This window comes from Lemur catta, chromosome 14 (assembly GCF_020740605.2).
Source record: "Lemur catta isolate mLemCat1 chromosome 14, mLemCat1.pri, whole genome shotgun sequence".
NCBI classification, from domain to species: Eukaryota; Metazoa; Chordata; class Mammalia; order Primates; family Lemuridae; genus Lemur; species Lemur catta.
This window is the reverse complement of record NC_059141.1, coordinates 31,692,187-31,796,824: the sequence shown is the minus strand read 5'-3', so window position 1 is coordinate 31,796,824 and position 104,638 is coordinate 31,692,187. Positions and strand designations below refer to the sequence as shown.

Here is a 104,638-nt window from a genome sequence, read left to right as displayed (position 1 = left end):
CAAGGAGTTTCTCTTATTTTGTGCCATTTTATTTGAAACACTATTTATCAAGTCATTTGCTGATATTGATCTAGCAAAGAAATATGACAAGAATGCTAAATGATCTGAGAGACGATCTGTAGCCATCATCTTTGATTAAGAAGAATCACATTTTATTAAAAGGTAATGCACAACAAATAATATTATTGGAAGAAAAAAATAAAGTCGCAATCTCATTGATTTTTCATTCTTATATATGTTTTAGGGGAGGATGTATTAGTTTCTGATTGTGGCTGTAACAAATTGCCACAAACTTGGTGATTTAAAATCTGACAAGTTTATTATCTTACAATTCTGGAGGTCAGAAGTCTGAAATGTCTGGGCCAAAGTCAAGGTACTGACACAGACGCATTCCTCCAGAGGCTTGAGGGGACAGCCTTTTTTGTGCCTTTTCTAGCTTCTAGAGGCTGCCTGCACCCTGGCTGATGACTGGTTCATCCATCTCCAAAGCCAACAGTGAGCATCTTCAAATCTCTCTCTGCTTCCTTCTTCAGATGGCCTTCTCTTCTCTGACTCTCTCTTTTTTTTTGTTTTTGAGACAGAGTCTCACTCTGTTGCTCAGGGCTAGAGTGCTGTGGCGTCAGCCTAGCTCACAGCAACCTCAAACTCCTGGGCTCAAGTGATCCTCCTGCCTCAGCCTCCCGAGTAGCTGGGACTACAGGCATGCGCCACCATGCCCGGCTAATTTTTTTCTATATAATTTTAGTTGTCCAGTTAATTTCTTTCTATTTTTTAGTAGAGATGCGGTCTCGCTCTTGCTCAGGCTGGTATCAAACTCCTGACCTCGAGCAATCCTCCCACCTCGGCCTCCCAGAGTGCTAGTATTACAGGCGTGAGCCACCGTGCCTGGCCTTCTCTGACTCTCTTTACCTCTTTTTTATAAGGACCCTTGCAATTATAATAGGCCCACCTGGATAATCCAGGATAATCTCCCTATCCCCAGATCCTTAATTTAATAACATCTGTGAAGTCCCTTTTGCTATGTAAAGTATTAAATAACATGTTCACAGGTTGTGGGGATTAAGACATGGGCATCTTTGTAGGGAGGCCACTAGCACAGAGCATCACAAGAAAATCCCCAAATTTGAGGCTCCCAATCCATTGTGCATCAATTATTTAACATTTTTGCTCCTTTCAGTAGATACTGATTTCATCCATTGTCCTTGAGAAGATAGGACAGTGCACATCACAAACTGAATGCTAAATTTTCATTAGGAATACTTGATCTGTGCTTATATTTCATAAAATTTGCAACTAAAAAAAAGTAGATTTGTTGTATCTAAGTTTTCCCCAATATTCTTTTAAGTTTTCTATTAACTTAATTACCAGTTTTTAAAGTTAGACTAAAAATTCAGGTCCTCAATAGCCACATGTGACTAATGGTTTCTGTATGACACAGTATGGCTGTAAAAAGCTGTTAAAAGTGATCGCCTTAGGTGAGGCACTGGTCTCAGGCTGTAAGATTTAGGGGTTAGGGGTGCCAGAAGCTCAGTGACCAAGATAGACAATATCTTACTGCAATATGTTTTTAAAAATTCAAAATCAATGCAAATGATGTATAACGGACAGAATATTGAGGTTTTGAATACGACATTAACTCACTAAGGCCTTTGTCTGTTTTCTTTATTGCTATATTGACAGTAATTTGAACAAGATCTGGCTCTTACAGGGGTTCAGTAAAATTTGCTGAATGAATGAATAACTGAATTCGGAGGGGCAAAAATTTTAATGTATGGGTATTTGGCATTTTCTGCTTAGATTTCCAAAACCACCGCCATCTTTATTGGTACCTTATTACAAAAAGCACCATTGGCAAGGGTGTGGAAGAAAAGCATTCGCCTACAGTTGTGGGTAGGAGTGTATAAAACCTCTTTGTAAAGCTATTTGGCAATATCCATCAAAACTTAAGATGTACATATATTTGAGCCCACAATTTCTCTATTTTAAATATACCGAACACAAATAATAGCATAGGTGTCCAGCATTGCCGCGTTGCTTGTTGAATCAAGACTGGAATGGAAGCAGTGAAATCAGTTTCCACTTAGGATACAGAAAAGTGGAAAGAGCATCACTGCTACACTTAAACAGTGCCGAACAATATCCCGTCGTTTTCATTTAAAAAGAAAACAAGAGGTAACCAGGCAGCACGCAGACTCAGAGAGGCAGCGGAGAGCCGAGACCAAAGGGCAGAGGCCCCGCTGCAAATTCAGCTCCGAGGGATCCTGGGCTCCGCTCGCGGCTCCTCCGCTCTTGCGTTGAGTTTAGGTTTCCCGAGCCGGCCTCGGAACGCTCGCGGGTCAGATTCACTTTCTAGTTTCCTTTTCCTGCTCGGGCCCCTCCTCTAACAAAGGCGCCGGCGGGGCCGGGTCCCAGCCCGCGGGGCCTGGCCGCAGCGCGCACGCGCACACGCACGCCGCCGGGACGCCGCGCGGCAGCCGCGGTGCCGGCCTGGGGGGAGCGCCGGGAGAGCGCGGGGAGAGCGCGCCGCCGCCGGCCGGCAGGGACCGCCCGCCATGAGGTAAGGGCTCTTCTCCGCCTACCCGTCCAAGCCCTGCGTCGGCCAGTGCTGCCAACCGGTGTTCTTGTATTCGTTTGCAGCGCAGGGCTGCGGCCCTTCACGTGGCCTAGCCCCTCGCGCCGGCAGCCGGGCGGCAGCGCCTGGGACCCTCCCCGGGAGCCCTGCCCTGTCCGGGCGGCTGAAGTCGGGCCTGGCGGGGCGGGTGGCCGGGCGGACGCTTCCCGAAGGTCCCGTCCCGTCCCGAGCGACTGCGGCCACAGCCGTCGGGCCGTGCGGCCGGGCGACGCCCCCCAGAGGCCTGTCCGGCGGCGGTGACCGTGTTTGGTTCGCGGCCGCCGGCTCGGGGCGAGCTCGCCAGCGCCCGCGGCGCCCCCCTCTCCCGCCGGGGAGGCTCCCGGCCATTCCGGGCGGCGGCTGCGGGGCTCCGGGTGGCCCCGGCCCGTCGCGTGCCCCGCCTGGCGCGGCCTCCCTCGGCCTGGCACACGCGGCGTCCCCCAGCCCTCCGGGCGTCGCACATGCCTGCCGCTGCCGCTCCACCTTTCTAATTTGGCGGTCTGAATTCCTTTTTTCCCGGGAGCTGCCTTTGTGCCACGTACAGATTGTCAGCGTGCCACCCGATCCCTTATTTTATGAGAATTTCTTTATCTGCCTCCTTGACTAATTTAGCACGGTGGGGTCTGTTTCTTACCCATTTTGTATCCCCCGGGGCTAGCACCCTGCCCTGCTCGCGGTTAGTAGTGAACCACCCGCATTTAATCAGTTGAGGAATGAAAGATTAAGATCTTGGGCTCTAAAAGCAGATAGTCCTTTGTTCCAAATCCTGACCCTGAACGCCTACTAGCTGGTGACCCAAAGCAAAGTTTCTTAAACTCTGTTAGTCTGTTTCTTTTCTGTAAAAATGAATGGCATCCATCTCTGGGGACTGTGGAAAGGGTTAATTGACTGCTTAGCATATAACATTTGCGCAGTAAATGTTAACCATTATTATTTTTATAAGTTAAAAAGAAATGTAACATTTGTAAGAAAGGAGGGAGCTATCAGGAAGGGGCTTGGAGAAACAACTAGGAAAAGGGGATGGGGTACACTGTATGTACCAGGACGGGATGAAAGAGGGTTTGGGCCCATTGGGGACTGTCTCCCAGGGACAATTAAAGACTGCTTCTTCCTAGCAAAAGAACAGAATTATCTAAAGATAAAAGGTGCCTCTTCAGACACAATAGCCTCTCTCAGCTTCCCAGAAACAAAGTTAAAAAATTAAATAGACAAAGTTTAAATAGTAAAACTTCTTATGGTGTCCAGTTGTGCATAAATTCCATAGAGCCTGGGCAAAGCACTTCAGTGCCTGATTGAATGTCCTTTTGAGATCTCACAGCCACATTCGCTGGTATCAACCTTCAGAACAGAGGCAGATGTTTTTTGTTTCACTTTATGATGGACAGAGAGCCATTAAGGTCCTGTTGTCATGGATTTGGGCAGGCTATAAGGGAATGTCATTTCTTACCCATGCCTTTGGCACAGTTACACAAGAGAAAGGAAACAATTACCAAGGGACATCCCTACCAGGTTTCCCAGTCAGGATCACAGGAAACAATTCGAAACCTACTTTCAAAATCCAAACTTGAAGCCAGACAGAGAACATACCAAGATATAGAACAAGTGGAACAGGAACTACTGAAATGGGAGAAAGTTAGGAGACATTAGTAAGAGGAAAGGAACTGGCAGGAATTCACTTATCTGGACTTCAGGTGCTTTTTATCCATTCCTGTACCTCTGGGCTGTACCTACCAGGAGCTGGCAGTGTATAACTGCATGCATTCATTCAGCAATATTTACAGTCCTGTATCACTTAACTATGGGAATATAAATGCGTTGGTAAGGTGATTTTGTCATCTTGCAAACGTCACAGAGTATGCTTACACAAACCTAAATGGCATGGCCTCCTATACACCTAGGGTATACGGTACAGCCCATCTCGCTCCTATCCTGCAAACCTGTACAGCATGTTTCTATACTGCACGATCAGGCAGTTGTAACACACTGGTAAATATTTGTGTATCTAAGCATCTCTAAAGATATAAAAAATGCAGTAAGTTTCCTGTGAGAAGGGCTCCTGGTCACAGACACTTAGGCATTAGGCTGTCCACCAGGATAAAGAATTATCCCGTGAAAGGCACATTGTATCAAGGTCCCTCACAACTTTCGTGCCAAAACAACAGTCTCTTCTCTGTCCTCATTTTCTCCACCTCTTAAAATCATTTTACATGTTGAATGTCCATCTCTTTCTTGAAATAAATACTTCCTTAGGCTTCCATTACGATTATACCAGGTTTCTTGGTTTTCTTACTTCCTCACTGAATATTCTTTCTTGGCCGCCTTTCCTGATCCTTCTACTCTGTTGACCTGGAGTGTCTTACAGCTTAGTTTGTGACCTTCTTTATCTATGGCCACTCCTTAGGTAATCTCATTCTGGGTCTCATAGTGTTCAAGTTCATCTGTATGGCAGTGACTCCCTGGTACTAACTTCACTCTCACATCTCCAGAATTTTCTTCATTGCCAGTAGCAGTCCTCCAGTGGTGACAACCAAAATTGTCTCTAGACATTACCAAATGTCCTGTGGGGCAGTGGGGGGCAAAATTGCCTTGGTTAAGAAGCACTGGCTTAGACCAGTCTGCCCCCAGATCTTTTATGATTGCCTCCTTCCTTCAATTGCCCCTTCTTACAAGGGCTATTTCCTGCCAACCATAACTAAAGTACCCGCTGCCCACCACCACCACCACTCAATCCCATTATGCTGTTTTTGTTGTTATTGTTTTAGTGCTTAGCACTTAATACTATCAGGAATTATGCTGTCCATTTATTTGTTTACATGTTTATTTTCTGTCAACTCCCCTCGCACCCTCTCCCAGAATGAAATTACCATGAAGAAAAGACCTTTTTCTTTCTTGTTAGTGAACGAGTGCTTTGTCCACTATAATAAAATAGTTCCTGGCATGTGTGACATGAAGTGATCAATAAATGTTTATTGATAGAAATATTACTGCAGTTACCCATACACATTTATATTGTACATACAAGAAGAAGGTCCTCTATGCAGCAGAAAGGGAAATATACACACACCCACACAGCATACACATAAGAGGACTTTTCAACTCATAATTAGAGCATTTCCCTCTGTTGAGGGGGGCCTTAAGTAATTTTTTTCTGTACATTTCTTGTGACCTTTAATTATGGCCAGTGGCAGGCTTAGAAAGTCTTGCCTGACTATATCATCACTACCTTCAGCAAAACAAATAAAATTAGGTATATTAATTGGGACTATGTTGGTTGCAGACAGTAGAAACCCAGTTCAAACTGGTGGAAGCAGAGAGAGAGGAAGATTATTTGATTAAGTAAATAGAAATTCAGGGGTAGACAAGGTGATACAGGCAAGACTGGATCTAGGTACTTAGTATCATTAGCAATCTCTCTCCCTTCCTATCTTAAGTTTTGCTTTCCTCTGTGTTAGATTCTTTCTCAAGCAGGCTCTTTCCAAGGGTTTGGAAAGATGACTACTAGCAACTCCAAACTTATATCCTACCAGGTTAAAATTTATAAAGGGAAGAGAGTTCCAGCAAAGTCCAACTTCGGCAAAATTAAATTTTGACTGGACTATCTGAATAAATCACTGGGACCAGCGAATGACTGGGATATCTTGTGCCTTCCCACAGACTGGGGTGAGGGTAAACAGCACCTCTCAAATTCGATGGACTAAGAGTAGGGAGATAAAGATTTTTTTTTTCTTTCCTTTGCCATCGTGACTAGATGTCAGAGAAAGATGTTTTAACAAACGAAAACCGAAAGAGATCCAAGCCAAGTAAAAGCCACAGATGTCCGTAACACTGGACTCTATCCTTCCTGGGTTGCTTCCATAGTACTTTACTGGAACTCTGAGTTGTAATTGACTATTTCCTTATAACATAAACTTCATGACAGTGTCTCCAATGGGCTCTGCAGAAATTACACTGTGCCTGGCACATAGGGCATTCAACAAATATTTCTTGAAGTGAAGGGAAAAGAATAAGTTAATGATAGATGTTAGCCTTTATTGTTGCCCACAATCCCTGGAGTCAGAAGGATGTGGCACTCACATTAAAACCTTCCTTTTTTCTTTTCCCCGTCTTCCTCTAAATCTCCATTACTCTCCTTTTGCCTATCTCAAACATAAGCTTTTCCCCTTCTCTTTGTATACCTGTTCCTGTGCCTGTTCTCTGTAGGAGTCTGTCTTTCTTTCCCTCTTTCTTTCTCTGCAAAAATGATATGTATTTGTGTGTCTTCTGTGTCCTCTTCAGTGCACTTGTTTTTCTTATTTCTCACCTTCTCTTTTTCTCTCCCTTTACTACTCATAGTACAGAATTTTATGTTAATTATTGAATATGTATATATTTATTCCTAATTTTCAAGGGCCTAGTGACGAACAAAAGGAAATAGATACCCTATAACATAGAAAGCCCTGTCATCTCTCCAAAACTGGTTTTGCAATAAATAGTGAGAATTTAAGTGAAATATTTCTAGGACATAACTATATAGAGAAGAAACTCTAGTATAAAGTTGTGGGAACCTAGTGCTTTAACTCTAAGATCAAATAAGGGATAAAATTGGTTGTTATGCAAAGAACAGCATTTAAAGCTTAGAAAATTATTATTATTTTTTTATTTCTTCAAAAACTAAAAAAGATTTTATCTTTGACAGTGGAATTCCTAAGGACGCTTTGAAGGCCATTCTGTCGGAGTTAGAATGTCACTTTACGTGGAATTTACTTAAGGAAGACATTGATCTGTTTGATGTGGAAGATACAATTGGGCAACAGCTTGAATTTCTTACCACAAAATCCAGACTTGCTCTTTATAACCTACTGGCCTATGTGAAGCACCTAAAAGGCCAAAATAAAGATGCTGTAGGGTGCTTGGAACAAGCAGAAGAAATAATCCGGCGAGAACACTCAGACGAAGAGGAAATACGAAGTTTGGTCACTTGGGGAAACTATGCCTGGGTGTATTACCACATGGACCAGCTTGGAGAAGCTCAGAAGTATATAGACAAGGTAGGGAACGTCTGCAGGAAATTGTCCAGTCCTTTTGACTACAGGTTGGAGCGTCCTGAGATTGACTGTGAGAAAGGGTGGGCACTTTTGAAATTTGGAGGAAAGTATTACCAAAAGGCTAAAACAGCCTTTGAGAAGGCTTTGGAAGTGGAACCTGACAATCCAGAATTTAACATTGGTTATGCTATCACGGTGTATCGGCTGGATGATTCTGACAGAGAAGGGTCTATAAAGAGCTTTTCCCTGGGGCCTCTGAGGAAGGCTGTCACCCTGAACCCAGATAACTCCTACATTAAGGTTTTTCTGGCACTGAAACTTCAAGATGTACACGCAGAAGCTGAAGGGGAAAAGTATATTGAAGAAATCCTGGACCAAATATCATCCCAGCCTTATGTCCTTCGTTATGCAGCCAAATTCTATAGGAGAAAAAATTCCTGGGACAAAGCTCTTGAACTTTTAAAAAAGGCCTTGGAAGCAACACCAACCTCTTCTTTCCTGCATCACCAGATGGGACTTTGCTACAGGGCACAAATGATCCAAATCAAGAAGGCCACACGCAACAGACCCAAAGGAAAGGATAAACTGAAGGTCGATGAGCTGATCACATCTGCTATATTTCATTTCAAGGCAGCTGTGGAGCGAGACTCTATGTTTGCATTTGCCTACACAGACCTGGCCAACATGTATGCTGAGGGAGGCCAGTATAGCAATGCTGAGGACATTTTCCAGAAAGCCCTTCGTCTGGGGAACATAACCGACGATCACAAACATCAGATCCACTATCACTATGGCCGCTTTCAGGAATTTCACTGTAAATCAGAAAATACTGCCATCCATCATTATTTAGAAGCTTTAAAAGTCAAAGACAGGTCTTCCCTCCGTACCAAACTGACAAGTGCTCTGAAGAAATTGGCTACCAAGAGACTTTGTTACAATGCTTTAGACGTGCAGAGTTTAAGTGCCCTGGGGTTTGTTTACAAGCTCGAGGGAGAAAAGAGGCAAGCTGCTGAGTACTATGAGAGGGCCCAAAAGATAGATCCAGAAAACGCAGAATTCCTTACTGCTCTGTGTGAGCTTCGACTTTCCATTTAAAGGCATCCTCTAGGAAATTAGGTCTAAGCTTTTCCCTCCATTTCGGGTTCTTCTATTTTTGTTTATTGTTTTAATCCATTGTTCATTACAGACCCAGTGTGTATTGATGGTTATGGTGTAGCAGGCATTGTGTTTAAATACTTTATATACACTGTCATGAATCCTTTGCTGTTTTCTTTCTCCTTTATTTTTCATTAAAATACTGTAATCCATTGAGAAATAGCAACATTCCAGCTATTGTAACTTTTAAAACTGGTATGGTCATTATCACTTTATACCCTTTATCTCTACTATTTATAATAATTTTCAGATTAAATTTTGGCAAATCTCCCATCTTAATTATGTTTTTTTTTTTTTTTCTTTTTTTGAGACAGAGTCTTACTCTGTTGCCAGGGCTAGAGTGCCGTGGCGTCAGCCTAGCTCACAGCAACCTCAGACTCCTGGGCTCAGGCAATCTTCCTGCCTCAGCCTCCCGAGTAGCTGGGACTACAGGCATTTGCCACCATGCCCGGCTAATTTTTCTATATATATTTTTAGCTGTCCATATAGTTTCTTTCTATGTTTAGTAGAGACGGGGTCTCGCTCTTGCTCAGGCTGGTCTCGAACTCCTGACCTCAAGCGATCCACCCGCCTCGGCCTCCCAGAGTGCTAGGATTACAGGCGTGAGCCACTGCGCCCGGCCTAATTATGTATTGTATATAATCCTACATAAACCTTTGATACCTATGTCAGGAACACTCAGGAGTACAAAATTATGAGTTAAGCTCTTAACAGTGCAGCTTGCAAAAGACAGAACTTTCCATTTACAAGTGTTTTGATTTTGATGAGGGTATTTAACTGTCAACCTGATGGTCATCTGAAGAATCTTCTTTGTTGGAAAAAAAAGTTCATAATAATGAAAAGTTTGTCACCTCTGGTGACTTCATTACAAGAAGAAAAAACTAGAACAGGAGATGATTTCCTCAAATTTTAAATAATATAGAACTTCAGGGATCCGTGAGAAATCAGAAGTTTCATCTTCTAAAATGTTTATTAAGGAGCTAGAAATAATTAGGAGGAAAAAAATGAATAATGGGAAATCATTAGTCTCAAATTTGTCTGTTTTTTTCCTATTAATAGAAAAGTAAATCGACACTGAATCTAGATGGAATTAATTTTATTCCTTCCAATTAAAATTGCAGTATTTTTACATTAAAATCATTGAGATAGCAGACCAATTGAGAAATTGGAAGAAATGACAAACAAATGGATAAAGTAGATGTCCCTAATCTACATCCCTAGATTACCAAGATTTTAGTGTATTAGTTTTGAGTCTAGACTGGGTAGTGTTTTCATACCCCCAATTTCTGGCCTTTGGTTAACTGTTTCTTTTTGTCTGAAGTTTTCAGATTGTCATTTTTTCCTGTAGACCCTTCAGAAATAATTAAGCTCTGCCTTCCATTTTAATATCCATATTGAGGGGTCATTGCTTGAGGGCTCTTATCCAAGGGGACTTTTTAAATTGTAGTGTTGCTAAATATGGCTTCTGTAACATTGTTTCTTTGATCATAGACTACACAATTAAGTGCCACCACAGTATTAGTGGAAAAGTGTGCCATGTGGTTTAATTCTCCATTCCTCCAGTGTACCTCTTAAAATTATTGTGTGTGTGTATTTGTTACTATATTTATCTTTGAAATCTTTGTTATGGTTTTGATTATTATAAAGGTAAAAAATTCTCATTGCAAAATTTCAAAAAGTACAGAAGTATATGAATTTCAAAATAAGAGAGCTCCCTTCACTCTACCCTAATTCTACACCCCCAAGGTAAACTGTTAACAATTTGATATGTATCCTTCCAGATCTTTTTTCTGTGCATATTCAAACATATGTATATACTACAGTGTATCTCATGTATTAAATTTTTTAAATGTTTTGTTTTACTTAATTCTCTGCTGTTTTTGTTTATTTTGTTTCATATGTTTAAGAAGGAAAAGCAGGGAAAGGAATGATCTTTACTCAAGAATTTCAGAAAGTCAAGACTGAAGTCCTGACCTATCAGTAGAAGCTTTTGTTCTTTTCAAATATTTTAGTTTATTAACTAGTAAAGCAGGTTGTTTCTCCAACATGAAATTACATAATGCCAGCACTTGCCATATAATTCAGAAAATTCACATTCAGGAGTCATTCAGACAGTGAATCATAAAAAAGATTATTTGCTTCATCAATTCATCTGTTCTTAGAAACAAGCAGACAAGAGCTGTTCTCATAAACAGAACAAGTCTTTGGGAAACATGGTGTACCACTGCTTCTCAGACTTTAATGTGCATGCAAATCGTGGGAATCTTGTTACAAGGCAGTTTCTGATTCAGTAGGTTTCACAAGGGGCCTGAGAGTCTTCACTGTAAACAAGCTCGCTGGTGATGATGTTGCTGTTCTTCTGACTTCCTTTTTGAATAGTAAGGGTCTATAAAATTGTTCCTTAAACTTGGCTGCACACTGGAATCACCTAACGAGTTAAAAAAACAAAACATGGATATCTAGGTCCCACCCCTGAGAGGATGACTTAATTGGCATGGGGTCGGGTCCGGGACTCATGATTTTTAAGTTTCCCAGGTGAAACAACTGCACAGCAAAGTTTGAGAGCCTTCGATCTACGACGTGAAAAATATAAATGGAATAAAATTAATTAGACTAATTGGCTTAAGCCAAGAGATCCTAAAATTCATTGAATATCTGGTTTGCATTTGAATCCCTCATCATATATAATACTTGACATATAATAGGCCCAATAAAAGTTGCTTGAGTTGAATTGCGTGGTATCCTACCCTCAACTCTGAAAGTTGCCCTAAATGACTCAAAGCCTCTGAAATAGGTCCAAATCCTACTAGTCAGATAAACTCATTCTGTCAAGCTTGGTAAAATGTTATGATGCCAGGCCCTAGTTCTTTTCCTTGCGTATTAGACAAACCTAAAAATATGCCTAGGGAAGTGGCTGTGATTGCCCTTCAGGGTAATTTGGCCCATCAGGTACAGAAGTGCCTCCTCTCCAAATCTCAGCACCTAAGCTCTTCTCCCCACCTCACAAAAGCTAAGAAAACCCCTTCCAACAAATGATAAATCAACTGACAGGAAAACTGGCTTCAGAGTAATGGTGCTTTTAAAGATATTTTCTGTCCTCTGGGTGCAGAGGTAGTCTTAGCAGTTGATCATATGCCATCAGCCAGAGTTTCACAGACAACATAAGCAGTCACTATTCCTTTCTAGATTGAGTCCACAATGCAGATTACCTCAGTTGAAGAACAATCTTGTGGACTCACAGAACTTTAGAACCAGGAGGATCCTAAGACAATGCGTGCTCCAGCCTACTTGATTGATGTGAAAATTGGGACTTGGACTGGTAATGTGACTTATTAAGATTTCACAGCTAATCTGTGGACTGTAATTTTTTCTCCTGGCTCCTGGTTCAGTAGAATTCTCTCCCATTTGACAGCGTTTCTACCTGTAATTGATAACGTTTGTTACACCAGGTTTAACCTTAATTGACGGAGTCTATCCAGCCATGATGTGCATATGCCTACATGACATCAACCACAACACAGGCAGGCCCAAGGATTGTTCTTTTGTGGATAATGTTTACTGTTGAGATTGAAGAACATGACAGAAATATAAAAATGTGGCATGCTTTTATATAATTGGTGAATTATAAGAAATGAGAATGCATTTTGGCCTTGACAATCAGAACAGTCTCCTTTGAGAAGTTCAGGGATAATACCATTGTAACCCTAATGTGGTGGACATAAGCACTTCTTAGGTCTCTAGCTACCAGGATTATAATTGATTGAGGATCCCATCTGCTACACACTGAAATCCATCATTATATTTGCACTGAGGCTGTGCTTCCCAGCATGGCAGGGATACTAAGTCAGGCTCCTTTCTGGGAGATGCAGAACTCTGACAGGCAACTTGGGCTCAAGGACTCCCCACCAGCCTTGCCAAATTTTTCTTAAAGCTATACTATAACCTAAGAAGCAACCACCCAACTTTTCTTCCTTCTCTCTCTCCTACATATGGGATCAGACCTGCATCATAGTGAGATGACTCTCCCAGCCTCTCGCTGCTCTCTTCCCGTTTTCTCTCACAGGTATTTCTCCTAATAAATTTCTTACATATTCAATCTTATCTTGAATGAAACTGACATACCTAGTGAAAGAAATGCAATTAGAGGACTCTAATTGGCTGTAGGGTAAGTCACATTTCCATAGTATAAATGCCATTTATTCTTCAATTTTTGGGATCAGTAATTATGATCTGTTATAAACAAATGTAAATCTTTCTTACCTTGATAATATTTTAGTTGGAAAAGAGGTAAGGGAAGGTGTCGTAGTGTGTTTTGTGCTTCTATAATGGAATACCTGAGACTGAGTAACCTATAAAGAACAGAAATTTATTTCTCACATTTCTAGAGAAGTCCAAGATGAAGGCGCTGGCAGGTTTAGTGTTTGGTGAGGACTTGGTCTCCACTTCCAAGATGGCACCTTGAACACTGCATCCTCCAGAGGGAAGGAACCCTGTTCCTCACATGACGGAAGAGCAGAGAGAGAATTCACTCCTGCAAGCCCTTTTCATAAGGGCATTAATCCCTTAGAAACACCTCCCATTAGACCTTGCCTCTCAATTCTGTTGCACTGGGGATTAAATTTCTAACATATGAATTTGGAGGGGACAAAAACATTCAAGCCAGGCTGGGCACAAGCTCACTCCTGTAATCCTAGCATTTGGGGATACTGAGGTGAGGGAAGATCCCTTGAGGCCAGCAGTTTGAGACCAAGAGTTGTAGACCAGTTCTATTTTTTCTACAAAAAACAGAAAAATTAGCCAGGCATTGGTGGCACATGCCTGTAGTCCCAGCTACTCTGGAGGCTGAGGCAGGAAGATCCTTTGAGCCCAGGAGTTTGAGGTTGCAGTGAGCTATGATGATGCCACAGCACTTTAGCCTGGGCAACAGAACCCGACTCTGTCTCCAAAAAAAAAAAAAAAACCACCATTCAAACCATAGCAGAAAGGTAGAGACATAAAACCTCATCTTACAAAGGGAGAAGTCAAGAGATACAGTTAAAACTTGATGGCGTAAGAATTAAGTTTTAAATATGTTATTGTAAATTATAAAACTATTGATAAAGTAGGTAAAAATTGAGTCATAACTGTTGAAACATAGAAGGAATTGTGATGGGAATACTTCAAGTTCAATAAGTAAATCCTAACTTAACATCGCAGGAATCAATAAAGTCTATATTAAATAGATCAAGAAACAGCATTATAAGCACACCATAGGCACTCGTTCGTTACAGGTTAGAGTAGCCCACAAAACTGACTTTCTTCCTCTTTCCCTCCCCACAGAACAACACAGCAAGTGTACAGTTAATTTAAAGCAAGCATATCACTGAGCTTTCTGCTGTACACTGCCTCATCTCCCCTACTCCCCCTTCCCTCCCAGGACTCCAGCCTCCCCATTCCTCTCCACATCCGCTCTGAGCCAAGGTTCCCTGCATCATTGAGATGTGGTTTCTTCTCTTTCTTAGCTTCCTCTTTTCCTGAGATCAAGCTACACACAATGGATCCCACCCCAACCACAACTACCTCCTCTGGCAGTTTCATATTTATTAAGATAAATTTGTTCATTAAACATTTTATTGTATTTCACTTTAAGTGAAGGAAAAAAACAGCATCTAATTACTAGAAACATGCACAGAAATGCCATGTATATACTCCCATAACTGCTCTGAACCAATGGGGTTCCTCTATAAGTAATGAACTAGAATTCTCAATACCTCCCTTCATGATGGCACCTAAGTAGAGTAACTAAAGAAATAATGAAGGTGAGGCTGGGTGCGGCTCACACCTGTAATCCTAACACTCTGAGAGGCTGAGGTAGGAGTATTGCTTGAGCTCAGGAGTTTGAAATCAGCCTGAGCAAGAGCAAGACCCAGTCTCTACAAAAAACAGAAAAATTAGCCACACATGGTGGCACATGCCTGTAGTCCCAGCTACTCGGGAGGCTGGGGCAACAGAGGGAGACTCTACCTCAAAAAGAAAGAAAAGAGAAGAAATAATAACGGTGACATGTGTAAGCTTTAGGAAAAACATACCTTCTGGGAACACACAGGTGCCACACAGATAACAAACTCTGAAGGGCAAGCATAGATTGATGCCACTTAGATTGAATACTTGGATAGAATATTATCCAAGAACACGATCTAGTGTTCTATCTTGACTCTAGCAACACATTGAATATCATAGTTAACTCATAATATCTGCCAGGTGCTGTTCCAGGTGTAATACATGTATTATGGTTATAAAATCCTTATAAAACTGCTTTAAATAGGGATTTTAATTATTTCCTTTTGCACATGAGTAATTGGAATTTCGAGACATTAAGTTAGCCCAAGGTCACATACCTACCAAGAGGTGGAAAAAGGGTTCAAACCTTGAGGGTTCTAGAATCTATCATTTAACTATTAATACTATGTAACATTTTCTAAATAGTCTTAAAATTTGAAATGAAGGCTGCGGCAAGATAGGAACAAATCTTTACAGAGGCTGTAGGAGATTCTGGAGCTGCTATCCCCAAACCCAGGGCCATGACCCTGTACCAGTCCGTGGCCTGTTAGGAACCCAGCCAGCCATGCATCACCGCCTGAGCTCCCACTCCCCTACCCTCCCCGCCACCCACCTCCTATCCGTGGAAAAATTGTCTTCCGTGCAACTTAGGAACCGGGCCACACAGCAGTGGGTGAGCAGCGAGGGAGCGAGTGAAGTTTCATCAGTATTTACAGCTGCTCCCCATTGCTCCTATCACCGCCTGAGCTCCGCCCCCTCCCCTTATCCCACCCACACTCCCCTTCCCTGGAAAAACTGTCTTCCATGAAACCAGTCCCTGGTGCCAAAAAGGTTGGGGATAGCTCTTCTAGAGGATTACACGGAGCTCAGACGCTTCTACAATCATAGGTCACCAGACTGTTGTGCACAGAGTCCCAAAACCCCCTGGAAGGAAATATGAAAGGGAACTAGTTGTTCACATCTGCCTTTGACGCTGGGATTAAAAGCTACTCTAAACCCCTGGGGAGAATGGCCTAAGAAATCATGGGACTCAGTCTAAAGGAGGCATTTGTCTCAGGAGTTGGATTTTAGGATTCAGAGAGTTGGAATCAATTCCTCAAAAAAATGAAGCAACCTACTTTGGAAGACTGAAGAACCAGTTAACAATTAGAAGCCAGAACACCCAGTCTTTTGTCCTGGGAGATTGGGAGAGGGGAGAAAGAAAGAAGGAAACAGAGGGAAAGGGATAGAGGGAGGAGAGAGAGAGAAGAGAGAAGCAACGACCCTCAACCATGTCTGATATTCCTGCTTCTGGCCATGATTCTGGACCTTGCCTCTTTCCCTGTGTCCCCTCTTCTTCCTCTGACACAAGAAACAATTTCACCATTTTTCTTCAGCAGAGCAATTCATTTCTCCCTCTTAGCCTCGTACTCACAGCTCCAACTATGCATAACCGAATTCATCAGGTTGCTTAGTTCAACAGAAGAATCTTTCATTTTAATATGATCCACTCTTCTTTGAAGGCAATCGTCGTTATAAGTAAATAGTATGCCCTCACAGTTTCATATAATCACACATGTTAAAGTAGATTCAAGTGCTAAACTTGTCATAATTTGTGTATAATATAATATGATGTTTTAAGTTTTCAAATTGATACAGAATCCACTCTTCTATATCATTTGGTTTCAACATTTTTCAATATTTGACGTCTGATATATGTTTGAGATTCTGTGTCTCACATTTTAACATAATTCTTTATCAACTCACATCAAATCATTAGTAGAGTTCACAACGGGGCATAAGAATGAGACCCAGGACGGCAATCCAGTTTCCATGTAAAGGCAGAAAACTCCAAAAAAAAAAATTTTTTTTTTTTTTTTACGTTAAAATGTTACCAATGGCTGTCCCTAGTGAAGCCAATCAAAATCATCATTCATATTAACTTTGGGACTCCACATAGAGAGCTGACATAGGCAACCAAAAGCTGAAAAATGCAACACTGCATCTTCACTCCTGTATTTGTACTTGAAAAAGGAAGAAGATAAGTGTAGGATGGGTAACAAGCAGGGGTTTGGGGGTTGGAAGAGGAGGAAACAATAACAAACTTGAGAGTCTGTGCTAAGGCCTGCCTGGTGGAGTTGAACGATTGGAGACACCACTTCCTTCTGGGAGGTGTTCTCACTAATTCCAGCAGATGGCAGTGCTGCATAATATGTCAATTTTAAAATGCTTTTTAAGCCAATTGACAAATGACCTTTTTTACAGTTGGCTGAGGGATAAATATTGAAGTATAGCCTCATGGCCTGAAATTGTCTGCTTTCAACTTAGAGAAGGCAAATGCAACCCCCAAATCCCAGCAATCCCCAAAAGTTCCAGACACCCTTCTGGACAACCTCACCAGAACATTTATATCAATTTGTGCTTGATTCTGCATTGGCCGGAAGTGTCTGCTGGAGCCTCAAGTTGTCACACAAAGCAAATGCCCCTCATCCCCTTCCCTACACCCAGCCTTGCCCTGAAAAGAGTAGGAGCTGATTCCAACCTGTTCAATCCCATCTTCAGATTCCCCAAAACCACTTCAAATATCTCCAGCCCATAAGGAATTCTTCCTCTCCTAATCCCTGGAGTACCCACGCTCTTAGCCTCAGGTAAATATTTAGTAACTTATTGGTGTTGTCCTTACCTGAGTTAGTTTCAATTTACTAATTAGGCAGTAAACTCGAGATCATGGAGGCAGTGCTAGGTGTATTTTTAATTCCCCACTATATATAATGTGGTGCCAGATTCAAAAGAGATGCTTAAAAAATAGTTGTTGGTTGACTAACTCTTCTCACCAACACTTAAAAATGTCTGCCAGCATGCTATCTAATTTTCAGTAATTCCCTGCGATTTAGGAGCCAGCCATAGGACTGGCCAGGAAAAATGACTCCAGTCAGGGCCTTCTCCTGTACCTGGCCAAACTCTGGCATAGAAATTTTGTGTAAAAGCAGCTTGTGTGCTGCGTGTAACTGAAACCCCATCTTTTCATGTTTGGGGCATGTGCCATCCACCTTTTCCCAACATTCCAGGGCTCCCTTGTGTAAGCACTGCCCCTTCCCCCAGGGTTTCCATTCATTTGTGCACAACAGCTATTAAATTAAGCCTGTCTGGGTTGAACATAGTAGTATCAATTTTACATTCAGGTCTCAGTCAAAAGTGTTAGTTATTTAATCTCTTTCTACCAACTCTTCTCTTTACCACTTCCATTTTCTTTCCCAAACCTGCCCCATAATACCCCATGCTCTGGAGCTCCTGCTGTTTTTTGTGACACCTCTCAAGGTGTCCCATTTAGACACAGTGAATTGGGAACATCTAATGTGTCCTATCTGTTCTGGATACAAGACAACTTGTATCTAAGCAAACCTGCACCTCAACCCTTCAATCAGCTCCACCCTAGCTTGTGCTACATTATAATTCTCCTTAGCAGTTTTTTAGTCAGTTGTTCATTTGTTCTTCCCACTCATCTATTCATTCACCAAGTATTTATCGGGTGTCTGCTATGTGTCACACACTGGAGCCAGTGGTGAACAAGTAAGTATGATCCCTATCTTCAGAAAACTTGTGGCTTTGTGGAGCAGGTGAAATTTAAAAATTAACACAAATTAATATGTAATTATAATAAAGAGATGTTCTTTGAAGGGAAAAAAGCAGGATGCTATGGGGATGAATAATGTGAGTGAAAGTGAGCGGGTAGGATATGTAGTCTTGATTGGAGCAATGGTTAGAAATGGACTCCCTAGGGCAGTGACATTTAAACTGTGGCACAAAAGATGAGAAGGAAGTAAACACAGGGATCAACATATGCAAAACGCCCAAAGTAAGGGGTAGAAAGAGAGGCTTGGTACTTAGAGGAACTAACAGAACAACTGCTCACTAGTGTAGGAAGCGGATAGGGGGTATAGCCCAATGGCAGGAACTGCACCCTGCATGGCCTCATAGATCCAGTGTGGGTACTGAATGCTGGTACCAGACCTGTACGTTCTGTGGTTCTGAAAAAGGCTTTCTCCTTCCCTGTTCAAACTTTAGAAAATACAGTCATATCTGAATTCTACCTTTCCTTGGACAGGAATGGCAAATGTAGAGGTCCAGAAGCCTTAGGTGTCTGCTGGACTCAGGTAACCGCACAGAGAGGCTGCCCCACTCCCAGCCTCTTCCCCACCATGACCCACATCCAGACCTTGGTCTGGCCCCAGTTGTAAAACAAGCTCTCTCCGGGCAGCAGCATAGGTCTTCATGTTTCCCAGGGTCGGAATCTCTAACTCTCCCATCATTACATCTGTCAGTGGGCAAAGACCTAACTTGCCATCACAAAAGAAACACTTGGATGGCAAAACTTTAAGAGGACTGCATTTAAAGTGCTAACTCTAATGCCTTTTCATGTCAACTCCATCCTCAAAAACAAAGTGCTTTTTATCTAATTTTAGACCAATCTTAGGTCCCAGACCCCTCCGTGAGACTTCTGAGTCTTAAACAATTAAGAGCAATAATGAGAAGAATAATGATCACTCTCATCTAGACTTTAAAAGCCCTTCTCATTGGCTTGAGTTTCTTGGGTCAAGGGAGGAAGAAAAAAGCCCTTTTCACCTTTTTCACTTATTTGACACTGCCCTAGGCCTCAGGTAGATAGATCTGTAGGGCCTGGGGAGAGGAAGAGGAAATTTTAACCTGTAATTCAGATAGTCAAAGCCCATATAGTAAGAAAGGGAAGGCAATCAGCTTTTTAAATGATGGCTTATTAATAGGTGATACTAACCACGTGCCCTCTGCTAGCATGAACAAATGATTCTTGCCAAGTTCAGTTATTTCCTGGCAGCTGAAGGAAAACATGTGCTGTCAAAATGTTAATATATTTCAAATTGCGTCATCAAGGGGGAGGATAATGGGTAGATAATTGTAGTTGCTGAGGGACGTGTATATCAAGTTCATTATCGTATTCTCTCTACTTTTGTATATGTTTGAAAAGTTCCATAATATTTTGTCTTAAACGTCAGTCCTTTTATCATTATTTAACTATTTCCTACTCCCCCTGCCAAACACTTTTCTGTGCTATGGGACAAAATTTCAGTCATCTGTCATTGGTAGCTGCTTTGACAACAGGTACAAAAATCTATTGTTTGGTATATTAAAAAATTAAAAAAGACTCAAACCATCAAGTGTGAGAAGAGAAACTCAGGTATCTACCCTGTATTCACACTATTTCATTTTATTAAACAATTTCAGAATTAGACCTACTGGGACCAAGCAGGTGAGTGCCAAAAAGATGTTATTTTCATCATCACTGGCAAAGGTGCCTGCTAGGTGTAGAGGTTTTGATAGAATCTCTAGCGAAAACTGTTGCAAATCTCCAGTCTAGAATCTTCTCTTCTACACTGATAGAAGGATTGAAACATAATCCACTCTTTGTGATCTGAGCAGGCACAAAGGGAAGGACGCAAGCTTCAGCATCAGACAGCACCCCAGTTTTACAGGATTTCACACGAGAAGCACTAGAGTGCAGTGGCCACTGAGCCGTGGGAACTGGTGCCTCCGTTTCCATATCTACAATATGGTGATAATATAGGTTATTATGGGGACAGAATGAGACAACATGTAGGCAGTGCCTAGCACTGTAGCCAGCACATTGAAAGTACTCAATCAAGGGTTTGGGTTTTTATAAATCATCAGATTACTTACCACATCTTAAAATGTGGACTACATCTTAGCATGACCCAGATGGGCCCGCTCACCATCCAAGCCAAACCCCTTGTCCAAGGGAAAAATGTTTTTCCAAACATATGACTATAAACTAGTTTTATTTTGCTTTTGAAATAAGAAAATATTAGCATAAATATCTGATCTATTAGTGAAATTACAATCTGAACAAAGGGCTCAATGGTACAGTGTATTTACAAAAGTTAGATCATTTCTTCTGCTTTTCTATTCAGTCATTTCCAAAGTAGAGCTTACAGTGGTATTAAGAAATATTTAATAAGTAGAATCATCCCACAACAATTGTGTTCTAAATTCCACAAAATATATCATTCCCATGAATTCCTCAGTTTTGAAATCAACAGTATAGGCACATGGAACATTAACAGTAAAATTCTGTATGGATGACAAAATGGTAGACTCTAAGATCTACATTTTTCTTACTGATTTTCTAAAAATGCTGCTCCACAAAGGAAAGAAAAATGCAAATTTAGGCATGTATAAAGTCAAATATCCCAAATGTTTTCATACAAATCTTTAAAAGCTCTGATCACTGTGCTCATTTTTCATAAATACTTACAATGTTTTAGAGAAATTATATTGCAGAATCACATAAAATTTTACTGTGATCATCACAATAAAAAATATGTATAAGTATGTTTATAGACATTTATATTTTTAAAAATCTCTAGGCTTGAAGATTCAAGCAATCATATTTAAGGTAAAGTGCTATTCCAAACATGTATAACTTCATTTGAACTTTGATTTTTTATAGATACTTCCCAAATTTCTTAAAATTGCAAATGACAAAGTAAATGGATTCAAAACTAAATTTTCAAACCAAGTAAAGAGAAAACAGATAACATTCAAATTTCTCTTTGGAAAACAACTATTAAAAATGATCATTTTCTCCCATCAAATCAAGTCACTATCTCATTCAGAAAGCAATGTATTAATGCGTGATTTTATGAAATTATCCAGTTATAGGCAAGCACCCTGCTGAGCATGCTCAGTGACCTAGGATCGTCCTCATTGCTGTGTTTTTTCTCCCAATACTTGTAAGGCCTCTTGGGGGACAGTGGATCAAAGAGCCTTCAGGGTCAAAATATTTTTGTGATATTTGGACTCTAAACTCTTGAATAATTAAAATTAATTTCATAACTTGCACCTGTGTATAGCTGTGACATGGTTTGGGATTCAGGATTACAATTCTGTGAACTTGAAATGGTTAGAGGCAAACTGGGAGATCTAGACTTTCTCTTCTCTCTCCATGCCTTCAATCTGAAGACTCAGAAATTATCCTAAACCATAGAAAGGGGGGGTATTTGGCAATGAATAAACTATTCTCATACAAGGAGTTAGGTTTCTAATTATTATCCAAAAAGAGATGAAGAGCAGTGGACACTGGAACGAGAATTAACACTGGGAGGAAGGAATCTCACCTTTAGAATATCTCTAGGATAATATTTTTCAGATAAACCCTCTCCCCCAGATCCTGTTCTGGGTAATGATGAACTTAAATGTCTGATCTGCAAAGAAAATGCTCACCAGAGACCTGCTGACTCAAGAATTTAATTCCCGCCCAATTGGAATACTGCCGACATTTTTCTGTTCCTAATATGAATGTGTCTGCAGTTTAAATAAGAGATTTCTTTCTGAAGAAAAACAGTGGAAAGTTTGGGTGTCGTCAGCATTTCAGGTAAGATTGAAAGGTTGTCCTTGCAGTCGGGTCTGTTCTGCTAAATTGAGAGTACGCATTGTATGTGATAGTAACAGAGGTGAGCACTTGGGACACAGTTTTCGGAAAAGAGCTTTCAGTTTCCAGTGGACAATTTCAAAGAAGATCTCACCAGTCACCCTTTAAGATCTATTCCAACCATGGCACGCCATGATTCTTTGGATTCTCAAAGTGGTACCTACCCATTGGCAGAGGCCTGGGCTGGCTGGAAGACTAAAGGGGAAAAAATAAAGACAGTCTCTTTCTATATTAATTATCAGCTTTTTGAGGACTCTCAAGTATTCCTTAACAACCCTACCTAAAAAAACTCCACTATGAAAAAGGTTTGACATCTTCACTCTCCACTACCATACCCAAGCTGACCCCACTTCTCCAAACAGCACAAGGTAAGCAAACCTACATGTCAATGTTTCCATTCACCTTCTAACTGAGGGGGGAAAATGGAGGAAAATGGAGGGGCAGAGACTTTGGGACAAAGCTTCTGCCCAGTGTCACCAAGTTATGCCTTGAAATTACCCCCATGATAGCTAATTACATCAGTGGTGTCCTTACATTCCCCACGGAGCAATGCTCATTGCCCAAAAGATGTGAGTTCAATTATGAGTACAAATCCCAAATGAGGAAACTCTGGGCTAGTCCAGCTTTCTTTATTATTTGCCATTTTCCCTTATAAATATGTTAATAAAACAATAACAATAATTTTCTTGGAAGGCAGTACTCTGCCAAAAATAAAATGCTTCAGAAACGTGAGCACTCTGCTGGCCCCACCTCAATCAACCCTGAAGATTCCCAGGCTCAAGGCCATTGATCATGTGGAGTTGTAACCAGGCACTGCTGTAGCCACAGATTCCCCGTCTTTCTGGTCTAATTCTCTCGTTATAGAATAAGCCACTGATCCATTGGTCCATAACTGCAGCTTGGGGTCAGATTCTTTGGCAAGAAACTGCAGCTGGGTTTTTTTCATCCTCTTTACAAGTCTAGCAAAGCCAAGCAACACGGAACTAAATATCATTGAAAATCCGCAGAGAAGGAATGCTGCAGTGTAGCTGCCAGTTGTATCTACCAGCCATCCTGTAACAAACAACAGCAAAATCATATTGTTGAGTTGAAAATTCAATTACTTCCTCACTCTCAAACCTAATAATTTGTAAGGATAAGAATAATAGATTGCCAGCACCGCCATTATAATTTTGAGACAAAAAGCAGATCACCTAAAAATGTCGTGGAGCAACTGAAAACTACGTTCTATTTTCCAGAGAAACTTCTAAAATGAACTGATGGTTATTTATTACGTAAAGTGCTTGGAAGAGTATCATGTACTTACTAATCACATTATTTACTAATATTAGTTATTATTGACCCCATGAAATCTGGTAGAAAAGGTAAAAATAGCATCATTCAAATTATTGAAGTTGGGATAATTTATCTAGGGTGTTAAGAGAATATGAGGGCTGTCCACAAAGTATCCAGCCACGGAATATGAAAAATGGAGACATTTATGGCTGGATACTTTCCGGCCAGCCCTTGTATAATCAGGCAAAATGCTAGTAATATTCCCAGCATTCATACACTATCTTGAGTAACATGACATACTTCAAAGCATTATCCAAATTTTCAATTGAATTCAGTCATTGTACCCCATCCAGTTTGAAAATCAGAACTTTGTGTCGTTTTAGAAGTTGCAAATACACACATCTGAAGGCATACTTCTGTAACCATTGGGCTTGTTTCTTTATCTCTTCTTGCAACAAATTAATCTCAATATCTATCCCAGCCTTGAATTTTGAGGAAGACCAGGGCATATGCTATGCAAAATAGGGACCAGATGATCAGAGTATGAGTAGCGTAAAATTATACTCAGGTTGAAAATTATTGTGTGATTAGCAAAAAGGTTTCTTCTTAAAATCCTTCAAACTTTTTTTATAGGCCAAGAAAACCTACCAAAGTACGTGGTTTCTCCTTTTACCCACTACAAATCGATATAAGCCCCACAAAGATTTCTACAAAAGCTACTCTCAAATATTAATTAAAACTACTCTCAAATATTTTAGTTATTGTGTTATTTACTTGTGCATTTCTGTAGCACCAAACAGAAAAGACTAAGTAGAGAGTTGTCATTTGAAAGGTAAATAAATAAGAGAAGTATTATTAATACAATAAGAACTCACATCCTAATCCTCTAATTCTCAGTAATGAGTATAATTTCCCATTTGCCAAATGAAAGCCACAGATTGAAAAAAGCATCCAAGAATCCCAATTTCATTTGTGTCCTGTGACCTTTAATAGAATCACACTGTTCCTAAAGGTTAGTGAACACTAAAATTGGCTATGGAGGGACGATGTGGGAACATTTTGGAGGCAGTTTTCAAAAATGAAACAGTAAACATAAAGTCCTAAATCACGGAATTTAAACTGACCAGGATTTTCAACTGCATCAGTAAAGCAGCCACTATTTCCCCTAATTTGCTGCTTCCCCGCCCCCCCACCTCCAACTGCTGTTTTGGAAATAGCCTGAAACTATCTATTCACAGTAACAGCTAATAGCAGAAATTCTGCTTTCCTCAAAACATTCACTTCCTTCTTTCTAGGAAAATGGCTGGCCCATTTCTCTTTTGCCTGTCTTCAGAGACGTTGTTTACTCTCTTTATTTAATTTAGGCAGATAATAATCTGGACCAGCTATCCTCAATATTTACTGTGCATGTGCATCACAAGAAAACTGGTTGACAATGTAGATTTTTGGAACTCAGTCCCTGCCTGCCCACAGAGATTCAGATCATCAGTAGGAGTGTTAAGGAATCTGCATTTTAACAAGGGCCCTAGGGGGTTCTGATACAGGTGGTCCCAGGATCTCATTTGGAGAGACACTGGTCTAGACCACATGCTCCAGGAAGGAGAAACAGGTTCTGGCCTGTTTCCTGCTGTCTCTCCAGGCCACCAAGCAAAATGCTAGTTATACAAGCACTAAATATTTGTTGAATTACTTGGTTAATGCATGCAATAAATATTTGTCAAATTATATTTGTCAAATAATTTGTTTAATCATGCTTTAAATTTCTATAGCATTTTACAGTTTTCAAAACATTCTAGATGCTTTATCTGATGACTCCCAAATCTGGCCTTCCTCTAAAGCTCAGATTTCATCCTTAAACAACTCTATTAAGCATTTTCACCTTTGTGTTTCTGATATCTCAATATATCTAAACATTAAATTCATTATTTTTCAGGCAAAGCCACTTTCTCCAATTTCCTTATCTTTTCAACCATGATATTATTTACTAAGTCATCTTTGACTTCTTTCTCTCCTTCACCCTTGTATGCTAAATTCAGTTGATTTTCCCCCCCAAATCTCCTCCTTGCCCCTAGAGCTCATTTCCATTTCTGCTGCAGCAGCCAGCCCTAGTTTAGGCCTTAATCAGTTTGCTCCTATAATATTAGAATGGAATCCTAATTATCTCTCCCCTAAATGACTAGATCAATTACTAGATTGCATTTTCTAAAATATACTCTTCACCATGTTACCCCTTTGCATAAAAACTTTAATAGTACCCATAGTGTCTGAAGAATAGAGCCCAGCTCCTTGGCTTGGCACTCAAAACACCCCACTATGACACCGGCCCTTATCATTTCAGCTTTACCACCCCCTGCCCCCTACTAGGATCCTGTACTCCCACCAGACTTCCCTCTGAATGTGCCCTGCTTACTTGTAAGTCTGTGCAACTGCTCATCATTATTCCGTTACTCCCATCATTAGTGTGGAAAGAATCAGGTTCCTAGTAGGGGACTTTTTCTTTCCAAGGAGACTAAGGTTCCCACCTGGTTGGAAGAAGACTATAAAATGAAGATGTAGGTGAGACCCTGATGTTTTTGGTGGCTTTTCTCTTTCACTCTTTCACTCCTCTTCTCTTTCACTCTTCCTCAACTCTCTTGCCAATCCTTCTTATTATCTGTAAGTCGGTTCACTGTTTTCACTGTTTTCATGTCAATATGACAAAGAGAAGAGGTGGCTGGGGGTTCTCTCCGGAAACTTACCTGCAATGGGTGGGCTAACCAAATACGGCACTGCATGAAGGAAGTACACCACACCAAGCGCTGATGACAAAGAGGTGGTCCCCACTATCTCTGCGGTCACTACTGGGATCAGGGTCACATAGGCACCATCAAAGTAGCCAAATGTACAAGAGAAAGGCACAAGCAGCGGGAGACTTTGAAGCATTGGGAGGCAGAGGTAGCAGAGCCCATCCAGTCCCACGGCAACGAGGTAGCAAACATACCGGTAACTCTTCAGACATCTGTGGATGTGAGACACAAAAATGAAAGCAGGAGGCACTAAGGTTCTGTAAAAGAGCTTTAGAATCACAGCCATGAAGCAATAAGCACTGCAGTTATTTATGGAAATGGCTTCTCCATTGTGCGTTATCTATGTTGTCTTCTCATCTTTCTTTTTTACAAATGCAAGAATTCATCTCCCCAGGAAGCATGGTGTGGTAGAAAAAATATATGGAATATATGCTCTCAAATTAGAAAGGTAGAAGAATAAACCCAGTTCTATGGCCCACTAACTGCCTAACTCTAACTTCAATTTCTTTAGCTATAAAATGGGAAGGTTACCTATCTCATCACAGGGTTACTCTCAAGATAGTTGGAAATAACATGCAGTGGCAGGAGACTAATACTTCTTAGCAGCCAACCACATTAGATGCTTCCAGATATGTTATCTGTTGGTATCTGGCACATCACAGATGCTCAATAACTGGAGTGATTATACAAAGGGGAAGCTGGAATGTGAAGACATCGAAATGATTTGCCAGAGAGGATGAAGGTCTTGGACTAGGACTAAGTCTTATTTCAAGACTTCTCCCGTGGTGCTTCCACCTCATTTTCCCTCTGTAACTCAAGACCCATCTATGATACCAGTTATTTCAAAGACTCTGTATAATGTCAGCTCCAGCAGTTTATGCTTTACAAACGTTTTTCTCTCCCCACAGCCTCATGTGAGCCTTAAAAAATGGGATGAGGCCAATGGGTAAATGTTGCACTGGACTGTTTTACAGAAGAAAACCCTTGAGGATCCGAGGGTTAGGTAACTTTCCGGTCATAGGGCTAATAAGGGACAGAGCTGGCACAAGAACTTAGGTCTTGTGTGTCTGACTAGCGATGCCTCCATTAGACCTACATCCTGCTGCTTCCTGCCAAGTTACTTGATGGTGAAGATAGATACCCCTTGCTCTCCTCTTTCTTTCTCAGCCATTAATAATGTGGAATTAATCCTAAATATTACAACCATAACACTGGAGGGTGGCAGTTGTATCCTGATTACCAGTGACATCATTTGTGAGAAGCTACATGATCGTAGCTCCCCCAAGTCATAGCTCAAGTGTGAAGAGTCCATCATTTAGGAGACTATGAGTAGTTTGCACTTTTCAGTCCAAACAGATGAGCATTTACTGAAGAAACCACTGGGTAGATTTCCTATAACTTTGGTTTCTAAGCCTACAGTTACAATGAAAGTGTTTGTTATTTTTGCTGTCAAACATAAAGGTATGGCTGCAATGTCACTATTGTACATGATCCTCCTGCCTGGACGGGGCTCTGCTCCTCCTCCCATTGGCAGGCAGTCTCTAGGAGAGCCCAAGCACAACTAAAACCACAACACTCAGCCAGAGGTTGTCTTGCCTGAGGACTGACTTGACTTGGGATGGAATTAAATCTATCACCAGAACTTGTAGTTACTCTAGGCTTCTACAGTTTAGACAAACCCACCATCCTAAACCAGCTAGAACAAGGGTTGATAAATTATGACCAAATTAAGCCCACCACCTGTTTTTGTACTCCCTGTGAACTAAGAATTGCTTTTCCATTTTAAAATGGTTGGAAAAAAAATCAAAACAATATTTTGTGACATATAAAAATTATAAGAGAAATTCCAATTTCACTGTGTATAAATAAAGACATTGGAACATAGACATTCTCATTTCTTTACATATTATGTATGCTTTGGGGCTACAACAGCAGAGTTGGGTAGTTGTGACAAAGATCACATGGTCTACAAAGCCCAAAAAATGTTTACTGTCTGTCCCTTTACAGAAAAAGTTTGCCAACCCCTGATCTATAAGAGCCAGCAAGGGCAGAGTTGTTAACGTTATTCAGACCTTGAGGGTCCACAGGGAAAAGGGATGAGGAGAAACTCAAGGCCTAAGGTCCCTGGGTGGAGAAGCGATTGTAGTTTCATGGATTTTACCTTCTGTCGGTCAGCCATCCAAAGGTGATATTGCCAATAATGTCAATCACCCCCAGTATGGACATAAGAAAAGCAGCTTGCTGGTGACTCACTCCAACACTCAAAGCATAAGGCACCAGGTACACAAAGAGAGGGCTGCAGCCGTAAGCCATAAACAGAACAGAGATGGCTAACACAACAAAGTCAGACATCAGCACAAAACTGTATTCCTGCTGCAAAGAGCAGCAGGGGCAAGTCTGTGCCCATTTGTCGGTCAAAGGTGAATAGAGAGAAGCCCGCTTAAAGTCTTCTTTCTGAGTTCTACGGACGTTGTTCTGCTCTGGAGTTGCAGGGTCCTCTTTAAGAGTAATTGGCCGCATCAAGGCACCACAAACACAGAGATTCAAAACGAAGCCCCCAAGAATGAGCAGCGCTCCCCGCCAGGAGAACTGTTCGATGAGGAGCTGAACCACAGGAGCCAGGATGAAGGTGCCAATACCACTGCCCGACATGGCAATTCCATAAGCAAGGGCTTTCCGTCTGCTGAAATACTTGCCAACCATGGCGATGGCTGGGGAGTAGCAAAGTGCAAATCCAAGACCTGGAGATACAGAGAACCCTGTGAGTGCTGGTGCACCGTGAGCAGCCACTGAAAGAAAATATCTCAGAATAAAATTATTTAGATTAAAGAGAACCTGACCTTCTGTTAAACCCTTTAAAGCTGTTCCCTACACCAAGCTGAAAAATGAGTTTCCCCTCACCAGTCATTCACAATTTGGAAAATGTAGAGTACATATGGCTTTCTTCTTAGGAAGAACACCCTTAAGGAAATATGACTTCTTAAACAAAGTTAAATGAAGAACTTAAAAGTCATTGATACAAACTAACTTGGAATTAACTAGAATATCTATATAGTGCCAACCAAAGAAACTTATCCCTCCTCCTTTTTTTTTTTTTCACTTAAATTATTCAGATAATTTCCCTAACTCTTCACTGCCTGTAAAGACTCAACACTGATAATCTGTACCACTCTGGAATTTGGATTGAAATAGCATGTATTAACATAACTCCATAAAAGTTTCAGAATAATTTCACATAGTTGGGAAACATAATGCAATCTTTATATGTGAACACAGCAACCTGAAAACATCTCTTAAGGTCAGCAGAAAAGTGCTGGTCCAGAAATCTTTTTAAAGATCTTCAGCTTCTATTACTTCTTAAGTCAAGAAAATCTGAAGGGATATAAGCCTGGATTTCCTGGCAATTAGAAAGTCAGAGAAAGAAAAGGAGAACTACTTTCAGCTCCTGTTTCCATCTGCAGTGCAGGGTAGCCAGCGATCCAGAGTTGACTGAGGATGTGGTGGGACTTGCAGTGCGAAAGCCAGGACAGTCCCTGGTAATCTGGGACCACTGGTCACCAGAGCAGTCAGGCCTTATGGGTTACTAGGGGCAGATGTACCTCCTTTAGCTGACACAGCCAGATTTATAGCCTCACTATGATGTTACATCCTTTCTTGGCCTGATTCATGCTACCCCAATGGCACAATGCCCAGACAGGAGCTAGTGCTACCCTCTGCACCCCTCTGCAAGCTGCTACTCTAGACCCACCAACCAACCCCATCTTGACCCTACGTAGTCCCTCTAAGTGTGATTTATGGAATGCATGTATGTTGCTTCTCTTTCCACGGGATTCATTATGATTCACTAAAGTGATACTTCCACGGCATTGGGAAAGAATGTGTAATATAAGAATACACAAGGGACTTTCTTTTTTAAATTGAAAACTCACATTTCTTAGACAATGCTATTCATTATAAAGCAAGGGCAACTCAGGTTGACCACAGATAGTATTTTAATGTCTTGGCAAAGAGTCTGCAGAATGACCATTGCTGAAAATTTATGTCACCCTGGGTAATATCTTGTTTCTTCTGTGTATAGAATCTCAGTCATACACTAATGTCAAAGGAAAAGACGGCAGTTACTTTTATCACATGGCAGAATTAAAGTGGTGACATATTATCATTAGGGTAGTGCAATCCCATTTCCAGCTCTGTTTAACTGCTAGGTAGGTAGGCTTAAGCTAGGTCAGCTAAACTATGCATCTAACAAAATGAATATTTTAGGAATCACTACTCCATTGATGTGCTTGGCCACCCCTGGATGGGGTGAGTGAGACGAGCAGACAAAGGTACAAAGGGCCCTTACCTGTAACAACTCCCAGAGTGAGGTAGAGATGCTTCAGACTGGTGGCAAATGAGCTCAGGATGAGACCAGTAGATGCAAGCAAGCCACCCAGCATGATTCCCACTTGACAGGACAAACGGTTGCTGACAACACTCCCAAGTGGAGCTTCAAAAACAATAATAAATAAGTTCAACAGAAAGGCTTTGAGGGCGCCGTGAAAGCTGTGGTGCTGCACTGGCAGAGCAGAGAACAATCGCCCTTTAAAAACATCGAGCCCACCCCACTAATTTCACAGCTTTGGAAACTGAGGCCCAGAGAGGACATGACTTGTCCATCCATGGTCACTCAGAATAAGTAGCAAGACTGGACTAGAACTCAAGAACTTGCAAGTGGCAAGACTGGCCTAGAACTCCTGACTTGCATTTCAGTGCTCATTCCTCATCTTCACTCCATTACAGCCATAATATCAGGACTATTGAGTGTTTTTAAAACAGGATCCACTCTTTATTGAAACTACCTGTCACTTGCACAGGGTGTGTGGATCATACACTATTAGCAATAATGCTGACAGTTAATTGGTAGAGAAAGAAAGTGGGCGGCACTGTGTGATCAGCAGTGTTATGCAGTAAAAGACTTGGGAGAGAAAGCACTGACAATTTCACTATCTGGCACTGCTTTCGGGCTTTGGCACACCCTGCGCATGAGAAATCAAAACTCAGAAAAATCTAAGAAAAATTTTTCATGCCCGTGGTGACGTTCTGGTTGACCTCACTCTATGTGTGGTTTACCAATGTGTCAGAATTGTGTTGACCTCAAGGCTTATAGAGTATTCATTAAATGTGTAAGAGACCAAAGAGGAACCAAAGTCCGGGGGAATGGCATGCCCAAGGTCACCAAGAAGCACTGCTTAGGGCACCTGAAACCAAGTGTGATGTTATTTTGTCCTTTTCCTCCGTGGGTCTCCCAGACTAATGACAGGAGTGATGAAAGGCATATGAATTTCTTTCTAAGGAACAATTCATGCTGACACCAGTACTCCTAGTAACAAGATCAGAAGAGCTGATTCTCTGGGTATCTGTAGAATAGGATCATTTTTGTATCGATCAGGTTGAAACTGGAGGCCAACTCAAATGTTCACATTTCTGTTCATCATAGAGCAGATCTGTTGCCAGTTAGTGTCGCAGATGTGATTCTGCAGCCTCTTGTCTATACTCTGAATGCTATTGTTCTGATGTCATGTTACCAGGTGAGTAGGTGAGTACATGGTAATCGGGTGCAACAGGCCTCTCATTCTTTCATAGAATTTAAATATGCTGTTTCTGACATGATCCTGCTCAAAGCCTCACACAAGTCATTGTGACCATATTGGTCACCTAAGCCTATTTACTCCTCTTTTGGGGATTATGAATATTTTCCAAAAGATGGCAGTGAGGAAGATGAGTCACCTTTATCTTCTAAGAAAGGCAAACACAGTACTTGGCATGCTGATACAAAGGCTGTGACTAATAATGTGACCCTGAAAATCAAGTGATTGTTTTACTCGTTACAAAAAAAAGACAAGCTACAAAACCCAAATATACGATTTTTTGAGCCTTTAAGACCTTCTCATTGATTCAGAGAATCAACTTAGCCATCTGATGAAACCTGCTTTTAATCCTAGCATTGCTCCCAAATTCCATCCAACCAAGGAAATATATTGCAGCACAATTTAACTGATTCCTGAACATACACATTTTTCTAAAATTAACTATGAGTCAGTACCTAGAGTGGAATCAGATGAAGTTATTATGAGTTGTTGAATAATAGTAGAGTATTTGTCTTTTGCCACTGAGACAAGACCTGAAAATATGAAAGTTTTCTAAAATACTCAGGACTCATTGAAATGCAAGTAATTTGATCCAATCTTAGAAATTCTCTAAGACACCAATTTAATAACTTTATTGTCGTCTACTACTAATACATAGATGGAATGCTAGTTTCCATGAATTTCTGGAACAACCTACATACCCTCTATAACACCTTTGTGGTTTCTTGAATGAAGTTATAGCGACAGTGAATATGTTTAGCTCATGATTACACAATCCATCCTTCCCCAATACTTCTCTAAGCATGAAGATTTATGCATGAAAAAGATGAAATCCATGAGCCAAATTTTGAAGCCTCTGGGAAGGGAACAGAACGCAGACCAAGACTTGAGATGTGATGCAACACTGCTGGCACTCATTCAAGGAGATCATACAGCAATGGCTCATGGTGCTATGCAATGACTGTTCCCATGACTAGAGAATGAGAAGCCCACAGCATTCGGAAGAGAGAAGCCAAGTATATACTGTATGGTAAACTGCTTCCAAAATCAGGACAAGCTCTGCAATGCTCAGCGTCCTGTCTCTATATGGAAGAGCCAAATGGTATGTGTCCTTTTGAGTGTATTAACTGTAATGCTTGTTCCATCTGACATCAGCCAAAACCATTCATTCCAAGAACAAGTCTGGTTGGCTTTAGCCAAAGCTAAGATTGATCTTTTCTTTTTGCATATAGTTAGTCAAGTTTTAACATAGCCCTTCTACTTAGAGAAACTAGTAATGAAAGTCAGTGGAAGGTCGTGGTCATGTACAGTTCGAGAGAGTAGCCAGTAATTGTCTACCCTGGTAAATGATACTCACCACAGAGCATGGTCACACAATCTACAATGGAATGGATCCATGCTGTTTGTGCATAATCCTGGGCGAAGTATGTCTGGAACTCCACAAAAAAAATTGAGATACATCTGAAAAATACAATGCAGGCATTTTATACAAAAAGTGAATGAACATGGATTTGAACCAGAACTTACAAGTTTTGGTTCAATTGGTTGTTCCAATCTCTAAGGGTTTTAATCACTGGACCATAATAAGTGGGAAATCAGAAGTTGAACATTAGGGCCATTCTGGAGAACAAGAAGAACAAGGGGCTACTGAAGCCAAGTAGATATGAAGGCCACTGCTCCAAGGAACATTTTATAGAAAAGAAAGAAGGTCAACAACGTGGATTCTTATCCATCTTAGTATTCTGCTAGCATCTATAACCTCTAAAAGGTTGTTATACAAGTTAAAATTTGGCAATGAAGAGTTATACATCACCCAGAAATTTCACTTCTAGGATTTATACAAAGGTAATAATCAGATGATAATAATAATAATAAATATATATAAAATGATATGTTCTGGAAAACTATTTATAATAGCCAAATATTATAACAAATCTAACTGTTCATCAATAAAGGACTGATTGAATAAATTATGGTATATCAATAAAATGAAAGACAATTAAGTTTAAAAAATGCTGATGTTGATCTATACTTTTTGATTTGGAAATAAATTCACAATATAATGTTAGGTAAAAAAGTAAGTTATAATACAAAATAGTATATTCAGTAAGAACTTATTTTTTAAAAACATAGTTTATATAAATAGAAAAAGCCTGAAAGCATATATACAAAAATGTACCCAATCATTATATGTGAATGGTGAGAAGTGATCATTTCTGTCTTTATTCTGCATTTTGAATTATTTTACAGTAAACATGATTTCTTATCTGATCAGAAAAGTGTATATTTGTGTATGCATATGTGTGCAGAGAGAGAAATATTTATGTTGAAAAACAGTTAATTACTTAGGGAAAAAAGTCATAAGTGAACCAGAAACAACAGTTGGTATCACTGTACAACTTGGGAGAGCTTCATACAGATTAGCATGGTGCCCTATTCTGGGCAGGAAGCTTTTAGTGCCTGGTGATAACAGGGGAAGAGATCCGGCCTGTGGCTTGGGAATGAGATAAGAGGTTATTAATCTTTTTGGATAGGGCTAAATTCCAACTCATCATGCTTCAGCAGCCCATAGTGACCTGTTACTTTCACTCTCCCTCTGCTTTCCAGTTGCTGCCAGGTGTGAAGGTGGGTGGTGGGCAGCTTGGAGAAGAAGGGAGAGAAGCAGATACAATCAGACAGCTGTGTGAGGCCTGGCTAGCCTCATGGGACTGCAACCCACACAGAGGCACAGAGCCTGGCGCTCAGAAGCATGAAACTTGCTTTAGAGCTCAGCCGTCACTGGATTAAAATTCTTAATAATTTTCTCTCTGAATTTGTGTTTTTGAGTGAAGGCCAATGGAACAATGGAGGCGGCACGTGAGCAGAAGAGATGCCCTTGATATGTGAGTCTGCAGCTCTGTGCTGCCCCATTCACATGGAGCGTTAGAGATGTCCCATGAGGACAGAATTCTGGTGGACCCATGATTTGAGGGAGGTCGGTAAGACGCAAAGCAAGTACGAGGTAAGTGTGTTACATCTATGACTGAGTAGGCGTGCGGTCAGGGAGAAAGAAAGGTATAACAGCCTCGAGAAACCAGGCTTTCCTTTTGAACCAAAACCTGCTTCAAATGCAGAAAGAAGGCAGTGGTGTTCTAACAATCACAAAAGACCAGGGGTTCCTATCACATCCTTTCTTATTCACGTCGCTTCTCTGTATTAGTCACCACTTATGCGAAGAATGATGGCATAGAAGGAAAGGGAAAGATAAGGCAACCTATACTTCCTTCCTTTTCAGTCCTTTCTTACCCACCAGTAAGCTGAAGAAAAGAGAATGTTGATAGGGTGTGCAAGTTATCAAGAAGTCAAAAACAGCTGCGTTAGTTCTGTGCGGGGTTTTCCATTGTTCTGATAAAAACAAAACACATGTGCATTTATGAGCTACCAAATAAGAGTTGTGTAACTTCAGTGATTCCACATATGAGTTCAACACTCACATTTGCATTTAAAACAGTCATTGCATAACATATAGATGACAGTCAATTCATGCTAATATTTAACAATCCCATTTTTCTTTACTTAGAACAACACTAAATAGCAAATTTAAAAAGCCGTAAACAGTTAAGAGACCACTGAAGAAAGGAAAAAGCTTTCTATCTTAGTACTTTTAACAGCAATTTTTTTTTCCTGCTCTTTGAACAAGGGGCCCTGAATTTTCATTTTGCACTGGGCCCCCTACTATGTTGGTCCTGGTGACAGAAAATAGTATGTGGAGCTAAATTCCAAGTCCCAGTGGATGCTGGGATAGAGCTTTGTGTGCCGGGTATAGAGTAAGGACCAACATTGCGGAAGGAAAGGGAAGGACACAGGATTAGGCAGAGAGGTCAAAGTGCAATGCATGCCTGACAAATTCTCAGCCAGTCCCAAACGAAATGGTCCCAACTTGAAGCACCTCCCTTAATCAGTCATTGGATTTGGGCGCCCCGGGGAAGGGTGTGCTCTTGGGAGAGGCAGCTTTCTGCAGGTGAGGGACACCTGAGGACTGACAGCTGCAGGCTGTGCTGACTGTACGCCTGGCAGTTGCAGCTGAGGCCAAATGAGAGGCACATCTCTGTGTTCATCGCAGTCCCACTCTTGTTCTCCACAATGAGCACTGTATGCAGTTCTCTGTCAAAGGGATATAAAAAATGATCCTTCTCCACGTAGGGATTTAAGAAGCCAGACATGCGGCAGTAGATCTGATGCTAGATTAATAACTACATCAGAACTTGGAGTACTGAAACGTAGTCACACCTAACAATGCAGAGAATAGCAACATAAACTACCTGGCTGATCGTATGAACTTAAGTTCAATGACAATACTGCAGAGCTCTTTTAAACGCATGGAATAACTGCAACTGTTCTTCACACCAGCACCTTTCTCTTGAACTGCCGTCAAAACCCTTCTAACCCATCTTCCTGAGTTTGCACAAGGCTGCCTTCAGGACATTCTACACTCAATGGTCACAGCGACCTTACTAGAACACAAACAAGATCCTGATGCTTCAAACTTTATAACCTGATTTAGGAGACTGCATAGGCTGTCCCTTCTCAATGTGTCTCCTCTCTGCCCACCCTTGGGTTCTTCACTTCAGCCATACTAAACTTCTTGCTACTTCTTGCAACATGCCACCCACACTTTTTCACACCTCTGAAACTTAAATTCTTTTTCTTTTCTAGGATGCTCTCCTTGCCTCTCTCATTCTTTTAGTCTCAAGATAATATTATAGTCCACTCCTCCAGGAAGGTTTCCCTGACCACCCCCTGATTACCCAACGCAGGGCTTATCATTAATACCTCTCATATGTGTTTCCACCATATGCTGGTCATTTACCACACTGGGTGGCACTTCCCTTTGTTTGTATTCTCCACTAGACTGTTGCTCTGTGACGGCAAAGACCATGTCTGCCTTGTCTCACACTCAATCCCAGACATCTAGTATGGTACCTGCCATGTACTGAATACATCTAAGATACTATTCAAGAGAAGGAAGGAAGAAAGGAATAAATGGATGGAATAAATGGATGGATGAAGGCTGGTACAGGAAATGACTAGAAGATAAGGAAGTGAGAGTGGCTGAGTTGCAACTTTAAGAGCTATGAATGAGAAAGGGAAGAGGAAGATTGGGTGGTGGCTACACAGGAACACGTTGCTAGGTCGGAGAAAGCGGGGATGTGAAGAAACTGAGTGTGTTATAGGCTGACAGCAAGAATCATAAGAGAGAGCTGCAGAAACTGGAAATGTAAGAGGAGCACGGGCTATGTAACAGAAAATGTCCCATAGGATGAAAAGATATTATAAATCATAATCTTTTCTTTTCTCTTAACTAAATGATTTTAAGGAACTTAATATTTGTGTGACTATGTTTGTCTCTTGTGACTTTTTTTAAAAAAATCTTGCTTTGTCATTTTATTTTCTGCTGGCTGGTTTTCTTAACTGATGTGACTAGTCCTATCAGTCAAACTTCAGGTATGTGAAAGTAAATCAAAACCAACACCTGAGATTCTTGTCTGAACATGTGAGCCAGCCTGTCAGAGGTAAAAACGTTTAATAACCACATACATGCTTTTGAATGATTGTGACTTTTACGAAATATGGGAAAAATATTCTATCACTTCATATCTGTTCTCAAAGGGGAAAAGTACCACAGAACTTTTCAAATGATAAAGTTTCATGACTTATGCCTTCTAAACACAGGCACAATCCTAAAAAAATCAATTTTTATTGGGAGCATGTGTGCATCTCACGCCAAAGATTATTTTTGTTATTTTTGTGGTTTTTTTGAAATTTGTGCAATTACAGATGCCAGGAGAGCAGGATTTTGATCCCTGATTTTTATAAACTCTTTATGAGAGTTTATCATAAAGCTTCTTAATCTCTCAGGGCCTCAGTTTCCTCATATATAAAATAAGCATTTTGGTAAAGATGACTACATCAGTCAGAATGAGCTGGATCACGCTACATTAGCAAACAACTCTTAAGAACCATAGGGGTTTGTTAGGTTCAGGGTTCATATGAATGTGGAAACAAAGTATCACTCAAGTGTCATCTGGTGTGAAATGACATTCTCAAAGAAACTTTCTCTCAAGGGGTCAGCATGATCCCTGTCTGTCTTGCCACTTTGCTGTAAAATTTTGCTCTGGCTCCTACAGAGCAGAGTGCTGACAATATCTGGCATTTGGTAAAGATTTTTCTCTAATTGATGAAGTTATCGACTAAGTCAATGTGGGAGTTAATCCACTGGGCAGTGTAGTCTAGTGGTTAAAATTACTGCCACTTACTAAGCATGGGACTTTGGACATGCTATTAAATCTCTGTGCGTTGTAAGGATTAAATGATTTAATCGATGGAAAAGACTTAAAAGAATGACAAGTACAAAGTAAGTGCTCAGGTAAAGTTAGTAATTATTTACTGGAATTCAACTACTAGTAAAGAGCTCAAAAGAGCTCCAGAGTTCCATAGGACTCTTAACATTTATTGCCACTAAATTAATTTGGACCCAGAAGACTTAGGGAAAAGTAAGTCTCAGATCTTCAGATCTGAGGGGCGGTTTTTAGAATTTTTAAATCAAATGTTGCTTTTCAAGTATCAACTCCAACTCTTAACAGTCAATTTACAAATAAAATATCATTCAATTATACATGAAATATGATTCTTAACATAATTAATGTATTTGGTAATAAGATGTCTCAATGAAAAAATAAGTAGTCATACACATTCCCAACTAGAGGAGTAAGTAAATAATAATGACTGTTTAATAGCCTGCACGACTTTGAGCTCTATGTAAATTTTGTGTGGAAGGCAGGATTGTCGGGTATGAGGCAGGAGCTGAAATATGATTTTAAAATGGCCCAGGTCATAACTGTAGCATTGTTTGTCATAACAAAAACCAAGAAACAATACAAATGTCTATTAATAAAAATGTTACATAATCATAGACACATCCACACAGTGCAATTTTAAGCAGATATTTTCCAGTAAGGTAGAGCCATATGTGCTAATATGGAAAGATTTCCAAGAGATATTATTACATTTTTTAAAAACTCAAGACAGTGTGTATAGTATGATCGTACTGATATAAATAAAAAGAATATGCATTTATATATTAATATAATGTTGGTTTTATTGTTTATCGGTTTGGACCGATCTTAAGACACTATTAATGAGTTTCACTTTAGGCAGTGAAACTAGGATTAGGAAGTAGGAGAAAAAGACTATGTATCTTCGATCTTGTTTGAATTTTTACCATCTCAATGCACGATTTCATTTTTTGAGTTACAAATTGGACAAATCACCCTAGAGGCTGCTTTCCTTGTTCCCATCTCCGGTTCTTTCGGCTGCTTCCTGGTTTACGGCATTTAGATTCAGACCCTGGCTACCTCATCACACTTTTGTCCTCAAAACTTACTCTGCTCAAGTATCCTCCTCTCCGCATCTCCTAGTAACCTCTGATAATAGGCCTTTGCTGCCAGCCACAGCACTCTTTGCTGGTTTCTGGCCATTCAGGAATGAAGGCTGGCCACCCTTACTTACCACCAAGCGAGCAACAGATGAGGTGCGTGGCACTGATGCACACCTTGAAACATCTTTCTCTTTCGTTTCTGCTTGGCTGAATACTTTCCATTCTTTAAGACCTCACTCCAGGGACAACTTCTCTAGAAAGCCTGCCCTGAACTCCCAGGTCAGAATTAATCCCTCTGTCAGTGTTATTTTACATTCTATTTTTACCTAAGTTATATTTAGCGTGTTTTGATTATATTTAGTTATTTATGCCTGAGCCTGCTAGACGGTGTCCCAGTATCTCTGTGTTTTTGGAAGCAGCTAGCACAGAGCCTTGTCCTCAGTGAATGCATAGTACGTTTTAGTGGAATCAATTTCAATTGAATTGAAGTTGAAAACTTAGAGATACAACCTAAAAAAAGATGCAAGACTTTGAGCTCTCGAAGGCAGTCATCAGATTTATTAGCTATCCCAGTGTTTTTGAGAGAAAATTGAATATCGATGTCCTTCCAAACAAGAAAAACCATGTGAGTCGCTGATGAGCATGAAAGACCATCAATAAATTCATGTCCCTGGTGTAAGTCCTCAGTTACCTATTAACATGTACCCCACGTTATTTCCATAGTTTCAGAGGGCACTATTCAAAAGAATCCATGTACACAATCTCCCCCAGCCTTGATTTGCAGTTGTTTGTACATGAGTTCGGGGTAGCGTCATTTGTGGCCAATTACCAACAGGACAGACAGGGTAGAGCTCCTCTGTAAGAGGAATTTGGAAACAACTGTCCCCTTGGCACCATGACTCCTCATCACCGATATGACACCTCCCTGGATATTAGAAGGTAGCCCATCTTAATACAATGCTTCCCATAACTAAGGTAGCTTTTTAAAAACTTACGTCTTAGGCCGGGCGCAGTGGCTCACGCCTGTAATCCTAGCTCTGGGAGGCCGAGGCGGGTGGATCGCTCGAGGTCAGGAGTTCGAGACCAGCCTGAGCAAGAGTGAGACCCCGTCTCTACTAAAAAATAGAAAGAAATTATCTGGCCAACTAAAAAATATATATACAAAAAAAAAATTAGCCGGGCATGGTGGCTCATGCCTGTAGTCCCAGCTACTAGGGAGGCTGAGGCAGTAGGATCCCTTAAGCCCAGGAGTCTGAGGTTGCTGTGAGCTAGGCTGATGCCACGGCACTCACTCTAGCCCGGGCAACAAAGTGACACTCTGTCTCAAAAAAAAAAATAAATAAATAAATAAAAACTTACGTCTTGCAATACGACAGTTGTTCTAGCGGAAGCAGAGTTTGCACACGTGCGTATGTATGTATGTGTAGAGTGTATGTATGAGAAATGAGGATAGAAAGCTATTTAGTTATGTGTTGGAAAGAGCAATAGTAGTTTCTGTGTGTTGTTAAGACTCAATGGATTATGAGTGTGTGTGCAGTGACAAAGAAACAAGATGAGAAGTAAAAAAGACTAGGATTCCAGTCCAGCTCTGTCCTACTGGCCAAAAAATTGATGGCAAGTTACTTAACTTTCCTGAGCATCGGTTCCTAACCTCTGGGAGGTGACTACACTTATTCTGCTGAAATCCCAAGGCCCACATGAGACAATGTGATTGGGAGAATTTTCTCGACCAGAAGCACCACGGACAACTCCACAAGAGTGCAACTCCATCGTGAAGACTCAGCTACTACTCAGAAGGTTCCAGCATGAACCCTCCTTATAAAGCCCTGAGCATACTTCCCGAAATTCCCCCTCTTGGGAATAATGGAAGCTTCTACATGTAAGAATCAGGATGAGAGAGAGTTCTTTTAACTCCACAAACTCTTCACACCCAGAACACAAGATCCATAATATAGATGGGAGAAAAATTAGACTCAACATCAATGACATTATTTTAAACAAATCTACAGTTTATTATTAATATAAGACATAATCAGCTAACTCATTGCAGCAAAGAAAAACATGCCGCTTCTTCTATCCTGCATTATATCTTTGTTATGGGGCAGGAAGAACATGGATGCTTCTATTGATGATGCCATCAAGTAAAGTTATTCATACAAATAACTTTCTTATACTGCCCAGGAGTACGTTGCCAGAGAAGAGAAACAAGGAGTTCTACGTGAATGAAAGCATTTGTAGAGAAAAGAGCTAGCATGCAGCTTTCAAGGAGGTATTTATTCCAAATATAAATGAGATGACTGAGTCTGAATGTCCATACATCTAACTTAACTATATAACAACACTACGTCCTTGTAGAAAAGAAAGAGAGGGAGAAGTGGGCAAGTGAGACTGAGAGAATCCCTATATTTATGCTGTTGCTCTCCTTTAACCTAGAATTCAGCCTCCACCACCACAGCCAAAATGCAAATAAAGCAAAGGAATTTAAATTCTAGGTTGTAAGCATCCAAGAGCTCAGTACCTGGTAAGCCAAAGGGTTTTCAAAGATTATTTTGACCTTGCATGATTTTCCTTTCTGGAATGAATATAGACCCTAGCCCTGTGTAAGATTAACTCCATGTGGTATGTTCACAAATCCACTATAAACTTTCTAATCACACTCTTGTCACCTGACACCCTTTTTCCTCATCCCTAGACTTAAAGCCACATGTCACACCATTATAATTATGGTCTCTTGTCATCAGTTTGCCTACTGTGTTTTTTTGATTTCTGAGCTCTAAATCACATATACAATTAGCTCTCTGTTTCCATTGTAAAATTTTAATGATTAAGATTGAGCTTAATTATCATTAAGATGATAGATAAAAAGAATTCTGGAGAAATGGACTTACAGAAATCATCTTACCCATCCCAGGAGCCATGTCAGCTTATGCTAACTTACCTTCTTGAGTGTGCATTTAGCAATTCTTTAAAATGCTTAAAAAAGAGATTTCATTATGAAAATATCATGGAACCACTTCTTCCTCTAATGAACAAATCAGGCCCCTCCCATGTTATTTCATATATGATGCATTTTAAATATTTCATATTAATGATGAGTGAGAGAGAAAAGAAATGTGTATCACATACTTCCACATCTTCTGGAGCTGCTTATGAGAACAAATGGCTACAATAGCCACAGCATTTGGTCTAACACTCCAAGTTAAAGTATCAGATATTATAGAAGAGGCCACTACCAGGACTTTTAAGTGTCAGAAAATTACATTCCTTACAAAGAAAAAGATATCTGAGCAGTCAAAGGAGAAGCACGCATGCACACACAAAACATGCATACACACGTAGTTTCACATTGATGGGTTCAGAAATAGAATGAGGCAGATGTAGAAGAAAAGACAAGCCAGGTCATCTTGATAAATCAATAAGAAAATCCCACCTACCTGGTGACTGCCCGGGTGCAGATGGTGACCAGGAAACAGCCAGCCACGATCATCCAGCCCCAGCCTCCATCTGGAGGAGAGGTAGACCGAGCTCTATTTACTTTTGCCATGGTTTTTCTTGTTTCTTCTTTTCCAGGTTACTCCACCAGCCAAGTTATGATCTTGGAAGAGTTTTCTGTCCAGTGACTTCCTGTTGGCATTCAAGGTTGGCATAGAATGCTACCTGGCACATGGGTTACTGGCCATCTAAAATAAAAAATCAGAATGTATTTGTATTTCATTGCCATGTCCAAAGGTTGATTGTTTTCAGTTGGTAAAAAATAATTATCACTTTCCTATTAAATATGATTCTTTGTAACTATGAATATTAGACTAAGGCAAAGACTATTCATTGTTCTTGATACCCATACTCCTCCTTTTTTTTTTTTAATAACAGAGCCTCTCAAATTTTAGCCAAATCCATGTCCACCTCGTTCGATACCATTTTCCCTAGCCTCTCTTGAATGTGGGTGTGGCAATACAGTTTTGCCTAGAGGAAAGGGATGTGAGCAGAAGTAACATAGGCCACGTCTGGTTCATCAACTCAAAGGCAAAGATACTTCCCCAGGACTTCCAGCACCCCTGTTCCAACAGACTGGAACACCAATGTGGAGATAAGGCAGACGAGGACATCGGCCTAGGGGCCAGCAGAGCTTCCACATGGAAACAGCCCAGATCCCAAGATGACTGTGAAGAGCTGTCCCTCCCATTGTGGACTTTGCACATCTCTCCACTGTTACATGAAAGATAAAGAAGCTTCGATTTTATCTGGGCCTCTGTATTTTAGAATCTCTCTGTTACAACAGCTTAGACCATATCCTAATTATTATACTGAATGATCTGACAATAACTTCTGTGGCATTTTTAAGAATGCTATACTTTTCTAAGTGTGTAATTGAAGCAAGAAGAAAATGATAAATAAATAAAACAGAATAGAGAGCCAGGGAACTAGTACATAATAATTCAATAATTCTAAATAAGGTAGCAAAGATCAGTGGAGGAAAAAAACTATTATTCATCATATCGTATTACAACTCTCCATTTAGTTCTTGACCTTCCAGATAGAGCAGAAGTAAATGTAAAAAAAAAAAGAAGTCATTAAAAATTTAGGTGAAGATATAGGCAAAAATGTGTTGATTTGTCTAAATTAAAATGTAATATTTCTGTACAGATACAAACTACAGTCGGGGGGGAACATTGGTAACACACAGCTCAAAGAAGTAATATCTGCATTAACTAATTAATTAATTAATTAATTCAACTACACATACTTACTGAGTGTCTCACGTGTGTTGGGCATTGTTTGGGGACTCTAGGGATTCAGTGGTAGGCAAAACTCACAAAGCTCCTTGTGTTGGGCAGGCTCTAGGGTACCCCTATCATCCCAGCTCCAGTTGCTCATGTCTTTATATAATCTCTCCCCTTGACTATGGGTGGGACCAACAGAACATGGCACAGGCGGTGGGACATGACTCCCATGATTATGTCATGTTATATAAGACTGTCCTGCTAGCCGACTCACTGGCTCTCCCATTGGCCTTGGAAGAGCAAGCTGCCATGCTGCACTCCTATGGAGGGGACGCTCAGCTGGAACCATGGGCTGCCTGCAGGCGCTGGGGCAGCTTCCGGCTGACAGCAAATAAACTGAAGCTCTCCATGGTTTTTTGCTGACATCCCAAGTGAGCTTGGAAGCTTATCCTCTAAGTTGAACCTCTAGTTAAGAAAGAGTCTGACTGACACCTTGACTGTAGTTTCGTGAGACCCTCAGTGAAAGACCCAACTAAGCTGTGCCTGGATTCTGGACCCACAGAAACCATGAGGTGAGGTGTTTCTTAGGGCAAGTCAAACAAGCTTCTTAATTATGGTTGGGGATGAATTTTTTAAAAGGCAAAATAAGAGTTCTGACAAATATTTTTCTCTACTAAATTGAGCAAATCACCCAGTTGTTGATAAAATTTTTCTTTTATTTCAGAATTTCACGGGGGTACAAATGTTTTGGCTATATGAATTGCTTTTGTATGGTTGGAGTCAAAGTTATAAGTGTGCCCATCACTAGATAGTGTGCTTGATACCCATTAGGTGTGATTTTACCCATCTCCTCTTCCCCCACCCCGCTTTATTTCTGTTGAGTTTTACTTCCATATGTGCACATGAGTGTTGATCGATTAGTTCCAATTTAATAGTGAGTACATGTGGTGTTTCCTTTTCCATTCTTGTGATACTTCACTTAGGAGAATGGTCTCCAGTTCCATCCAGGTTGTTACAAAACATGTTAGTTCACCATTTTTTATGGCTGAGTAGTACTCCATGGTATACGTATACTACATTTTGTTAATCCACTCATGATCTTAGTGATTGTGAATTGTGCAGCAATAAACATTCAGGTGCAAGTGTCTTGATACAATTTTATTATGATCACCAGAAAAAATCTTAACACTAATTAAATGAAACATCATTTCAAATACGACAAAATGTGCCTTAATTGATGAACATACACTATGTACCACCTAGTAAATTATGGGCACACCAAATTGTCTAATAAAAAATTGATTTTAAGACCACAACTTCCTCAAAAAAATAGCTCATAACAGAATTTTGTAAGTATGCATCTTTGAAGCCACTGGAACAAACTGTGAATTCAGAGACCACACACAGAGCAAAGGGAGTGAGGCCAAGGTAATACGAGAGATTCCCACATTAAGTGAAACCACTCAAGTTTGCTCACTTTGAAGCACTGGGCCTCCATCTTCATCTCATTAGCTATCCTGTGAATGCTGGAAGATGGACAAAGGAGATCGAGTGGACAAGTGAAGATTATAAACCCATCAAAAGTATTGGAAGACTAATTTAGAGAAAATAAAAATTATTAGTAGAAATGATAATGCTGCTAATCACTGGCCTAGGGACTAAGTAATAACCAAAATACTGGTGGTGGAGTTGGGGCTAAGTGAAAACAACAGCGATATTGAGCCATTTAAAGAACACTTGCCATAGGCCAAGCTGCTCATAAGCAGCATCTCATTTAACCCTTACAACAACCATAGAAGGTAGGCAATATTGTCCCTACTTTACAGATAAGAAACTCAGGCTAGAGAGATTAAGTAATTTGCCCAATTATTATCAATACCATGAAGCAGCGGAAATGGGGTATGAACTTTGGTCTGATTGCAAGGCCCTTTTCCCTAGTCAATGCCTGCACTGCTGCCACTACCTCTCCTTATTCTTTGGTATAAATTCATAAATACTTTTGTCTAATCATACACATAATTCTTGCTGATGGCACACCTGTAGGATGACATGAATTATAGCCTTATGCAGCTATAATAGCAGTTCTTTAAATGATACCATTGATATTTTCCCGAAATGTGCCTGTAGATCAGCCATGGAATCATCTCCAATTTCAGAGCAAAACCAGCCTTCCAAAGGAGTCTCCAACAGTCTGAAGCTCCAGGATCAGTCCCTCTAAAATATCACTCTCATGGATAAGTAGCTTTAACAAACTACTTTCTTTACCAAAATTAAACACTCAACAAAAAAACTCTTATTTAAAAGATCTACCATACTTGTATCCTTGCTTTTATATACACAGCCTATGGGAGGAGACAGAGCCAGTTGTCCACCCCAAATCCACAGCTCACCCCTTCCTCCATTTTATCATAACACTGGCTTTGTTCGGGTTCTACTCTATCTGCTCTCTCCAGCAGCCATTTGCTTCAGGGAAGGCAGGCCCAATCCATTGGTTCAGGGAATAGGTTTGGATAGATGTCCCTTTCCCCTGTCAGTGAGTGATAAGGGATGGGGTGTGAAGTAATTCAAGCCTATCAGCTATGAGCGGAAGTCCTCTGAGAAACATTCCCTTGCTCTTAAGAAAACACACAGGAAAGAAACAAGCCCCTCTCCTTTCTGTTAGACATTCTGAATCTAGATGTGATAGCTGGAGCTATGGCAGCCACCTCTTAACCATGAAGGAAGCTAGCTCGAGGACAAAGTCAATAAGCCAAGGCCAGCACAGCAGAATGATGAAAAGCACCTGGGACCTTAACGATGTCACTGAGCTACTGAATTAACCAGCTTGGGAGCCAGCTATGTAGCCTGTTAGATGACATAATACGTTTTACTTATTGTTGGAACTAGTTGAGATTTGTGTTACTTTTACCATAGTAATCTAAACCGATGTATTCCCTCAGAGAGTGGTGTGCTGGCACCGGCTCTGACTGCATGTCATCCCATGCTTTGTCCAGTGATGTTGTGTTGGTGACTTGAAATTGGCCCTGGTGCAAGAATAGCACAGAAATTGCAAATTGGCTCACTAGACATCGAAGCTCTTTACATCCTCTAAGAGAACCAGCTGCTCAATATTTACTAGCACATCACTGCCACATCAGAGTAATTTGCAGTGTACACAGTAAACATTGCTATGAAATATTAAGTAAAGCCAAAGAACTAAGAAAGAATTTAAGTTGCTAGTGAGCTAGCAGTTTAACCAGCCTGTTACCTTTTAACAAGGTAATTTGCCTGTCTTCTAGGGCAGGGCTTGGCAAACTGCAGCCCTCCAGCAAAATTTGGTTGCTACCTCTTTTAGTAAATAAAATTTTACTGCAACACAACCATATCCATTTATTTACATTTGTCTTTGGCTGCTTTCGTGCTACAATGGCAACTGAGGACTTGCAACAGAGAACACGTGGCTCACAAAGCCTAAGATATTTACTATCTGGCCTCGTACAGAGAAAGTTTGTAGATCCTTGTTCTAGACAGATGTGAGGCATTGATCTGCAAGATAGAATGCCAATATTTGGGAGGATAGATGTTTATGACTATGGTGGCAGAGTGGCAGTGTGGAATAGTGAAAAGAACTAGCAATCTAAGGAAGATCTGGGTTCTGGCCCTGACTCTCCATCTTATGAGTTATATGAATGAACTTGAGCAACTTACTCAAAGTCTTTGAACCTCAGTCTACTCATCTATAAAATGGGGCAATAATATTACTCTCACAAAATGTTGCGTGGATTAAAATGAGGTGCAACGAATACCTGGCACAAATACGTAGATATTATTTGCCATGCGACTGAACCTCTTTTCATTTATTCATCCCTCATTAATTCAACAGATATTTATTGAGTGTCCAGAAACTATTGCACTAGAAGTTCAATATTCTAGAAGCTGGGCTATTAGCAGTGAAGAAAACAGGTTTGGCCCTGACTTCATGAAGCTCACATCCTAGTGGAGCAGGCAGTCAAACAGTTGAACAATATTGTCTGAGCCTCAGTTGCCTTGTTCGTAGGAAAAGATACCCTCTCCACCCACTTCACCGAATCGTAGTGAGAGTCAAATGAAAGCACTCACAAGCTGGCAGCAACGAGCAAATCAAACTTCAGGACGTTTTTGTTAACGCCTACACTATTTTCTAAATGCTTACAATAGTTGCCACAATGTAAGTATCATCAAATTAATCTAAAATATCCAAATTTCCAAATTCTCTTGAAAAACTGAAAGCTCTAAAAAGGCACTGGGCTGCATTCCCTTGTGGCAGCCACCAGCTGGAGCCAAGCAGCAGCGTCTCCTTTCGTTCAAGGCCAGCCCTCTCTCTTCACCCCATCCCTGACAGCCCATACTGTTCAACCCCTGTACTGTTTCACTCATGTACAATACCTACCAAGCCCCTGGACGCAGTAAGATTTTCAACACCTGCCCATACTGTGCTGACATAAATCAAAGATTTTTGAACAGCCAACTGAGTCGTGTTCATGGTATGATTATGCCTAACACTCTCTTTTTCTCAATTCCAATAGAGCTAGCATTTGAGAGTCTACCTACACCTGTAACAAACACATACAATGGAGTAACTCACCGATTGGACACAATTAGCTGCCAGGCATCATGAAATGATACAGCTGATTATACAGGTAAAAAACCAAAGCTTAGAAACCTCTTCCTTGGTACAGTCCTAGCTTCTTCTTGGATTTTTCCATTTAAATAACCCCTAAGGTTAATCTGTTTTTCAGTGTGAGACTATAAACCCACCTATCCATCAACATCCAGTATAAGGACCATCCTTAGTTAGTGGTGCCTGGTGCTATTAACAAATACTGAAACAGGCAGTGCTTTGCAACAGCCTTTCTGGAAAGCAACATAATTCAATGGATCAGGAATTAGAAAGTTATTCATATTCTTTGAACAGCAATTCCATTTCTGGGAAGTTATCCTAAGAAAACAATTTAATATGGTTTGCATTGATGTGGGGAAAAAAAGAACAGAAAAGAAAACAATTTAAGAGAAGCCAAACACTATGGCCAAAATATAGTAGGTGCATTATGAATAATATATAAAGCAGAAACAATCTAAATACTCAACAACTAGGAAGTGTTTGGAGAATTGCAATACATTCAACAAATGGCACAGTGTGCAATTCCTTAAAGTTATAAATAGAAAGATAATATTATAATATGGAAAACATTTATGATGCCATGTTAAAGCAAAAAAAGGCTATGAAATTGTATATACCTTGTGACGGAAGCTACGTGCAGCTTAAGTAAAAGTTGTATGCTTGTAACTGTCACAAAGAGTAGGAAGAATATGCAAAAGAAATATACTTGGGCTGGTATGATTAAGTTATTATTCATTTCCTATACTGTGTTAAATATCATTTTATATATAATTTTTTAAAAATGTTCTTAATTTCCTGCAGTGAGCACAAAAATCCCTTTTGTACGGCTTCTCAAGGACTAAAAATAACCATATCAGTTATCGATACTGCACTTTGAAAATGAGGCGATTATTCACTAAAGGACACACCCTGTAGGCAACTAGCCCCTGGCAAAATAAAATGGTCTGTGTCCTCACAAAGCTATTAAGCATCATTAATTTTTCCTTTGCCGCTGCTAAACCCGAGATTCCCTTTTCATTAGTTTCAGTTGAGCATCCTCTCTTCGGCATTCCCACATTTTATAAATTAAGAACTGATCTGTGAGGATATCTCAAAAATTACAGTTGCATACATTGAAATAAAACATTCAAGCAATCAGTCCAGCATGGCTGTGGTGAAAGCATGCTGAACAAAGGTCTGGTTAAGTCCCAGAGTCGATCTGGGTAAAACCATAGAACAAGGAACATCCTCACAGGACTCCAGGGTGGGGAGAGGTGTCCCCTCTGAAAATTTCTGTATGCGACACTACTGGTAACAACTCCTCGTGAATAATCGTGTTTGATCCTCACAACCGGCAGAGATAAATGCTATCCCCCCCTTCTTCAATGGTGAAACTGAAGCTCAGAGAAGTAAAGGGTCTCCCCTTGCAACATTGCATCTGAGTACAAACGGAGACAAACAGCTCTGGCCGACTTTGGACTGCAGTTGTCCATCCGCCCTCGAGATTTCAAAATTGCTGTTGGCATTTCTGTCAACAGGATGTCCATGCAATGTTAAGCACCCATTCATGTGAGTGACCACGACAAAAAGGGGCGGGGTGGGGGGCACCGGAAGACTACAAGGTTACCGTAAAGGTATACTGCTGCTCACAAACAACGCATGTGAGTTTCTTTCAAAACAGGTTGTTTGATAGATTTATATGTATTCAGAAGAAACGTGTGGGTTAGACAGAGCTAACCTCGTTTCCTAGAGACTTTGAAGCAGCCTGCAGTTCCCCCACAACATTGGCCTGAGCATTCTTGTAAATAATTAACCCACCTGATATTAGATAAATATAATGGAAAGGTCCTTTATTAAGTTAATAGGGTACCTGAAACTATAAGCAAAACAAGCATTGACCGTCATGCAACTCTTCATTTTACTAATCAGCCTCCCATTTATTTTATTTTGACATTAACCACTAAAATGTAATTGTATTCTGCATCCTATTCTGGCTTCAGAAAAGTTTTCTGAAGCAAGAGAAACTCTATATTATGAAATTTAAAAAAAAGAAATTCTATGATATTCTTCTAAGATTACTCCTTACAGTGCAAGTTGGGGTATATTCTTAATTTTACTTTATCCTCCTTGCTTTAAAAAAATCTATTTGTTTGCAAAGAATTCCTGCTAACATTCAATAACCTTCCAGTAAAACACTCCATCTGTGAGGCAGCTCTTTCATGTTGCCCTTGGTAAAGTTTCCGGAAGTGATCCTTTCTGTCACTAAAAAACCTATAAATTTCTTAGTAAGCAACTAGGACAAAGGTAAGAGTAGTCCTATTCTAGGACTTGCTTGGGAAGGCTCCCAACACTGGCTTTCCATTGTTCTTTCCTTCCTTAATCCCTTCTATTTCCAGTGCCTTAACCTTTAGGACTACCCTTACTTTATAAACTGGTTGTCACTACAAAAGAGGTAAAGGAATGTGATAGGAAAATACCAAGAAGGAATCCAGACGGCTGGGTCCAAGTGGCAGGACTTAGTTGTACGACCTTGAGTAAATCCCTTTCTCTCTGTTGCAGTTCCCTAATTAATAAAACCAGGGTGTTGACTTACTGATATCCATCCTCTAAACCAAGTGACTAATTATTAAGTATGCCTTGCCTAATATGTAAGTTAGCTGGTAGAGTAGGCACTCTCAGTAAACTCTAATTAACTTTACTCTTTGTCATTACTTAGTAATTCTTTGAAGGTGAAGACAACTCCCTTTTGTTATTACTTAAGAATCATGAAATTGGCCAGTTTCTCCTTTTTAGGCATTTTAAAAATATTCTTGTACTATACACTATAATAGTTTTGAAATAGGTAATAGTTTTGAAACATTTCCTGACGTATTGCCCTTTTTTGGTAAGTCAGTTTCTCTTAAAGGACCCTTTCTGTTATTAAAGCTAAGCCAAGAAGCTTATTGCTCTAGGGAATGAGAGGATAAGTCCCACCCAGAATAAAAGCACCTACAGACAAGGAATCATGGGACTGTATTGTAGGGGACCTTCTCACCACACAGACAAAGTAGAAGCCTATCCAAAGAGGAAACGTAAAGGACTTTTAAAAGGATGATGAGCTGTCCAAATTTCTCTAGGACTATGTGTCCAACTCCCTGAATCTTTTTTTTTTTTTTGAGACAGAGTCTCACTCTGTCACCCAGGCTAGAGTGCCATTGGTGCCATCATAGCTCACTGCAACCTTCAACTCCTGGGCTCAAGCGATCCTCCTGCCTCAGCCTCCCAAGTAGCTGGGACTACAGGAGTGTGCCACCATGCCAGATAATTTAGGTATTTTTAGTAAAGATGAGGGTCTCACTCTTGCTCAGGCTGGTCTCGAACTCCTGACCTCAAGCGATCCTCTCTCCTCGCCCTCCCAGAATGCTAGGATTGCAGGCATGAGCCACCATGCCCGGCCGGCTCCCTAAGTCTTGACCAGGGCAGGTCTGTGTTACAGTGAAGAGACAGCTCCCCTTCAACATGGGTAGTTAAGGGAGAGGCTCCAACAAGGAACCCCGTGCTGTGTGTCCTGTGTATAACTGTGGGAACACACAACTTCACTGGTACCCTGTGTCCAAGCAGACAGAAATGGGGAGCCCACTGACTGTCCCTCACCTCCTAGGTGGCACAGAAGTGATCCTGACGTTCTCACATGTTCTCAACAGAGACAGGGAAGGCAGCTATGAGATAAGACCCAGGGCTGTGGCAAAGGGGAAAGTGATTCTATGGCAAATACGCTAAGCCCAAAGGAAGTCATGGCTGATCCTTAAGAACTGCAAGAAAGGTAGGGAATTCTCCCAGGCTCTGGCCACACAGAGAGTACAGACTCTGGGTTCCACCAGCAGCAGACACTTCAGTGATGTGGACAGAAGCCAATACCTACAGAGCAGCAAGATGAGTTTCACTTTACATGGGGGTGCAGGAGACCAGCGGGTGCCCAGTGACCAACGCTAAGGAAAGCTCTGCACAGACCAATGAGAACTCGGGAACAACCAGTGACCTGCAAGCCAACCGCCTCCTTCACCATTACCACGAGGACACGTGAGTCTTCCTCTAAACCAAACACAATCCTCAAGAAGGAGCGATAAACACAAGACAGGGAAGAAACTGCCCTTCTAAGATTAACCTTGGATTTGGCTAAATAGTATCCTAAGAAGACTGATCTTAACTGAAAAAGATTAAACTTGCCAAGACTGCTAGACACTTTTTAAATTGAGGTATAATTTACAGACAATAAAACATGCCCATTTTAAGTCTCCATTTCAATGAGTTTTGACAAATGTATATACTCACATAATCACCATCACAATCAAGACATAGAACATTTCCTGGGGAGGGGTGTGGGGAGGGGTAGAAACTTATCTGTTGGGTACAATGAACTCTACTCGGGTGATGGGCACACTAAAAGCCCCAACTTAAGCATTATAAAAGGTATACATGTAACCAAAACATTTGTACAGCCTTAAAATTTAATATTTGGAAATTTTAAAAAAAGAAAAAAAGATATAAAACATTTTCATCATCCCCAAACGTTCCCTCATGGTCCCTTGCAGTCAGTCCTCACCAATCCCAGTACAGCACCACCACTGATTTGCTTTCTGTCAACATGGGTTACTTTTGTCTGTCAAGAATTTCATAAAAATGGAATCACACAATATGGACTATTTTGCTTCTGGCTTCTTTTGCTTATGATAATGTTTGGGATCATCCAGTTTGTTGTATGTATCTGTAGTTGATTCATTTTTATTGCTTAATAGTAGTCTGTGTTATGGATATACTACAGTTTGTTTATTCATTCATCTGTTGATGAGACATTAGAGTTGTTTCCAGTTTTAGACAGTTATGAATAAACTTCTGTGGACATCTGTTTACAAGTCTTTTTGTGGATATAAGTTTTCATTCTCTTGAGTAAACCCATAGGAATGAAAGTGCTGAGTCATATGGTAAGTGTATATTTAACTTTAGAAGAAACTGTCAGATTGTTTTTTAAGGTGGTTGTGCAATATTACCAGTAACATATTAGAGTTCCAATTGCTCCATAATCTCAACAATGCCTGGCATTGATAGCGTGATTAATTTCAGCCATCCTTGTGAGTTTGTAATGGTATCTCAGCATAGTTTTAATCTATATTTCCCTGATGACTAACGATGTTTACCACTTTTTCTCATGTAATTATTAACTATTCATATATCTTCTTTTGTGAAGTATCTATTCAAATATTATGCCCATATTTTAGTGGCTTGTCTTTTTATTATTGAGATGTAGAATTCTTTATATAGTCTAGACACAAGTTCTTTGTAGATGTATGTATTACAAATACTGTCTCTCATTCTGTGGCTTACCTATTCATTTCTTAGTGGTGTATTTTGAAGAGCAGAAGCTATTAATTTTGATAAACTGAAATTTATTATTTTTTGCTCTTATACTCAATGTATGTCTCTGTATTGGTGATGAACAAATAAAAATTGAAATTTTAAAATACCACTTTATAGTACTTTGAGAAAACATGAAATACCTAGAAACAAATTTATCATAATATGTGCATTACTTGTACACTAAAAAAAACTACAAAATACCACTGAGAAAAATTTATAAAGGCCTAAGAAAGAGAGGAAGAGAGACACCATGTTCATGGATTGGAAGATGTCATATCTACCCAAGTTGATTGATTAATAGTTTCAATGAAATCTCAAGCAAACGTCCAGCAGCCTTATTTTAAAATAGAGATTAACAAATTGATACTAAAATTTACAGGGAGCTGCAAAGGACCTAGAAAGGCCAGAATAATTTTTGAAATGAAGAACAAAGTTTGAAGATATACATTAATTGATTTCAAGACTTACTCTAAAACCAGAGTCATCACAATAGTATGATATTGGCACATTAAGTCAGTGGAGCAGAATAGAGAGTCCAGATATAAACCTGCACATTTATTCACATGAGAAAAAAATGAATCTCAAGTCTTACGTCACATCATATACATAGTTTTTGTAACTAACTCAAAATAGCTGATGTAAACATAAAGCAAAAACTATAAAACTTACAGAAGAAAACAAGAAAAAATTGTCATAATTTGGGGATAGGCAAAGGTTTCTTAGACGAGGCACAAACAGCACAGGGAACTCCCCACTCTTGCCTTCCTTTAAAATGGAGGCTTATGAAGAAGTTTAGATTTACTATAGCAACAAAGAAGTTGTAATTTTTTTTCACATCTGCGTTGTTATATGAGCAAGTCTCAACCCGATCACAACCCACTGGAGATTTCCAAAGGGACTTGACTGTTGCCTCAGCAGTGGGGAGGTACTCTTGGGGTCCACCATTTGTGGTCTTTAGGGTGTCCCATTCAAAGCTCTTCTACCTAGGTACTCATTTCTGTCTCTGTAGAAGCAAGAGGGAAACATACAGATACTATTTCCGATCATGGAAACTCAGTGTCCTCAGCCATGATCTGTTTAGCTGAGGATTGATTGGTCCTCAGAGTCCTCAGGAGAGGCCATGTTCAGCCTATGTATTAGTATGTGATCATGTCCTTAGCCAAACGCCAGCCTCACTCCCAGCCCATCACTACCACTCCCACCTATCCTGACACTATAAATTTTTGCAACTCACTAAAAACAAGTCAGTCTTTATAGCTTTTTACATGCTGTTTCCTTTACTTTCAAATTCCTTTCTTCCCCACTTTTCCACCTGACTCCTGGTTCACTCCTATTTCAACCGCTTCCATGCTGAAAGCAGGTATCCAGGCTCTTGGAGATCTCTGTGCATGCCTCTCCCGGCACTTATCAAATACATCTTTGTTATCTTTTTACCTGTCTCTCTACCACTAGACTGTTTAACTCCCCAGAGCAGAAATTATCTAAGTATCTCAAGTCATCTTTGTATCTTCCCCCAATTCTCCTCACCATCCCCAAACCACGGAACACCACACACACACACACACACACACACACACACACACAGCCTAGTACAGAGTAAGAGCTCAATCAATGTCTAATAAATGAATGAAATAAGTTCTGCCTTCTCCAGCGAGAACTCCCTCGAGTCATAAGAAATAAATTAAAAGCATAAATAATAATCACGAGTTTTGAAATGGCAATTCTGCTGAAAGAAACATACAAAGCACTTTATCTTCATCAGAGAGGGTCTAATCTTGACATAAAGCAAGAAAGTCAGCCATTACAACTAGAAAATGAAGAATATTTAACTACGTGGCACGCTCCGGAGCATGGTATCCTTGTCACGGAGGTACCAGCCAGCACTTAGAGCTCGTCTCTGACTGCTGGACCAGAGAGCAAAGCACAACACGGTGACAGTAACAATGATTAGTATTTAGAGGCGCTTCATCCACCAAGCTCTGACTTCACTGCTATATATATGTTGTCCCATTTTATCTTCATCTCGACTCTGTGAGATATGTATCACACTCTCCATTTTACAGATCAAGTAAGGGATGCCCTCACTCTCCAAGATTCAAACTCAAGTCTGACTTCCAAGCTTGTGTTCTTACTCAATGCATACTGTTGTCTCTCCCCTGGCCTCTAAGCTCCACTATGGTGGAACCCATAACTGTTATGTTCTGTATTGTATCCCCAGCACCTAAACAGGGCCTGGCATATATTTGCTAAATGTGCTTAAATGTAAGCCTTGTGGATATTCAGAGAACGATAGCTTGCCTCTCAGTCACTTGACATTTTATTACTCTCTCTTACCAAGAGTTAAATATCTGGCTCTACCCAGCCCCATTCAACACCCTGACTTGTGGCTGGGAAACAGAGGAGACCATGTGTATTAAAGGGCAATTTTCTAAATATGAAAGAATTCCAACACTGTTCTGCATAGCAGTGTAGCAAAGGATTCCAAGCGGTAGACTTACAGACTTTTATCCTGGGGGCAAACTCAAGTTCCAAAAGGGAATGACCTGGGAGGGAAGTTAAAGAAACTCCTCTCTCTCCGCTTAGGTTTGCAGAGTCTCTGGCCCAAGGACCCAGTTGTTCTCATCCACTTAGCATCTCTGGGTCTTAGAGATGCCTTCAACTGCATATGGATTTATTTATTTTTGTTGCTCAATGATGTTACACATGTGCTATGAAAAAAAAAATATTATTCTTAGGGGAAGAAAAACTAAGGATGCAACGTTTCCCCCCACCCTTCTGCTTCTCTCTGCTCAGTCCTCAAATAGACCCTGGTAACAGGAGAGTAAATAATTACTGACTTAATCCAGAAATTTTTGGATGCCAGAGACCTTTGGGCACTAAACTGAACACCGACCTTTGCTAAAGAAGCTGCCAAAGTTTCTACGTTGTGTGATACTTTGAGGACAGGAACACTTTACATAAGACCCAGAATAAACAGCAGAGTGATTTATATGGTATTCGGTCTACAGAAAGGAAGAAAAAGGTAGAACTCAAAGTGATTCACAGAAGAGGCAGAGAGTAAAGAGAGAAATTCTTTCCCACCCTTTCAGCTCCTAATCCACAGAGCTGCCGATTCTAGGCAACATCAGAAAAATGCTTACTTCTGAGTCATTGGCAGTGCAATTCATAACCAAAAGCTCGCCCCAACTACCATTTTCTGCAGTAACAGAGTTCTAGTATAAAGTTGGTATAATGTCTGGTACAAAGCTGGTGCTCAATATTTGTGTGGTTCAATGACTAAATTTTGGTGTCTAACTCAGTGGCCTTGCAGAACTCTCTAATTTTGCACTCTTACAGAGCATGGGATTATTAAATCAGATTATGTTATACCAGAAGCTTCTTGGCTGCAGAGAAGAACCTAGAGGTCTGAGATGTACTTCACAGAGTCTTTTTGTTAGCCAACAGAGAGCCTGTTATGGAAGAACAGTGCTGCCTGCCTAGATCACAACGTTTCCCCCACTCTGCAATCACTGTGACCTGCCAGTTGTTGAAATGGTAGGGGCCATAAGTTCAATCATTCAGTTTGCTGGAAATTAACCCCTCACATCATGGAGTCTTGTGGAGAACCGGTGTTGGAAGAAGGGTGTAGCAGGGTGTGCAGTCACAAGAGCACAGGGTCACACTCAGAAATTGTGCTCCCTGAGAGTAGGGACCCTCCAGACTCCCACTTGCCACTCTAGCCCCAGCACTCAGGATCATGCCTGGAAAAGAACGGGTATTTGGCCCAGCACGGTGGCTCACGCCTGTAATCCTAGCACTCTAGGAGGCCAAGGCAGGAGGATCGTTTGAGCACAGGAGTTTGAGACCAGCCTGAGCAAGAGCGAGAACCCATCTCTACTAAAAATAGAAAGAAATTAGCTGGACAACTGAAAATATATAGAAAAAATTAGCTGGGCATGGTGGTGCATGCCTGTAGTCCCAGCTACTTGGGAGGCTGAGGCAGTAGGATCGCTTGAGCCCAGAAGTTTGAGGTTGCTGTGAGCTAGGCTGACACCACAGCACTCTAGCCTGGGCAACCAGGCAAGACTCTGTCTCAGAAAAAAAAAAAAAGGAACCAGGGATTCGACACGTATGTCATGAATGAACTTCCCCAATTCTCTAGTTCTGGTTGTTTTCTCAAATCATATGGTGGGGAGGTGGTACAGGGAGGTTGAGGAATGGGGACAAGAAATGACCCATCCTTTCTTCATTCTTTTTGTCCACTGTAACCAGCCTTCCTGGCACTGGGGCCATAGAGCCCTAAGTGAACCGTTTACTGGGTACACAGAGGGCATGTCCAGGTTGTGGCCCCACACCAGGCCAAGGGAGGAGACAGAACTTCACTGCCTGGTTTGTCCCCAGTTCCTGCTTTTGCAGAGTGGGCTGTGGGAGGGCTACCTACAGGGCCTGGCACTCGGCCCACAGTCTGTCCTACATCACACCGGCCATCAAATTCCACACACCAGCAGAGATGTTTATTTTCGCATTCTGTAGTCTCTGCTCACTGCTTGAGCCACAGCAGGTCACACAAAGGACAAGGTGTTACCAAGACTGAGAATGCGGTGTACTCTTTTTTTCATAAGACTGGAGAACTGCATTTCCTGCCTTGAAATGAAAGAATTAGAAATGACTTTGCAAAAATTCCTCAGGATGTGGGTGGTCATCTTTGTCCCTATCCTGATAGAAATAGTTATGGCTGAACCAGTTCATTCCACCTTCTTCTAGTTTGGGACCCAAGGAGGTCTGGTAAACTTTTAACAAAAGCGTTGGAAGTAGTTCCCAACATTTTTGCACGTAAACACAATCTATACATTTAAAAACATATCCTTAGTCAAACAGGGCAATAGTTATATTCTTAATATAGGTTATTTGTCAATTAAGAAAATATATAAAGACAACAAGTAAACTGAATTTTATGACATTTTCAAATAAATTGTATTTTATGAATCACTAAGGCATTTACATACATTTGAAAAATCGCATAACTATGTAAGATATTATTCTGTCCACTGACAATACTGCATGTGCGTGTGGATTTGCAGTCCCTGCACTAATTCTGTTGTTTACTCCCAGGTCTGACACCTCCAGATTAGAATCCCCTCTGTTTATTAAGGGTGGGACTAGTGCCTTAGAGAACATGAGTTCCTTCTGCTTTACTGGGTTTATTACTCAAGGCCTGGCAGGTACTGGGAAATGGGGGAGCACTTCAACAAAGACATTATTTATAAAGGTAAGAGCAGTGTTAAAAGCTCACGAAGGAAGTGGAATCCCTTGGGGCTAGTAACAGTTGGAAGCTATTACCGCCTCTAGACCTAGGGGGCAAAGGAAGAGAACAGTTCCTGGAAACTTGGAGGGTCCTGTAGAAAAGATCTTGGGTAAAGGGAAGGAGCCAGTCCACGAGATCCCACCGTGAAAGAGCCAAGGAAATAAACACGTCAACCTCGCAGTCCTCATGCATCCAAGTCCCGGGGGTGGCTGAACCCAATGGGAGCCCAGTTGATGCAGTCCATAAATGGCAGCCTCCCAGGGCAGAGAAGAGGGTGGCAATGAGCGGACAGTAAACCTGGAGGGGCAAATGGAGACTCGCGCTGCACACCAGCCTAACCTGTAGGCTTGCCCTGCGGTGCACCACGGCTGTGGTTAAAAGATGAGGTCAAGTCCTGAGCCAATGCTGGGCCTTGCCTTTAAACTAGATCAAGTCACTGAAGGTTAACAACTCAAATCTTTTGGCATATTTCAAAGACAAAATTCATTTGTGAAATCAACCTCCTCTTTTGCTGCTCAGACTTAAGCACCCCCTTAGTTTCAGCCAGGTATCATCTTTCAATGGAAGATGCCAAAATCTGTATCTCTGCTTCTGATCTCTCTCCCAAGTTGCAGATTCAAATTTCCAGTAGCCTGCAAGATACCTCAAACTCATATGTCCAAGAAAGTACTGGCTAGTCATTCCTGGAAACGCTTTTGTTTTTTAAATGCTCTTACCATTTTCCAGCTAGGAATGTTAGAAAACTGAGTCATTTTGACTCCTCCCCAGCACTCATAACAAGTGAGTCCAACTCTTATCACTTCTTTCTTTTAATCCCTCTCACATCTGCCCTGCCATTTTTATTTTCCATTGCCTTGTTCCTGAACTAAGCCTGAGCCTGTCCCAGCCTGCCTTGTTCAATCCCGACTCTACCACTTACTTATGAACTTACTAATTTAGATTTCTCTACCATTTACTAATTGTGAGCTCTGGCTTAGTGTCTCAGTTTCCCTATCTGTATGGCAGGCCCATGGATAATACCTACAGCTGGGCACAAAGTCCTCCTTTTCCATAAGTGCTTGGGGTGAGGACTCCAGTAGAGTTAACACTCCCAGCCCTTCTCCACCTCCTCTCTTTTCTCCATAAGAGGAGTTAGTTAGCTGATTCCTTGGGAGAAACAATTGCACACACGTGCCTCAGATCTTCCTTTAATTTTTTTTTTCCACGTGATATCCGCCTTTTCTAGAAAGGCTCATCCTTCTTAGCAATTCCATGCTACAAATGAAATAGGGGCAGATGTCCTTGCAAGGAGGCCTGTGGCTTCTAGGGGCTTCCTGTGATTGCGACTTGGGTAAGTTTGTCTTTTTCATGAGCAGAGGACTGCAGCCCTACTTGGCGGTGGTTCCAAGCCTCATTCCCCAATTGTATTATTAGCACTTAGGATGGCGTTTTGATCTTTATCTGTGTGATACCTATTTCTACCTCTAAATTGCTTTGGAACTTAGGGAAAAGATGAATGTTTTTTATTGATCCTTTCAAATCCCAATTCCTATCCCACAGAGTTGCTGTGAAAATGCAATGAGGTAACCCATATTATATCACAAAACATAGGACCTGCCCGTAGGAAGCGCTCACATAAATGTTAGCTATTACTACTATTATTGTTGTAGTCGTAGACTGCCTCCACAAGCCTTACGGAAGGGACAGGAATTTAAAATTTCAATATCCAATGATTATTATAATTTTTATGTCAAGATGGTGCTGGAGAATAAATACTTACATCAAGTAGAACGTCATAAACAGCAAAAGAAGATCTGTCACCATTCTGTACCCAAAGATTTCATGTGGAGGCATTTATATGTGCTCTGAGGCTGGGTGTGAAAAATGTGCTGAAAGAGTATTTCTCTGAGAAGGAGGCTTTTAAGAGGCCCTTAGGCCATGATGCAGCTGTAAATAGTAACACGGCATGGCTCTGAAAAAGATTTTTAAAAAGAAACTCACATTCCTCAGACAGGACACTCCTCTCTCAATAATTCCAGGGTTCCCCATCTGCCCCACTTATAAATGCTGCTCTTTGAGGCCTTTAAAACTGTGTTACCAATATGAATGCTGCATTACAGTTTTAAGCACATGGAACTGTGCCCTTGGCATGGGGTCAGACATCTCTAGCTTTGAAATCCAACTCCAACAACTCTTAGCTATATGACTTTGACATGCAACTTAGCTTTCGGAATCTCTCCTGCTGTGTACATTGTGGTTAATATTTCCTCTTTCACAGGGCTTTAATGAGGATTAAATGGCAAAATACATGCAAAGGCATCTGTCAATGGAAAAGAAGCCAAACTCTGTAAAATAATTTTAAAGAGATTTATTCTGAGCCAAATTTGAGGACCATGACCCAGAGCCACGCTCAAGAAGCCTTGAGCAAGTGGACTACCTGTGGTTGGGTTACAGTTTGGGTTTATACATTTCAGGGAGACCGGGATTACAGGTAAAATCATAAAATCAATATTTGGTTTGGCCCAAAAAGGTGGGCCATTTCGAAGTGAGGGGCTTACAGGTTATAGGTGGGTTTAAAGATTCTTTGACTTGCAATCGGTTAAAGACATGAAGTTTTGTCTAAAGGCTTGGAATGTTTTTAAGATAAGGAGCTATTCATCAGAGACAAAGCCACTGGACATATATTTGTTGTGTAAATTGCAGGCAATTTAGTTTTAGGACATCCCCTTGACCAAGAGGGGGTCCATTCAGTCAGCCGGTTGGGGGGACCCTTATGATTTTATTTCAGTTCACACATCTGACACCTATTAAAATATTCACATATTAATAAATATTCATTTCCTTCCCTATAATACCAGCAAATACATCTTTCATCTTCATTTGTTTCTTTCAACAATTTTCCAAATTAAAAAGTAAGAGATTGTACACTCTTGATAGCTAGGCAGTAGCATACAGTAGGTACTCAAACAATGCTTAATTAAGCTAAACTTATACAAGTCACTAGATCAAAGAGTGACACGATTAGAAAATTAACGAATAAACACCTTAATTGTAACTGAAAGCACACATATTTCTTGTCCTAGAATATCAAAAGGAAAAAAATATGAAGGACAGACCCAGGGTCTTCATCTTCTCAGGTCAATTTTCCTTATGATATGGAGACACTACAAAAGAGTTAACTATTGAATAGGGAGACTGGAAAAAGGAAAATAAGAGGGAAAACTATACATCTAAGAAATATCATGTTTCTTAAATATTTAAACTAATTTTCACTCCTTTGCAGTATTTAATTGGTTCTTTCTTTTGAAGTTTCACTGAAATTCTTTAGAGGTGAATATCTGTATACTAAATATCTGTGTCAAAGTTCTCTTCCCTTTTTAATGATTTTTCCTAAGTTGCACACAGATAGTATATCCAACCCATGGACTGTATCAGCACATGAGGATTGTAACAGCACGTGAAAATGCCTATTTGCTATTAACTCAAAATCTGAACCCAAAACATATGTGCTATCAGCACAATTGTAGAAACACATATACACAAGGACAAAATAAGAAATGAATACATAAAAATAAAAAATAGTTGTGTGAGAAGGTGAGATTATGAATGACCTTTTCTGAACTTCTTGGAATATTCATACTCTTTTTATAAAAAGTAATAAAATCACTCAGTTGTAACTAAGTATGTACATCCTGCTCTAGTATTTTTTTTCATTTACCATTAATTCACATGAGTTTTTCTATATATTTGGCATAGTTGACATTTGCCATTTTATATATTTACCATGTTTAGGTTTGCCCTCGTAATTCAAATTTATCAAGATTTTATCCTGCTAATACTTGAGAGGGTTTTGCTTTGGGAACACTCTTTCATACCTGGATTAAAGATTTCCCCCTCACTTCTTCTTGTCTGCCCAGCAAACTGAAAACAAGAATCTATTTATGGGACCTGGTGCGGTGGCTCATGCCTGCAATCTTAGCACTCTGGAGGCCGAGGCAGGAAGATCGCTTGAGCTCAGGAGTTTGAGACCAGCCTGAGCAAGAGTGAGACCCCGTCTCTACTAAAAATAGTAAGAATTAGCCAGGTGTGGTGGTATAAGCCTGTAGTCCCAGCTACTCTGGAGGGTGAGGCAGGAGGATCACCTGAGCCCAGGAGTTTGAGGTTGCTGTGAGCTAGGCTGACGCCACCACACTCTAGCCCAGGTGACAGAGTGAGACTCTGTCTCAAAAAAAAAAAAAAAAAGAAATCTATTTGTGGAAAGAGAAAGTTTATGATCATATTTTAATGTTGACTACAATCCAAATGACAGTTTGATATTTTTCTTCTTTTTTTCATATATATGAATGTGTGTGTGTGTGTGTGTGTGTGTGTGTGTGTGTGTGTGTTTATAAACCAAAAAAAGTTTATTTCAGCATGGTCTTTCACTATAATTTTCAAAACTGTTTTCCTCTTACAAAATGATGTAATATTTGATGAGTAAATAACATGGAATGAAAAAGTCCACTTTAGGACAACTGCACTAGGCAGAATGAGAATGCAGTGTTCTTTCTCATGGCTTTTCAGACTCACATGAGGAAATCATTCTCTGTTCTTTGATAAACTTCTTGAGAGAATGCCGACAATGACATTTTTTTTTCTTTTTTGAAACGAGGTCTTGCTATGTTGTCCAGGCTGGACTCAAACTCCTGGGCTCAAACGATCCTCCCACCTCAGCTGGGACCATAGGCACACCCAAGCTTACTGACAAAACTGTCTTCACTGGGAGCTAGGCGAAGAACAAGTTAATATTTTCAGGATAAAAATAAGTTACTTGAGTTACACTGGAGAGTTTTAGAATCTTTGAATGAGATAGTCTAAACCGAAAATAAACATTTTGATTTCTGCAAAATAATTATGAATAAGATTGAAAAGTACAATTTTTAGTCTGTACTTAATCATTCTTGTCTTAAACCCATACTCTTCACTTAGAGTATCAAGTAGTACAAATTCAGTTTATCTGGTTTCTCATTTCTGAAGAACACACCAGTTAAGAACACAGAAAAAAAAAAAAAAAGGCTGAGAAATGACTACAGTCTATACTACAAAATTAATGCACTTTACTCTCAGGGGCATTCCATAGGCCAGTGCAGTCAATGTATTTTTACTGTGTATTCTACACTAACAAGTTTGATTTTATGAGTTTTAGATTCACCAGTGATAAACAGTAATGACAGCGTGGGGGACAAGCAGTATCAGTCAAATCTGTAACTAAGGATGAGAAGTCATAGTTAAGAATCCACTAGCAGTAGAGTAGAACAAGAAAAATGAAAGAAAAGAAAAAAAGAGAAAAAGATTAAAGAAGAAAGAAAAGAAAGAGAGAAGAAAGAGAAGAAAGGAAAGAAAGAAACAAAGAAAGAAAAAGAAGAGAGAAGAGAAGAAAGAGGGAGGGAGGGAGGACGAATGCAGACAGTTCAACAGTTTGAAATCATTGTATGTAGAGGGAAACACATCAGCATGCCTTTGTAATGCAGAGCTTCCGAATTGCTGAGCTGGGCTACAGATGTGATATGGATCCATATTAGTCTACTCAGGCTGCTGTAACAAAATGGCTAAAACAATAGAAATCTATTTTCTCAGTTCTGGAGGCTAGAAGTGCACCATTAGGTGACAGCAGATTCAGTTTCTGGTGACACCTCCCTTCTTGGCTTGTAGATGGCCACCTTCTTGCTATGTGCTCACATGGCCTTTCCTCAGTGCATGTGGGGGGATTGTGGGAGAGGTAGAATTTGCTGGAATCTCTTCTTATAAAGACATTAATCCTATCAGATCAGGGACTACCCTGATATGGTTTGAATGTGGTTTGTTTGGTCCTGCCAAGTCTCATGTTGAAATATGGTTCCCAATGTTGGAGGTGGGGCCCAGTGGGAGGTGTTTGGGTCATGGGGTCAGATCCCTCATGAATGGCTTGGTGCCATCATCCTCGCAGTAATGAGTGGGTTCTTGCTCTATTAGTTCCCACAAGAGCTGGTTGTTAAAAAGAGCCTGGCATTCTTACTTCCTCTCTCACCGTGTGATCTCCACACCCTGGCTCCCCTTCCCCTTCCACCATGAATGGAAGCAGTCTGAGGTCCTCACCAGAAGCAGATGTTGGTACCACATTTCTTGTACAACCTGCAGAACATGAGCCAAATAAACCTCTTTTCTTTATAAATTACCAAGTCTCAGGTATTCTTTATAGCAATGCAAAACAGACTAAGACACACCCATATGACCTCATTCAACCTTAATTACTTCCTTAGAGGCCCCATCTCAAACTATGTCACATGGGGAGCTAGGGCTTCAACATATAAATTTGGGGGACACAAACATTCATGTTGTTATAGTATCCTTCACAGGGCAGCTGGAAAGAGCCTCTGGAGGCCATAGCCCAGAGTCATCAGGACAATTTCAAAAAGTTCTGGGGGGAAAAAAAACAAAACCAAATTCCTATATATTGGCAGTGTATTTATTTGGTGACAAGACTTAGACTACTTATATATCTCTCAGAAGATTCTTATGTTTTGTTGTAGAATCTTTTGTGGCTAATTACATGCGCTCCCTCAGACCCTTCTGGAGGGGTACAAATATCTGCTCCACATACTATAACAAAAAACCTGGTCCTATGGGTTTCTGAAAAAGTTTAAAATTCACAGCTGTGAGGATTAAATAATTTAACTAATACACTTAAAACAGTGCCTGGTACATCTGATAAGTGATATACAAGTATTAATTATCATTATCATTATTTTTTTATTTCAAAATATTAGGAGGGTACAAATGTTTTAGATTACATGGATCATTTTGATAATGCTTGAGTCCCAGCTAAATGTGTGCCCATCACCTACATAGTGTTCATAGTACCCATTAGGTAGATATTTGCTCCTCCTCTTCTTCCCTCCTCCCCCAGTTGATTTCCCCTGAGTTTTATTAATACTTCCCTCTGTGCACATGTGTGCTCATTGGTTAGTTTCAATTTGATAGTGAGTACATGTAGTGTTTGTTTTTCAGTTCTTGAGACACTTCACTTAGGCTAATGGTCTCCAGTTCCATCCAGATTGTTGCAAAAGGTATTAATTCACCTTTTTTATGGCTGACTAGTACTCCATGGTATGTGTGTGTGGTATATATACACACCACATTTTATTAATCCACTCATGAATTGATGGGCACTGGGTTGATTCCACATCTTTTCTATTGTGAATTGTGCTGCAATAAACATTCATGGGCAAGTGTCTTTTTGATAAAATGACTTTTTTTTCCTTTGGGTAAATATCCAGTAGTGGGATTGCTGGATCAAATGGTAGGTCTCTTAGTTCTTTGAGGAATCTCCATACTGTTTTCCATAGAGGTTGTACTAATTTGCAGTCCCACCAACAGTGTATAAGCGTTCCTTTTTGCATCCACACCAGCATCTATTGTTTCTGGACTTTTTGATAAATGCCATTCTAACTGGGGTAAGGTGATATATCATCGTGGTTTTGATTTACATTTCCCTCATGATTAGTGATGTTGAGCATTTTTTCATATGTTTACAGCCATTTATCTTTCTTCTTTTGACAAGCATCTGTTCATGTCTTTTGCCTACTTTTTAATAGGGTTGTTTGTTTTTTTCTTGTTGATTTGTAAATTTTGGTTATTAGCCCTTTATCGGATGTGTAGCTTGCAAATATCTTCTCCCATTCTGTAAGTGGTCTATTTGCTTTTTTGCTTTGTTTCCTTAGCTGTGCAGAAACTTCTTAGTTTTTTATCAAATCCCATTTATTAATTTTTGCTGTTGCCATGAATGCCATTGGGATCCTTTCTGTAATTTCTTTGCCCCAGCTAATATCCAAAAGAGCTTTTCAAACATTTTCTTCTAGAATTCTTATGGTTTCACTCCTTAGATCTAAGTCTTTTATCCATCTTGAATTAATTTTTGTGAGTGGTGAGACATAGGGGGTCCTGTTTCATTCTTCTGCATGTGGCTATCCAATTTTTCCAGCACCATTTATTGAATAGGGTTTCTTTTCCTAGTGTACATTATTGTCTGCTTTATCAAAGATCAGTTGATTGTAGGTAGATGGGTTTTTTTTATCATTTCAGCATATTATGGGGGTACAAATGTTTAGGTTATGTTTATTGCCCTTGCCCCCCTGTAGATGGTTTTATATCTGGGTTTTTTATTCTGTTCCTTTGGTCTATGTCTCTTTTTGTACCAATACTATGCTGTTTTGGTTACTATAGCCTTGTAATATAGTTTGAAGTCTGGTAATGTGATGTCTCCAGATTTGTTCGTTTTGCTCAAGATTGCTTATGCTATTTTTCTGGTTCCAAATGAAGTATAGAATTATATTTTCTAGATCTGTGAAGTATGACTTTGGTAATTTGATGGGGTTTGCATTGAATTTGTAAATCACTTTGGGAAATATGGACATTTTAACAATGTTTATTCTACCTATCCATGGCATGCTATGTTTTTCCATTTGTTTATATCCTCTGTGATTTCTTTCCTCAGTGTTTCATAGTTCTCCTTATAGAGATCTTTCACCTCCTTGGTTAAGTATATTCCTGGGTATTTGATTTTCTTTATAGCTATTGTGAATGGTATTGAGTCTTTGATTTGACTCTCAGCTTGACTGTTGTTAGTATGTAGAAATGCTACTGATTTATGTACATTGATTTTGTATCCTGAGACTTTGCTAAATTTATTTATCAATTTCAGGAGACATTTTGTGAAATCTGTGCTGTTTTCTAAATACAAGATCATATCATCAGTGAAGAGCAATAGTTTGACCTCTTCTTTCCCAATTTGGATACCCTTATTATTCTTCTCTTGTGTGATTGCTCTGGCTGGGACTTCCAGCACTATGCTGAATAGAAGTGGTGACAGTGGCCATCTTTGTCTTGTTCCAGTTCTTGGGGGGAATGCTTTCAACTTTTCCCCATTCAGTATGATGTTGCCTGAGGGTTTGTCATATATGGCTTTATTATTCTAAAACATGTTCCTTCTACGCCTATTTTGTTGAGGATTTTTATCATGAAAAGGTGCTGGATTTTGTTGAATTACTCTTGAAACTGATTTCTAGTTTTATTCTGCTGTAATTTGAGAGAGTACATGATATGATTTTGATTTTTTTTTTGAATTTTTTGAGACCTGTTTTGTGGCCTAAGATATGATCAGTCTTGGAGAATGTTCCATGTGCTGTTGAGAAGAATGTATATCCTGCAGCTGTTGGATAGACTGTTCTGTAAATGTCTGTTAGGTCCATTTGATTTGGAGTTTGGTTTAAGTCAATTATTTCTTCATCTATTTTTTACCTGTCCAAGTTTGCATCCAGAGAGGGGGAAGGCTAATCTCACTGAACAAGTTTTAAAGGGAAAGGAGGAGATGAAAAATAAAGTTGCAGTTTTATCACACTCTGCAAGTGATGCTTGTTCACCATACCATACGCATAAAAGGGAGTAAAACATTTTAGGACCTATTAAAAAATTATGGAACTCAATACCAATTTAAGTATAAATACATTCAAGAGAAGTTTAGATCAATTCATGGATGACATCAAAATAGGTCACCAAGAGAAGGAGGGAATATTCAGAAGATGCTGTCACACTGTAACAGGCTCCTCACTGGGCAAATTTCGATGACCCCTATATAATCCTCACCCTTAACGAACCACTTGACCTTTTAGAGTCGTTTCCCAGAAATGGTGGATGTTCTGCAAGTCAAAGGAGCTGAGATTCTGAAGGGCCCTGGGCAGACTTCCTGATGCCAAGATTCGCCATCTCCCATAACCTGCCCCAATGCACATAGCCCCTTGTTAGGTACACCACTGACCTGCCTCAAGGCATGTGGCCCCTACTTTAAAAGCCCATCATCTTTCTTAGGGAGACAAATGTGGAGCAGCATCTCCTATTCTCCCAGCAAGGTATCTGTAGTGTTAAAAATTCCTCTCTTCTTTGGCAATCCTCGCCTCAATGATTAGATCTTTGTGCAACAAGCAACTAGACCTAGGCCAACCCCTCCTTGCAGTTTTGACAACAGCCCTTTGAGGCTGACATCATATCTATGTGTTCCCCACTGGCTTTTTTTGTTTATGGTGTCAACTTTACAAACAAACGAAAGATCCATTTCAATGTTTTCAAGCTATGCATATCATAGACTAATAGGGTAACCTGCCATGATTATTCCTTCATTGACCAAAGCATTTTAAACAGGACACTATAAAGATTATGATAATTAAATATACATTATTCACTAAAGGTTATTATTGATCTTCTCCTGAAATTATCCTTTATTTTACATGGTCTGAAGCAAGAAAGTTTCAGGAAAAAGAATGTGGACAATACATCCATGCCTAAAAGGACTTGTAAACATTAACTGTAAGTAATGTATTTAGGTAAGTCTATACTTAGTCATAATTAAGTATCCATAAAATAAAATAGAAAGGATAACTAACATTTGTTGTATAGCACCATGGAGTTTATATTCACAAATACCACTGTATTTAAGCCTCAGACCAATCTAGTAAGGAAGGTACAGAAAGGTAATAGTCACCTCCCGCCTTGGTCTGCCCGGCATCCATGGCCTCTCCTTTAGGCAACAGCATCTCAGTTTTCCCGTTCTCAGTTCATGTGGCTTGAACCTACGTGTTCCTGGAGAGGTCTGGCCAATCAGAGACACAGTGATTCATTCAGAGACTTATGAACCAAGCTAGACCAGTAACAGTCGGCCCTGGGACATTGGCTGGAACAACTAGGAAGCAGTGCCTTCTTTGCATGGGGTTCCCAAGTCACAGAATACAAGTGCAGAGCTGCTGATGGCCATTTGTGTCTTCACTAAGCCAACCCAGGAAAGAGGTGCAGAAATACATATTTCTGAAAGTGTTTAAACATCTGAGCTCAGCTATATCTAATTCCACCCTTGGGGTTCTCTGATAAATGAATAAATGAATAAATGGATTAGCTTTTTACTTTTTGTCACCCTGAGTTTGATTTCTGACACTTGCACCCTGAAGTCCTGATTAATTTTTAAAGGCATTGTTTTTTGGCTCAGAGTTTATACAGTTCTTCAAGATCATGCAGTAATGTGTGGCTAAGCCAGGATGCAAATTCAAGAGCTGTCAAACTCCCAATCAGTGGCTCTTCCCAATTCCTCAGTTTGGTTCTCCTTCCCAAATAGTTATACTACCAGTGTTTTACAGCATTTAAACAAATGCATTTTTATCTCCTTTTGCATAAACACTCAAATAATCAGATGGGCCAACAGCCATGTCCGAAGCAGAGTGGTCAGGAGAGTTTATATAATAACATAAAACAAATAATAAGGGGCTCCCACTAAAGCAGACTATAATAAAATCAATCATCAGTTCCTCTAACAATAAAAGTTCTAGAAGCCTATGAAATTGAAGGATTGTGAGCCACAAGAACACAGCAGAAATAAAGGAAATTCAAGTAATCATATTGGCTCCATTCCTGTTGGTAAACTAATTTAATTACCCCCACACTACATTTTTTTCTTGAAGAACTGTAATACAGTAATGTTTAGTATTGAGTTTTTCAATTATCTAATATGAGAGTCTGCAAAGATTATTAAATAGAGGAAATGTTTTAAATCAAACAAAGAAACCCATTGCTCCAGCATCAAAGAGGACATGTAGCTAGTTCTTTAATAAAAACATGTGCTCTATCTCATACACACTGTTGACAGGGGTATTAATCGGTTCGATTTTGTGAAGTGACACTTGGCAGTATCTATCAAAAGTTTTAAATGTACTTAACTTCTGACCCAATGCTTCTACATGTAGGAATTTGTCATATACTAACACTTCCCAAATGCTCAGATAGGTTTATAGAAGAGTGCATTAGCATTATTGGTAGCTGCAAAACACTGGAATACATTTCCATTACCAGAGAATCAGTTGGATAAGTTGTGGTACATTCAGCTTCCGATTTAATATAGCAGATTGAACACACATGTTTATTTCTGTTCCCTCCTAAAATGCTGCTGATAGCAAAGGCATAAAAGGAAATAAAACACAAGGATAAAATGCACAGGAGAGAAGATAACAGCAAACAAAAGATGTCAACCAAATTTTGGACGCTGGGAAGTCAATGCACAGATGGTATCTGACTTAGCAAAACGGAGAACCCTGAAACCTAATCCAACAGAAAAGGGAGAGATTAAGAAGGGAACTTGCAGAACTCCAGAAAGACTCAGGAATGAAGGAACAGAGAATTTTCTAAAGACAGCAAGTGTGGGATGAAACTAAAAATAGGATTGATGGAAAGTTTTTAAAAGTTCCTGCCCCCCAGACAATTAGCCTTCCCCTCTCTGGAAGAAAACTGATATTTACTCTGTAGAAATGCTACATACTGTTCTTGGAGATAAGAGATACAGCTGGGGGTGGTAAGGCACCAAATGAAAACAAACTGATTAAAAGAATAGCATATGAATGGTGAAATGCCCTGTCCCAAAACTCTGGCGCTATTCCTAGCTTTGCTTTAAAAATCTGGAGATTCTAACAAGTCCGGGCCCCAATCCTGCCTGGTCACTGTACTTGGCCTCTATACTCATTATACTACGGATTGGCCCATGATGTAGTTCAAGTCCCTCATTTTGCAGAGGGGTAAACCTGGCACTCAGCAAAGTGACTCAGAGGTCACATAACAGGTTAGAACCAGCTGTGAGACAAGAACAGAGGCCAATGGGCCTTTGTCACACAACCCTGAAGACAGAGTCTGGCCATTCTCCAAAGAGTGTCCAACTTGCCAACAGCTTTGTCCCAACTGCTAAGAGCAATCTCATCATACAAACTTCAGAGTAATGCTCTGCCATGGAGCCTGGCCCCCCTGCAAGGAGCCCAGGAATTCAGATCCATTTAGGAAGAGCCAGGAAAAGCCACAGCAACTAGGGTTCCTCATAGTTCTAAGCTTACAAGCCCCCTCTACTTGCTGGATAGGAAGTAAACTTTCATGGCTGCAGAATTGATGTATTTGGTGCTATGCCACATTGATAAGCACTTCCTCCTTGGGTCAAGGAGAATATCAAGCTTCTTTGGTTTTATTGATTCTTAAAGAATACTGGTAGAAACAAAGAAATTCAGAAGTTAACATATACTATGTATACAAATAAGAAATGCATATATTTTAAAAATTGAATATTGTTATTGAATTTTTTTTGTATCAAATTTCTGAGAATTCAAAGACTAGGTCTTTTCTGCTGAAATAGAAAAGCATACTGGTGTGGTAGGGTGACTGGAAAGCACAGAGGAAGAATTCTGCATGGTGTGGAGGAAAGAGCACTGAATTATGGCCTTGGGAACATAATCTCCCTAAGCATAATACATAGCTGGTTAAAGGCCCAATAGAATTAAACTCAGGTCTCTTGACTCCCAATCTAGCATACATCATATGACATGCTATTGCTCTCCTCTGTACAACTACTGATTGAAGAATTAGAAGGGTGTAGACATCAGAAAGAAAAAGAAAATCCAAGGTGATTTCATTAAGAGCATGTTGATCTTCATTAAAGAAGTCTCTTTCTAATAAGATTTTTCTATTGAGGTCAAAACTATATTTTATATATGTATGTTACTATGTATTTATTCCCCCCAAAATCCTAAATTACGAGTGCACACAAACTATATAAGATAAAGTTAGAAGTAGGTACAATTTTTATTTTATCTACTTCTGTACTGTTTGAAAATGTAACAAGAGAGAAGTATTTCCTTTGTAACTAGTAAAAATAAAGATAATAACATGTCTAGTTCAATTGATTGAGATTAATTACATTAGCTGGTCCTCATTTATGCACAATTGGTTGAAATATAAACACTGGCAAGGGAAGTCGTTCCAAAAATACAGTCATATGAACAAGTGAACTCTATAAATAACATATGATCTACCTCATTTTTATCAAATATATTTAATACATAAAATATTTACAAAACATCTGGAACATTATATTTTAAAATGTTAAGATATAAAAAGGAAAAACCAAGGCAAAGACATAACATAGAACTAGGGAGGATGTTAATACAAATAAAATCAATCCACTTGATTAATTGGGGAGGTCGCAAAAGTTGGCCTTAAGATTTCTAGCACATAGACTGTAAAGGAAAACCCAGTCAGTTACTTAATTCATAATGTCTATCAGGTAAGGACAAACCAATTGGATTAAAGCCAGTTAATCCAATTTTTCCTAGCAAGAATAGTAGTGAACGCTTATGTAGTGCTTAGCGTACGCCTGGGCACCATTCATTCCATCCTCTCAATGATGATATAAGAAAGTGCTAAAACTGTCAGCATCATTTTATAGATGGGGACATGGAGGTAGACAGAAGTTAATGACTTGCCCAAGGCCACACAGGTGTTTAAACCCTGCCTGGATAGCTAAGTCCAGAGTTCCTACAAATTCTATTTGATGCTGGAATTCTAACAGAGCAACTTTAAACCACTACAGTACCTGTTTGATTCTTCACAGAAAATTTGTGTGAAATAAGACTAACATCCTCAACATCCTTACAGCAGGTCAGTGACAGATCTCGGAGGGCTTCTGAGATTGGACTGCAGATGTAAAGCTGGGTGGAAAGCAGCACTTCCCTGCTTAAAACTCTGTAATGGTTTCCCCCGTTGCCCTAAAGACCACCTAACCTCCTTATGGCCCACATTGCCTTGAATGATCTAACCCCTTTAAATCTTCAAACCTTACCTCCTACCGCTTTTCTCCTTGGTCATGGTGGACCAGCTTCCCAGGCCTCCTGTTCTCAGAACACACCAAACTCATTTCTGCCTCAGGGCCTTTGCACTTGCTCTTTCCTGCCTGGAATGCTCTCCCTGTTTTCACATAGCTGGCTCCTTCATGTCATTCAGGTCTCAGCTCAAATGTCTTTTTCTAAGACACACATAATAATCTGAAGCTGTTCCTGTTGCCCACCCCTTGGTAACTCTGTATGAAATTAGGCTGTTTTATTTTTTTCATAGCACATTTATCACTATTTGAAGTTGTCCCATTTATTGATTTGTTTGTTTAATGCTTGTCTTCATTACAAAAGCGTAAGCTCCATGAGGGAGGGACTCTTGCCTTTTTTATTCACTGCCAGATTCCCAGCACCTAGAACATGCCTAGCATATAAAAGAGCTCTTCAATAAACAACTACACTTATCAAAACTGGAAAATGAATTGCCCCATAAACTGAAAACAATTTGATCCTTACTGTGTTGCTTTTAAGTTACCGAGGCTGGCTGCTGGCACGGGCCAGATTCGCAACTGCCACTGTCCCAGTTAGGGAGGTGTAGGGCAATATGCAGCAAAAGGACCATTTGATACTGGAATTCAGACAACAGTGATACCGACAGAAATATTCCTGGTACAATTGAGAACCAGATCCTGCAAGTATTCAGCTGCTAATGGGTAACGTTCCTGAATAGAATTCAGCAGCTTGCTGAGGAGTTTGCAGCATTTCAGAGCCACACGCTGAAGAACTATCAAAAATATGTCAAGTGCCTTGAGCCCTCAGGATTATAGAAGCTAATAAACATTAGTTATCCTGGCTGCACACGCGCTGGGCAGGGCACTGCTAAAGTCAATATCCCTTCCAGAAGGAGCATGCACTTACATCTTTAGCCGCCAAATCATATTGACTATCACAGATTGAGGCCAAAGTGACTCATATATATTAATCTGGCAGAGGATGAGGAATTCCCCAACTACGTATCAAATAGGCTTCCATCTGTTCAAAGCACCCAGCAGCCTTCTCCTATCTCTTCATCAAAGATTGAAAAGATGGGGAGCAACTGCTATCGGCAAAGCTCCTAGGAAACTCGTCCTCTATCCACAAACAAAACCGCTTTCTGAGATCAGTATCAGAGGGTTCCTGTCTGGTAATAAGTCCCTTGTCAAAACAGACAAGCACTTGGTTCATCTCTCTCCAGTGAATGTTCTCAAAAGCAGCCCCCAAGTCATTAAAAACGACAGGCATTAAAGGGGATAAGGCAACACTCTCTTTGCATAACAAATCTTATTAAATTATAAATACGTAAAAATGACTTATTTCTCAGGTAACTGGCTTCTACCTTTACTTTTTCGTGTTATTTTCCTCTTACATTATATATGGCTTACTAAAGTGGTGGGACCTTAATTAGCATCATTATGTAAATGTTGCCTTGTTTTTATTCGAAAAAGATTAAAAAATAAGATAGTGACTCATTTTGGTAAAAAAAAAAAAAAGAAATCTCACAGACAATTAATGTCATTTAATGCATAGTTGCTATTTCAATCCAATTTATATGTGAATTATAAAAGGCCCCCACAAAATCCCATTAACCTGCCCAAGGCCTCTCTTTTGAAGGCTCTCTGCCGTCTCTGTGAGAACGCACAACATGATGAAGTGGAGGAAATATGAAGTGATTTTATACCGTGGGGGTAGAGAGAGAAGCAAAAGTCCTGTAAGTCACAGAGCATGTTGTAGATTTCTAGAGGTGCCTAACGAAGAGGCAAGGACAGGTGAGTCACAGGCAGAGACCTGAAAAAGACCCCGGGGCCAGGTGGGGCGAGAAGGGTAAGTCTGTTCACAGTAATTGAGAAGACAAGTCCACAAGAAGATGGAGAAAAGAGTGGGAAGAAAGATACTTGCAGTAGCATTTGCAATTGTCCCCATACAACTTAGGCCATGAGAGCCTGTGCCAGCTGGGCCACAGCAACAGGAAGGAAGGGGAGGTCTGAGCAGAGGCTGGGGAGAGGCTGGAAACCAAACTCCAAGGTGTCGGCTGCTTCCCATTTGAGAAGTCTTTGCGAGAACGGAGCACAAGGAAGAAATGTTGAGGGAAATGAATAGCGACGTCTTATTTAGATGTAAGATGAGTAAAACATGGAATCATTGCTGTGCCTCCCCAATGTACCATTTGTCCTCAGCTTCAACTCCTTCCGTCTCCATGAGGCCTCAAAATTAGTCGTCAGATCTTATCGCTCTTTCCCATATCTGCACAAAACCTGCGTGAGTCGGAGCAGCTCAAGTTGGGACAGCTCCGACAGGCTCTTTTCCTTTGCTTCAAATTCCTGGCCCTGAAACTAGGCAGCCAGAGGCATCATGTCAAAACAAAACCAAACAGGCTCCCACAAAAGGTCACTGATAATTGATTAAAACCATCAATCTCGTGGAAGAAAATCCCTGAACTAGTTGCAAAGAGGCTCTTAACTAGTTGTGCCTTTCCTTACCGCCTGTCTTCTGGTTCATCAAGTTCTCTAACCCTCAGAAACAAACTACCCCAGCTACTCGGCAAACCGAGGTAGCAGGATCGCTTGAGCCCAGGAGTTTGAGGTTGCAGTGAGCTATAATCACCCCACTGCACTCCAGCCCAGGCAACAGAGCAAGATCTATCTAAAACAAACAAACAAACAAACAAAAAACATACTTTCTAACCCACCCATTCAGCCTGCACATGATCAAATATAGTAAATGGGGGTGGGGGGAAGAAAGAAAAGAATAAATGATATTATCGTAAACTGAAAAACCCTTATTTTCATGAAGGTACTCATTGGCATCCTGAAAAGATTTTCTACCTTTTCCAAATTGGTACACATGGAATCTCAACTGTTTTTGATTTGTTTTGGTTTTTTAGAGACAATGTCACTCTGTCACCCAGACTAGAGTACAGCGGCATGATTATAGCTCACCACAACCTTGGACTCCTGGGCTCAAGTGATCCTCCTGCCTCAGCCTCCCAAGTAGCTGGGACTATAGACATTCACCACCACACCCAGCTAAGTTTTAAATTTTTTTTGTAGAGACAGAGTCTAGCTATGTTGCTCAGACTAATCTCAAACTCCTGGCCTCAAGCGATCCTCCTGGCTTCGCCTCCTAAAGTGCTGAGATTACAGGCTTAAGCCACCACGCCTGACACTTTACTGCTTTTTAAGCTGACTTAAACACTTGTTATGAGCCTTGAAACTCTTTGGAAAATTACAGAATACACAGTTTCAGAGAATAGGAACAAAGTACCCTTCCTTTCCTGTTGTCATTAAACAAGGTGACCAGCCGAAACTTTGGTGAGTGAACAAACCCAAAAAGGAGATTTCTTCAAGCTAAAAATCAAGATGGGGAGGAAGGTGGAGGAGGACAGCAGAAAGGTGATTGCTAGGAGCTGATTAGGATGTTTCTAGAGTCCAACCCACTGCCAAGAAGCCCTGGTCTGCTTCACTGGGCAGAGGAATGTGGGGCCACTGGGGCTGGAGCAATGGCGCATCCACGATGGGGCTCAGGTGCAGAGGGTGCCGGGTGGCAAATGTCCCAACACAAGAAGAATGAGGACCTACCTGAAGGCTGGTCAGCCAGAGAAAATGGAAGCTTCCATCAACCTCTGAACTGATGCAGTTCAATTCTGAGTGTCAAACATTTTTAATTACAGGTTATACATGCTTAATGAAGAAAAAAGAGAAAATAGAGCAAAAGGGATATTAATAATAATAAAAATCACCCACATCCTGCCAGCCAAATAAGCACTATTTTTATTTGGAGTAAATACTTTGAATAATTTTTTCTATACTTATATATGTATGTAAATGTATCTTTTTAAAACCAAAACTGTGACATCACACTCATTGCAATGGCTATTATAAAAAAATGAAAATAACAAGTGTTGGCAAAGATGTGGAGAAATTGTAACGCTTGTGCATTTCTTGTGGGACTGTAAAATGGAGCAGCCTCTGTAAAAAACAGTATGGTGGTTCCTCAAAATCTTAAAAATACAATCACCATATGACCCAGTAACTCCACTTCCAGGTATATACTCAAAAGAAATGAAAGCAGGGACTCGAACAAATATTTGAACACCCATGTTTATAGCTGTATTATTCACAATAGCCAAAAGTGGAAGCAACCCAAATGTCCATTGACAGATGAATGAACAAACAAAATGTGATACATACATAACAAAATATCATCCAGCCTTTAAAAGAAAGAAAATTTGACACATGCTACAAAATGAATGAAACCTGAAGACATTACACTAAGTGAAAAAAGCTAGTCACAAAAGTACAAATATTGTATGATTCCACTTATGCAAGGTACCTAGAGTAGTCAAACTCACAGGCAGAACATAGGATAGCGGTTGCCAGGGACTGGAGGAGAGGAGAATGGGGAGTTAATGTTTAATGGGCACAGAGTTTCAGTTTGGGAAGATTAAAAGGTTCTGGAGACAGATGGTTGTGATGGACGCACAACAAGGTGAATGTATGTGTGACATAAGAAACAGAGATTTGACTTTTGCCCCTCATTTCCTATCACACAGCTCCTAAAACCCTGGGAATTTTAAGAAAACCTAAAACCCTTGGAAATGGTAAATGTTTTTTCTTATGCTAGTGAGATGACCAGTGGCTGGGGGCTCCTGGGTAGACTCTGGGTGGAGGTTGGTTGCCAGGGGAACCAACCAGGTGATTAGAGAGTTGGAAATTTCATCCCCACCCCAACTACCAACTTTAGGGGAGAGAAGAAGGCCTGGAAATTAACCTAATCACGAATAGCCAATGATTTGATCAATCATGCCTATGTAATTAAGCCTCCATAAAAACCCAGAAGGACAGGGTTCAGAGAGCTTCCAGGTTGGTGAACAAGAATGCATCCACTTGCCAGGAGGGTGCTGATCCCCAAAAGTCCAGGAGGACAAAAGCTCCCATGCTTGGGACCCTTCTGGACCTTGCCCTGTGTATCTCTTCATCTGGCTGTTCATTTGTGTCTTTTAATACGTCTTTTGTAATGAACCAGTGATCTAGTAAGTAAAGTGTTGTCCTGAGTTCTGTGAGCCATTCTAGCAAATGATCAAACCCAAGGTGGGGGTTGAAACCTCTGATTTACAGCAGGTTGGGTCAAAGTATAGGTGACAACTTGGACTTGGGATTGGCGTCTGCAGTGGGGGCAGTCTTGCAGGACTGAGGCTTCAACCTGTGGAATCTGCTATCTGCAGAGTTGAGTTAAATTGTGGGACACTCGGTATCTGCAGTGAACTGGGTTATTGCTCCGTGTGATAAACCCCCTACACATCTGGTGTCAGACTGAAGTATTCAGAGTAGACTGGAGAGGAAAACAGTTTGTTTTTCCTATTCAGTACTTAACACCACAGAACTGTACACTTAAACATAGTTAATTTTCTGTTATGTACATTTTACCACAATTTTTTAAAAAACAAAACTGTAATCATCCTACCTGTATTTGCTCTTTTCACTTATTAGGATACCATAAATGCATGCCCATGTTAGTAACTGTACTGTGTCTGATCATTTTAATGCCTGAAAAGTATTTGATTATATCAATGTACTGTAATTGATTTCACCAACCCTCTATGGTTGGGCAGTTAAGTTGCCTCTGATTTCTCTTTCCTAAAAAGACACCATATGATTCAATCCTGTGACATACTAGGTCACACTACATTCCTTTGGACTCACTGTGGTCATTCACAAAGATTCTGAAAATCTGACACTAAAATCAGAGAATATCATATTTTTTCACCATTAAAAATATTTATTAACTACTTGTATCGGTAATATTTTATAATTAATAAAAATATGATTAATGCTTAATATAACATGTTTATAAAATGTCTGCACACTTTTAAACTTAACATGGATGATAAAAAGTTAAAAGTGCTACTAACCAAACATGACTTGATAGATAATATTCAGAATATTTAGCAAGAGGCTGACAGCACTGAGAACTCAGAGGACAGACGGATGGAACAATGGGCCAGGCTGCCCAGTACCCACCAGCCAACTATTAGCCCTGACTAACCCCAAAGGAACCATTTAACTTAGGAGTATCTGGCTGAGTGGGCGTTCTAAAGTAAAAGTTTCTGGAGAGGCCCTATCTTTTGTTGATTGACCAGAGGAGGAGTATATTTGGGAGGAGAGGAGTCAGACTCTGGACAGGTGAAGTGTGCTCTCCCCGTGGGACCTGTAAGTGGACAGTCCAGAGGCTCTGTTGGATAAACTGGTCTAGAGCCCAGGAGAGAGATCTGGTGTCCAGATGTGTACTTGGAGTTCAGGACGCACAGTTGGTCGCTGACATCCTCAAGAGCAAGCCTTCTCAGATTTCCCTGGGCGCTGCCTTGCTAAGTGGCAGATTCAGATTCAGCAGGTTTGGGTGGATCCTGAAATTCACATTTTGGACAAGCTCACAGATGAGGCCTATGCTTGTTCACAGACCACAGTTTGAGTATCAAAGCGTTCTTTCTGCAGGTCGGTGGAAGACAAGAGAGATTAGGACTTTGAGGAACCTCAATTTTTAAGGGAAGGTTAAGAAATGAGAAGGCTGCAAGGAAATTGAGAAAGTGCCAAAAAAGTATAAAGAAGTCCAGTAGATCTGTGGTCCCCAAGCCCCTGGGCTGTGGACCGGTACCAGTCCGTGGCTTGTTAGGAACCAGGCCACATAGCAGGAGATGAGTGGCTCTTGCTCGCAAAGCTTCACTGTATTTACAGCTGCTCCCCATCGCTTGCTTCACTGCCTAAGCTCCTGCCAGATCATTGGTGGCATTGGATTCTGCATTATGGTGATTTGTGTAATTATTTCATTATATATTATAATGTAATAATAGAAATAAAGTGCACAATAAATGTAATGCACTTGAATCATCCCGAAACCATCCTCCTCCCCCTGCCAGTCCGTGGAAAAATGGTCTTCCATGAAACCTGTCCCTGGTGCCAAAATGGTTGGGGACCATTGCAAGAGAGTACAGTATCACCAAAGTCAAAGAAGAAAGGAATAATACTATCAACCAGATAAGACCTTAAGAAGAGAGGTACTGTGCCTGTCTTAGCTTGGGCTGCTATAACAAAATACCCTAGGCTGGTGGCTTAAACAACAGACATTTATTTCCTTACAGTTTTGGAGGCTGGAAGTCCAAGATCAGGGTGCCAGCAGACTGGGCTCTGATGAGGGCTCTCTTCCCGGCTCGTAGACAATGGTGCTCTTGCTGTGTGCTCACATGGCCTTTTCTGTGCATGTGTGTGGAGAGGGAGATATTTTTCTGGCTTCCTCTTCTTACACTGACGCTAATCCCCTCATGAGGGTTCCACCCACAGCACCTCACCTAAACCTCATCGTCGCCTCCCAAAGGCCCCACCTCCAAATACCATCACCGTGAGGATTAGGACTTAAACATATAAATTTGAGGGGACACAATCATTCAGTCCATAATAGCGCCCATTGGACTTTGCAGAGTTCAAAAGGGGCCTCTCAGGTGTCTGGCAACAAGTTCAGAGGCAGATGTGATTACTTGAGGGCACACAGATTGCCCAAGACCATGTCTATAAAAACTATGACCTGTTAAGACTCTGAAATCCCTCCAACAGACCCCCCCCCCATCAGGAATGTTGAGTCCCTGGTTTGGCAGAATTAATATCTCCTGGGTACACGTGCAAAGAAGCTCCTTGAACAGGAATGCAAGCCTCAGACACTCACATCCTCGATACCCACCAATGTGCTAAAACACCCAGGGCACTAAAGACTGAACAGTCAGCCTCAGAGGGCTCTAATCCCTGCCGGCTGCCTGCTTTTTCTCTCTCAGCAACAATCCATCTTGCCTCACTTTGCAGACACAGCAGAAGTTCTGGTTGTTGAAACTGAAGATAAGTGCAGTCACAGATGCTTCTTATCCCCGTTTTCCCACAAGGCGCTCAAAGAAAAGGCATCTGGGTTCCCAAGTCCAAGCTCCCAGGCTTGTTACTGTAGTGATCACACCAGTCACCCTGCACAAAGCCCTGCTCGAGCTGCCCGATGGAAACCAGGCCTGCAAGAGCCTCTGGTTTCCAGCCCCAGCCCCGGAGTCCACCACTGGCTGTGGTAAACTGCACTCGGTCATCACACAGTCACCGCAGAGAGCTGTCACAATCAGCACCAAGACAGGAAAGGAGAAAGGGGATTTTTTACAATGAGTTTGATTTCAATTAAACAGCAAAACTAGAATTAAATAAACCAGGTACTGCCTTGCAAAGATAATAATATTTTATAATTACGGGGGTTTTTTTTGGCAAATCATGGCAACAGACCAAACAGAATGTCAAAAATAAGCTACCTCTAACATTCTAATTATAGTAATCTTGTTATCCAGGAATCTTAGCTATGTGAAAAAGGCCTAAAAGCTAACAAAATTGAAATCCTTGCAGTTTATTCAGAAGAACACAACCAAAGTGTCTGACTCATTTACTCTTAACTCTAGAGATAATTCTAACTGGCTTAGCTATTTGTTTTCTAAGGCAGGAGCAAATTGGAATGTCAACTCCGGGAGGGTGGGATATTTTTTTGTGGATTCTGTTCGCTGATGTATGCTTAGCACCAAGAACAGAGCTTAAGTGTCTGTTGAATGGTGGGAAAATGAACCCTAACGTGTCCTCAGGGATTTGGCCACAGCCCAGCCCTTCTGGGTGAGGTCACAACTCAGCTACCCCACACTTGAGCCTCCAAAGACTTTACAACCACTGGTTTAAATGCTGTGACAGACCATTAACTTGTAAATGGCTACTCTAAAGAACAGATGAGATTTCTTTTCTGAAAGTAAATATTCTCTGTGATCCTGTTTCCCCTGGTTATTTGATTAGCAACCCCCTCTTCAGTGGCAAGGTAAATGTCTACCTTATTTCCTGCCAGATTGTAAACTCCTTCAGATTTCTTATCACGGCAAATTGGTTGAATTAAGCTGGAAAGTGAAATGTTAGCTCGGTTCCTGGGCTTTGTACCCTTTGCTCCCTCCAAACTCAACTTCTCCTAGGCAGGAATAGAGTGTCTGAGTACTCGTTTTTAATCCCCTAATGCTACCTGGCATGTTGCAGGCACTCAATGGCTTCCAAGTTTTCAATTTGAATTACAACACTTCTTTTTGCATTAACGTTCTGTTTAAAGAGTTTCGTGGCCGTACTGAATTTCCAGTGAGAGCCAGGAATCCACTAAATCCATGGTAAGCAATGAATTCTTGCCAAGGCCCCAATTTAAGAAAAATTCAAATGTGTAAGAGCCATGTTTACTTGTTTGTTTGTTTAATTTGAAATGAAAATTGGGGGTGGGGGCAGAATAAAAATGTGCATTCGTACAACCTAGAATACCAGCTTTATTGAATAGAGGATGGTCACTACTTTTTAAATCAAGAAGTTCCTGTCTGGGCACCTCTGAGAAATAACGACACAGGGGCAGTTGGGTAGTCAGGACACAGTTGGGCAGTTTTCTGATCTTTGATATTTATACAGCACTTCACAGTTCACAGGCTGTACCCACTCTCCAAACAACTCCTCCAAGCACTGACTGCTATATTTCCACAATCCTAAAATAACATAGGTTATAAGTTACCCCACTATTAAAACCTTTCAAGAAAAATGAAAAATTAAGAAACCTACTTAATAGGTTAAATATGTGCACCCAATGCCAATCACATCTTATTTCAGAAACATGAAAATGAGGAGAAAAAAAAGTTCACTTTAGACTTGGGGAAAACAGACTAGACTCCTAACCTTGACTTGTCCAAAGTCATTTCAATGATTTACCTGCAGAACTAGGGTTAGGGTGTCTTTCCTCCTTCTTTGCACCAGTAGCTGGGCACCAGTAAGTGCAGACACTCGAAAAACAGAGATGAACAAGAGGCAGACCCTGGGCCTCTCCCCAGCTCTCCCCTGGTAAGGAGCTCTCTTTTCTGCTTGGGAAGTCAGGACGGTGCAGCACAAAGCCAGAGAGCACAAATAGCTCTCCATTCCCAAAAGGAGAGGCAGCCAGGGCACTCTGGCTTCTTTCTGTTGCTGCTACACTTGGGAGTGTCGTGGTCCCCAGAGCTCAGCATGCTGCAAGCCTCACGTGTCCTGTCTGGCTGCAGACAGGCACAGCTGGCTTCCCTCGGCGGTCTGTACCTGCAGAGAAGGTAGCCTGGGAGCACAGCCACCAAACTGTCCCCAGTGTAGGCCTGAGCTATGGGAGGCGGTGGGGGAAGCAGTATGTACTTCATCACCTCTCTAAAGTCTGAATTATCTTAGAGGTAATTTTAAAAATTCAGATCTGGAAGAAAAAGAAACCAAGGAAAACAAATAATGAACGTGCAATTTGGATTTAGAAAGATTAGGGTTGAAATCCAGGCTTTCCCATTGACCTGCTGTGTGACCTGGAACAAGTGACTTCCTGGGCCTGTTTTCCACCTACCTCATAGGGTTATTCCCAGGCTCTCCCACAAACAGCACTCTCTTTCTGACTCCCCCGCTGTCCCTGGCACACTTGATGTCACCTTCGGCCATGACCCTACGTGGATTACCCTATGTGACGAGGGTGATCCCACTCTTTTGCTTTTTCCTGTCATCATAACTAACACACCAGGTGTCTGAAATTACCTGGGGAAACACACAGGCAGAGAACAAAATAGAGGCATGCATTTTATTGCATACACTATGATCACAACAATAATTTTTTAAAAATCTATTTAAGCATAGTGGCAGTTGTTACATAGCTTCATCATCAATATTTCTCATGGGGGGGTGGGAAGAGTTGGGGGAGAAGTATTTTAGGAATTGCTGAAAGAATTATATGGGGATGTTGAGTCACATGAATGAAAGTTTTTTACCTTCACCTCAACTCTAAAACAAAGGTCCCATATTCACACTGTTTCAGCAAAAAACCAGTATATCCCACTTTATTTTTGCCATCAGTTTACTCACAAATTGTTTAAAGAGTATAGGAGGGGTCCCAGTGTGGGAGCCAGAGCCGTGAATAGAAAGCAGTTGTGTTTGAAAGACAAGCCCTCAGGGAGCCCCAGTGCACACAAGATTGAGAAGCCTCCCGAGGAGGAACTCACACTAAGGGGAGGATGCATTAGGATGCACAAGTTTAGTTTCTAACCAGGACTTTAGGACTAATGGGAAAGAATTGATGTGAGCTGGATTTCCTCAAAATATAGTACAAGCTGAACCACAGAAACACCATTTTCCTTGTCATTGCACAGCGGGGTCTGGGAAAAAAGCAGGTTACATCAGAACAATTCAAATTTTCTGAAAATATTTTATGATCCCAGGCATAGAAAGCACCATAGAAAGAAAAAAAAATGCTTATTTCCAAAATAATACTACAAGTGTGTCATTTTCACCATTCAAAAAGCTTCCACAATCAATATTCAGGCAATCTATATCTTAAAAAGTTCAGAGCAGCCTGAGCAACATAGCAAAATCCTATCTCTACTAAAAATAGAAAAATTAGCCAGGTGTGGTGGAACATGCCTGTAGTCCCAGCTACTCGGGAGGCTGAGGCAGGAGGATCGCTTGAGCCCAGGAGTTTGAGGTTGCTGTGAGCTAGGCTGACGCCACAGCACTCTAGCCTGGGCAATAGAGAAAAACTCTGTCTCAAAAAACAAAATAAAAAAAAAGTTCTAGTTCTTTGACCTAGCCATACTCCTTCAAGGAAACTATTATAACAATATAAGCCAAAATATGGAAAAATTCATATCACAACAATGTTCAAAGCAGAGCCATTTGCAACAGCAAAAAAATTATGTTCCCTACTTCCTAACTTCATACCTCACTGACAGGTCCTAAGCCTTGATACAATACAAATTGAGGCTTCTTCATGAGGTTCGAATGAGACAGTATATATGCAAGAATGTAATAAGCATTAAAGCACTAAGTATCATGTGTTTTATTTTATTTATTTATTTATTTTTGAGACAGGGCTCACTCTGTTGCCCAGGCTAGAGTGCCGTGGCATCAGCCTAGCTCACAGCAACCTCAAACTCCTGGGCTCAAGCGATCCTCCTGCCTCAGCCTTCCGAGTAGCTGGGACTACAGGCATGCGCCACCATGCCTGTTAGTTTTTTCTATATGTTTTTAGTTGTCCAGCTAATTTCTTTCTATTTCTAGCAGAGACGAGGTCTCGCTCTTGCTCAGGCTGGTCTCGAACTCCTGAGCTCAAATGATCCACGCCTGCCTCGGCCTCCCAAAGTGCTAGGATTACAGGCGTGAGCCACCATACCAGGCCAGCATCAAGTGTTTTAAAGCACATATCCACCTGTGTTTTACAAATCTCCTGTGCAGTTGAGTCCTAAACCAGTTAGCAAAAGCCAATCGATGGCAGATAGAAGAGCAACAGTTTGAAGTCCCATGACCAGCTGCCACTACTCTGTCACACAGGCCAAAAAATGGAACCCCTGGGTGAAACTGAGCCTATACCTGTCTGCTGCCCCTGCCTTTGAGCCTTAATGTTTCAGACCTCAGCTTACCTAAGATCAGAAATAAACCATTTAGTAGAAAGCACTGAGTATCAGTTAAGCCTCCAGCAAGCACCTGGAACATATGTGTGACCAACAAATGGAAGTATTATTGTTACTTTCTTTTTTTAGAGATAGGGTCTTGCTATGTTGTCCAGGCTGGCCTCAAACTCCTGGCCTCAAGCGATCCTCCTACCTTAGCCTCTCAAAGTGCTGGGATTACAGATGTGAGCCACCACACCCAGCCTAAATTATTATTAAATGAATAATTCACATTTGTATAGCTACATAGAGTTTATATAAACAGCTTTCAATTCCCACAAGAATCCTGTAAGAGAAAACCAAGGTTCATGGAAGCTGGCAATCTGTCCAAGTTCACACTGCTAGCAAATGCTGAAGGTGGGGACTTGATTGCCAGCCAAGGCTCCTTCCCCTTGACAAGACTGTCTGAATCTGACAATAATGTCCTCTAGCCTCCTCTGCATCGTGGACGTTGTACTATAGCTGATCCATAACATCCAGGCCACCCGAAATGGTTAATCAAGCACCGTGGTAGTGCTGTTCTCCCTGAAGGTGATGGGCTAATTTAAGGAAAGGGCAGAGACCCAATTCTTACCAATGCTGTGAGGAAAAGTCTTTTGGGAGCTTCTGGGAAAGGCTTCCTCACTGCTCAGGAGACATGAAGACGTGGCCTCTCCCCTTCCACTGGGGGTTTCCTGCCTCGATGTGACCCTTCAAAATGTTCTAGTCATCTTGGGGCCATGAGTGGAGTCAGGCTGAGAATGAGATCAATACACAGCAGGGATAGAACCAAGAGAATCACAGAGAACCACAGCCAGTGCCCAGACATTTCGCTCCTGACGTCCTACTATGTGAGGGAATTCCCTTTCCCACTACTGAAGTCAGTTCAAGTTGGAGTTTCTGCTCCTCACACCCTAAATCATCCTACCTAATGCATTTTCTACTCATGCCACCTACAAATCAGACCTGGTACACATATTCTGTCCCTCTGCAGCAGCTCCACATCCTCAGAGGTAGGGCCTTCTGAGCTTACACCAGATCTAACTTTGAGTTCCTAGAAGCCTGTGTGGGCGGAGAGAGAAGGAGACGATGGGATGTGCAGCTGTACGAAGGGAACACATATTGCTGGTTTCCCACCACACGGCGGACTAACTATAGAAGCAGGGGACAACACACTGAGCCCCACTGACGCTTGCGGCCCCTCTCCCACGACCCCCACCCCCACAAGTCATAAAATCTTCACATCTGGAAGCCTGATGATCTGCAGCTGCCGCTCTCTGCCCAGAGTGTCATACTGCACATCACCCGGGGAAAGGACAGAGGGGGAGAAGGGAGGGGAGGAGACTTCAGCAGGGCACGCAGTCTTTTCATCCCAGGGTAATAATGATGATCTGGCTAATGCATCCAAAGCTACTTGTGAAATGTGTTGTTTTGCCAATTCATACTTCAAGTTCTTTTTCAAAAACTGCAGTGAAAATGTAAGCTGTTCAACTGTTCTTTGACAATGTTCTACTGAGACTATTAAGGGATTTTTATTGTATGCCAGATACCAGCTAACCTTTTGTATCTTTCCCTATAACCACACGCACTTGAGCTGCACCTTCCTGAAGTCCAGACCAGTCCTGAGGGCCACCAGGCACCACCCGCCAATGAGAGGCAGGGCCTTGTCGACATCCACCCAACGTCTCCGCTGGGCTCAGTGAACATCTGCCTGGGAAAAGGTAAACTCAGTGATTTATTTTAACATGGTTTAATCACAATATTTTTTATTAGAGACTTTAAAGGTAATTAATTCTATTTCATCTAAGGCAAATGTCTCTTCCTCCACTTCTGCTTAAAACTGTTAAAAACGAAACTGAAATTTCACCTTAACATAGCCTGCATCAGCAGCCAATTAGGTATACTATCATGCAAGAATTTATTAAGATTGCAGAATATGCCAGGAAGATTCTGAGATGCCAACTTGTATGCATCAGTCCATTTGAAGTTTTAGTGGGACCTTCATCTCTAATAACATTAGAGCACATAGTTGTCTAAATTTTATCTTTTTTTTCAATGTGAAAGAAGTCAACCTGAAGAAGTAAAAGGGAAAGAAAAAATGTGTAGGGTTTAATTGTTGATACAATGACCAGTCCCATCATCACTTAACACATTAAGTACTTTTTAACAAGTATCTTATTTATGAGCACTTATTTATTGTTTACCTGGGTACTTTGACCTTTTTCTGAGAGTGTTTATGAATTTTTAAATTAAGCTAATACACTGTTGCCTGGTGATCCTTGTGACGAAGTTTGCCACAGCTGGCCAGCATCGAGGGCAGAGTCTGTGTCCGTGAAACACAACGAGCCGCAGAACCATGTGGAATGGAGACCTGCCCCCAGACCTCCGTGGGACCACACCCAGAACCTAGCAGTCACCGTCTTAGTTCCACAAGGGAGAACTAAAATATGGGGGACATGTCTGGATTTTAAAAGTCAAGAAACCCCAATACCTCCTAAATTATTTTATGTTAAAAAATGCCACCATTCCATTCCTAATGCTTGGCTGTCTGCACTGCCAAATCCGCTAGGTAACCACTCAAGTTTCTCCTCACATTGTGTATCTCCATATGCATATAGAAGGGGCCCTAGAGGTTTGTGCAGCATGTAGGGTTTTCAAAGAGAGGAAAAATGTCCTTGGCTGGTTTCCATGCCCTGTCCTCTGACCCCATCAGGCTACCCCCACCCCCACCCCCACCCATACACATATATACCCATGCGCCAACTTTTTTGACAGGTATGCACAAGCATACATGGGCAATATGCAAAATTCAAATATTTAATTTGAAAAGTAAAATTCATTGACCAAATTGTGTGTTGGATTAACAGAGAAGGGTACCTAACCCAGCATAGCTATAGAATTTTATCTATGACCCATCTCACCTCTCTCTATAAACAACCTCCCAGGGAGGAACATGGCTTGAACCAAGTCTCTATACTGATAATTCTCAATCTAGCTTTCTTGCCCTAGTTATATAATTGCTCCCTTTGCTCTCCCCACAGGCACCAAAGTTATAAAGTTAATAAGACCAAAGTCTTCCCATGCTCTTTCAACACAGATGCACAGTAGTAACTAGAAACAATTAGGAGCTGCCAGAACATAAACCAAATTTGGCAGGGAAAGAGAAGCAGAAACTCAGAAACATGTGGCCCAGTCATTTACAAATTTGTTTTAGCCAAGAAATCCTTTGTTCAAACAAACCTTACTTGGAAACCCAATATGTGAAATCCAGAATGCACACCTGCTCAGGTTGTAGAAGAGGCCACCAGAAATGAGCCCTAAGCTGAGAGCTGGACACCTTCCACCCCACCACCCTGCCACCATTGTCCTTATGCCCTACCCCAGCCCCTCAGGTGCTCCCTGAAACACCCAGAAATCTGCAAAATATAGCTCAAAAACTGCTGGCCAAGATCCATAAAGATGCTACTTTCTGTTACAGAAATCAACAGTTAAAGCCTAATTTGGGAAAGCTAACTGGTAGGTGAGAATTTACATGAGTATTAAAAACAAAATAAGAAAAAATGTCTTTAAGATGAGGCCAGTTCTGAGTAGTCCACCAGATCAGTGTTAGGGTCTGTGTCAGTTACCTTGCCACATTTCCTCAAAGGCAGTCAATTCTCATGATAAGGAAAAACCTAAAAGTAACCATATTTTGTTGAAGTCACATAGGGCAAGGTTTAAACTTCTGGCTTTCTTATATAAGAGTCCTATATATAATAATATCTTTCTGATATAAAGTCCTACATTTTAGGTCCAGGTGTGATGGCTCATGCCTGTAATCCCAGCACTCTGGGAGGCTGAAGCAAGAGGATTCCTTGAGGCCAAGAGTTCGAGACCAGCCTGAGCAAGAGTGAGACCCCAGCTGGGTGTGGTGGTCACACCTATAATCCCAGGTACTCAGGAGGCTGAGGCAGGAGGATTGCTTGAGTCCCAGGAGTTTGAGGTTGTTGCAGTGAGCTGTAATGATGCCACTGCACTCTACCTGAGGTGACAGAGTGAGATTCTGTCTCAAAAAAAAAAAAAAAGAAAAGAAAAAAAAGTCCTACATTTTGAAAATCTATTTTGATACAACGAAATAAAAAGAGGAAGTACACAGAGAAAGTTTGAGCAGTAAGGCTGACAACCCAATCAATTTAAGGAAACATATAATGAACAAGGACAAGTTATTTTAGAAGAAATAGGTTATTGCTGAAGAGCAAAAGGCCAAATTATTGTCCTCAACAAATATACCTATATGATACCCCACTCACCAAAAACATGAAACAAGTTGGTCAATTTATTGGTTGGTTGACTGTAATTATACTGATTTGGTTATTTTGACATCATATAAACATAAGCTTAGTGAATTCCACAGAGGGGAAAAATTAGTGAACATTCATTCAACCCTTAGGGAAAGCTTCCATATATTGAATGGACCCTGAAGAGACAATGAAAAAAAAAAAGCATCATATTTATTTTTTTCATCAGATATGTTAAAAAGATACCATAACAATCATTTGTTTCAATAAATTTTTTTTTGAGGAAGCCTAAAATTGTTATCACCTATCAATGGTACTTAACCCTGGCTGCACGTGAAATTCACAAGGGAGCTTTAAAAACTGCTGATGCCCTGACCCTCTCTCAGACCTACTCAAGCAGAAATTTTGAGGGTGGATCCTTAGCACCAGTATTTTTTTCCTTCCCCAGGTGATTCTAATGTGTAGGCAGGGTTGAGTACCATTGATACAGAGTCTTGAATCATCTGATTTATGGATACTAAGTTGTCACGTATCAGCCTGAACAAACCACTTATTTTTTGATAGCACTTATGCCTGCCAGTTTGGGCTACCCCTATTCCTAACTATTAATATTTAATAATGATGATTAAGGCTGGGTTTTGATAGGTGTCTGGTTGGCCCATCTCTGATTGAAGAAGCAGCACTCTATTCTCTCTTTAAGGCAGATTTAGCTTTGTTGTGAGTACGGGTTTTTGTTTCTTTGGTGGTTCTTCCATGGATTATAACTGTGGTGGTTTGAAGTTACAGATTCAGAGAGCTGAAACTGCTATTTCAAGAAACACAACAGGTTTCAGTAGATAAATATGAGCTCACTCCCATGAAAGTATTTCATCAAGCAAAGTAAAATTACAAAAACAGGGCCAGTTTGCCCCAAAATAAGTAATTATGGTCCTAGTTTGTATATGTCAAATAAACCACAAAATGGTGAATTGTGCTTAGGAATATTTTGAAAGATTACAGTCTACAAATGTTTGGGGTAATAAATTTAAGTATTGATTAAAATGTTAAGTAGTTAACATTTTATGTTGCTACTCTGTTTACATATATGAGCCAGGGAGCCATAAGACAGAGTCTGGAAGAAAACAGTTCTGATTTTTATCATGATTTGGAAGCTTAGAAACTAGGTTCAGGTCACCCCTACAATCTTAAGTGACTAATGCTATATCTGTAGGATGCTCATAAACATGGAATTTCTCTCCAGATGCAGAGAGATGAGCTATTTTCAAGACATACTGGGTACCTCAGAAATTGAAACATTAGAAGCTCTCTTAAGTGAAGCAATCAGAAGTCAGTAAAAGCAGAGAGTCAAAAAGTTAATACAATATATTTAAAACATTTTATTTCAATTAGTATCATAAGTAAACAGAAATTCATTCATTAATCTTTGGATATTGTGGCCATGTTTGGATTGGAGTTCCATATTGCCTTTCTTGGTTAAACTACACCCAGATTTCCTGCTTCCATTTCTTAAAAATGGAACAGGACCTTAACAGAGTTTGTTAAAAAAAGAAATACCTGAATGCAAAATCTTTCTAGATATTGTTACTGTACTTTTCCAATCTCTTCTAGCTGTCTATGCCACACCTAAGTAGTAGAGGTTGTTCAAGTTGCCTTTTTAAAAGCTTTACAGTTCTTTCTTTAAAATTGAGATGAAATTTGCATAACATAAATTCACCATTTTAATCATTTTAAAGTGTACGATTTAGTGGTTTTTACTATATTCACAATGTTATATAGCCATCAGCATTATCTAATTGCAGAGCATGGCCATCACCCCAAAAAGAAACCTCATATCCACCATCAGTCACTCTCAATTCCCACTACCGCTATTCCCTGGCAACCACTAAGCCACTTTTTGTCTCTATAGATTTGCCTATTCTGGACATTTCATGGAAATGGAATCATACTATACCTGATCTTTTGTAACTGGCTTCCTTCACTTAGCATAATGTTTTCAAGGTTCATCCATGTTGCAGCATGTGTTGATATTTGTTTTTTAACATGGCTTAATTTTATGGGCCCATGTGGCAATCAACTTAGTTTTTCTAGAGATAGCATTCTTGATTTGGCACTCACATTACATTAATTTATGCAATATTTAATTAAATTGCAAAATTACAGCATAAGTACAACTGGCATAAACAGGACTGTGACCAAACACCACCATAAGCATGGCCTTGAGCTGGTAAGAGCCAAATATACCAATTTATTATGATGAGAACTCTTTGCCATAGTGGTCTCTGTGTCTGAGCAACAACCAGGATGTGTTTCAGAGGGAAAGGATGTTTTCCACAAAAATAGGTATATCCTTTTGCCTCTCTAAAAGCTTTACCACACTACTCAGCGTTCAAGGAGCAGCTCAGATATGTCCTCCTCTATAAAGTCTTCCCTAACCCTCAACTCTTCACAGTGCCTCTCCTTCTTTTTAATTCCAAAGTGCTTATCTATCTCTTATGGTAGTTATAACTGGTATGACAGCTAGTCACACAATGTCCTCTCTTCCACACAAGGCTAGAAGCTGTTTCAGTGGCAGGTTCTGTGTCTTTATATTCCCTCCTGCCATGAGCACCACAAAGGAGGTGCTCAAAGCACAATCTTTACACAAATCCTTACACAAATCTTTCATAAGGACAAGTTCCATAAATATTGACTCAGTTAAGAAATGAATGAACACACTAATTAAATAATTAATGGCATGCAAAGTCCTACCTGGCTACAGCCACTGACCCCACTCATCAATGTGAATGAAGGAGGGTTGAGTATCTGGAGTATCTGATGGGAAGGCAAATGAAGAAAAAAATCAAATACTCCTCTGAGTGCCTGGCAGACATCGGAAATCGTGACTTCATCCTCTAAGTGTTTAACCAACCCAACCTTCAAATAGGACATTGTTAGATAAGGACACTTCCTGATGTCCTTTGATGTAGAGCAAATTAAAAACAGAGACAGAAACACATCTTTCTGCTAAAAAATTTCCCAATGTCTTCAACTGTGGATTCAGTTTTTCTCAAATTATTATACCACTTCAATAGGTGCATTTTTAGATATACTAGAGAGGCACTCGTAAGAAAATGGCTTCCACATTGGCAATTTTTAAAAGCAAAGCAATTGGTTAGGTAGGGAATGAATAAACAACCCCAAAAGCTGCACTGAATACTTTTTTTTTGGCAGTATGTGACTGAAAAACTGCCAAGTTCATTTTGATAAGCCTTTGTTAAAAACAATAAACATGCCTGAGCTTGCAAACTGTGTCATTTTGAAGAAAAAGGAATTGAGAGAATTAGAAAATGCTTAAAACTGGAATGTCTGATTAAAAAGAAAAACTACTGTGGTAACGGATTTACCAGTAAGTCACAATACTGTAGCCTATGAATATGGAAGAGGAGAGAGGGGACAAAATGTAAAGTGAGACAAAATAAAAACAGAACAGAACACCATCTTCATAAATAAATTAAATGCTACATCTTACAAACTAAGGCAATTACTGTCTCCAATACTAAGATGGTAGCACTAATACTTTTAAGAAAATGAATCTTCCTACGCTTCATTTAGTCACCACAGTGATGTTCCTGCAATAAAGGAAATGTAATTTCACGGACTCCGAATGAACATACATTAAATAACCAAATGTGGGAACCGTTATTCACATACAGGAAAATGTCAGTTCATAAATGTCAACGTAACTCCGTCTGAGTTTGTTTCTTATTTTCCATAATTATATTAGTAAGATAGGCAGAATCATGGGATTGGAACGAAGACAGTTTGGAAGATTCATTTCCCTCCTTTAGGCAAAATTGAAATTCTCTTCTATCTGCCTAATAAAATCTTGGAAAAATTCTAATGAATAAATTGTAACCTGAGCTCCACAAGATCAGTTCTTTGTTTTGTGTATTGACACACCCCAAATACAGCACTGGACACATAGTAGACACTCAATAAATATCTGGTAAAAATGAACTAAAATTAAAAAACATTAAAAATATGCAGTGCAGCCATGCTAAATAGGTCAGTTTGAAATTCTTTTCTTAGTTCTAAGTCATATTGTTAATCACAAAAAAAAAAATGGTCCCCATAAAGCCACTTTTCTCATGCTGGCTTCAACACCATAAAACATGCCTTTAGCTCTCACTAATTATTAGCATGGAAAGCTGAGACTCAGAAGAGATTCCAGGGACAGATGAGGGTTGACTTATTCCCATCTATTTTGATTACTTTTCTTCTTCTGGGGGTTCACCTGGAATGTATCTACATATTCATCTTCATATAAGAAGAATTCAAAATATTACTTAAAATTAAGGGTTTGCATTTTTTTAAATCATGCTACTAAAACAATTTAACTAAATCAGCTTCTCTCATCTATTTCAGGATCCCACCTGTTAAACAAAAAAGATAACTAAAAAATAAGAACAGACAACTGATACCATTAGGGGATTCTAGTCATATTATTTTTGTCCAGAATGCCTGGAGGCAACATGCTTTGAAAACTGAACTAGGTGGGAATGATAAGGCCTGGGCTGCAAGAGGGTTTGAATTTAGTAGATGGTCTCTAAAACCCTTTCAGTTTCTAAGATCCTGTGGTTATAAGTGATCAAATCAAATCAGTTACTACTACTCCCTTCCAGCCTTCATTTCTTAAATAGACTTGTGGACACCTTGGGGTGGGGGTGGGGGGTCCAACACCATTAGCCCTAGTTTGGCATGACATGTATGGGTGGGTGGGGGGGACAAACTCTGCAGGGAGCTGATGATTTGAAAAACTAGTGAGTTCGGATACCTGTGGACACAGTGTGTGTCTGGGTTTGGCAGGCCGGAACATTCTCCCCCTGGGTTAAACTGGCTGTGCAGCTGGAGCGCTCAGCTCTCAGCAACGAAACAGGTGGGATGAACTAATTAGAGGCTCTTCAAAATGGAAGTGTTTAACCAGTGTCCTAGCAGGACCCAACTGATTCAACATTAAAAAGAAAAAAAAAATTGTATGAGGTTTAGAACGCTGAGTTGTGAAAAACGAAGACTAACCAAATAGCCCCAGGACTTAACTGTGATTGTGCTTTAAAATTTTGCTGCGAACACTTGTCTCAGTCTGCGAACACTTGTCTCAGTCTGCGCTACAGGTATCATCACTGCTTTTCTTTGTGGACAACAAGCGAACTGAGAAATTAAGTCCAATCTCTTTAAGATTTCGAAACTGGTGTTTTTAATATACCACACACGAAAAATAAATATTATTGTCTTGGGCGGGAGGTGGGGGGGTGCTGAAAACAGAAAAGAGAACAGAAAGGCGATCCCTACTGCACCGGGACGTCTGCATTTGGGAACCACAGGAGCTGGAGATCAAAGCTGCTCCCTCTCCAGCCACCTGCCCAGACACTCGGCCGGAGCGCCGGCTCCACACGGACAGGGCGAGTGGGCACGTGTCTCCCTACCGACCCAGCAGGCGCGGCCAGGGACCCAAGTTAGGGACGCAGACTCGCGGCGCGGGCTGGGCGCTGGGGCGGCGGAAAGAGAATGGAGCCCAATCAAGCCCAGCCCCCGGGGCTCCGCTGCCCCGCCGCCCTGCCTCGAGGGATGCGGGTGTCGCCTGAGCCACTGAGCCCTCGGCACAGCCGAGTCGGGCAGTGGGAAGAGGGTGAGCGGAGGGAGCTTCCCGGCCTGAGAGCTGGGGATCCGGGCGCCGGAGCCGTCGGCGATACCGCGCCCAGGACAGCCCCGGGGGGACCGGGCTCCCGCGCTCCGCAGCCGGCCCAAAGGGCGCAGACCACCCCACGCCCCGCCCGCCCCCCTGCTACTCCCGCCGCTACCCCAGCCCCGCCGCGTCCTCACCTCGCGGGGACCGCTGCAGCCCTGCCAGTAGCTCGCGGACATGCCCCCAGGGCGCGCCCACCGAGCCGCGTCCCAGCGCGGCGGCCCCTTCCCGGGCCCCAGTCGCCGCGGTCCTCGCTTCCGAGGGGCGGGGAGCGGACCGGGCGGAGGCGCCGGCGGGGCTGGGGCCGGGGGCCCAGCGGGCAGCGCCGGGGCAGGGGAGCGGCGCCTGGAAAATCCCGGAGCTTGGCCCCCCCGAAACGCACGGGCTCGCTCGCCCCGCCGGCTCCGCCAGGGACTGTGCCCGGCGGGCGAAGGGGATTTATCGCTGGGATCCGCTCTAAGGGCTGCGGCTCGGCGAGGGGTGAGGGGCGCGGGGGAGGAGGGACGCCGCGCGGTTATGTAAGGCATCGGCCCTCCGTGGCCCGAGCCAGATCCCTCGGGGACTGCCCGACCCTCGCCGGGAACACCGTGCAAGTCCCCGACCTAGGCAAGTCGAGGGGCCCCGGTGTATCAAAAAGAACTTTTCCCTGCAGGGTCAAAGAACACGATCCCGAGAAGGAATACGAGGGCGGCTTTAGGTGTATCTGGCAGGGATCCGGACCCTGCCCGCCGCTCTTTCCCATTTCGCAGCACAGGAAAGCCAAGCGGCAGGGTGCTAATTAAAAGCTTTGTCTCTTGCGGTCATGTGGACCTGGGTTCAACTCCCCTGAGAAGTTCATAACCTTGGGCCATTTACTTAACTCTCTGAGGAAATGAGTGAGGTGCGGGCGCCCAGAACATAACCCAATTCCCCAAACGTTGACTTAGAGCCTGAAGAAGCAGCTGCCACAGTCTCCAGGAGGTCCCACACGTAAGACAGGTGCCAGGTTAACCTTTCTGCAAAGTACTCTCGCCATGAAGCGTGGCCTCTGAACTGACAAGGTCTCACTCCAACTTCTCGGAGTGGACATCCTTGCTACTCCAAGAGTGGCCCGTGGACCAACAGCAACGTCATCACTCGGGAGCTAGTTAAAAACGCAGAATCTCAGGTCTAACTGCAGAGCCTCGAAGTCCCAATCTGCATTTTCATCAAGATTCCTTGGTGAATCGGATGTGCATGAAGATTTCAAAATGAATTAGACTTTTTGGAAAATTTGAGAACGGAACAAGGAAGCTACTGAACAATACAGTAAGGCAATATTTGCCAAGCAGGACCTTAGGGTGTTTTTAAAATAGGCTAGTGAAGTCCTTCCTCATTTTACCCTCTGGCTGTTTTGTCTCTCCCCTTCATCTCAGTTTCCTGCCCTTTAACTATAAATCTGAACTTAAGTCCTATTTTTCACTTGCAAAAAAACTCTACGTTAGACCTAAGTGATGATTAGCGAATATATGTTTGAAACACACAAAAGCAGGAACAAATAAGCTTGTAAAAGAATTCATTAGCATTGAAAATGAACCTATAAATGCAAAGGCAGCAATGAGCCCTGAACTTTCAGCTGTGAAGGTCTTTAGGTTAAAGGCTTGAATACCTTTGCGTTCCAGTAAACTACTTCTCTTGGTTAAACATTGCCTTGTGTGGCAAATAAGTTCCATTTTTCATTTAAATAACGTAGAACAAGCAGTTCTTTTAAAAAGTTTAGGAGAATAGAAAGAAACTTCACAGGCTTCCTTCCATGTAAGTCACACTCAGAGGGGCTCTAGCAAAGCCCAAGGCAAATATTTTGTTTATTCTAGTCAATGCTGCGTCATTGTTGTTTTATTCTAAGAGTGCTCAGATTTCGTGTGACTGATTCTGTCTCTGCCAGAATGATTTCCGTCCTTTAAGAGTCCAGTAATTGTGGGTTGATGATGATGTTAAGCGTAATGTGGATAGGCAGTGTCCCGTAGAGAAAGGTCACTTCCATCCTACCCCTTTGGGGTTCCACACTCGAGACTATTGAAATAGCTGCTGTCCTGGGGGTGGGCCTCATGGAAGTGGAGGAGGGAGATAGATGTGGGTGAAGGAAAGCAATCTCCTTTTGCTGAAGTTGCAGGGTTGAGGGAACTGGGAGGGGGAGAAGAAAGCCCATCTGCTCTTGCTGTACTGTGCAGGAGAAAAGCAAAGGTGGAAGCCTAGAATCCAACCTGGGCGGAAAGGGAAGATGCAGCATTTCTCCTAAATAGCACTGTCCAATAGAACTTTCTGCAGTGACAGAAATGTGCTGTATTTTCACAGTCTAACACAGCTATGAAATGTAGCTATTTACATTTACATTTTAATTAATTAATGTTTTTTTTTTTGCTTGCTTGTTTTTTAATGCTAGTCTGTCGCACTATCCACATTTCAAGCATTCCATACCAACATGTGGCTGGTGTCTACCCTACTAGACAGCACATAAGACATTTCCTTCATCACAGAAAGTTCTACTGGACAGTGGTGCTTAGAGGCCAGGATTTTGGTGAGGAGGTAAGCCCAGAGATCCAGCTTTTCCAAGTCCGAGTCAGAACCTCATCTGTCCAAAGGCAGGTAATGGAATGATAATTGATCCTACATCATTGAGTCCTTGAGAGTCAAAATGAGATCATCTATGGAATGTATTTAACGCAATGCCTTCCCTACAGTAAATGTGCAAAACAATTAATCCATATTAGTATTAATAATCTTTTTACATTAAAAAATGGGGGGTTGACAAAGATTCTTTGCTGGGCCAAACTTGACCCAGGCTTCTGAACCTTCTCCTGGGCCCATCTGTGTATTTCCTTATAAAATCCAGATTTAGCAAAGAACCCTGCTACGTCAGTTTGGCAGTAACCTCCCTCTCCCTTAATATCTGATCATTCTCAGGTCCCTCATCCTCTGTCATCTTTCAGGTGATATCTAATCACCCTGACCTGTCTTTAGCAAGACTCTTGTTAGGTTGGCTTAGCCAGAATCTCCCTTACTCTTAGTAATTTTCATCCTCTGACCCTGCCCCCTGTTCCTTGGCTATAAATTCGCACTTTCCCGTGCTGTATTTGGAGTGAAGGCCCATCCTTCTCCCCTACTGCAAGTCTCCGTTGTAGTGGTCCCTGTACCTATCTCGACAGTCCTGAATAAAGTCTTCCTTACCATGCTTTAACAAGTGTCATCGAATAATTTTTTTCTTTAATAGGGGACTTGGCATTATAGATTTATCATTATTAGTTAAATAACCTTTTGCTGATGCGGTCAGCTGATGTACTACCTCAGCCCCCATTAATAGCTGTGTTCCAGTTCTCTCCCTTCCTCTTCCTCCCCACTAGAGTTGAGCACTATGTGTACTCTGCTGGCCTGGAGGCACAGCATATTTGGTCAAATCCCTACCATTTGTACCCAATAAATAACAAGTATGTTAACTAAAATCATATTGAACCATGGTTCTGTGGAATTAATTTACAGATGAGATTCTAAGAAGCATGACACCTTAGGGTACATCCATTATGAAAGGAATTGTTTGTTCCCGTTATTTGGGCAAACAAGGATGTGTGGACTCAGCAGAGAGAAACGAGAACATTGGCTCCAGATGAGTAATATCTGGGGTATCTACGTCAGAATCGAAGCTAGCCAGGTGCAGTGGTGCAGACCTCTAGTCCCAGCTACTTGGGAGAATGAGACAGTAGAATCGCTTGAGCCCAGAAGTCCCAGGCTGCAGTGTGCTATGATCATGCCTGTCAATAGCCACTGCACTCCAGCCTGGGCAACATAGGGAGACCCTGTCTCTAAACATTGGAAAAAAAATAGAAGCTACCAGAAGGTTGGGAGTTGTGGATGAAACCTTGGGGCTTTTGCCTAAATGAAATTTGAAATTTTATTCTCATGACTAACTAAGATTTTAAGGATAACTACAAACAGCATAAATAAGATGCAAGTATCTTATGCTGTAGCTATATAGATTAGGGCAATACATGGAAAGATAAACAATGAAATTCTTCCCCAGACACAAAGAAATATACAGTTTTGAATAACTGTCTTCTCAAACTCCTGTTTAACTGACTTCTTTAATAAGATCATGTCCTGTGGGCATCTTTCAGATCCCAGTTTCTTTATTCTCTTCCTTAGTTCCTTTTTCATCAGTCACCCTTTTCTTATGAGCGTTTTCTTAGAAGTTCTGTTCTCTGTCCCCCTTTCATGACTCTGGCTAGCACCTGCTGCCAGAGGCAATGTCTTTCCATTCCAAACCTCCCTGTGAATTCCAATTCTTGTTGCCAGATGCCCAGGGGCGTCTCATTTGTGTTCTCCCTGCACCATCACTCCAATTTTAATGTATCAGAAATTCAAGTTACCACTACAGTCTGGTTTTAGCTGTCCAGGCACTCTGAAGTTTCTCTTCTCCAACATCACTGCCTTGGTCTCTTGTGCTGAAATTCCCTCATTTACTATGACTTGAAGCTATATAATCATTTTAATCCATTTATCTTCTTGCTGGTCACGGTATATCTGACAGACACTGAATCTGGAACCGGAAAACTGAAGTAACAATCCCATTTCTACCACTTCTTAGCAGTATAAACTAAGCAAATTTCTTAACACCTACCTGCCACCACCAAGCCTCAGATTCCTCGTCTACAAAGTGTCATTAGTAACATCCAAAAAACTTGGATTGAACAGCTATGTATCCCAGCCTCAGTACTAATTAGGTTAAACTCTGGAACCCTGCACTACTGATATTTTAGACTTGATAATTCTTTGTTGTGGGGCTGCCCTGTGCACTGTAGAATGTTTGGCACTATCCCTGGTCTTTACCTGTTAGATGCTGATAGTAACCCCCCTAGTTGTGACAATCAAAATTGTCTTCAGACACCGCCAAATGTCCCCACTGGTTTAGAGGAACACTGGGAAGAACAATAGTACCTTCCTCTCTGGGTGCTTTGAGGATTACATGAGATGACAAATTCAAAAGCAGCTGGCGCAGCCTGACTGGGGTCACCATTTGCAGAACGTGGATGTCTTCTCCGTCATGAAACTCTGTCAAGGTGAGGTGTTCTCTGAAGATCACAGATGGAAGAACATCTTTAGAAAAAAATTCAATTTAGATTGCATTGTTCTGAATTATTATAATATGCTAGGAAATAACTTTGAGTTTAAACAACAGTAAAACAAATTTCCTTTTACATTGTCTTAATAGTTTTATCTCCAGATTCATCCTCTTTTATGCATGGATCACTAGAATTCCTGCACTTCCTTTAGTTTCTCTCCCTGCCCAGCTATACGACTCACCTTCTCACTACTGTTTGAGCCCCTTTCTACTGGAAACTGGTGGTTCCTAGTCCTCACATTTACTTCATTGGAATGGAACCCATTTGCCGGTTGGCTGAAGTCCTCTTCCAACAGCCTTTCTATCCATCCTTCACTATCATGTTCCTCAACACTAACTGTCACTCTCTGTCACACCCTCATTCTTGTTCTGTGAAGTCACCGTGCACATTCCTGTCCTGTTCTTTCACCCGAGCTCTTTCCCATGCCTGGACTGCCCCTTCCTCTCTCTTTTCTGCCTGCAGAGATCTGGCAACCTTCTGCAAGGTCCAATTCAAATCTGAACTTCTACTGATGTCTGTAATTTCCTTTGAAAGGAATAAACAAAAATAAGATGATCAATGGTTAGAGGGAAGGATGGATAGATGGATAGTTAGATGATAAAGCAAATTTAGTAAAATATTAAATCTAGAATCTAGGTAGCAAAATATAGGAGTCCACTATAGAATTCTTTCAACTTTTTTCTGTTTACAAATGTCATAATAAAATCAAAAGAAATAAAATCAAAATAATAAGATAAAATAAAAAATAAAATCAACATCCCAATTTCTCCACAAAGCCTTCCTACCCAACTCTAGTAATAGTCATTAAAAACCCAAGTTTAGGCCTGAGGCAGATCTGAGTTCAAGGCTCAGCTCCACCTCTTGCTAGCTGGGTGATCTTGGACAAGTTACATAACAACTCAGAACTTCAGTGTCCTCATTTATGAAATGAGTGTAATAATAACACCTCATGAGTGTTACATAGGTTAAATGAAATTTATACCTATAAGGTGCTTAGCACAGTAGCTGAAGCATAGTAAGTACCCAGTATATGTTGGCTGAAAATAAAACAAATACGAACACTCCTCTCCTGAACACATAGAGTGTATGCTATTGGATGGCAGGAATCTCCTCTGTCTCATTTATCATTCCCTCAATGTCTGTAGAGTAGGAACTTAATAAATCTTTGCAGTGAGTGAATAAATGTTCCTTACGTATCACCTTTATTTTTACCTCTGTTGTTCCTCCTCTAGTAGACTCATTCAGTTAGTATTTATTTATTTATTTACTTATTTATTTAGGGACAGGGTCTTGCTCTGTTGCCTGGGTTTAGTGGTGTCATCATAGCTCGCTGCAATCTCACACTCCTGAGCTCAAGAGATCTTCCTGCCTCAGCCTCCTAAGTATTAATAGGTGGGACTACAGGCACATGCCACTGAGCCCAGCTAATTTTTCTATTTTTTGTAGAGATGAGGTCTTGTTCTTGCTCAGGCTCAATTGATATTTACGAAGCATCTACTATGAACGAAGTCAGCAACCATGGGCAGAACCACCATAGCCCCACACCTAACTCTATACTTTATCCCTGAAATCAGCAGTGTTCATAGCTGAGTGCTGCTGTGCAGTTTGAGAGTTCTCTGCCCAATCTAAGACCTCTTCTGAGAACACATTCGAGATAAAAATACATATTTATATAGAGAATGGGAAAGAGAGAAGAGTTAATGGTATTGCCCCCCAACCAGATGTGGAATATGAAAAAGAGGCGGTGATAAACTCCCCATGGTCTGACCCACAGACTTTCTGACCTACCCTTTCTTGATCCCATTGAGTCAGCACACAGGCCCTACTGGCTTTAATAACATTGAGCTTAGTTTTCCAGTTAATTAATTCAAACTATTGCTCAAACTTTTATGACAATTTTTTCTGAAGTACGTGTTTGGTTTTAGCATTTTTTTCTCCAATTTAAATTTAAATAAAATTATTTAATTTTCATAATATTAAGAGCAATCCCTTGGAGGGAGGATTGTAAGGAAACATTGATATTTATTGAGTTCCTATGATGTCCCAGGCCCCGTGTATGTTACTTCATTCGATCCTCATAATGCCTGTTTTCCAGTTGCAGAAAAATGGCTCAGAGAAGTTAAATAAATTGTCCACCACTGTGCAACTAGTAAGCAGTGCTGGCACATGAAACCAGGTCTGTCTAACTCTGGGGTAGACTGATTGTAAGAATAGCTGGGTTTCTCTCCACCACTCCTGTTTCCAAATCTTTTGCAATGTGACTCTTTAGCTCCTCCTATCAAGAGACGGGGGCTATTTCCACACCCCTTAAGTCAGGGATAATCTTGTGAGTGCTTTAGCCAACAGGAAAGGGAAATGATAATGGGCCTAATTCTGAGTCTAGACTTTAAGAGATCGTGCCCCCATTTGGCTTTCTCTCCATTCCTGCATTACCATGAGAACAAGCCTGACCTGGCTTGTTGGACAATCAGAGAACATTTAGGGCCAAGATGAGTCAGCCTAGTTGTCCCAGCCAAGGCCCCAGACACCACGTGAGCCAAGCCAAGATCAGCAAAGCTATCCCCCCAGAAGACTGCAGGTGTACAAGTGAGCCCACTGGGACCAGCTCAGATTGGCAGAACTGCCCAGCCAACCTACAGGCTCATGTGCAAAAACAAACATCTACTGTTGTAGCCACTGAGGCATGATGGTTGTTTGTCAGGCTGCATTATTTAATCAAGAGATAACTAATATAAATTCACACCACCTGCAGATCTTGAATATACCTTATAGTAGTATAAGAAAAAAAGGTTCTGCAAACACATCTATTAGAAGTCTTTTTTTCCTAGTTTTTATCATGCTGTTATATTCTTTTCAATTACTCTGGAGGAAAAAAACATTTTAT

At 40.9% G+C, this 104,638-nt stretch overlaps 2 protein-coding genes across 2 annotated transcripts; one reads left to right on the top strand and one right to left on the bottom strand.

Annotated features, from left to right (window-relative positions):
* Nucleotides 1-2,504: 2,504 nt before the first annotated feature.
* IFIT5 (interferon induced protein with tetratricopeptide repeats 5) lies at nucleotides 2,505-8,946 on the top strand. The gene is made up of 2 exons (XM_045567762.1): nucleotides 2,505-2,557; nucleotides 7,287-8,946. Exons 1-2 carry the CDS (start codon nucleotides 2,553-2,555, stop codon nucleotides 8,728-8,730), a joined length of 1,449 nt encoding a protein of 482 aa, XP_045423718.1. The 5' UTR covers nucleotides 2,505-2,552; the 3' UTR covers nucleotides 8,731-8,946.
* A 14,319-nt stretch (nucleotides 8,947-23,265) lies between these two features.
* On the bottom strand, nucleotides 23,266-97,349 carry SLC16A12 (solute carrier family 16 member 12). The gene is made up of 7 exons (XM_045568081.1): nucleotides 96,760-97,349; nucleotides 42,834-43,079; nucleotides 33,340-33,443; nucleotides 30,698-30,841; nucleotides 28,514-29,093; nucleotides 25,977-26,564; nucleotides 23,266-23,344 (listed from the first exon to the last, which is right to left on the bottom strand). Exons 2-6 carry the CDS (start codon nucleotides 42,941-42,943, stop codon nucleotides 26,255-26,257), a joined length of 1,248 nt encoding a protein of 415 aa, XP_045424037.1. The 5' UTR covers nucleotides 42,944-43,079; nucleotides 96,760-97,349; the 3' UTR covers nucleotides 23,266-23,344; nucleotides 25,977-26,254.
* Between the last annotated feature and the right edge of the window lie 7,289 nt (nucleotides 97,350-104,638).

Bases quoted from the DNA above. Each gene is read 5' to 3' on its own strand.
- SLC16A12 (XM_045568081.1), bottom strand. From the start codon at position 42,943: ATGGCAAAAGTAAATAGAGCTCGGTCTACCTCTCCTCCAGATGGAGGC. The intron at 30,842-33,339 runs GTGAGTATCATT...TTGTTTTTGAAG, and splicing joins TTGTGTGACCATGCTCTGTG to CTCCACTTGGGAGTGTTGTC. The intron at 26,565-28,513 runs GTAAAATCCATG...TCACATCCACAG, and splicing joins GGATGGCTGACCGACAGAAG to ATGTCTGAAGAGTTACCGGT.